The sequence below is a fragment of the Aplidium turbinatum genome, chromosome 13 (assembly GCF_918807975.1).
Source record: "Aplidium turbinatum chromosome 13, kaAplTurb1.1, whole genome shotgun sequence".
Taxonomy (NCBI): Eukaryota; Metazoa; Chordata; class Ascidiacea; order Aplousobranchia; family Polyclinidae; genus Aplidium; species Aplidium turbinatum.
Window position 1 is genome coordinate 20044712 of NC_137484.1, and position 118201 is coordinate 20162912.

At 38.8% G+C, this 118201-nt stretch overlaps 8 protein-coding genes and 1 non-coding gene across 10 annotated transcripts; all 9 read left to right on the top strand.

Annotated features, from left to right (window-relative positions):
* Nucleotides 1-3326: 3326 nt before the first annotated feature.
* LOC145782634 (U6 spliceosomal RNA) lies at nt 3327-3431 on the top strand. The gene has a single exon (XR_014290862.1). It is a non-coding gene; the product is annotated as a U6 spliceosomal RNA (small nuclear RNA).
* Nucleotides 3432-6134: 2703 nt separating this feature from the next.
* LOC145781724 (mediator of RNA polymerase II transcription subunit 28-like) lies at nt 6135-6536 on the top strand. The gene has a single exon (XM_082593395.1). The coding sequence runs from the start codon at nt 6135-6137 to the stop codon at nt 6534-6536; it is 402 nt and encodes a 133-aa protein (XP_082449521.1).
* Nucleotide 6537: 1 nt separating this feature from the next.
* Nucleotides 6538-23761, top strand: LOC145781812 (phosphatidylinositol 3-kinase catalytic subunit type 3-like). The gene is made up of 17 exons (XM_082593483.1): nt 6538-8553; nt 8776-8904; nt 9112-9354; nt 9734-9912; nt 10342-10480; nt 12511-12728; nt 13234-13400; nt 13797-13910; nt 14214-14325; nt 14666-14791; nt 18402-18536; nt 19055-19250; nt 19426-19664; nt 20114-20255; nt 21172-21355; nt 22047-22204; nt 22855-23761. The coding sequence occupies exons 1-17, from the start codon at nt 8449-8451 to the stop codon at nt 22993-22995; spliced, it is 2727 nt and encodes a 908-aa protein (XP_082449609.1). The 5' UTR covers nt 6538-8448; the 3' UTR covers nt 22996-23761.
* A 3185-nt stretch (nt 23762-26946) lies between these two features.
* LOC145781608 (uncharacterized) lies at nt 26947-39233 on the top strand. Of its 2 annotated transcripts, XM_082593279.1 has the most exons (5): nt 26947-27069; nt 31200-31399; nt 36935-37079; nt 37738-37844; nt 38302-39233. In XM_082593279.1, exons 2-5 carry the CDS (start codon nt 31235-31237, stop codon nt 38536-38538), a joined length of 654 nt encoding a protein of 217 aa, XP_082449405.1. In that variant the 5' UTR covers nt 26947-27069; nt 31200-31234; the 3' UTR covers nt 38539-39233. The 2 variants fall into 2 exon arrangements, with proteins under 2 accessions (XP_082449405.1, XP_082449404.1); XM_082593278.1 differs by lacking the exon at nt 26947-27069 and having other exon boundaries at nt 31112-31399.
* Nucleotides 39234-53830: 14597 nt separating this feature from the next.
* LOC145782252 (solute carrier family 68 member 1-like) lies at nt 53831-70614 on the top strand. The gene is made up of 11 exons (XM_082594037.1): nt 53831-54382; nt 54703-54831; nt 61873-62013; nt 62947-63260; nt 63949-64051; nt 64131-64266; nt 64841-64965; nt 65500-65596; nt 65801-65972; nt 67412-67605; nt 67988-70614. The coding sequence occupies exons 2-11, from the start codon at nt 54769-54771 to the stop codon at nt 68236-68238; spliced, it is 1596 nt and encodes a 531-aa protein (XP_082450163.1). The 5' UTR covers nt 53831-54382; nt 54703-54768; the 3' UTR covers nt 68239-70614.
* A 766-nt stretch (nt 70615-71380) lies between these two features.
* LOC145782556 (uncharacterized) lies at nt 71381-75890 on the top strand. The gene is made up of 5 exons (XM_082594362.1): nt 71381-71509; nt 72172-72197; nt 73166-73228; nt 73312-73377; nt 74157-75890. The coding sequence occupies exons 1-5, from the start codon at nt 71490-71492 to the stop codon at nt 74972-74974; spliced, it is 993 nt and encodes a 330-aa protein (XP_082450488.1). The 5' UTR covers nt 71381-71489; the 3' UTR covers nt 74975-75890.
* Nucleotides 75891-82005: 6115 nt separating this feature from the next.
* LOC145782581 (uncharacterized) lies at nt 82006-83585 on the top strand. The gene is made up of 2 exons (XM_082594392.1): nt 82006-82100; nt 82405-83585. Exon 2 carries the CDS (start codon nt 82586-82588, stop codon nt 82982-82984), a length of 399 nt encoding a protein of 132 aa, XP_082450518.1. The 5' UTR covers nt 82006-82100; nt 82405-82585; the 3' UTR covers nt 82985-83585.
* Nucleotides 83586-87407: 3822 nt separating this feature from the next.
* LOC145782164 (nucleolar protein 14-like) lies at nt 87408-100933 on the top strand. The gene is made up of 17 exons (XM_082593928.1): nt 87408-87638; nt 88200-88363; nt 88497-88609; nt 89302-89438; nt 90364-90472; nt 90544-90637; nt 90721-90855; nt 91503-91581; nt 92002-92260; nt 92794-93019; nt 93222-93354; nt 93625-93746; nt 94997-95136; nt 96040-96184; nt 98268-98540; nt 99276-99443; nt 100771-100933. Exons 1-17 carry the CDS (start codon nt 87441-87443, stop codon nt 100874-100876), a joined length of 2601 nt encoding a protein of 866 aa, XP_082450054.1. The 5' UTR covers nt 87408-87440; the 3' UTR covers nt 100877-100933.
* Nucleotides 100934-107622: 6689 nt separating this feature from the next.
* On the top strand, nt 107623-117529 carry LOC145781725 (uncharacterized). Its single transcript, XM_082593396.1, has 11 exons — nt 107623-107816; nt 107996-108105; nt 108697-108834; nt 112134-112303; nt 112563-113270; nt 113606-113902; nt 114523-114728; nt 115390-115537; nt 115861-115994; nt 116323-116548; nt 116787-117529. Exons 1-11 carry the CDS (start codon nt 107623-107625, stop codon nt 116925-116927), a joined length of 2472 nt encoding a protein of 823 aa, XP_082449522.1. The 3' UTR covers nt 116928-117529.
* Nucleotides 117530-118201: the final 672 nt, after the last annotated feature.

Consider the following 118201-nt stretch of genomic DNA (forward strand, 5'->3'; position numbering starts at 1 on the left):
GCGCTTTTGAAACAGGAACGTAGCTGAGGCTTGGGGGCAATCGCCTCTTCAAAAATTTGGTTTTTAATGCCATTACAATGTTTTAATGGCATTGTAGGCTATTACATGCTGAATGACGTTTCTTACTTGTTTGGCTGTTTTCAATCGCTATCTACTTCAAATATTAAAATGATTGGCCTCTTAAAATTGTCTTTCTAGCTACGTCATTGTTTAAAACCTTTCTTGCAAGAGATTTCGAACAGGCTGAGCTTTTGGACACTTACTTACACATTTTTTTTACAAAACCAAACCTAATTGATAGGTTGCCACTTAAATATGATAATTTCCTGCAAGACCCGATAACACTGCCAACCAATCAGAACATGTTTAAGTGACTACCGTCCAATTGTGACTCTTCTAGCTTTCAGCCAAAGAGTTGATTATACCTTGAACTTCGGTAATTACAGAAGAAAAAAGAGTTATGGTTTGGGTGGGAATCGAACACATGTCATTGAAATGACTTCCACTGCCCCCTTCGAGCTGAAGACGACGAAACGTTGATTTTTTTTCAGAAATGTTTTCTTTGCAACTTTCTGATTGGTTGAAACGCTGTTCCTGTAACCTCTGATTGGTCAAATGATTCATTTGTCTTACAAAACATTTTATGTTTAAGTGCCCAGCTATTGCTAGGGCCAACTAGCGTCAACCTTGTTTTCGAAATTGTATTGCGTCATTAAAGGTAAACCGACGTTTGTTTTGGGGAGGGGAGGGTTATGAAAAGCGTTACGTTAGCGTCACATCGGGGGGAGGGGGTTCAAGCAAAACGTTACGTAACGCTTACGAGTACGGTAGTTTATTTGTGCTGCCTGGTATCGTCGTTTGGATACTAAATTAAGCTGAAGTCATATTCAACAGCACCAACAAAATCTCTATCAAGTATCAACTACGGTACTGTAATTTCCGTAATTCCATACAGGTTCTAAGTGCTCAAAACCTTGCATTGCGAAATTGCAATACAGCATTCTTACATCACAAAGCTTGCTTTGATGTGAGTGAACAACATTAGGGTTGCCAGATGGCCTTTTCTTAGGCCAAATTCCAAAAATCTGGCCTTTTTAAATTGCAGCATAAAAAAATTGATGCAAATAAGGCTAGAAAATCTGAGAATCTGGCCAGAAAATCAGAAAATCTGGCCTTATTTGGCCCTTTTTATGGCTGCAAATTTTGACCGGTTTAGAAAGTATTATTTTAAGTAAATTGCAAATAAAAGTATCACTTATCATCACTTAAAGCAGTGGTTTTCAACCTTTTTGGTGGAACGGAACCCAATGAAACATTCCAAAAGCTCGAGGAACCCCTGTTCAATAATTTAATTACCTTATGCAAAAAACATCATTTGATTAATAAAATTAAAATACTCAATTACTCATGTTCAGATTTATTGATGTACAATAAAAATACAAACTGTAAAAAAACTAATAGCCTACTGGCAAAACAAAATGATCTCTAACACGTTCACGGCAATTTGACCCACCGGTGTACAAACGAACTGTCTGAAAGAACTCCTTGAAGCGAAGAAAACATGTCGACAAAATTTGGCGGGAAAGCAGAAAGTTAAAGGTTGTCGCACCACAAGAAAACAACAAAAATTCAGGATCGCAGCGAACGTGTTAAAGTGTAGCAAATTTATTATCAGTGGCAAACCTAATCAATATTTGATTATATATTTAAACAATATACATATATTAATATAATAGACTCTCGGATTTGAATGAAAACTTGCGGAACCCCTAGACCAGGGGTCATCAACCCTTTTTGCATGCGGGCCACTTTGGAACTAAGGAGAGCTGTGGCGGGCAGCACTAATAAAATTTTAGGTAGGTTGACTCTTATGCTAGAAAAGAACGCATTTCGTACCCAGTATCCAGCATGTTATGTTACATGTTATTCATATTTATGTTAGAATACCGCAGCAACAAAATTAATCGAACAACGCTACCACCAGGCAAAGCTCCTTTTTCAACACTTTTGACTTTTTATAACAATGCCTAACAAACGAGGTCACTTGTTTTGCGCGCTTATAGCGAGGCGAGTGAGATAGCTGGTCTGTTCAGGGCCGGATTTAGCTGATGGGGGGACCGGGGCACTTTTAGATCGGGGGGCCCCCGTGCAAAAAGTTTTTTCAAGCCTACGGCGCGAAAAACCATCTCTACGTCTACAGTAGCAACAGTCCAGTACTGCACAGCATTTTGCAGAAACTTTAAAGGCCAAAAGGAAAACAATAACACAAAATCACATTTTTTTCCAGATAGGGGGGCCCTTTAAAAGTGGGGGGGGGGGGCCCGGGGCGACTGCCCCCTCTGCCCCCCCTAAATCCGGGCCTGGGTCTGTTAGGGGTCGAGTCAGTATCTGATTGGTCGGTTGGTCTGTTAGGGGTCTGGTCAGTATTAGTGTAATAGCTGGTCTGTTACCAAAGCAAGTCTTGAAAGATTGGATGCCTGTCATCGAAGACATTTACGTGTCATAACTGGTCATACTTGGCCAAACAGTCTTATCTCAAACAAAAACCTCTACAAAATATGCAACAGTGAACCATTGTCTTGCAAGATCTCCACCATGAGATGGAGCATGTTTGGACACATTCTGAGACTTCACCAGGACTCACCTCCCCAGAAAGCCCTTGAATTTGCAATAATTGGCAGCAAAAAGTACCAAGGCCGAACCGGACGTCACCGTACCAACTTATTACAACTGCTGAGATCTGACATCAGAAAAGCTGGCCTGGGATCCCTGCTCAGCACACCACATCTCCATCGATTGCAAAACATCGCAAAGGACAAAACAGAATGGAGATCCTATCAACCTTGTTGAAAGACTGATCGAAGCCAGCGGATGCCAAACGATTTGGCTACACTGGCGGCGGAGACAGTTACAATAATTATAGCGAGGCGAGTGATTTCATCAGAATATTCATCGCCAAGCAAGAGTGGTGTTGTCACTTCGCTTCACAAAAGATATCTTGCAATTAACAATTTCAGTAAACAAGGAAATATTTGACACATCGCAATACAGGCAACAATAGTGACCTGCAAACATATCAGCGAAAAATAGGCTCCAATAACAGGGAAAAAGACACCAGGCACCATGAAACAAACGCTTGTGGAAATCACCGAAAAATCGTGATTCATGAACACTTGAACAGTCTTCCCTCTAAAAAGCAATGAGTTGGTTTTTCATCCTTTTTGTGAGAGTCTATAAAACCGTCTTTCTTTTATTATAGACAACTGTCACTTGCGGTGCTTATCAGCGTGGCAAGAATTTGTTGATTAACAACATTTTGCAGAACTTATTGCTTTGACAGTACATATACTAAAATTGGAACGATACAGAGAAGATTAGCATGGTCCCTGCGCAAGGATGACACGCAAAATCGTGAAGCGTTCCATATTTCTTTAAAAAGAAAAAAAACATTTTGCAGTAGGCTACTAAGCTAAATGTTTTCATAATACAATCAGAAAAAGACTTTAAATTTATATAGGCCTATAATATTTTGCCAATTTATTATAAATTGAGTTGGCACACCGACCTATTTTGCCAACAAAAACTTGCATAAAGAGAACACTGCTCGTGAAACACAATAACGGTGAAACGCACACGAGTGTTTACATGACATTTGCAAACTTAAAATAAGCAACCTTATGCTCTCAGACAATTTCGAAAACAGACGTTTTAATCAACCACCAGGACAGTGTGGCTGGACAATGGACATCGCATTGGAATAACTTTAAGCAACCCCCGCCTAGAACTATAATCTGATTGGTCGGTCGGTGGAATCGTATACGAAAATGTGCTTCCGGGAAAGTGTTTTTTGCCTTCGTGCTCTTTAACTCCTCAAGAAAAGTATTTTTGGTTATACTTGTACTGATAGCTTCCGCGGGCCCAAGCGATACAGCGTGGCGGGCCGCCAGTTGGTGACCCCTGCCCTAGACATACTGGCGGAACCTGACGGTTCCGTGGAACCCTGGTTGAAAACCACTGACTTAAAGCCTGAACTATATCTGTTTTAATTACTAAGTAGAGACATAGAGAGTAGAAAATCTGTTAGCTGTGGACAGGGTGGTTCTATTGAGTTGAACCGGGTGGGCTACTAAACGTTTTCAGTAGGTAGGCTACATAACGTTTTAATTCCAAAAAAAGAATAGGCTATAGCTAAAATTTCATGTCTCCAGCGTAAGCTTTAGGTGGATACAAACCAAGATATTTTATCAGCACGTGTTTCCACGTCATAATTTTGAAATAAACTGGCAAAACGGGCTTTGTAATGGAAAAGCGTCACGTGGGGGAGGGGGGGTTTGACAAAAACGTTACGTTGGCGTCACATGGGAGAGGGGGGGTCAAAAATTCGAAAAAACAGCGTTACGTAATATTTGAACGCTCCCTAATTGTTTATTTGTGCAGATTTTTGTAGTTAGTAGGCTATCTTTTTCGTCCCGGCCGCGTTAATGACAAAAAATAAAATGATTGTTGATTGATTGGTTCTCAAGCAAAAGCAGAATATCGGTGTTGTAAATTGTTGTGGGAGAAAAAGTGGACTTATGTTGTGAGAAAAGTAGTCCAGTTTATGTTTCTTTGAAAGTGATGCATGAAGTTTGTCCTGACTATAAAGTGCATGATTGAACTGAAATGCTCATGCAGTGCATGTTACAAATATGATTTCAAAATCATGGTTGATACAGGAACGTATGATTATTACGTTGCAAAATTAGATCGAAATTTTTTCGAACGGGTGACGACAAATTACGTAGACTAATTAGATTAAACTTAATTATGGTTGGGCTAACATAAAAAGTAGTTCTTAGTTATTATAATGTTAGGCTACAACGTCTTCTGCAAGCTAATTCTAACTTGAATGTCGTTTCGACAAAAGTTTATGCACCCCACCATCTCACTGGTAAAACAGTAACACGATGTGGAAACTACACGCTATCAACTTCATAAAATTTGTTTTAACTTAAAATCATCAAAAATAAAAGGCTACCTGTTGAAAATATGATCAAAACGATAGTTGTTTATTCGAAACGAAACCGAAACATTTGCAGAAAAATTTTGAAATGCAAACCATAATTTAACAAACCTGTCAAATAATTTAAACAGGTTTTAGGTTTGAGTAACAGTCAAGAAATAACCAGGAAGATGGTCCAACTTTTTTTTGCTTGATAGATTTATAGCTTAATGTTTAGCCAGTGTTAGTTTTTCAACTTGAAAATGTGGTAGCTACTTTAGCATGTCAATTCTCACTAAGACCCAGTGATATCGTCAACCAATCAAAACATGTTTAACTGGCTATCGTGCAATTGTGACCCTTCTAGCACTCAGCCAGAGGGTTGATCCGTGCTTTGAACTTTGGTTGGTAAATTACAGAAAGCGAGTTAGACAGGAGTGGGAGTCGAACACCCATCATCAAAATATATTCTTTAGCCCTAACCCTCTAGGCCCCACTGGGTACGGCGGAAACTTCATTTAATTTATTTCTATCAGAACTGTTTGCATTTTTTCTCTGTTCTACCTCTAACTTCTGATTGGTTGAAAGCATGTTGAAAGGCTATTCTATCTGTACTTCTGATTGGTTGATTGCTGCGAAGCTTTACTGGCTCTTACAAAAGTTGTTACTTGTTATGTTAAAGTGGCTAAGAGAAAATCTTACTCTCTTTTTCGAATTGTTTTAGCCGCTTTCGGTGAAGTATCCGTTATCCGATTATTCTTCTGTTGGGATCAATGTTGCCAGAAATTTTTTTTCGAAGATGCAAAGACACAGTCTGGTGACTCTGGTCTGGGTTCACTGTTCAGTATACAGAATACAGTAATCAGTTCAGTGAGCTGCCTTGTCACCTGGTCAAACAATTTTGGCAGAATTGAAACAAATTTATATATATGGCTATACAGTATACACAGTACGGTATACAGCCAACCAATTATCTCATTTTTTTCTGAATAACTAGGACTAGTTGTAAAGTGATTACGGTAGCCTACTCAGTGGGCATTTTCATTAACAAAATTGTATGAAAATTGCTTTTGCTAGTTTTAGTTGATAAGCTGCAATTTCATTTTTATGATAAAACACTTTTTAGATGCAAGCGGGTAGTAATTCTAACCCAATGTCTATTGTTGATGAGCTAGAAAGTGCATTTCATGATTGCATAAGCTTCTTTGTTGCTGAAGAACCAACAATTGGAATAACATTTCCAGATGAAACACGGCCAAGTGTGGAAAATGCTGTTTCAAACTTCTTGGATTTAGCTCGTCGCACCGAAGGATTTTTTCTGAAACAACGGATTCTTGTTGCAACAAAACAACCTGAATTGGTTTTACAAGAGGACATTGGTGAATTGGAGACCGAGTTAAAGCGAAAAGATGAAGTAATAATCAATTATTACAAGCAACTGAAACAATGGCAAGCGCGACTACATGATATTACTGAACAAAAGCAAGGCAAAGAGGTGGCTCCACCACTTAACCCTCCTTCAGTATCTGGTATTTCAAATATAAGGAAAACGTGAATGCATCAATAATTTTTTTTCTTGAAATTGAAGTACCGGTATCAATTTATTGAGAGATATGTTAGGAAAAGTGTCAAGCATAGTACGGTAATGCTTGTTACATTAGGCCTACTTAGCTATGTGGCATTTGCATTGATGTGACAATAGTGTTGGGCAATATATTGAATTTTCGATACGATACGATATCTTTTCAATATCGATATTTATTTCAATATCGTTCGATATTTTAACTATTACAGCCCTACCTCGTAACTGCAAACCCTTACAAAAACGTTGCCGAGGCCAAACGACAAAAGTTGAAATTGCCGTGGCAATTGCAGTGAACGTTTATTACGAAAAAAATTGTACCAAAACATGTAAAATGAGAAGCGAAAAATATACTGGAGTAGTCTATCACGATCGCACTGTTTGATTTGTTGTGATGTAATAATACCAAAAGTAGCGATAAACCGAACAACGCGATACGCACGCTGTTATGGTATTTCACGTTGAATAACTCACGGGGAGGAAAAGTAAGTTAATTTTGGGTTGAATCAACGTTCGAGTCGGCACAAATCAATTTAATTTTCCCGGCGGGTTATATTGTGTAACAACAATGCCCAATAAGAATTCTACGTTTGTTTTAGATTAATTCGACGTCTAGCGACGTTGAATTATCATAAAATAACGTTAATTGCTCAACCAAGTACCGGTAACAAATTAATAGCTCCCTGCGAGAAGATTGTCTCGATTTACGTATGCACTAACATAATTTCGGCACAATTGGGATAGGCTAACTGCGAGCAACACAAAGTCTGTTTGATGAAGAACTAGATGTCAGAATCGGAATCATCAGATGCTGTATCGGAGGATGAGTTTGTCGTGTCATCACTGGAATCGGACAAATTAAGAGGCTCATCACTTGGCTGTAAATCTACATTGTCTTCGCCGTTCACAATGAAGCGTCCACGTTTTGCCGCTTTTGTGCTTTGATACCCATCCACACGCCTCTTTCGCAGAGCTCCATCAGGGTGTTGACTAAGGAGCAAATCTATGGCTGTGGCATAACGACTGGGAGGAATGTCTAATTGTCTAATCCTAACCTTACAAGCGCTCGTGTGGCCTCGGCATTTTTATTGCCGACGCTAATGCACCATTCATGCATCTGCGTCGGCAATCACCTCAGCAATCCGACACTAATTTCGAAGACTGAGAAGCTCTTTTCTTAATTAGAACAATAATATCGAAAAGTATCAAAATATCGAATATTTTTTCAAATATCGTATTGTTTTGTTTTTTTCAATATCGCCCAACACTATGTGACAATATATTGTATCATAAAATTTAAGCTTGGATGAACAGAATCAGAACAAAGATCCCAATACTCCGTTCATCGATACCGATATATCCTATATCTCTATTTTTAATTTTAAAATTTTTCAAATTAATCATTTATATATCTAAAAAAAATACTCACCGATTTAATTTAAACATGGAAAGTAGACTATTGCTATGTGTTTTATGGAAATTAAGCAGTTGACGTATAAATTTATCAACATATATGCACTGTACTTGAGTTTGCATGTGAGTATACTACAAGAGTATAATTTCAAGTGTACAATGTTCTCATAATACATGGTCACCCTGAAGTGCTCTTTAGAAAACGTTACTTTGAAAGTTTCATTGCCACTACTGTAGTTGTTTTTTTACATGTTTTAACTTTGCAATAAAGCACAATTGCTAATCATAAACAACAACTGTCATTTCACGTTTTAAGTGGCTAGTTGGTTTGGTTCCAGTTAGATTTTTCGTGAATTTAAATTGTTTTTTTGTAATGTGCTTATTTACATTCATCTATTTCAGTTTATAAACATGATGTTTATAGTGAATGGTTTAAACTAGCACTAGTGTAGCCATTCTCCAATTGAGAAACATGACCGAAACTCAGAATGCAAGTCACATCCAGTCAAGGCCACCAATACCAGATCGCTTCCACTATGTCTACAGTTGTGACATTGATGTCAATGTTTCTTTAAAGGTGAGAGATTACCCTAATTTCATAACATCTTCATTGCACAATGCACATGTCTATTGTCTATTATATATCATGTTACTTGACTTGACCGAATCAAAACCAAATTGTACGACATAATGCCAGCGAATGCTAGTTAAAGGTTACTTCAATTAAAATCTCACATGAACCCCTATCAGTGTACTAAGTATCAGAAATAAATGATTTATTGTGTCTTGTTTATATTAGATTTGCAGTTTAGAAGGATGCCGACCGAATCGAAAGTACAAGGAGTTGCTTGCCGACCCAGATCTTCAATTTAGTGAAAGTGGTGACTTACAAGAAGAACATGGCAGCCATATGTATGCAACTGTGCAGGTAATTTTTTATACTGTGTGTTACTATGTACAATTAATAAAATGATAAAACTTTGTTAGAGAGTTTGCATTGTTAATAAATTGCCTGTTTGAATGTTTTTCTACATGATATACTTGAACTTGGATAAAATATGAAGTTTATTTTTTTGCCTTTTATTGTCTTTAACTTTCGTGATTTCCCTGATAAACTTATTTTCATATTTTAAAGGTTTTTGACAACGGCAAGCCAATATGTCTTCCTGTACAGACTGCATATCACCATTATGTATCTGCAAAGGGTCGGAGCTTGCACTCATGGAACGAGTGGCTTAAATTGCCGATACGCTTTAGTGATTTACCCCGTGGTGCGGTCGCTGTCTTCACAGTCTGGGACACCCACGGGCCAGGAAAAGCTGTGCCAGTAGGTGGCAGCAACATCCCGTTGTTTGGCAAATATGGGACATTTAAAAAGGTATGGACACCACTGATTTTATGTTGATGACTTGCAGCTACGGTATAACAGTGACTTTTATGTAACAGAAAATGGATAAAATATGATGAAGGTTAAAATCTGCTTTCTGACAAGCATTAAACTGATGTTAATCTTTTGTGTTAAATTCCAAGTGAATTATTTTTTTCAAATTTTCATTGTTTTACAAAAAGCTACTGCACTTGTGCTGTGATTCAAGTAAAAAGAATTGATATCAACTTTATCAGTGGCTTCAACTGTCTTTTTATGTGTAGAGCAAATTTCGGTAGATTACTGATTATGATATGTCATCAAATTTGTTTATATGAAACAGCATCAAACTTTAGAAGTTTATGGTTTGAAAACACTGCTTAACCCGCAGGGAAGACGTGATTTGTGCATGTGGCCTGATGTGCAAGGCGATGGTAGCGTGGACACGAAAACGTCTTATAAACCAGGAAACCGGAACAATCAGGAGATGGAAAGACTTTCAAAACTGGCCAAGAAACACAGGGAAGGTCACATGACAAAGGTCGATTGGTTGGACAGGTTAACTTTCAGGTATTGTTTTAATGTGTGTTGGCTTGTTTATGCTAAATGCGCATTTCTCATAAAATTGTTTTTTTTTCGAGTTCTGGAATTTTTGTATTGGGCAAAAATTATTGCACTGTATTTATTACAAGAGTATGCAGTCCTCCATTTTGTCAAGGACAATGGTGTGATGCATTTAATGACCATCATTTATGGTTTGGTACAGATTCTATTTGAATAAGCTGAAGATGCTATTACTATAGCGAAATCGATTCTTAATAAATTACACTAAGAGGTTAGATTGTTGTGCAAATGCCAGCATTTGATGAATGCAAAATAACACTACCATGGTTTGATACAGGTGTTTTGAAGCACAGTAACTTCTGCTTGTTATTGTCGTGTTTTTGTTAACCTGATGTATGTGTTTGTTTCATGAATACTGGTGTCGTCGCGTTGTAGAGAAATCGAAGTCATCAACGAGCAAGAAAAGCGAAAAGAGAACTTCATGTATTTGATAGCTGAATTCCCCAGGATCGTTTACAAGGGCTTGGAATATGCGGTGGTTTATTTCGAGAAAGATGGTGATGTTCCAGTGCAGGTATATATGCTTTTTCAGCGGGAAAATCAGTTGTTATTTGCATTGATTGCAGAAAATCCTGTTTGCAATTACTTTTGCCTGCTTTTTTTGTGCTATTTTTAGAGGTGTGAATCGTTTTTTTTAAACATGTTTTTAAAAAAATAAATAAAAAACATTTGTTTTCTTTTTGCTCCTACAATCTTTCTAAACTTTAAATGTTGAAACTAATTTATAAGGTTATAGGTGAATTGTTCGTAAACAGTTTTTCGTAAAACAATTGTTCGTAAACAATTGTTCGTAAAAGCAATTCTTCGTAAAGCAATTCTTCGTATACATCAATTCTTCGTATAGGTGAATTGTTCGTAAACAGGTGATAGGTCAATTGTTCGTGAACAATTTTTCGCAACAGCAAGGTTTGTCTTGCAATTTCCGATGAAGGTGCATAATGCAAATTTTCCTGAATAACCAAGTTACGAGACATAAACAAATAAGCACAATGAAAAAGCGCATTTTTTGTTATTTATTGGAATACAACAATTGTCTGTGTTTAGCAATTCTTTGCTTACACTACCAATACTACTTTAAGTAACTTCGTACAAATTGTCCACAAGCCAAGTTTAGTATGAAGTATTGTGTGCAATTCCGCGCAAGTAGGCTAATCACAAATTTCATCATCTTGAAAGTCTTGACGCCAGGTTCGGACGACTCTAGTTAGTCTTTCTGCACTGTCCTTGTACTTCTTCTTTGGAGGGAGTCCTGCCTGGCCACTGACATACTGTTCAATGCGAACCTCATTTAGGTTTTGCTCTCGCTTGATTGCAGATATGAACTTCCAAATATCTGGATGATTTGCAGATACCTGGAACATGAACCCTCTGTGCCATCCTTCAATGCTATTATTAGTTTTGGGAAGGCCACTGAGGACGCCATCATAGCAGTTCCACATTTGAATTGCAAACATTGGAGGACGGCGCCCTTGACGACGATCTGGGCGCCCAACCCAAGTGTCTTCAAAGTAGTCAATTACTGGCTGAGCAACATCTGGTAATACATTCCCATCGTTTTTCTCCAAATGCACTGGCACAAATGGAAGAACCAGCCACGGTGAGTTGAAAGTGGGTACTCTCTGCTTACTGCATTGACCATGGCCATCTCAAAGTCAGTCATGATTGTCTCTGGAACAGCAACAGCAGGTAACAACTCCATGAATGTATGTCCCTCTCCTTTTGTCCCCCAGCAGGGCATACACCAGAGGCACTGAAGTGTTTTCCGTCAGTCCGTGAATTGTGTAAAGCTGTTCAAACAGTGAAGGCACTGTCTTGAAGGTGCTGTCAGCATACCAGTGCTTTGAACGGGCAAGGAGCTGCAGATTTCTTTCAGTGGCACAATTATGTGTTTAAGCACAATTAGCACATCTCTAGCATATAGGCTACCCTAATTGATTGTTCGTAAACAATTGTAACTGTTTTTTTAAAAAAAAGCTGTAGCCTAACTTTTATGAACATTTGTTTACGAACAATTAGTATTACGGTCAATTGCATGCCCGAAGAATTGCTTTACGAAGAATTGCTTACGAACAATTGTTTTACGAAAAACTGTTTACGAAGAAAACGTCGGACACCAATTTATAATAAGTTATTCAGCAACTATGATTCAACACTTTTTTTTGCAGTTCTTTGTTATGATAAATGAAAACATTTGTTACTTGAAAAAATGTATAAAACAATTGGAAATAGTAGAAAAAATAAAATAAAACGGATAAAAAACAAAAAACGTACCGTATATAATAAAAACGACGACTAAAAAACACTGTTTTAACCATCTCTAGATATGTTTGATCGAGTTACTTTGCTCTCCGCTTTAAAATTGTTTTTTTTGTGAGATATTTATAATGTAATATTTCAATTATCTCGCATGATATGCAATAGCCTTGTGAAGGTTTGAAATGATTAAGAAATTTTTTACTGCCTAATACCTTTAACTTTAACTAAAGTGCACGACATTGCAAAACGACAGTCACTAAATGACCTTTAACCTTTTGTCACGTGCAGATTCGCACCAATCCAGAGCTAGTTGTCGTCCCCGATCATGAATTACTTTCAAGCAACTTGATAGAAGAGAAGCACCACAAGTTGGTGCGCAGCTTGCGGGCGGGCCAGCACGACTTGAAGCCGAATGCTGCGGTTCGAGATCAACTGGCCTCCATAATAAGCTACCCCCTTTCAAAACCATTGACCGAAGAAGAAGAGGATTTAGTGTGGAAGTTTAGGTGCAAATAATCTTCGAATGGGTTTCAGTTTACTGATAAATTCCAGACAGCAAAATCCGTCATTTTTACATTGATTCAATCGTCTGCAGACGTTGAGTCAATGTAAAAATGACGGATTTTGCTGTCTGAGATGTTGTTGTGTGGAGTAGTGTTTTGTCTTGTGACACCAACTATTTGTAAAAAAATTTATATCACTTTCTTTTATGTTTATTATCGCTTCAGGCATGTTTCGTCTGTTGGTGAATTTATTGTATTTTGCTTTAAGGTTGTTCAACGTTGTCATTTTTGTCAAGCATTCAATTATTATGTTAGCAAACTTTATTCCTAGAAACAAAGGGTTTTGATTCAATTCCACCCACGGTATGCGCGTTCACAGAAACTAAAAGTTATTTGAACGCAGCTTATTTGAGAACGAGTAACAATCTCTTTCGCTATTACTTTCATTTCGTGTTATTTTGATTGTGGCTTTTCTGACTGACTAGCTTTTAAGTTACCGCTTTTGCAGATACTACTTGATGCACCAAAAGCAAGCTCTGACCAAGTTTCTTCGTTGCGTCAAATGGGAGCGTGAAGCGGAGACAAAGATGGCGCTGCAGCTGCTCGAGAAGTGGGCGCCGATAGATGTTGCTGATGCGCTTGAGCTTCTGTCTCCTCGCTTCAAAAACACAACAGGTAAGTTTTGTAAGCACAATAGTTTCGTGTTCAGGCTTGCGTCCAGTCATTAGTGGTTTTCTTGTCTATACCCAGATTGCAAAATCCATCAAATACGTCTGCAGACGTCGAATCAATGTAAAAACGAGAGATTTTGTTGTCTGGGTAAGGGTAAGTGTGGCTCAACAATCATTCCATGGAGAAAACAACGATCGTAGCAATGCAAGCACTTCGGCACCGAAAAGGATCTTGTTATTTTTTTTACACATTTATCTTATACTAAGTTTTTAGAAATAACCTTATTTGTGGTGAAATGGAACATTTATGACTGAAAAGAAAAAAAAACGCTTTTATGTTGTGACCGTATTAGAAGGTCTGGTTTCTGTGCAATGGATGAACCCAAATGTGCTCTTTCAGTGAGGAGATATGCTGTGAAGATATTGAGCCAGACTTCTGATGAGAACTTGGTTTTGTATTTGCTTCAGCTTGTGCAAGCGTTGAAGTACGAAAACTTTGATGACATCAAGGAAGGTAACCAATCTATTGAAAGTTTTACGTTAGGTAGACCTGCAGCTTTTTTATTTTTATGTTTTACCCTGAACCTAACAGCGATTTTAAAAACCAGGATTTATTAGAAACGATAGTAGAAAATACGTGTTATTGTAGTAAACTTAACTCAATGAAGCATCTGTTTTTAATTGCTTTTCAACATACGTAAAAAAAAAAAGGAAAAAAAAATTATGCGTAATTTTTATAGACCACACTTCTTACACTGAGCCATTGTTGAGCATAATTTTTTGAACTTTGAATCACAATGTTGTTCTGCTCTGTCAGGTTTGGAAGCGTTGAAGCGTCAGGACGTCCTGCCAGTAGTCAATCCTCGGTCGGTGGAACTAGAATCTTCCTCATCTGCAGCCATGTCGAGCAAAAGTGACGAATTAGCCAGGTTTGTCCATCACATGGTTGCAATAATATGTACTGGGCAGATAGTTATGGTCTTCATCGTTTTTGTGCCATTTAAAAGAATTTTGAACTTGTTTCTGGTTTATCTAGTTTTATGCTTATCGTGTTCAGAGAGTAATATACTATGTTCAAAGGTTTGGTCAATGTTATACAGTAATTTGGCGGATTCAATTCTGACAAACTAGTGGTTTCAATTAAATAACTGCATCTAAAAGCATACAACCTGAATTATATGGAATGGCTTTTAGTTAAACTTACAACAACAAAAAGTCATAGAGATGATTTTTACAGTATAATTTTAATGTCTTATAAATGCGTTCCAGTGCGAAGTTGCCGCATTCGAAAAGCGAACCTTCATTTGAAAGCACCGGGAATCACAACCTCGACCTTGCCACTTTCCTCATCGAGCGAGCTTGCCAGAACTCCACGCTCACCAACTACTTTTACTGGTGAGTTTATGTCCCGCCCATTCCACTGCAGCTATTGCATGGTATGACAGAGGCGAACATTCATTTAAAGTTTAAAAAGTCTGCAAATTACCTTCTAACTCCAATTGAGCTAAGCAGGTCTTGGACGAAATTTTATCGAATATATTTTTAATTATTTATACCAAAGACAGGCAAGACACAACAATAACACAGGGTTGAGCATTACAACAGTATATTACATATTTACAAATAGTTCAACATTCAAACGTTTTCGACTTAACTTAAGTCCTCATCAGGAATCTGTAAATAATTATAAACTACAATAAATTTCACTTCTTGACAGTGACTACCGTAACTAACTAACTAACTAACTAAAAGCATCGAAAAACAAACTCTTGATGTTCACCAAAAAAAGCTCACCAACCTCTGGCGACGACAGCGAAACAAATCTCCTAATTGTATTATAAATTTGAGTAGCAAGAAACTCAGTCTATTGGAAGAAGACGCTTTGCGGTTTGGATTAGACCATCACATTTTGCCGAAAAAAGTTCAAATTGACAGCATAAAAACGAACATGGAACAATTAATTTACTCGGCAAGGAAAGAAAAAGAAATCACGCTTGACGATGAATCTAAGGATGAAATTAAGTTTATGGTTAAACGATTCATGTCTGATGCAAAACGTGCTTGCTCGTCAAAACGAAATCAAATAATACACCGAACTCTGAACACTCTATCAAAAAACAAAGACATCAAGATCTGTAAATTTGATAAAGGAAAAGGGACAGCAATTTTAAACACCTCGGATTACTATCTGAAACTGGACTCTATAGTCAATGATAAATCGAAGTTTGAACGTATTTCAGACAGCGGCAAATCACATCCCATCATTTCAAAAGAAAAGTCAATTGCGTACTACATCCGTAAGTACTTTAAAGACTTCGACAAACAATTGATAACAAAACTGATTCCATCGGGCAGTAACCCCGATAAATTATACGGCTTGGTAAAAGTGCACAAGGAAGGTAACCCTCTTCGGCCTGTTGTTTCTATGATAGGCTCTCCGGAATATGAACTGGCAAAATTCTTAGATAGCATGATTAAACCGTACATTCCAAATTCGTATATGCTTAACTCCACAAGTCATTTTTTAGAAAAACTAAAAGATTATTCTCCGTCTTCTGGACAGATGATGGTCAGTTTTGATGTTAAATCTCTGTTTACGAACGTACCTTTGAAAGAGACTGTTAACATCATTGCTGACTACATTTATTCGGAAACAAAACCAACTCAATTACCTTTCAAGCGTGACGTATTTGTCAAGTTGATGAATTTAGCTACCGAAGGCATATTTATGTATAAAAACCAATTGTTTAAACAAATTGACGGTGTGGCCATGGGATCTCCATTGGGCCCTACTATTGCTAATTTTTTTCTGGCACATTTGGAAACAAAATTATTTGAAAAACATCTAGCATTTCACCCGAAGTTGTTCTTACGTTACATTGATGACATTTTTGCGGTATTCAATAAAGAAACCTCATGTGAAACCTTTTTAGATATGCTGAACTCTCAACATAAAAACATTAAATTTACAATCGAAAAAGCACGTGAAACCCTTCCTTTTTTGGACGTTGAAATTAAAATTAATGCCACTGGATTTGATACTTGGGTTTGGCGCAAACCAACTCATACTGGTTTGTTTTTGAACTTTGATGCATTATGCCCATTGAAATGGAAGTCTGGTTTGATCTTGTGCCTATTAGCTCGGGCTAAAATGATTTGCTGCAATGATGCTCTTTTTAATATTGAAATAGAGAAATTGAAACAAATGATTTATAATAATGGTTATCCAAAATTGTACTTTGAGAAAATATTGAATCGTTTTATCTCTGAGAATTCCAACCAAAAAGAAAAGGCTAAAAATGAGTTAAATGTGAAGCATTGCTTGTCCATTCCGTTTGTGGGAAAAGAATCCAAAACGTTTGCTTGTAAAATCGGACAGTTTATGAAAAATAAATTTGATGTGGACGTTTTTCCTGTTTATAAAACATTTAAAATTAGTTCGTATTTTCAACTAAAGTCCCAGACGCCTTCGTCTCTGCTCAAATGTCGTATATTGTTTTACATGTCCGTGTGATTCGGCATTGACGTACATCGGTATGTCCACCAGACATTTGACCACGAGAGTACGGGAGCATCTGAACTTTAGAGACTTAAAGAAAAGTGCCATCAAGGACCATATCATGGATTGTTCTTTTTGCACAGATCAAAAATTCTCTGCTGAATCATTTAAAATTTTACGCAAAGGCAAATCCCAATTTGACACAAAAATTCAGGAAGCGTTGTTAATCAAACGCTACAATCCAAATCTAAACAAACAATTATTTGCCGGTGGCGCCTCCATTCTCCTCAATATTTATTAGCCTAGTTGTATCACGTACTCCGTGGTGCAAATTCGTTTGTAACTTAGTCATGCAGTTGCCTTTTCTTAATGTAATTTTTCGTCTGTCTGTATGTTTTCCACTCCAGTGCTTTTAATCGTGCGTGTTTCTCGATGCTTTTAGTTAGTTAGTTAGTTACGGTAGTCACTGTCAAGAAGTGAAATTTATTGTAGTTTATAATTATTTACAGATTCCTGATGAGGACTTAAGTTAAGTCGAAAACGTTTGAATGTTGAACTATTTGTAAATATGTAATATACTGTTGTAATGCTCAACCCTGTGTTATTGTTGTGTCTTGCCTGTCTTTGGTATAAAAAAGCAAACTCTCTCCCGAAACTATATTTTTAATTATGTCGGTTACGTGTTAAATTTGTGGGCCCCCTTGTCTACGGTTGGTTACCAGTTGCCACTGAGTAATCGAAGTGCATTGTAGAAATGCCTGACAGCTTACTTTTGTTTGTCCTGTCAGTGTAAGTCTTATCACTTTGATCGTCTTTTCATTAATTTATCAACATTTTGCATTTTACAACAATGTTTTCTGTGCAAACAGCTTTGTTGAAAAAGGATATTTTCTGTATCGAGTGAAACTTTTTGGCCCTCCTAAATTTTGTTCATGCTACGTCACTGATGTTAATGTGGCTCCGTGATCATCCATTTGTCCCATTTTTAATAGATGAAACCTGATGTTTGTCCCCGCTACCTGAGGTTCGGTAGTTTTTACAGCTCCTTTGCCATGCTTTCCGGTTGCTGGGATCAGGGCCGGATTTAGCTGATGGAGGGCCCGGGCACTTTTAGATCGGGGGGCCCCCGTGCAAAAAATTTTTTGCGCCGTAGGTGCGAAAAACCACCTTTACGTCTACGGTAGCATTAACCCAGCACTGCACAGCAATTTGCAGAAACTTCAAAGGCTCAAAGAAAAAAAAAAAAAATCACATTTTTTCCACGTCGGGGGACCCCTTAAAAGGGGAGCCCGGGGTACCTGCACCCTCTGCCCCCCCTAAATCCGGGCCTGGCTGGGATTTACCTTCATCAGGTCCCTTCCTCTCGTCGAAGGTTGGAAGCAATGAAATACCAAGTTTTTTGCTTTGAGATATTATAATTGCAGTTGCATAGTCACAATTTCCCACACCGACGTTTGTCGTGTCATAGAATTAACAACCTTCCGTAATACGAGATCGTTCACGTAGGTACCTTCTGGTGGAATGCGATGAGCCACAAACCTCGGAAGCCGAACCAAAGAAAGCATCGGAAATGTATATTACAGTCTTGCGCCGTTTTAGTTATGCTCTTCTCAAAGGGAACAGGCAGTATCGACTCAAAAGGTAGATGGATTATGTTTTTTTTTTCTGGCTCACCTAGTTAAAGTCAACCAATGGGGCTTGTTGATATGACAGACCAATGCATTGAAGTTTAGTTAGCTTATTGTAACATAGACAGAGGCAATTATGTCTTATAGAGTTAACGTTTTTCTATGTTCACAAGTGCTTTTTGGTAGTGTAGTCCGTCCACATGTTAATTTTAAACTCCTGGGCAACAGTCGAATATTCGGACCAAGGAGAAAGGAAAATGAAGCCAGTCTTTGTGTCTACTTTCTATCACGTGGTTAAATATCTTGTTAAGACTCAGCCGCGCGCTTTCGGGAGGTGTCAAACGTTTGAACGTTGATCTGAAGCGCACACTACTCAGAGGAGCAGCAGATAAGGAATTGAATTACGATAAAAACGCGGCAATTGAAAAATAATAATGCAATACTCTTTTCTTTTAATTTAAAGTATGTTTTGTTTTGAGAGCGAGAAAACGTCTTAGTGCATATAGCGAATGAAATGTAAAATTCTTTCAGAGCTCAGCTTGCCGGACAGCAGAAGTTCTTGAACAATTTAGTGATGTTAATGCAAACGATCCAACGAGATGGAGGAAACCGAAAGAAGAAGACAGAGAAGTTACGAGCGATGTTGTCGGTGGACAAAGATAGCACGGAAGGCATCAGCTTTTCAACTTTTGAACCTCTACCCCTTCCTCTTGATCCAGAAGTCAAGGTACTTACATGCTACATACATTCATCGCTTTTGGTCTTGAGTGTATTATAAAATAATAAAAGTAGTTGATCCAAAGTAATGAATACAGTTTGTTTTTCAATTTTGTCCCAAAATTTAGTAGAACACACTTTAGCACCATTTATCGCATTTTTGTCAGCAAACAACCTTGTTCCAGGTGAACGGAATCATACCGGAACAAGCCGGTTTATTCAAAAGCCACTTAATGCCTGCAAGGCTGACCTTTCAAACAACCGACGGTGGGGTCTACAAGACGATATTCAAGCATGGCGACGACCTTCGGCAAGATCAACTCATTCTGCAGATCATAACTTTAATGGACAAGCTTCTCCAAAAGGAAAATCTTGATTTGAAACTTACTGCTTACAAAGTACTGGCAACCAGTTCTAAGCATGGGTGAGTGAAACCGCTGAACTATTTTACATTCTCTTCATTTTTGCTTCAAAGAAGCCTGGTCTTCATCCCGAAACGTCAGAATCGACCAAATTGTTTGCAGCGCCTCTTCCAATTTTACATCCTACCTTTAAAAGTAGATTAAAGTTTCGTTCTTTTGCTCGAATAAACGTCAACCAACGTAGATTGTCACGTGACTAAACAGCAACCTTGCCCGTCGTTGAAACGACAACTTTTGCTGTCTGGGATGGCACGAGGCTACATTGTTGTGGTTTTTGTGATGCCGTTGTATAGGCCCCAGACAGCAAATCAATCGTTTTTTTACATTGATTCAACGTCTGCAGAAGTTGAATCAATGCAAAAATGATCGATTTGCTGTCTGTGTAGCTGATGAAGGGGGTCTAGAAAGAAAACACATTTCATTGATTGATAATATTTCGTTTTCGAAACAGTTTCGTTCAGTTCATTGAATCATCATCTGTTGCCGAGGTTCTAGCCAATGAAGGTTCCATACAGAATTTCTTCAGGAAGCACCAGCCCAGTGCTAGTGACCCGTATGGTATTGATCGTGACGTCATGGATACTTACGTGAAGGTTAGCTCACTTAGACATGTTGTGCGTAAACTTTTAAAGCCGACTAAACAATTATTATCTATTTTTACAAACGATTTCGTTTCGTGCAGTGTATTCTGTACAGCATTTGGTAATCGGAGTTTTAAATGAAAAGATCTAGGAGAGGGAAATATTGTGACGATTTCTACTCTTAGCTTCAATATCAAATAAACAGATTATCACCGTATACATCTGGTGATAGTTCAGCTCAGTTTTCACCAGAAGAACGTATATCATGTGCTTCGGTAGAGAGTTTGTCTTGTTGAACCATAGGCATACGAAGCCGAGCAACGTGATCAAGTTTAACATCTTCAAGTTTATTACATATAGAAACACAAAACTACGCAACAAATTAACTATTGAATGTTTTCGACATCACAAGATGTCCTCTTCAGGAATAACATATATACAATTCAACTTCTACATGAATAAAATACAATGGGCGGCTTCGTATGCTTATGGTTCAACAAGACAAACTCACTACCGAAGCTCTTTCATTTTATTAGTAACAAGAGAGGAATCCTAGTTAGTCACAGAAGTACTGTGCAGTTTTTCTTTTTCATAGGTTTAATAATTACCATTGTATTTTATTCAGATGTAGTTAATTTGTATGTATATTATTCCTGAAGAGGACATCTTGTGATGTCGAAAACGTTCGATACTTAATTTGTTGCGTAGTTTTATGTTTATGTAAATGTAATAAACTTGAAGATGTTAAACTTGATCACGTTGCTCGGCTTCATATGCCCATGGTTTAACTAAATGCCTGGTAAACAGCCTCATTCAATCCTTTATCTTGGTTACTAGATACTGTCGTTTGTGGTCAGTGTAAGTAAATAAGACGAAAGTTATATTATTTAAGTTGGTATTCCTTACAATTTGATTTTTTATTTTCAAGAGCTGTGCCGGATACTGCGTTGTGACTTATCTTCTGGGAGTCGGAGACAGGCATCTGGACAACCTCTTGCTCCGGAAGTCTGGAGCTTTATTCCACATAGACTTCGGATACATTTTAGGAAGAGACCCTAAGCCTTTACCCCCTCCAATGAAACTTAGCAAAGAAATGGTGGAAGCTATGGGAGGTATGTGTGGCTGGTGTAACGTTGTCGAAATCAGAAATATGCATTTTTCCCTTTATTTGTCAGTTTGCAGTTAAATAACGCAATACTTGCTTTCGTTTGAATGAGAGTGCAGACTCGACTTTATACGCTTACACGGAGCTACGGCCTTTCACACACTGTTTCATTGGACGCACACTGTATGTTTTTTAAGTTTGTTTTGTTTTTCATTTGAACCAAAAATAAACCTCGATCCTTGACGGGGAGTGACAACCAAAAATCCTTTCACCAATCGCTTAATTTTCTCAAACGAAAAAATTGGTTTATTTACACTTAGGAAAACTAAAGATTGATATAGAGCTGTTGGTTGCAGCCTCCACATGCAATTGTGCCTTGGAGTGAATCACTTCTTGATAATTACTAATGACAGTACAACTCCCTACTCGTGCTATGCTACCCTAAGCCGTTGAGAGAATAACTCGGACGCTGTGCCAATGAAATTGCCGGGTCCTAAAATGAAAGAAAAATATATTATAGCCAAACAATACACGGTGATCTCTTTAATTTTCCTGCCCAATTGGAAAGGTTACAGGCCCCCAAAATCACCCCGGGTTCTATGATACTCCCTGGATCCACCATGCCAACGCTATTAAAGCCACTTATATAACTGCGTTGATTTGAATTAAACTCAATTGAAATTAAACAAACATTCCAGGTGTGTCCAGCCTTCATTACCAGGAGTTCCGCAAGCATTGCTACACTGCATTCCTCCACTTGCGCCGTCATGCCAACCTTATCCTGAGCTTGTTTTCCTTGATGACTGACGCCAGTGTCCCGGATATAGCGCTTGAACCGGATAAAACCGTGAAAAAGGTACCGGTACCGTCTCGGTTAAGGTTCAGCTTTCGAATATCAAGCTTTCATAAATTTTATAATCCAAATTCCTGATATGTTAGCTGTAAATGTTTGCGTTAATGTAAAGTAAATGTTCGTGGTAATAGTGGCCACCTTGAATTGGCCCGTAGTATTAGGTAGACTATCGACCCCTGACATAGGGTTAGTGTGGAATCTGATCATATGTCACTACTTTTATGGAAACTACAACGTTGTGCATATTCATAATTCACAGTTGATCGGTGAATGCTATATCTTAGTGGTGTTTGGAAAAGAAGAATGGCCGTGGCCGAGTGGTTAGCGCGTTGGGCTCGCAGTCGAGAGCCTGCATGTTCGACTCCAGCTACCCGCACTTGCTGTTGTTTCTCTGGGCAAGAAACTTTACGATAATTGCCTCTACCTAGTGATCGATTTCGAGTAATAAGTAGTACCAAATTTAAGTCATAAGTAGAGTAGACAACCGGAAACAGTCATTGCCGTCGGCTGCAGCGTGGGTCAGGTGTCCGTCGGAAGGCGTACACCGATGCATAGCGCTCAAGTCCGCTTTCCCGCAATGCAGGATAAAGATAAACAAACAAACAAACAAAATATCTAAATGCTTGTCATTACTCATGGCCCGTTTTCTGCAGGTCCAAGACAAGTTCCTGTTAGAGCTGTCGGACGAAGAAGCCGTGCGGAACATGCAGGCGCTCATTGATGAAAGTGTCAGTGCCCTGTTTGCCGTCGTGGTGGAACAAATTCACAAGTTTGCCCAATACTGGAGAAAGTAGAAACCAGTGAGGCCGCACTTAGTCTATTTTCGTTTTTGAAGTGCTGATATACTTCAAGACGTGGCGATGTCGAAAATCTTGTTTCATGTTAAGACTTGAAACAACATGGCAAGTGCTGTCAGAAGTAAACGGTGTTATGTTCCGGTAAACATGGGTGGTCCAGGCGAAAAATTTCACTAGTACTCTTAGTACTTTAGTCGCTCGAGGTGGAAGTCTTTGTTACGGGCTATCTTTGCAACCAACTATCAAGCAGCATTGCTATACACATCAGTGCACATTTGAATCACCTGGTGTCAGTTCAGCAAGTTTCAAAATTTAGGAAACAAATATGCACTGTCGCATTTATTTTAAAACTAACTGAAGTGACACTAGGTAGTAACTGATTCTTTCTGATAAAGTTTGTTTCAGTCTTTCAAGTGACCACGTAACGGCGTCCTACCCACCCCTGTTTGTTCAAGTTATCCGTTGTGCTTCTGTTCATGTGCAATCTTTGGTATGTTTTTGATTAAATCTACAAGTGAAAATATAGTTTGTTTTGTCAAAGAGCGTTGCCGATTTAGCATTAGAAGTATCAGTTGGTTACGAAATAGCCTACACAGTACACTACACACTCTTGAGTGTAATTTGGACCACTTTTTTTATTTCTTTGTTATTACCGTATTTCATTTGTTTTAGATAATTTTTGAATGACAGTTGGCAAATACAGTATGCTATGTCGTGCAGTATGTGATAGCTTGCCTGCATAAAAAATAAAATTGATATTTTAGTTTTGTGGAGATATTGTCTTTTTTCTCAAGAGGTTCAAATTACATGGCTTTCCCTACGTAAAACGTCCGAACCCTTCTGCGTCAGACGAACGTCACATAATGGGAGGTTATAGGTTTAGTCTGCAGGTTTGCGTCATGTGATATTTGAATCATGACGCAAACCTGCAGGCTAAACCAATATTTTTCCCTTATGTGACGTTTTTGCTAAAATATTTTGTATGACACAGAAGGGTTCGAACGCTTTACGTAGGGTTTGCGTCATGGTCCAAATATTGCATGACGAAATTTCTTTGCTTTTTTTCACTTTTCTTAAGGTGAAGTAAGAATGAGCACCTTTTTGCTCAAGTCGCTTTTACAAAAAAAAAAAACGGTTTGTTTTGGAAAAATTTAAAAGAGTGGACTTGGAGCACTAGTGCAGGGCTACTCTACTGCTGGCTGACCGCGGTCCGAATCCGGACCTTCTGGGTGTTGATGGTGGACCTTGAGCTTAAGGAAAAATAATGTCATTACCACGTTTCAGGGCTTGTTTAAACAGGTTTCTACTGGAAGAAAGCAATTTTTACTGTGGTTTTCCTAGTTGATGGGGGGCTTCGCCCCCCCAGACTCCCCAACACTTTCTCAGTAATCCAAGTCGAGTTACATTTTACCTAAAAAAGTGGTTTGGTACAGATAGTTTAACTTTCATGGTTGCGTGTGGAATAACTTATGTACCGGACCGCAAAAAATATTCAACTTGTCAAACTGGACCTTTGTTAACATTAGTTGAGTAACCCTGCATTAGTGAATCAGCTACATTTTAGATTGAGTCTGATCACTTTGTGATTTATATATTTTGTGCGTGTTGCTCAACTTACCCCGATTTAAATTGTATGAGGTAGCCTAAATTGAGCGATGACCTGGGGTAAGTTGAACAATTCCACTAAGTTGAAGCATTGCCTTTCCCTGTCAGTCTGTTTGCATAATTGCGAGGCAATATACTTTATTAAAGCACAACACTGTTTTTTTTTATCCAATATGAAGCTAAAAAACACAAATTCAACAGTTTAAACATTAGGTTAATGCTATTTCAAGAGGTAAGTTGAGCATTGAGCAACTGCTCCAAGATACCTCAGCTATAGCATTGCACACTTTACCCGAACATGATTTTTGCGACAAAATTACATATAGGCCTATTTAAAAAATTACAAGACTAACTAATCTAAACTTTTTATTGAACATCCTCACATCTTAAACCTACCACAAAAAACAGAGTTTATTTGCATAATGTAGCAATAACATTACTCAGTTGTTGGCAACAACAAAAAAAGTTTGAATTTTCGACATAAACAATATAATTGCGTGCTTTTGTAAAATGCGCTTTTTACTGGACGTAACAAATACTGTAATACATTGATTGATGTGGCATCACGGGTGATAGGCCTATATTCAGAACAAAGAAAAACATCCGCCCACTGTTTTTTTTTTTTTTTTTCAAAAACCTAAGTTGCTCATTTTACCCATCGCACACTTTACCCCAGTTTCCCATACACACACGGATCATCTGTAGCGTGAGCTGCCAGCTTGTTGCGGGCATTCACCGCCTGACCTTAAAAAGCTGCAGTGTTCCAAAAGTTCATAAGCCGAGAAATTGCAAATGCAATTAGGCTACGGTGATGATGTGAGTACAACTCTATTGTATTGACATTCCGGAAGCCGGAAAGCCTGCACATTCTTTCGGTTATTATTAAAACACTTGGTAGGCGTATAAGATTTCTTCAAATCGGATTAAAAGATCACAATCTATGACCTCTTGTGGCAAGGTTGACATCTTGCAAAATTGCTTTTGTTGCAGAATCAATTTTGATCAATGAAGAACAACCAAGTAGAAATATTTAGAAAACCGAATCCAGGGGTAGCTAGTTTTGTTTTGAACCCGGGCCAGGGATGCTTTTAGGGGCCTGTAACCTTTCTAAGAGCCCGGGAACTTGAAGGAACCACATCGTTTTTTTTGCATTTTTTTTTATTATACAACGTTTTTCTTTGTGTCTTGACTTAGGGACCCAAGGATCATGGGTACTACCGGGCCTAAATTATCCTCTCAACGGCCATGACCACGTGTGATCTATAAACAAACATTAGGTTCTTCAGTTGCACAGTAGAATGTAGATATGTTGAAAATATATTTTGATTGATTGAATCTTTATCCTCGGACTGGGAAAGCTTCTTGCAGAGCTTAATCCTGGCAGTTTCGCATACTTGTAGAGGCTTTGAATCACTGACGCAGGCCCGGTCACCGAGATTGACAGAGTGAAGTTTCCGATTGTTGAAGTCTTGTTGCCGGGGAATTATTCCATCCATTAGATGCCGCTGAATGGAGAGCAGTCCTTAACGTGCGTTGCTCAAGCGCACACCCCGAGAGTCGAACCAGCGCCGCTTGATCTTGAAGCTTCTTCGTTCCAGAAGTGACGCGCTAACCAATTGAGCTATCGGAGCGGATTTGATGTAAATACTTTGCTTTTGTGCAAGCTGAGAGGTTAGTGGCCGTTTCGATGCCGTCAATGCAAATGTCATTTTTTATGCTGCGTTGCACATTCGACCAATAGGCGGCCGTAATTGGTGTTTTGGAAGGGGCCACTTGGTCGGGTAACCCAAAACAACTGAAGAAAATGCAACCTTCTTTACTTTTCATATAAAAATAACTTTTCTCACTTATATCTGCAAAATTGATCTCTCTTGACGTTGGAAGGACAAGTAGGAATGTTTTAAGTCGGTAGCTGATTTAAATGGCGGATAGTTGACCACCTGGCTTTTGAAACTAAGAAGTATTTTGTTTTAGTAGGCCTACTCTTTTAACTTATAATAAGTCAACAACTAAATTAACCTAATCTGCTTATATAAATTGTAAAGGTTGCTAAGACGGATATTGTTTCTTTTAATTAGAGTTAGCCTATATATAGACACCTATGATAAAAAAGTGTAGGAAAATGACTACAAAGTTTGTGATATGTTTTGAACAGCTTTTCTTAAAATCACACTTGAAATTCTACTTTAAGAAAACATCTTAAGAATGTCTTCGCCTTTTTATTGGGGATGGGCTACCATCGCAAAATCGTTGACCTCTAACCGTTAAGAAGCCCACAGCCTAGTTTGGTAATCTTAATTACTCAAACTTGACTTTGTAGATAACAATCGAAAATCAAGACGTTTGGTCTTGATCTTGTTTTACGTAAGTGAGCGATCGGGTAAAAAAAATGTTGTTTTAACGTTCAAGTGCCAATTGTTCTTTCGTGAAGTGCTCGAAGATGCATCGGACAAGATCAGCATTAAGGTTATTTTATGTCTAAAACCGCTGTTTACCATCTGTTGTGCCACTTTGAATCATCTTGTTTTTTGTTTTGAAAGAAAACTTTTGTTTTCGCTCCACCCTACTCTACAAGTAGGCCTACCACGAAACTACCAGGAATAAGCTCTCAAAGGGTAAACCATTACACATGACCATAGAATTAACAAGATAGAAATTTTAATTTCTCGTTTTCGAAACTCACACTTTTTTCCTACAGCTCATGCTTTTCTTTGTTCCTTGTTTATTCTATAGCAGGGGTCACCAACCTTTTTTGCATGCGGGCCACTTGGGCACTTAGGAGAGCTGTGGCGGGCCGCACTAATAAAATTTTAGGTAGGTTAACCCTTATGCTACAAAAGAACGCATTTCGTACCCAGTATCCAGCGTTACATGTTGTTAATATTTATATTAGAATACCGCAGCAAAAAAATTAGTCGAACAACGCTACTCCCAGGCCAAGCTCCTTTAACAACACTTTTGACTTCTTTAGCAATGCCTAATAAACGAGGCCACTTGTTTTGCGCACTAATAGCTAGGCGAGCGGTTTCATCAGAATATTCATCGCTAAGCAAAAGTGGTGTTGTCACTTCGCTTCAGAAAAGATATCTTGCCATTAACAGTTTTAGTAAACATGGAAATGTTTGACACATCGCAATACAGGCAACAATAGTGACCTGCAAACATATCAGCGAAAAATAGGCTCCAATAACAGGGAGAAAAAAAACCAGGTACCATGAAACAAACGCTTGTGGAAGTCACCGAAAAAACGTTTCTATCGTAACTCATGAACAGTGCTCCCTCTAAAAAAACAAATGAGTTGGTTTTTCACCATTTTTGTGAGAGTCTATAAAACCGTCTTTCCTTGATTATATTAGAATTAGACAAATGTCACTTGCGGTACTTATTAGCATGGCAAGAATTGTTAATTAACAATATTTTGCAGTACTAAGCTAAATATTTTCATAATACCAGAAAAAGTCTTTAAGTTTGTATTGGCTATAATATTTTTCCAATTTATTACAAATTGAGTTGGCACACCGACCTATTTTGCCAACAAAAACTTGCATAAAGAGAACATTGCTCGTGAAACCCCATAACGGTGAAACGCACATTAGTGTTTACAGGACATTTACAAACTTAAAATAAGCAAACCTTTATAGCTCACAGACATTTTTGAAATTCGAAAACAGACGTTTTAATCAACCACCAGGACTGTGTGGCTGGACATTGCATTGGAATAACTTTAAACGACCCCTACCTAAAACTACAATAATTGGTCGGTCGGTGGAATCGTATGCAAAGCAAAAATATGCTTTTCGGAAAGTATTTTTTGACTTCATGCTGTTTAACTCCTCAAGAAAAGTATTTTTGGTTATACTTGAGCACTGATACCTTCCGCGGGCCGCACATAAAAGCGTGGTGGGCCGCCAGTTGGTGACCCCTGTTCTATAGTCATGTGAAATGGTTTACCTTTTCAAATACTCTCAATCTCAATCAAAAAATTCAATCAAATCTGCCATTCAATAAGCAAAAAAGAATAATATGAAACAACAAAGTGATTCTGACAAGTGAATGTACCATGACTACCGCGTGGCAGGCATGAAGCAACCACGTGGGCCTGGGCTGGGCCCACCTACTTTATTTTCTGGATGGTCCTAGCCGCGAAACTTTTTTCCCTCGAGCTTTCTGTCTCATTGATTCTAGTCACTCTAAAAGTAAAATTTTCTGAAAGTGTTTTGAGAGATTGGTTGATTCAGATTGCAAAATAACTATTTACCAATGAAATTCTGCAATGATAATAAAATATAAGCTTTCCCTAACCCTACTTTTTTTGAAAAGCTTTTGTGCACCGCAAAAATTAATTCTTCGACGGGCGTCGAACCCTTGCTCTCACGAACACTAGATGAAACCACTGAACCAACCGTGCCAACGAGAAACTGTTGCATTCACACGGTTTTAATACAAACTTTTACCAAAATATGTAAATGAGACAGAAAGTACGTGGGAAAAAAAATTCGGGTTCTGGCCCACGCACTTTTGAAAGCCGAATTTCTTTGAAAAGGTAGCGAAACCGGCAAATCAGAGATGGAGTTCCAAAAAAGGTCTTCACTCATTTGATACACACTAGTTTGATTATCTTTGATAGCTCAATGATGAAATCCAATCTTTAAACTTTTCTGTTGAGTACTGGGTTGTTGGATGGATTGACTTTGACTGATGCGCCTCTGGGCGGCCATTGGGCCCACCTACTTTTAAAATGGTTCTTCCATGCCTGCCGCGTGGAATATGAGTAGCCTACAGTAAATTTAGAATAATTGGTAAACTTCCATTTTGACAATCAATCTATACGGTAGGCAAACTATCATGCCTTCTCTGTTCTGTGCCAGCAAAACGATAAGTGATTAGCCTACTTCATGAAATGAAGTCGACACTACGCAACAACACAGTGAACCATTTAGAACTGGCTGCGGAAACAAAAATAATCCACTCCATATAAGTGAAACAGAGATGTGATGAAGCAGATAGTTGTGATGAATATTAAGCAGGTAGTTGTGATGAATATTAAAAAAATTATAGGCCTACCAGGTGGTTTTTGGAAGCCCGCAAATCAGGAAGCTGGTTAAAATTCTTAGCGGTATGCAGCTTATCTCACATTAACAAATTAATCACGATTGGCTGCTTAGATCGTGATGTGATGATGTCATTTAATCTCATCAATTGGTTGTCAATCAGGTTAATTGTCTGTGGTATTTCAAAACTACTTTTCTCCCAAAGACATCAAATAAAAAAAATCTTTACTTTTAAAGTTCTATTTTTTATTGATTGGTTTTAGAAACGTCACGGTCCAATACCTACGACCTACGTCTGTGAGCATTGGTATCATAACAGTGTAGATGGAGAGTCCATTTTGTAATGTGTAATTTCATAATCCTGAAGTTAACTAATCTAATAGGCTAATATTAATTATTAATGGATCTAATCAAATTCAAACCACTTTCCCACTCCCCATACCACGGGAATTTTTCCCACGTTTATTCCACCACCGACTGTCCGACTGGACCTTCAAAGTCACATCCGACATCACCACAAAAAGCAACAACTGGAAGACAAAACCAACGCTTAGATGAAACCGACGACGAATTCAATTATAAATTTCATTTTCAGCCGTACGGTGGTCTAAGACCTTAACCAATAGCTCAGGCAGTATAGCCCAGGCAGAACAGGGTTGTGGCTGTGAGTTTCCTTTGAGGCATATAAGGCACGTCATGATAATTAAATAAACAATAATAATAATAAATAACATTGACGTAGCCAGGAGAGGCTTGAGAAAACAATCGCCCCACAAAATTTTATATTGCCAACCCCCAAAAAACATATTTTAATGCTACCGGCATTACAACGTTTTAATGACACAGTGTTACATGTTTAATGACGTTTCATAATTTTTTGGCTGCATTTAGTAGCGCTATTGTTAAACAAACTCTTTATTTCAAATATTAAAATCTGTGCCCCCAAACAGTTTCTTTTGCTTCCTTAAAATCTTCTTTCTAGCCATGTCACTGATAAATAATATTGTAACGTAATACACATTTAAAGGGGTAGCTTGGTAGGCTACACAACTTCCTCTTGTTACGACATTAGCCCAAACTGAAATAAGAACAACAGATATTTTTCTGGATAGTGCAGCCTAGTAGTGTTTTTGCTTTCCGACAACAGCCATAAGCAAAATAGACTATAGGCCAACAAGCAATAATGTTTTAGCACCTTACCAAAGAGTATCACATTCCAAAATTCTGTTTTGCACTCTTTCAAAATTTATAAATAGTGCATCAATTGAAATGCAGCTTTTTCTAATTCAAAGAGTTGGGAAAAAAGACTTTGAAGAATTGTTTTCTCATTTAAAACCAATTTCTCATAACTGGTTGGATTCGCCAACCTTTTACCATTCTGTTTTGACACTGTAAAAGAGAGATTGAGCCAATAACATCAGCTTGAACGCTTGCTCAGCATTTGCAAAAAATTTACAAAGTAATAGCCTGTTCCAAAAAAGTACAGAAGCACCATGCGCGTTATAGTGGCAGGATTTTCTAAAACAGGGACAAAATCTATTGCAGTTGCCTTGAAGGAACTTGGCTACAGCGTTTACGATATGTTGGAACATTTTTGGTACCACGAAAAAGAATGGAAGAGAATATTAGTAGATGGAGGAACTGTAAATGATTTTAAGAAAATGTATAAAGACGTTGACGCTGTATTGGATGTTCCTGCGTTTTGTTTTTGGGAGCAAATTCACGAAGCGTTCCCTGATGCCAAGGTAAAACCATATAAAGTTTTTTATCAAAGCAATTAGGCATATGCTATTTTCTTTTGGCTACTGTTTTATGTAATTGATTCAAAATAGCGGAGGCTAAAGTTCTTTGAGAGCAGAAAACAATGTCTTCGAAATTCGAATGTAGTTGACACACTGTGAGTTGAAAAGAACTCTCACTGCATACGACGCTTTCTTGTAATTATTTATGGTTTCGTGCACTGGTGTCAACAGAAAACGTAAACGTTGTGCAAAAAAGTTGAAATTTTATGAATTGACTTAATGTTTTTAGACACAGATATGTTAGGGAATATCTTCCAGAAAAAAAAGATTTTGTTAATTTTCTTTCAAACTGTTCTAGTCAGGTCAATGCTATAAGCCTGTAACGTAACAATACAACTGCAGCGATGGGAAGATAATACCTGAGCTATAACGAAAACAGGGAAGCGCGTATTGACTATAAATGAAACCGTTGTATTCCATCTTGAGTAGCCAAACGTGTTTACTGTAAACCGCCTCGTTTGTAAGTTTCATGTGATAGTGTCAAAAGTTTACATAGGCTGCTCCGTTTGATACCGCCCAGGTGGCTGTAATTAACCCTAGGTCCTATAGCCTACGAAAATACAGTAGATGGCCTAGACACCGTGCACAAACCTTCAGCACCGAAGACTGACGTCGATTGCAGATTGACTTGGATTTGGGTTTTACATTGACAAATAAAAAACTTTAAAAATAGTTTAGGCAGATCTAACACCCAAGTAGCCTATACTTTTATCTGCGATCGACTTCAGCTTTCAGTTCTGAAGGCTTGTGCACGGTGTCTAGGCCTTCTATTTTCGTAGGTCCCGCTCTACATTTAAGCCTTTTCTATTGTCTTTGCTATGACTTTTTTTATTTTTAGTATCAATGCATCCCAACGGTCGGAAGCTGTAATGTAGTTAATATTGCATAACTCCAGCATGCCATTCCCCTGCCTCATGGACAGTGGACATCTGTTGATCTATATTAAAAAGCAGAGACACGGTATTCCTAAAATACCGGTAATCCCGCCCACACTTAAACCATATAATTTGGTTCAGGGATGCCCTGGAATTTTTTGAATCATTCGAGCGTATAGCCTACAGCTCATTTACTTGTATACTATGCTTGTATACTATTGCAACACAATTTTTGTTTTCGAAAAAATAAAAGCGATCGTAAGCCACCGCACAAACCATTACAATTGACAAAGAATTATAAGCTGCGGTTTACAATCGAATGAGTACAGTACAGTAGGCTACTGAATTTTCTTTTTTACAGGATAATCCTTTGAAGTATAGCCTACTTTCTTATTTTATTAAAAGGTGGTTTTGCTTTTCTGGATCCATTTGTAAGCTATGTATTTTGAAGTAGCCATAGGCCACTGCGTTAGATATTATTGATTTGATTCTTATCTTATGGCATTTTCTCCACTTTCTCGCAATATCAAATAATATCACGTTTCGAACCTTATCAGATCCTATCAGTGACGATCGGTGAGGGAAAGCAAGGAAAGCAGTGCTTACCTGAGCAAAAACTATGCAAAATATAATGACTGAATTCTAGGTTTAACTTCTTATTATTTTTATCAAGTCTATTTTAACTTGAAAATTACTGTGTTCGTGACTAGAATTACTCGTAACGCGTGTGAGTAGTCTAAAGGTGCGTCTACACGACGACTGTTTTCTTGCTTAAGCTAGACAAACTTCTTGTTTCTTTAAGTTAATCGCAGTTTGTGCCGCTTACTTTTAAGAAAATGGGCGAGTAAGCGAGCCGTCGAGAAAAAATACGCTCCAGAGCGAAAAACTGGGCGCTTAAGTGAGTTCTCTTGCTTAGAAATGTTTTTCCCGCCAAAATCTCAGGTCTCCTCTCAGCTCAGTATCCAGACAGGGCAGGGCGGTATCGTTAAAGGATTTCGTTAAGTTTTGATCCCAACCCGTTCTTATTAATGTTGCGGGCTGAACTGGCGGTGACCGTACTCGAAATAGCCCATAGATAGCACAATATTTTCCAATTTCAAATCCAAAACAGGATCTCAGCAGAAAACCATTGCCATTGTGCACTGGGTAATAAAAATAGCGGAGGAATGATTTTGCTGGTTGTTACCAGTCACCCACGCTGACACGAAATTCTGTTTCCAACATTTCAACCTCACTGAGGTGTCTGAATGCTTCAATATGTAGTAAATTGCGGGTTTGCATCCTTCGCTTTTTGCAGCATTTTTTACACAACTTCTGGGAAGCCATGACTGAAAGACTGCAACAACTTCAAATGGTTAAAGGCATACTAAAGGAAAATTTAAAACCGGAATTAAGCATTAAAATGAGTAAACTGAACATTCAAGAATACATTTCAAAAACAATTACCCAAAAAAATTTGTTTTCAATGGCGCTGGCAAGGCCCAAAGTCCAGTGTTTCATTTATTTTCATTTTTTTCAAAATGACCAAAACGTGCAAACACAGCTCAAGAATACGTCATAAAGTCCAGCAATAACAAAAGCCACGTTACCAATCTGATGTTTTGAGCAAACTGTCTGCTGTTTTGATGTTAAAATGTGCTGTTTTGATGTAAATACATACATAGCCTACAGTCAAATCGCCCGCAGTAACAATTATTGCGTGATCGGTTGATTGCTAGACTTTATGACGTAGACTTTATGACGTTCTTTACAGTCGCACGCTTCGTTGCTCAGGCCAATCTCGTTTTGAAAGCTCTGACAAAAGCACGCGCACAATGGTGGTCAGACCGCAATGGGGCAAAATTTTATTGAAAATCGTTTTATGGTAGCATGTTAAACACAAAGAACGTGGAAAATCGCCAAGTCAGGTTTTTCCTTTAATACCCCTTTAAAGAACAGTCAGTTGCTTAGTCTACTCTGCTGTACTTTAGAGCGAACTGCTATGCTTTGGCGCGAACTTTTTAAAACGTTACGTCATTGGGGATTAGATACTCACGTGACCGCGATTCAAGCGAGCAAATCTTCGTCGAGGTTGCCAGTGTAGATGAAACGAGCTTAATCACTAGCTTAAGCAAGAATTTCTAAGCAAGAACACTTTCTCGTGTAGACGCACCTTAAGTCCTCACCAAACCGCATGTCTTGCCTATAAATGCCAATTAACGCAAACGCTTTTGTCAGAAACCATCACTGAAGCTCCAGGGAAATCAACTTTCAAAGTTGATTTCCCAGGTTCAAAAATGTCAAAAAACGCCTTCGTTTTATCCAATCTTCACTCGTTTTGCAAAACGTCACCAGCTGCTTAGCCAATCAGATGTGTTATGGTTATGGTATGGTTAGTTGTGCTTTCCCAGTGACGTCATGCGTATCTCATAGCGGCTGCTTTTGGTTTCAGACGAAAGGAATACAACCTCTACGCATGAGTGATTTGCGCGCTTGTAACTATAGGCTACTGAGTACGCTGAAAATAAAGCTGGTTCTCTTACCAAAAAAAACATAGATTCTACAATAAAACATGCAATTCCAAAGGGTAGGGGAAAACCTCCTACAGTGCCCAGGCTCCTACAGTGCCCATATTCAAATTTTACCCACAATGCATTATCAATTGCGCGCCCGAATTCATTTTGAGATGTCCACGTGCCCAATGATTACTCGCATGTAACGTGAAGATGCAACGTGAAGTACTTGGCAAGTGAGAACAGAAATCATTTTTTTAGAAAAATAGAAACTTTTTTTTGGAAGAAAGGAAAGCGTGCATGTGACTTCATTGCTCATGTTACAGTATTGTCAGTTACACTGTGGATAGTTAGTTAATGTAGGCAAGCTTTGATACTGCTTACTGCTTGTAATAATGTAGTTTATAAATATTGCAGCACATTTTGTCCAAAATGGCGACGGCCCCAACAGTGCCCATCAGTGACAGAGCCTACAGTGCCCAGGGGTGGGCACTGTTGGATCTATATATTTTTTGTTGATAAAGAGCAACAATCTTCAGATAGGTTTACTTTTATTGGTTTTGTCCAGACAATAAGTTAATAATCTTCTGTATCATATTTTCAAAATGTCCAGCAGCCTACAAAGAAGCTTGTTAGACATCCAGAAAATGTCATGAAGAAAGCATGCATGGAGGTGATTGTAAAAGGAAGATCAAAACAATTTGTATCTGAGGAGTGCGGCATTTCTCGTAGAACAATTCGGCGTTATTTAGCTAAGTGTAAACGAGATCTAGAGAATATTACTATGAATAATTTCAATCAAAACTACTCCGTAAACAGAATTTTCAATGACCAAGAAGAACAGAAACTTTGTGACCATCTAATAAAGTTTGCAAAGCACCATTTTAGTTTTTCAATAAGAACGTTAGAAAATTGGCATACGAACTTGCTACGTATACAAAATATGACAAAAAAATACCGGAAGCGTGGAAGGCAAATAACATGGCTGGAAACAAATGGTTAGAAAGTTTTTTTTATTTCTTCAGCTGCTTCTTTTGTTGTTGTTTAGTGTTGTTCATTTTAAGTTATATGGCTTGAATTCAACATTTTTGTGTGGTGATTGCTGCAGCCAGCATATTACAACACAAGATAAGTAGGATATGACCTTTTAAGCATTACAATAATGTGATGCTTTGTAAAGTGGGCACTGTAGGTACTCCCCATGGGCATTGCATGGGACCAATACCCTACAGTGCCCACTTTTGAAAGCAAGTTTTTAAAGGGCTACCGAACAAAAATTAGTAATCCCAGAACTTAGACAAATAGGCCAAGAAATGGAGAAAACCTCAAACTATAGAATAAAAATCAAAATTTCAATGTTTCTCTGCAACGTTTTTCAAAATTTATGAAAATGTAAAAAAAACTGGGCACTGTAGGAGGTTCTCCCCTACATTAACCAACCAGTAGGCTACTGAAACAGCACAAGTGTTTTTTAAATTCTTTTGGGTCAATAGACTGACATCACAAGTTCAGAGCAAATTTACTTGTGTTCTTCAACAATGGACTAGCTAAATTTATAGGCTAATTATTTGCTCTTTACTAGTGCACCAGTCCATGCATGTCTTAAATGCTTACAGATGACATTGCCAATAAGTTTTTGTGTTCAGTCTAAAAACGCAGCCAACATTCTAGACTAGTCCCAGTTTGATTGATTGATTAAATCTTTATCCTCGGACTGGGAAAGTCCGAAGATTTTGTTTTGGAAATGCTCTCAGAGCGCACCAAATTGGAAGAGTTTTTCAAAATTTTCTGGGGGAGGCCCCCCAGACCCCCCGCTGGAAGTGTTGCCTTCGACAACACGCCTTCGGGCTTCGCCCGACGGTTACGCCCTTCGTGCCTACTACCTTGCTGCAGCATATTTCCAAGTTGCTTACCCAATGGTTTAAGCCACCGAACGTCACTGGATCCTATATAGGCTTTTTCATGCATATGGTAATGTGTAAAAATAGATCATTGTTAGCTTTGTGTCTACGAATCTCCTGGCTTCAAAATATTGCAACAACTAGGCTACAGTCCAAAAAAAACTAATAAATATTGAAAAAGTTTCATAATTATTTCCAACGTTTTTGTAGATTATTTTGACAATGCGTGATGAAGAAAGCTGGTTCAAAAGCTGGGAAAGACAAATTCGAGAGGTTAACAAAGACTTTCTCTTCAAGTTAATGAAAACGTTATCTCCGAATGGACAAAGGCTTTTCCAGCACATGAAAGCTTACTGTAAGTTGTAGATGAATCTCAATTATATTTTATCTTTACATGGCTGCATTTTATCTTTATCTTACATAGCTACTACATTCATTAGACACAACCAACCATAGCCAATTAATTCTTCACAATGTTGATATTTAACGACCTGTTTTAGCCTTATGCTGCGAGTTTGCTGTGGTAGGCTAATAGCGAACTCCTTCGTCATAGCACATGCTCGTCAAAGCACATATGTGTTCCGAAAGCTAGTGCAATTCGCAATTACCACAGCGAACTCGCAGCATCAGACTAAAACAGGTCGTATCTACTGTAGACTAGGCTACATTGTGAAGTAAGCATCGATGGTGCTGCTAAAAGCGAAGCTCAATCTACTGTAGCCTATTGCATATTAATTCTGTGTGGAACGAAATTGAAACACAAATCCACATTTTGGTGATTTTGTGTAAAGTTTGGTGGGTTTGGTAAAATAAGCTTTGTTAATATTTTGTTTTATGTGTTGCAAAATAAAATAAAGAAACAACATTAAGTATCTACAGTGGGTGTTAGATGATCCAGGGTTACTTAATATAAATCAAGACGTGAAAGTACAGGTAGTCTACCTATTTAAGTCAAGGCCTAATCGCCCTGGATGGAATTTCTTTTTGTATTTCATTTATTTATTAAACTATAGGTCCTATTGGATTTGGGTTCACATTAGACTGGCCATGGGAGACCGCTCCAATTAACGAAATGGTATTGAAAATGAAATTCAGGCATCATTATAATTACGTCATCAAAGTAAGAAAAGAAACTTTGCAAATAATATGTGAATATTTTTATTGTAAAAAGTTGTCGCAGTTGACGGTTGCTCGAAAAAATGTAGTGTTCACCCAGAAAGATGGCACTATTACAAAAAGAGCAAACTAAATGAGACTGCTGTTTTAGCATAGGTAGGTTACTTATAGCCTAGCCTAACAGCTAAAAAGACACAAAAAATTACATTATAACTTGGCTTATTATCGTTCCTCTCTAACTTCCACTCCAAATATGCGTTCTAGGTAAGGCCGGTAGGCCACCGCCTTTCGAAATGCTTTAGCTTACCTCAGGCCTACTTATGTTAAAAGTAACTTATCGCTAGTTTTATTAGTAGCCCACTGCTAAATCATTAATTGCTCGACAGAGATAATAAAAATAATCCCTGTTAAAATTTTTGTCTTTTGGGTACAGTATAATGAAATGAATGTTACTTTTCCAGAACGCCCCAAAGGATAAGCTTCTTGTTTACAGTGTGAAGGAAGGATGGAAACCATTGTGTCAGTTTCTTGGAAATGACATTCCTAACAAAGCTTTCCCATTTGAAAATGTTAACGGCAAAGTGATTGCGTTATTTTTGGAAACTAACCCAGTGATGAAACGAATATTTATGGAGACAGTTGTTTCAGGATGTTTCATCGTTGTTCTCGCTTTACTGTTGTTTTATTTTATTTTTTAATTTGCGACAGATTTAAAAATTATTGCTCACTAAAACTTACGCAGTTAAGCTATATCTTACGCAGTTAAGCTATATATATATCTATATCTTGCTTAATCGGATCGGTCCGGAAGCGGATCCACTAAGCGGCCTTAAAGGAAGTGAGGGGTAGTTTCAACAAATCACACTGATATGTAGATCTACTCTACATTAATCCGACTTTGCAAATGCACCATGAATAAAGTTACTTTCTGTGCTTTAGGAGGGGCGATAGCTTCCTCACTGGATCGGCCCAAGTTGTTGTTTCACAAAGAATGGTAGGCTACCTGATTAAATAGCTGTCTCGGATTGAAACTATTGTGGCCTACGTCGATTCATTTAACGACCATTTATTAAAAGCAACAACACATCGTTAAAGACGACTTTCGAAATATAAAGTCACCAAAGCGATTTATTTTGTACTAAACCAACTATTACGGGAAAAAGTTTCAACGACAAACGCCATATTGACTTCATATATTCATTGAACTTTATGTCGTTCCGCCTTGCCGGCAGGGTTCGGATCTTTGTATTTCAGCTTGCTTTAATTAACATCGTTGCTTTTCTGTAAATTTTAACACATGTTTAGCTTGCTGTTAGTTTTTCGGATGAAAGAGCCACGCTTCTATTTTGACGGTAAACCGCGCATTTAGATAAAGAACCATAGGCCTACTGGCAGTGGCGTACGCAGGATTTTCTCAAGGGGGGGGGGGGGGGGCATTGAAAATGTTTTTGAATCAAAACGAAAGAAACTGAAAAACGCCCATTTGCTAATAACAGGCGATAGCAGTAGCGTAGCCAGGAATTGTGAAAGCCCGACGGCGTCTTCGCCAAAGGCGACAACTCGCGGCGGGGGGTCTGGGGGGCCTCCCCCAGAAAATTTTGAAAAATACTTTGAATTTGGTGCATTCTGAGAGCATTTTCAACAAAAATGTGGGTATAAAAATTCCTGTAAAATGGTGCTGTCCGGTGGCATAGCAAAAGGATAAGATCATGTTTTCTTGGGCATTTTTCGGTAATAAAGCTAAGTCTCTATGTTTTCTTGTTGCTAATTCCTGGCTGAGATATTTGAATGTTTGGTATTGGCAAAACTCGGTCTTTTAATGCAGTTTTGTTTAAACTTAGGCAAACTTTGTTTAAGAGACATAGAGACTGAAAGCATCATTCTCAATATCGTGACGTCACACGCGTGCCAAATGGGGGTTGTAATCTCCAACCCCCCCTTGGCTACGCCACTGGCCGATAGGTTACTGGCATAGGTACTCAGCTTGCATTGACAATAATGTTTTAATTTGCAACGGCTAGTTTACTCATTTGGATAGATGTTGTATTGAAAACAAACGATACGATATAACATTCTTAACGTCGCATTTAATGCCTTACGTAGACGACGTACTTGGCTTACTAAACCCAATGAACTACGCGCATTGAGGGTACGTTTAGCGGCGCACGCAGGATTTTGTTCCGTCGGGAGGGGGGCATTCGATTTAGTTTGACTTTTTTTTTTTATCAAGAATTGCCTTATGCTACTCTAAGTTATAGTCTGACCAAGGTTTAAGTTAGCTTATCTGTTGGTGAAATATAGACTCTCACGGTCTTTGCGTATGTCACTGTACAGATACCGATTCAGAATATGAAAAGCATGATAGTAAGCCTAAACGGAGAAGTAAAAACCATAATAGTTCGATCATGATAGGCAACGTCATCACCTTAATTAAAGCATAAATCGAACTACTCTGTGAAAGTTTAAATATCGAATGCAATTTTAACTTTAATAAAAAATTACGGCACTCTGAACTGTAGAACGAAAAAGAAGGCCCACCCTAAACCACCCTCAAGCAATAACATATACACACTACACAATCACAATAACGCTGAAAAACACGCCCAGTAAGAGACTAAGAGTATCATGAGTATGTAAAGCTAATAAATCATACAATGGACAATTGAAAACTTTTCTTATTTGAAAACTTTCTTTTCTTCTACAAATTCTTTTTCACTATAATAGGCTTACAGAACACTATGCTACATTGGCATACCTGGGGTGGGGTAGGTAGATTGGGCCATGTATTTCAACAACATTGTTAATTGCTTTGACAGTGCAATCCAAAACATATTAAATGCCTTAATCTACGTCGTTAACTACTAAAACATTTTTAAGGGGGGGGGGGGGGGGGGGGGGGCATGGCCAAATGGCCCCCCCCCCTGCGTACGCCACTGCCTACTGGTATTGTTTTTTGTTTTTTTTTACTATAGGCTCTGTACTAACTGCTCCGGTTATTTGGGCTTTTTTGTAGGCTATTTTAACATTTCGTTCACAACGACGAATGACCAGTATAGTTATAGTAGCCTAATGCCAATTTGTTGAACGATTTTTCGAAATATGTTATTTTTCTTGCTTATTGTGTAAATGTTTTTTGTATAAGAAAAGCAAGAACGATGTCTTATGTCTCTTAATTTAGAGCAGGATCGTCAATATCTGATTGTGGTCTTTTTTAAATTTTAATGTCAGATCCCAGGTAGCAAAACCAGTCTTGTGGCAACATACAGTGGTCCTTAAAATCTAAAACAGGCCTAATTGCAGATGCATTCTTTTCCAGAATATTTTGAAAAATATGCCTTAAAGTTGCTCATTCTAAAAATAATTTCTGCCAAAATCAATAGTAAGACTGGTTTAGTTTTGAGTCATATTCTCGTAGGCTACTGGCAAGCCTTGATAGGTTATTCTTGGTAGTTTTAGTTTCGCATACTGTACTTGTAGAGGATTTTGACTGAGGGGCTGGTTACCGAGATTTACAGGGTGAAGTTCCGATTGTTGAAATTAGGGATTGTAGTCTTGCAGATCATAAGGGATGCGAAACTACATCCGCTTTTTGTTTATCCGCAACACATAAAAGAGTTATTTTTTTTGTAATTTACAAAATAAAGTAGGCTACTTTTTATAGGTTATATAAGAAGAGTGAAGTTGGTTTTAAAGTAATTTAAGGTTTTTAATTGAAAGTAAGCCATAGCAAAGCGTAAAAAATGTCAAATTCGCAATTGACCCTTCTAATATTGGAGGAACAACGGAGTTGCGAGTCCCTATCTTGAAGTGTTGTTGCCGGAGAATTATTTCATCCACTAGGTGCCGTTTAATGGAAAGAAGTCCTTAAAAATGCGTTGCTCGAGCGCACACCCCAAGAGTCGAACCAGAGCAGCTTGACCTTGACGCTTCTTACAAAATTTTAAACTGATTATAAGCACGTTGTAACGTTCGCGTTTTGTCGTCACTACTAGGGCTACCATGGCATAGCCTATGTAGCCTACTCTTTTAAGAGGATTTGTCCTCTTTTTTGAAGAAAAATAAATTGTCCTCCGAGGACACCCAAAAATGCTCTAATGTCCTCTTTTTTTACATTATCAGTTTTCTTGCTCATATTTTCAACAGGATTTCATTGTTATGTGACTTTTTCGCAATTTCCAACCAGTTCTGTACCAATGCAACATGTTGATTTATAGATTTTCAAAAAAACATTGGCGTACTATTTGATCTGTTGTTCTAAACAATATTAGACATTCATTTTTTTGTCGTATCCAGGCTTACACCAGGTGGTTGCGAGTACCTTCATACGAACGACGACGACCCGGTGGTTGAAGATTTAGATTAAGTGGACGGGAAGGCAAGGAAGCCAATACCGTACACCCAAGGGTGCTGGTTCGACTCTCGAGGTGTTGAGCAACGCACGTTAAGGACTGCTCTCCATTGAGCGGCATCTAATAGATGGAATAATTCCCCGGCAACAAGACTTCAACAATCGGAAACTTCACTCTGTCAATCTCGGTCACCGGGCCTGCGTCAGTGATTCAAAGCCTCTACAAGTATGTGAAACTGCCAGGATTAAGCTTTTCAAGAAGCTTTCGCAGTCCGAGGATAAAAATTCAATCTTCGTGTCCACCTTCAGAGACGTTCATTGAAACACTACATTGCTTTGCGATTGTTGTAGGTAGCCAAATGGCGGTCAGCGATGAGTGTGAGCATAGCTGCAAATCCACTCGTGAGGGAATTTCCTCATTTGAGAAGATCTGATCAACAATTTATAAAAAAGAAAAATTGGGACAAATTGAAAAAAAATGAGAAAATCAAAAAAATGAGTAACTTAAATCACAAAGAAATAAAACATTAAAAAACGCAAAAACTTGCAAAAGAATTTGACGTGTTTACATTTTAAGGTTCTCACACTTTTACAATAAATTATTGTTTTACCCAGATCTATTTCATATTGATTCAGCGCTTGTAGACGTTGCTCGTCGTCGTCGTCGTGTGAGCGTCTGGGGCCGAGGGTCTATCCTTTTACCACCCCAGATTCACGATGTTCCCGGACTACACTGGAAGGCTACTAGAGAGCAGCCAGTCTTTGGTTTCGTCATCCATGACAAGCAGATCTTCCACTCCATTAGGTGGCTTGAAGATGGAGCAGTCATTGATGATGTGGTCTACGGTCTGTTCCTCGGCACCACATTAACAGGAGGAGGAAGAGGCCATTCCCCATTGGTGTATGGTTGAGCGGAAAAGCCCGACGCCCGTACAAAAACGGTTGAGGCGCACCCATGCCTGTCTTGGTAGTGTTAGACCGATGGTGCGTGTGTCGGCGTCGTGGATGAACGAATAGAGTCTGGTGGCGGTTGACTTCCATTCAGAACTCCATTTATGGTCCGCCCAAGCAGCCGCAGAGATGTCTTGTACATCAGCTTCGTTGATAAGAAGTTGAGCGGCTGGCACGAATGGGTGTCTTGATTTCAGTCGACGGGGGTGCTCGTTTGGGAGAGCAGAGATCTTGTGGTAGAGAAGGTGGTTAGGCTCCAGTGCCCGTCGACCGAGGGACAGAGTGGCTTCTTCGCGACGAAGCTCAGCGGGTTGGATGCCAGCGAGAATGGGGAGATTGTCCAATGGTGTGGGACGCAGGCATCCGGTCACTGTGCGCAGGGCGCTGTTTATGGCAGTGTCGATGTTATGGCAGTGAGCACTGCGGCACCAAACAGGTGCACAGTACTCTGCTGAAGAGTAGACAAGGGCTAAGGCTGCTATACGCAAAGTGTCAGCCCTCGCCCCCCAGCTAGAGCCTGCCAGGCGCTTGAGTAGCGCAGCGCGGATGTCAGTTTCTTGCGCAGTGACACCAAATGGTGGAGGTATGTGAGCGATCTTTCCAGTGTCACCCCAAGATATCTTGGTTCGGGGCAGAAGGACAGAGATTTTCCGTTGTTCTGGACGTGTAACTATCACGATCAGCTTCCCGATTGTGGAGGTGGAAAGCTGCTACCACAGTTTTGGTTTCGTTGAGTTTCAGTCGCCAGTTTTGGAGATATGCTGAGAGAGTTTTCATGTCCTGGCTCAAGGTGTCTTCTAGATTTTCCCACGACTTTGTCGAGTGGAGAATTGCCAGGTCGTCCGCATAAGCATATTTGGCGGAGACCGTAGTTGGCAGGTCGTGGGTGTAGATGTTGAAAAGAAGTTGAGCCAGGACCGATCCCTGTGGAACGCCGTTTTTCAGGCGTCTCAGTCTGCTTCGACGTGAGCTACCGGTGGTGAGGGTGAAGCTTCGATTCCTGACAAGTTCCATAATCATATGAACCATATGTCGGTCAGGAAGCAGGCGAAGCAACTTGCAAGTAGGCCTAAGGCCGCGATGCCATACGGTGTCATAGGCAGCTGTAAGATCTAGAAAGACAGCGCCGGCCTTCTTTTTTGCCTCAAAGCAGTCCTCGATGTCTTGAGTTAAGAGTGTGACCTGATTTACAGTGGTTTTTCCGCGCCGAAACCCAGCTTGCTCTTTTGGAAGGAGCGGGTCGATGATTGGGTTGACGTGTTGCTGATTACCAACTTAATAGTTTGGCTAATTTGTCAAGTGAAGCAAATTCAAGTCCTTACCTGTTTTCTTTGTATATAGATGACTTATCGACTGAATTGAATTCCCTAGATGTCGGATGTAATACTGGTTCATCTCACTTGAATCACCTAATGTTTGCAGATGACTTGTGTGTATTTAGTCCAAGTGCTAAAGGTACCCAAAAACTCATTGATGTGTGTGAATCCTATGCTTCTAGACATGACATTATTTTCAACTGGAACAAAACTGTTGGATTGGTCCATCAATGTCGCAAATTTAAAGTTTTGACTTCTCCATGCATGCGGCTGTACAATACACAAATTAAATTTGTTGGACAAGTGAAATATTTAGGTATACTGATTGATGAATTGATGATACCATCGGTGATGACGCAGATATTAAAAGACAAGTGCGATCTCTTTATGTCGCTGCCAATCAGCTTAGGTCCAAGTTTGGAAATTGCTCTACCGAAGTTAAAAATGTAATGTACCAATCATATTGTATGCCAATGTATGGTTTGCAACTATGGTGTAATTATAAAACTTCTACTTTAAATCGCATACGAGTTGCTTACAACGACTCGTACAGAATTATCCACAAGTTGTCGAGATGCGACAGTGCTAGAGTGTATCAGGTACAGAACGACGTGTTAACATTTGATGCTCTATTAAGAAAAAACTGCTATGCATTTGTAGAACGTTGCAAAAGATCAATTAATCCACTTTTGCGCAATGTTATGTCTTCTGATTACTACTTTAATTCTACATTTTATATTCACTACAACAGTATTTTGTACGTTGTTTGATGTAGCCTGCTTGATGTTGTGTTAGTCTGATATTTTGTGTGATGACTGTTAAAAATTTGAATTCTATGGACTTTGAGTCTGATTGCAAATAAATAAATATCCAACTATGCATATAGCTTATTGCAAAATAAATCCTGGCATGGATACTTACAACTTATGTGGGTGCAAATTGGTCACAGCGGTAAACCATAATCTCTTCGTGGGAAAATTGTAACGTAAGATTCCCAAATCCGTTCGTCTGCATGCAATGACCCAAAAATAAACACACTTTCGAAACGTCTATTTAAAAGTGTATTCCAGTAAAATTAGCCCGAGGCTATCGAAATGACTGGTGCAACGCCGTACACCTAAAAACTGTCACTACAATACAAATTACTTGGATAAAAGACGGAACCTTTGTCCAGCTAGCAAGCACTAAGCCAACAGTTAAATGTGCGGCCAACTTTCAAACAATCATTTTACGAATGACCAGAATAGATATCAATATCTCAAATTCACGTATGCAGTACTGTGACGCAATAAATGAAAGACAATTATGAAGTCATTCCAACAGGTGTTTAAAGCTGATGTAATATTCCTGTTTAAACAGGCCCAAACAAGTCCAAACAAGTTTGACACAAGTCTATGAACGATGGTGCAATTTTGGCACATTTTCTAGCAACTTCCATGACGTAATATTCAGTAGACTTGAACGGTTTTATATGACGTTTGATTTGTACAGAGATTGGCCGTAACATAGCGGCCCCTAGTTATGACAGTCTAACATGGCATAACTAAAAAAGAATTGAAGGACAATCGTGAGCCAATGAATAAAACACACGATACACAAATTTTTTGAATCACTCACGTTTAAGTTAATACGCAAATACAAAGGGCATGCAAAGAATGAACAGCAATACGAAATAATACACGACGATACATGAAATTGGTACCATAGGTACACGCTAAAATGACGCTATATACAATAGTTGCGATAATAACCGACTGTTCCGGGCTCAGACAAGGGTCGGCCACCGCAGACAAAACCAGGCTCAAACCCTAACACTTAGGTGTTCTTTACGGGGGCGAGGCACGAAATATCCCTCAACACGTAGTCTACTTTCACTTTCCCCGTACTCTCATCATAGTTGCAGACGGCAACTTTGGCTCTACGAACCACAGGCTTCCCTTTCCTAATTTGTGGAACTACCTCATGCACCCTCCCAAGTTGATACTTCCCACGTTTACCAATGTCTTGGAGAGAACCTACCACTACAAGTTGACCAGGCTCCAAATTCTCGGCCATTTTTAGCCATTTTTTCCAGCCCTGAAGACCTGGCAAGTAAAAATCGATCCATTTATTCCAAAACTGCTGAGAAAGTGACAAATTGAACCGATAATCCCTTCTTAATTGGTCACGATCATGTGGTTGCCCAACAGCACAGTATGGGTCTAAGTATGGGGTCAAAAGTGAGGCAGGGGTGATGACAGTAAAATCCCTAGGGTCGTCACTCAAAGGTACCAAAGGGCGTTCGTTCACGATCCGAACGGCACTGCCTGTGTACGTAAGCAGTTCAATAAAATTGGGCTTACGAATTGAAGAGTCCAAAATGTGAAAAAATGCGATTTTAAATTGTTTTACCATTGCCTCCCAGGCGCCACCTTGCGCCGGAGCATACGGAGGTATAAATTCCCAGTTTATCTCTCTCTGTCTCAGGGCGTTGTGAAATTCAGCTGATTCTATCAACTCGGGTAACTTCTTAGATGCTGCCTGAAAGGTACTTCCATTATCGGAATAGATAGCATTAACCTGCCCACGTAAATCTGTAAACCTTGTAAAGGCAAGTAAAAAATCACTCAGCGACAATGACGTAACTAGCTCAACATGAATAGCGCGAGATGCCATACATGTGAATAAGAGTCCACAAGCTTTTTTGTGACTCCTACCTTCAACAAAGGTCAATGGTCCAAGATAGTCCAAGCCGCAATCAAAAAAGGGTTTCCTATGGGCAGTTGTGTGAGACAAAGGTAAATCAGACATGAGCTGCCTTATAGGCCGAGCTTTCTCAATCGCACATACACCACAATCATTAAGATACCTCTTCACGGAAGCATTACCATTAGCGATCCAAAACTTCTGTCGCGTAGACAACAAAGTGTGCTGTACTCCACAGTGCGCATTTCGATTATGATGCGACAGTACAACAAGCCTAGTGAAGGGGTGCTTCGAAGGCAAAACAATCGGATGCTTTGCTTCTAGAGAAATCTCGGGAGAATTACTTAAGCGCCCTTCAATGCGGATTACACCAGCATCATCTACACAAGGTCTGTACTTTTTAAGTGAACGCAATCCTTTCAAGCGTTCCTTCTCACGTTGCGAAGCGCCAACACTACCCCGCTTTATCACTTCCTCAAGTGCATCCGGCGATCGTTTGGTCATTAAATGTAACACATCGCCATACACGCTTTTCTGAACAAACTTCACAGTTAAGTCTAAGGCTCTATTAAGATAAGAGGCGTCCAGTTTTGGCTTCATAAAGCTACGCTTTTTCGTTTTACAGCACAAAAATTCAACAAAAGCAACCAAATAAGCAATTCTCTTTTTCATAACATACAAAGAAGGTGCGGCCTCGATCAATCTGTGAAGGCCACCCTGTCCAACGTCAAGCGACCCCTCTTCGTCACGAAGATATAGGCTATGGACAGGTACTGGAGTGGGGTTTTCTACAGATGGAATTTCTTCACACTGATAGAGAAGACTAGAACCATTTAACCACAACTCTCGAAATTCTTTCTTTGTAATAAGATTTGGCCTTGTGCCGACATCAGCTGGGTTCATATCGATAGGGCAAAAACGCCAATCCTGGGCTCCAGACAACAATAAAATATGCTCAACTCGACGCGTAATAAACTTATTCAAACGTAAATCAGGGTTCTTAACCCACTGCAACACAGTCCGAGAATCACACCAAAAATACTTACTGCAGTCGGGCATCTTCAATGCCTCGTAGGCCTGCTTCACGAGTCTTGCTGTATTTAAAGCGGCAACAAGCTCTTTCCTAGCTATCGGCCAAGAAAACTGATTTTTTACAACAATGGTAGATTTACCCAGAACGAAAGACACACTTGGAACTCCGTTAACCAGTCTACGTAAGTAAACAACAGAAGAGAAAGCTTGATTCGAAGCATCACTAAACCCATGCAATTGATATGAGACAATATCATCCGGACTGCACACACCAGAGTTTGCAAAATACCATCTCGGTAACGAAAAATCTTTAAGCAGGTCCAAAGAGCGTAGCCACGACTCCCACTCTTTAACAAAGCTATCAGGGACCTCGGTGTCCCAATCAAACTTGTCTATCGCCAATTGCTGAAGTATAAGGCGTGCTTTTAGAAAAAATGGCGCTCCAAAGCCTAGCGGATCAAAATTTTGTCCAAGCTGACTGAGCATACTTCGGCGCGTGTGTTTAGCTAAGGGCTTTAAGGAACATGCGATACGCATCTCGTCAGACTCGGTTTGCCACACACAACCCAATGTCTTCGCTGATGGCAAAGTCATATTTTCAGGCTGAAAGTCAATGTCACGAATCAAAGGTGAAAGCATCTCATTATCCAAATTTGACAAGACAATCATAGCCTCCTTGTTAGCACTCCACTTAACAAGTTTAAACCCACGGCTATCAAACAAAGCAATTGATTCATGAGTGATTTGCTGAGCTTCCTCTAAGCTATCAGCCGAAAATATAAAATCATCCATGTACATATTATTTGCAATATTGCAGAGAGTCAATTCACCGGTTTCATTTTGCAAAGTCAAATCCTGAATGACTTTATTCAGGTCTGCTATTTCCATATCACGAGACTCAATTTTACGCTGAAAGCCGGAGATGACATCCGACTCTGAAGACGTCTGCACTCTGCACACTTTAGCAACGCTTTCAACTAAGGGTGACTTACCACCACAAGCCAACCAACCGAGAGGAGTGAGTAAAGCATGCGGTTCACTGCGATTTTCACCAACACGTTCTTCTTTTGCCCACATCAAATAAGCGTTGTCGTTGCCAATCAGTACATCTACAGTACTACAATCATTCAAATGAAACATATTCACGTCATGAAAATGACGGAAACCACTTAAATCTTGTTTATGGGGTAAAGTTTTAACATCGTCAGCCCAAGCTGGGTTAACCACCGAGGTTATATCACAAAACAGTTCATTCGTCTCTAACGACTGGATGTTGAGTTTAACAAGGTCAGCACAAGTAGGTTTCTGACCAGCCAGAGTATCCATTTTAAACGACGCTTTATCATACGGTTTAAGGCCAAGTTCGCACACCAAGTCACTCGAAACAAAGGTCAACTGCGAACCAGGATCATGCTGACAATACACCAACTTCGATTTGCCAGTCATTGGATTCAAAACACGAGCAGCAGTAACGCGGTTAAAGGCTGCTTTAACATTTCCAATCTTAACATTACGCACAGGAACTCTGGCACCAGCATCATCTTTACCGACCGAATCCAGAGAATCACGTGACGTCACATAAAAATCATGCATAAGAAAATAGTGTTTCCTATCGTTGTTAGGCCCACACTGACGACAGTTGTTTGCATGATTACAGTCCTTAACCATATGCTGGCGCAAACAGTTCAAGCATTTTCCAGCTTTCACAATGACATCTCTCCGACCTTTAGGTGTCAAGCGCAAAAATTCTTTACAATTAGACAAAAAATGATATTCAACTTGACCACGTGACGAACAACAAAAACATGCCGGTATGTCACTACGTCTGGCCACACCGCCGCGCGGTGCGCCAACAGCAGTCGAGTACTGCGAACTCCCTGAAATCACATTATCATGGGGTTTTACCGACGTCTGCCTAACCGGACATGAAGGCAATTTTCCTTTGCCAAACTTTTTAAATTGCTGCGACTCACCAGAATCGCCCATTAGCATAATGCTAAAATCAGTCGACTTGCGCGTTTCCTCCCGTACTACAAAATCAAACAAACTCTGAAAGGTAGGTTCCTCAGTGCTACCATACTGATCACCTAAAAAGTCAAGATAACGCTGCTTAGCGTCAAACGGGAGTCGCTTAGCCAAATCCAAAACAAAACGTCCTTCTAATTTATCACGCTGACCATAAGCTTTTGCATAAAGCAAACACTGCGACAATTCATCTTTAAACTCTTTCAAATCACTGGAAGAGATAGAAGTCAATTTGCTACCATAGCGATACTTTCTAATTTCTGGTTCTGCGAAAAGACCTCCACGAACTCCAAAACGTTGGGACAAGCGAGATAACGACATTTCTATCCTGTCTTCCTCTGACAAGCCAGGAGTGTCGGAAACCAAATTAGCAATCGTTTGTGCAGCTGTTCTAACACAAGCTGCTTGCAACAAAGTCAAACGAGTTCCCTTAAAGGGCGAAGCTGCCATCAAGGCCATAACACGATTTTTAAAGAAGACAAATGGCATATTATTACCATCGTAACCAATCAAGGCCGCCTTATCGAAGAACGTCCTACTATTTTGGTATTCAATAAAGCAATCCTGCTGTTGAGAACTCGATTTAGCGGGAGAAGACAAGCTATATCCCTTAAGGGGCTGAGTGGGCTCAGTCACATGCACAGCCTGATCACGATCCTCAAACACGTTAAAATCAGGAGACACGATACGCCTCTCACAACCACCTAAATTACGTGTAGCTGGGCGATCAAAAACTAGCGGCGCAGAAAACTTTGAAGGGGGCAAAGCATTACTGCTAATGGCGGCCCCGTGACCTGTACGCTCTGGGGGAGGAGTTCGGTTGTAATTTGCAGACCTTGGCTCTACAGCCTTCGGAAGACCCTTTTAATTAGCCGCGGCCCCGAGACCTCCTGAAACAGCTGGAAAACATGTGGATTGTACAGGTCCACTTACAGATTGAACAGGCGTCTGGAAAAGGTTAGGTAAATTAAACTGTGATTGATGTTCACTTCTGGAATGCCTAGAAGATCCCTTCTTAGAGCTACGCCGGGAGCCCACCTCTGATCGATATTCAGCTAATGCCACTTCCTTACGTTGTTCAGCCCTCAACTGAGCGTCTTTGAGTGCGAACTCAGCAGCTCTCGCTTCGGCTTTCGCGGCAGCCTCAGTTCGTACGGCCTCAGCTCTCGCGGCGGCCTCAGCAGCTCTCGCTTCGGCCTCAGCTCTCGCGGCAGCCTCAGCTCGTATGGCCTCAGCTCTCGCGGCAGCTTCAGTTCGTATGGCCTCAGCTCTCATGGCAGCCTCAGCAGCTCTCGCTTCGGCTTCGGCTTGTATCTGGAGCTCCTCTCGTCTTAGCTGTAAGTTAATTTGTGCCACTATCCGTGACGAGCTCTGAGACATCCTAGTGCTTACATTTGAGGCGCTATCTTCAGGATGTATGTCAGCATCCAACCTATCTGAGAACTCACTTTCTTTTTGTTGGAAGTTATTTTTTAACGAGTTAAATTCGGGATCTACCCTATCACGAAGTTCTGCTAAGATTGCAGAGTTAAAAGTTTTACTCAAGAGAGCATGGAAATGCCGTAATTCCTCTTCTAAAGTAGATAAGTTAGATCGAAAAATTAACAGTTCCTGCTTATCACTCAAAGAACCTAGGGCCACAGAAAGTTTCCCAATTTGAGTCAAAATATCCCGTCTAAGATGCCGGGCCTCTCGAACTGACTTAGCCTCATCGTTATTGGGTCCCTCCCCAGAATGGCCTGCCCGACCGCAAAGAACATCATCAGGCTTAAACTCAGTCGAGTCTACGGCGGTCGAGTCCTTGTCACCACCGAGTGTAGACATATTAAATGTTAGGGCTAAATTTAACAATTAAAAAATTAAGTTACACAAACACACAAAATTACAGTAGTTATAAAAAACTTAACTGCAAAGACCGTAAAAATACAAAAAAGAATTTAAATGCACGATACCGTAGCTGTACGAGTATGTGAAGTCCAAACGTCCACAAAACTTGCTTGGATTCTTCCACTTGAATCTTCAAGCACAGATGGATTGCCTTTAATCTATTCTTTCTTGCCAATGAATGTCAAAGTTATTTTTCTTCTGTACCAAACTGAGAAGAAATGTCTTTACTTTTTAGCTTAAAGTTCTTCAGTTGCCTACCGAGAAGAAATGTCTAATTTTCTTTGCTTCTTTAGACTACCAACCAATAAGATCTTCTTTTATTATTTCTTTGCTTCTAAGTGCTTCTTGGCCTACCAACTAACTAACTTCGTCTTTTATTTTTTTATGGTCACAGCGGTAAACCATAATCTCTTCGTGGGAAAATTGTAACGTAAGATTCCCAAATCCGTTCGTCTGCATGCAATGACCCAAAAATAAACACACTTTCGAAACGTCTATTCAAAAGTGTATTCCAGTAAAATTAGCCCGAGGCTATCGAAATGACTGGTGCAACGCCGTACACCTAAAAACTGTCACTACAATACAAATTACTTGGATAAAAGACGGAACCTTTGTCCAGCTAGCAAGCACTAAGCCAACAGTTAAATGTGCGGCCAACTTTCAAACAATCATTTTACGAATGACCAGAATAGATATCAATATCTCAAATTCACGTATGCAGTACTGTGACGCAATAAATGAAAGACAATTATGAAGTCATTCCAACAGGTGTTTAAAGCTGATGTAATATTCCTGTTTAAACAGGCCCAAACAAGTCCAAACAAGTTTGACACAAGTCTATGAACGATGGTGCAATTTTGGCACATTTTCTAGCAACTTCCATGACGTAATATTCAGTAGACTTGAACGGTTTTATATGACGTTTGATTTGTACAGAGATTGGCCGTAACACAAATGTAGAATGAATTTAATCTATGATGCAGCCACAATAGTAAGCTACAAGGAAGGAAGCTTCTCATTAACAGCTTTATACAACTTCAATTATATTTCGTGCAAGTAATTTTATGATTTCGTTAAAGCTGATCCTTTTTTTCTGAAAAAAAGTTAAGTCATGGCTACCTGCAGATACTGTCTGATTTGTCACATTTTTATTTTGTCTCACGAATTTAACAAATCGGCTTGCGAAAAGCAAATTTGTCTGCTTTTTTTGCTGCATCTTTTGCTGCATAGGTTTTCAATTATCCAAAAGGATGTATAAAATTCTTCATACGTTATACGTAACATTCTACTTGTATTTTACTTGCTGGCGGAACGTGTCCTCTTTTTAGGTGATGAAAATATGGTAGGCCTAGAGACTACCCTTTTCTTGAACTCTGGTATTTATTGTTTAACCATGGTTTAACTTTTACAGTATTATTTTTCGTAGTGACTCTTCAGCTTTTTCCGTTTTATCCCATTAATCCGTTTTATCCCATTAATCCATTTACTAGCTTTGGTTCTTAACACAGACATCTTATTATAACTAGACTGCGCTTCTCGTATTTCGATTGAAGAAATTGAAAAAAGGCGGCGGCCATTGTTAGTGTCTCAAACTCGCGTGAAAGCTGCGCTGTTAACGATAACATTTCTGAGCTGGTTGCGCTTCTGCAGAAAACTAACTTGTTAACTATAATTTAGAACTTTGGTGTAATAGAGGTTTTATTCATCTATGAAATGAATAAAAGCATGTGTTAAATTGTACAGAATTATACATACAGTCTATAATATAAAGCAAAAACACTGCGATGCGAGAGCACGTATACGATACACTGAATGCATCATTTCCAGCAGTTCAGCAGAACTCTTACCGTATTCAATTTGGCGTTACAGCTGAGCTGATGATTAGCCTATTGTAAAAACAGCAACAAACAGTGTATTACATCAAACCTAAGCAAATGATACGCTATATTATAGCGGCTATAACGTAGGCCTATAGCTCAACAAAATCAAAACAAATTAAATATTCACCAATACTGATGTGATGTCGAAAGGAAGTAGTTTATTGGTGTTTGAAAAGTACTGTTTTGTTAAGCGTTTTACGAACCAATTTGCCTTGTATTTGCTTGCAGGTTTCCTTACCAATGTGGTAAAACCTAATTTTTAAATAACATTTGGACACAGTTTTGACTAGCGTAAAAATGTGATTATCGGTAACGGTGCATTCAAACACAAGATCCGTGAGATTAGTAAATATCTTGGAATGGTTTATATTTCCAAGCACAGCTACCGCAATAGCTTCCACAATGCCTGGATGAAGAGGTAATCTCCCAGCTGTGGTAGTTAGTAACCGTTTAATGCATAATTCAGTTTCTTCACAAATATATACAACACTGAAAGAAGGTTTAAAAAGTCCACTTCTATCTTTAAATGATAAGAAGCTGGGTTGAACAGGTAAAGTGTGTGAACTCAGTTCAAAGCGGCACCTTGCACATAACGTTATCTTTGCGCACATTTTGGCAGCATAAATTAACAAATTCTAACAATATGTTTGCGATTGTAGAACAGCAAAGGTGAAATCATATAAAGATTTCGTCATACTAGGTGAATTGCGGAGATATTTATTAGTTGTTATTTCACAGCAACTTGAAACTGAAGCTATTTCTTTAAAAGTTATTGTTGATGAAATCACACGAATTTACGTCATAATGCAACGTTTTGCTACAACGGAGAAAATCGAAAGCCATCAATCTCTATTGAACAGAATCCTGGTAAAAGCTGCGGTTGTGTTGTTGCATAGAAAACTATTTGTTTTGTCAATTATTTGTTCACAACAACTGAGTTTTTTAAGAAACGCAAATATTATAGGAGAATTACATTTTGTAGAAAGTTAAGTTGTGTTCAGTCGTGTTCTCATTGCTTTAAGAATTGGCGCTCCAGTTGTTTCAGGAACGAGGAGGCGACTGATTCTTAACTAATTAATTCATCTACTTCTACTTGTTTTAAAGTATCAGGTTTGGTGGCCGTGCTTAACTACTGTATATTTATCGATTCATATACCGCAATATTAAATCCGTTCATGCACGTCTTAAACCATAATAGTTTTGCCACCTTTTCCTTTTGTTGGTTTTGTTCCTGTATTTCTTTTTCACAATATCATTTGTTTTGCATTCTGACAAGGAAAAATAAATTGAATTGAATTCAAAACAATGAAAATTCATTACGGGTCCCTACAAAAGCATTGGCAAACGCGCGGAATAGGTACACTAATAATGGCTGACGTCTGAACCTGCTTTCTTCAAAAATCGTAAACGAGAGAAGTGACGATGCGCGGTCTAGTTATAATAAGATGTCTATGGTTCTTAATTAATTTCCAGTTTCCACTTTTTTTCGGATTTTCTTCCCTGCAAAGGCTAAGTCTGGCCAGGCAGCGAGCCGGTCTGATTTTGTTTTTACCAAGTAGGCTTTAGGCTAGTCTAGCGACCAGTGAAAATAGAGCATTATAGCATAGTGATTTTAAGTTTGTTGTTCCACGAAAGATTTTACTCTTAGATATTGACCAGCTTAGCCGAGTGGGTATCACTTTCAGCTCTAATGCTGGATCAATTCCAGGCCTAGTCACACCAAAAACGGTGCCGATTGTGTTCTTTCTTGCTTCATGCAGTAAGGATAAGTTGGATAGTAATGCGGTGACAGCGTAATTTTGATACAAAATTAAACATGAGTCCTGTCACTAAAAGACTTTAGCAGTTATACAGTAGAACTTTTTCAATTCAAGTTACGTACCTTAGAACTTTTTCAATTCAAGTTACGTATTCAAGTTACGTTTTCTCTGTCGGAAAACAACAGCAATACTAAAGTTACTAATAGTTTACGGGAACAAACCAACAAAAGGAAACGGCAGCAAAACCACAGAAGTTTAAAACGTGCAGGTGCATGCAATGGTTACAATCAGGTGTTACCAGAGTTAAGATTAAAGTTAGGAAGGGTTGAGGTGAGGGTTAGTTAGGAATAAGATTAGGTTTTGATTTTTGCCCAGGACTAAAAAAGAATTCCCAAAATACAAATTTTTGTTTTCAACAACTTTAAACTTTTCTCAAATTAGGGCAGAATTCCTTAGGCTATCTGGCAACACTATTGAGGCTATTATTAGACTATATAGTGTAAATATAGCCACAGCCTATTATTTTACAAGTGACTTCACTACACTATTATCTTCAATATTCTAATTTGCAGTTGAAAAACAGTTTGTACTTCAAACTACCTACCGGTACGGTACTTCATATTGTCAGAAGGAGTATGGTACTGTAGCCTACTAGTTCAAAGCTGTTAAAAACAAAAACTTATACGGCATGGTACCGTACTGTAATTTGGAAAATTTTGAAGTCCAGGATAGAGAACTTCAATCTTAATCCAATCTTGTCGGCTGCGTAGCCGAGTGGTGAAAACGTCTGCGCAATGTTCGAAAGGATGTGGGTTCGACACCGCTCCAGAGCATGTGGCTGTGTCTTGACAAAGACACTTAATGGCAAGCCAAAATAAGGGGAGCAGCTGACTCGAAGACTATATATATTTTTGTCACTTTGCATCTCTGATCGCAGTGTTATGTATATTATTGCAATGGGCGCAAATAAAAGCATAAATATTATATAGTGATTCCCCTAAACATGAATTTTTGGTAAAATAACCCGAAACATGAACTTCAAATAAAACAGGCTAATGTTTGTTTAAACTCCAAAACTGAAATGGCACCTAGGTAAGAAGATTGCTGTCCCTATTTCTGCACTAAAAATTAGACCAAAACCGCTTTTCAAATTTCAGCAATCAGCAAATATTTCACCTAGGCCCAAAACCCTGTCCCTAATAAAATTGAAAACTTTCTGACCGTCTGCACTAACTTTGTTGTTAAATCTCTTCTTGTGAACCTAGAATTGCCATCGAAACATCAATAAAATCAGAAAATAATACTCTAGCGCCATGTGGCAAATAAAATTTCAAAACAGCAACCACTAGATGGCGATAGTAAGTATCGCGCATTCGAGCAATTTTACCATTGTGCAAGAGCGGCCATGCTTTTATTATATCGGTTTTGATCTGGTCATGGAAAAGGTAAGGAAGTGTAATGAAGAGTTAGCCTTTGCCTAGGATGCAGATATAATTCAGATATATACATTAGAGAATGTAGAAACTTATTTAAACATATTGTATATTATACAGGCTAGTGTGGGGGTGTTCAGAGCCTGAGGCAAATTTACAAATGTCAATCAATCAATGGTTTATTTGTCAGTAACAGGAACATAGCACATGTTTGAAATATGCAAAATGTCCCGGATGATTTAAATCCGGACATCTCCATTTTCCTAGCATGTGACGTAATATCTGTTGCATCCATGCTGCCTCTTAAAGGCAACAACTGGCAATGCACTAACTATGATGCCATAGTACGTCTAGCGCGCACTGCCGCACTCGTCACACAGGGCGAGTCAAAATATTTGAAGACTTTGTTAAATCATTTTAATTCCTCCGTGTTGTTTTCGTGTTTCTTATGCTGTGTTGTTCATTTTAATTTCTTTAATAAATTTCCTTTTTTTTATTGTTGCGTTGTGTAATGGCGTCCGCTCTGATAGCTCAGTTGGTTAGCGCGTGACATCTGGAACGATGAAGCTTCAAGATCAAGCGGCGCTGGTTCGACTCTTGGTGTGTGTGCTTGAGCAACGCACGTTAAGGACTGCTCTCCATTCAGCGGCATCTAATGGATGGAATAATTCTCTGGCAACAAGACTTCAACAATCGCAAACTCCACTCTGTCAATCTCGGTGACCGGGCCTGCGTCAGTGATTCAAAGCCTCTACAAGTATGCGAAACTGCCAGGATTAAGCTCTGCAAGAAGCTTTCCCACTCCGAGGATAAAGATTCAATCAATCAATTGATGAGTAATGTCATCACTGCTATTGTGTTTTCAAGTCTTTAAAATGTTTGGAATGATATTTTTTCACTAAACAGGGTTCGATCTTAGCGGTAGCCCGCTAGCCAATGACTAGTGAAAATTTGCGCGGACTAGTAGAAATTTTGCAGTACTAGTCTGATTGGCTAGTGAAAATATTTGCCGGTGAAAAGTTTTGGTTTACAAAATGGCGATCGGCGACGTTACTCTGAAATACTGCAAACGAAGAAGGCGGCAAAGTCGGTCGACTGAGCACGTGACTACTTTTTTCTCGCATTTTTGCTAGACACGACGCGTGGTAGTAGTCAGCACAGAGCTGCCAATTTGGCTTTTTTGAAGCCAGATTTTGAGAATCTGGCTGTTTTCAACTCGCTTGGCTTATTTTTTTTTAAATAAAAAAAGCCAGAAAAATTAGGCTTTTTCTGGCTTTTTTTATGTTTCATCGATTTTTTGTCAAATTAATAAAAAGCCAACATAATTTTGGCTTTTTTTGGCTTAATTTTATCTTTCGCGATTTTTTTTAGGAAAAAATTTGGTCTGCGTTAATTCGAGCAGTAATTTCTACCTTATATTTGGTTGTAGTGTCCGACCGAATTTCGTTTTGAAGCCGAAACTAGAAATTTTTCTAGTTGCTTGTCTTTTCATTAACTATGTTTCTGCGTTGTCGCTGAAGTCAAAGTTCGGTGGGACACTATTTGGTTGTGCATTTTTTATATGTGTATGTTTAATGAATACTAATTGGCTTTTTCAGCTGTTTTTTTTGCTGGCTTTTTTTGTGACTAGATCTGGCTTTTTTTGGTGAAGACAGGTTGGCAACCCTGGTCAGCACGGAGAAGTCAGCATCCCAGCAAGCAGCAGTTAGCGGAATCAACGTTTTTGTTGTTGATATATCGTAATCAAATGCTGATTCAACGTTACTACAAAGTGTCTAACGCTTAGTGTTAGCTGGGTAGTTATCGCTATTGAGGCTTCTTTGGATTGCTACCTTGTCGTAGTTGAAGAGCTCGTGTGCCTCCGTGACCTAGAAGGTGTTTTTGCGCGTATGGTTGCTCTCTTGTGCGTACTAAAATCTGAAAGCCTTTAGTTGGTTTCAGTCTAAGCCAAAACACTTATCTTAATATGTCATCAGACAAGTGAAAAGTCAGTAAACTGGTCGGACTAGTGAAAAATCGTGCGGGTTAGTGAAAACGGGGAGCAACTAGTCCAGTGGGCTAGTGAAAAAAAAAGTTAAGATTGACCCCTGCTAAATAAATAATTCGGAAAATTGCGGATCCGCCGTAATTTATACATATTTTCCTACAGACCAACATTGTTTTCGGGATCCATTATGCCAAGTTTTTTTTTTTTTTCGGATGAAACTATGTGAAAATAATCAGTAGGAAACTAGGTATGCACAAATTGCACATTGGCGCCTAACTATTTTTTTGGCCGTGGGGGCGAAAGCGTGTTTCATCAAGCAACGTAAATTCAGCAAAATGTCACGCAGTTGATGACGTAATTATGTCGTCACACTAGGATTGCTTTTATTGCCACACTTGGAGTTATCACTACGTTCGATCAACCGTTAATTACGTTAATTATTATAAACAAAACTTGACCACTTCGGTTAAGCAAACACATGCCATGCGTCTGACGTTGATGGACTGCGACTCTTTAAGCTAAGTACAACATAAAGTTTAGCAACGAACTAGATTTATTAGCAAGAGACGAAAAGGTTTACTAAAAGGTATTGTCTGTAAATCGAATGACGATGTTTTGAAAATACACCTGTTGAAAGTAAAATCATTCATGTTTACATCAATTCAACAGCACATCACCTTGAATAAGATTAAAAGTTGCTGACATCCGTAAACAGCCCTTGAAAAATAGTTACGGAGAGACGTTTGATTAAGTTTTCGACTTGACATTGTTCCCTTTTCACTACAATATCGCAACTTATGACTGACCTGTTTTCAATTCGCTGTGATAACGCTCGTTTTCGTATTGCAGGTAAAACAAAAGATGCGCATATCCCCGCCTTTGATCGGGTTTCTATGGCAACGGTCGTGTGTGCGCCATGCAGTTTGCGCGAGTCCGTTGTTGCGTTGATTATGCCGTGTGTGCGCAATGCGGTTTGTACCAGCCCTTGTTGCGTTGATTAGTGGTTACCTCGGGCCGAGACTTCAAGTTCATTTTCACAGCGAGCGATTCACTGCAGAGGTTTCGACTTTTGAAAGCGACATCGAGTCTGTTCACAAGGGCATAAAGCTAAACGCACCCTCCGTCTACGTAGCAAATCATGTTGTATTTGGGTGCATTCAACATCTGATGACATTGAATCGACACAAAATGATAGAAGTATTGCTATGTCTCAGTCATTTTTACATTGATTCAACGTCTGCAGACGTTAAATCAATGTAAAAATGACAGATTCTGGTGTAGGATTGTAGCATCCCTACTCGTTCTAGTGATTATTCACCGCAAAGCTGTTGCAATCTGCATTTAAAAAATGTTTTCCTGCTGCCGATCGCTAGTTCATCTGTTGTTTTATGTATCAATACAGCATAAAAAGTTGCTCCCACGCAGAAATATGCGTGGGGGCCTGGCCCCCACGGCTTAGGCGCCTATGGGTAATGGGTATGCAGGAGCTTGGAATGGCCCATTTCGGTGAATCCGATTCGTTGAGTCCGATTCGGTAAGTCCGATCCCTTAAATGGGGGATTTTTTTATTAAAATTATCGGGTACCGTAGCCTAATTATCATTGCCGTTTTAGGGTTAGGGGTTAAGGGTTAGAGGTTAGGAACTCACCGAATCAGACTCACCGAATCGGACTCACCGAATAGTAGCAGACCCCAGGAGCTAACCATGTCAAATGGAAGCAAATTTATTCCAAAATAAATGTGCAATTGAAGATTTGTTGTATCCACGTATTTCCCCAATTGCGCATTTACGCATTAGGGATTTTTCCCCTTCCACTAAAATCATGTTCCCAATTCACGATCTTCTTCTGTATTTCCGAAGTTGATGGAGTTTTTGCCTGAAATAAATTGTATTGTAAGGTAGACGCAAGTAGCTAGAAGTGGCTTACCACCAAGAAAATATATTTTCACAATTAAAGAGTGGGTGATGAAAAATATTTCGTGTTTCAGAAAAAAAAATTGTGCTTAGGGGAATGACCAATGACCATATATTATTAAGTCTAAGTCTGGCAACACTTGCCATGGCCCATGGAGCAATATTTTTTGATCACAATCATGGCAACAAGTGTGTAAAAATAGCGGCTTTGTAAACTTCAATTAAGAGTAATTTTGAAGGAAGACTTGGTTATATCTGTGGGCTGTTCCATGCAATTTTTCTTTAAAGTAATTTTGTTTTAAAGTTGTTCATTAGCCTATAGTTTGGAAAAATGACTGATTCTATGCACTACATTTATTAGTTATTACTTTGAGAGAGTAAGCTTAGTTGCTGCAAAAATGAGCTATACTGATATATAAAAAACTAATTTGATTAATGCATATTTTTAATCTTTTGGCTTTGTCATTTTTTTCCTTTTATTAGTGGCGATTTCATGCGTTTATAGTACATGCATGACCTTAAGTTTTGCAAAAAAATACTCTTGAGCATGTGACATTATGTATGAGTCATGTACAGTAGCTATTGCTTCAGAGTCTATGGTCAATTGGTCACTAATGACTATTTCCTTGGCTAAACTTTTTTGTTTTAATCTTTATTAGCCTATCAAACCGTTATTAAAAATTTGTAATTAAATAAATTTTTATCTTAGAAGTTAGACTATTTGCAATATAAACAGTTATTAAGCTGTAATTCAACTCTATAATTTTTATACATTTCCTTCACTACTTTTTACCTATGGACCAACAATGGAAGAAATCATTTCAAATTATATCAACATACTATGGGAGCATGGCCCTGTTTCTTACTATCACACACAACGTATTTCTTCTTTACTATGTTGATATGTTTGTTTCTGTCTACAAAATTGACAAAACATCTTTCTGGATTGGAGAGGTTTGTATATTTCATTTTATACACAATAACACATGGTTGTGTAAGTAACAAGTAAAAGAACTTTTTTTTTATTGGAAGGGGCCATTTCTGTGGTTCCATGCGTATAACATTACAAGTAACATGCCCATTCTCATTTTGTAGTTACATGGCATTTTGGGTCTGCTACTATTCGGCTAGTCTGATTGGCATTTTTGTGCATGATAGATAGATAGAGATTTATAGGTTGCTGTATGTAAATGTATTATTAAATCATAACACAATGTATTATATAACTGCAGAAAAGATCACAATTTTAAAAAACTTTAAAAACAATGTCAAAAACATGATTGTTCTCATAATCATAGACAAAGTTCTAGAAAAGATTCAAGAAGATGTCTATGGTTTAAGAAAATCACCTCTTTACCAGAAATGTATTCTCATAAAGTCATAATTATTTATGGTGAATTCTTAATGTTTTTTCTCTAGAAGTAGTACAGTAGTAACCAGATCTGCAAGGTGACTTTTCTATGTCTGATGAGATAGAAAAAAAGTAGGGCTGTTTAAGAACACATTTGCAGGTTTTAAAAAAGTGTTGGATTGATTTCTTAAACACAGTATGATATAATATGATATTTTATGAAGGTGAACTGAGTGCGGAATGGCTCGTTTCGGTGAGTCCGATTCGGTGAGTCCGATCCCTTAACGGGGGATTTTTTCAATTTTTTTTTTAATTATCGGGTACCGTAGCCTAATTATCATTGCCGTTTTAGGGTTAGGGGTTAGAGGTTAGGAACTCACCAAATCGGACTCACCGAATAGTAGCAGACCCAACTGAGTGTTGACTTAACTAAGTTTCATGTGTTCAGTGTAAAGATTTACTGAGTAGAATGGCTCTAAAGATCTTTGAATTTATTTGAAAACATCTAAAATTTTGCTTTCAACTACATCTTTCAGATTTTGTTTTTGTTTTGGAATTCTATTAACGACCCACTGTTTGGATGGATGAGCGATCGAAAGCTACTGCAGCATGGTGCCAAATCGAAAAGCCTTAGGAATGCCCACTCTATGGAGATTGTTTTAAATCGCCTTAAAAGCCTTTCCAAGAGCGGTCCTCTTTTTGCCTTGTCATTTTCATTATTTTGGATACAATGGCTGCCAACTGCGCTTCAGTTTACTGTTTGTCTATGTCTATACGATGGCTTTCTTACATCTGTGGATTTGCAACACACAGCTTTACTGGCTGATCTAGCAGTTCATGCTAGTGATAGGTAAATTCTGTAAAACATTGACCATCTCTCATGTCAGCAGCTATTCATTAACTTGCTTGTTATATCAAGAAGAGGACGAGAGATAAAACGCCAATTGATAATATTTATGTCATGCATTGCAAGAGTACAAGTTTATTAATTAACTTTTTTTGTAAACTTTGTTAGGAAATTTTTAATACTGGTGTAAATTCTGTTATATTTGCATCTACAGCTACATTCGCCTTGTAGGTGTAAATAGTTTTTCCCTTCGTTGGGAATTTATGTGATGACCAGCCATTATACAAAGTCTTATTTAAAATTATTGCACACTGTCAACTGACCAGGATCTAATGTTGTCATTTTATATTCTCTGTACAAGAAAGAGAATTCATAGATTGATTTCACGTTGGGCAGGATTGATTCCACTTTAGACATGTGTTGTTTTTATTTTGTGATTAAACATCAAAATAACTACAGATGTGTTTGTGTGAAAGGAACTTTATTGGCATGCTTTGCTGGGTCTGCTACTATTCGGTGAGTCTGATTCGGTGAGTTCCTAACCTCTAATCCTAAAACGGCAATGATAATTAGGCTACGGTACCCAATAATTTAAAAAAAAATTGAAAAAATCCCCCGTTAAGGGATCGGACTCACCGAAACGGGCCATTCCGTGCTTTGCTATGAGGTTTTATAACTCTTGTTTTTTTAGGGCAAAGCTGAACAGAAAGTCATCTCTCTTCAGCACTTTTGGATCCGTTTCAGTTTTCCTATCTTATATGTTTTGGAACAAGCAAGCCGTTCTTAAATTCCAGGTTTCATTTTTGTAATTATTTTTTTCATTGTAAAACCTCTTTTATCTGTAAAAATAAACTTAACAATAATATTTTGCAGATCTTTTGTACAGGAGTGGCATTTTTTTCTATGATTGGGTTTATCATCTCAACACGTTTACTTACTCAGCTGTGCATATCCATAAAAAAGCACCAACAAGAAAATGATTTTGAAAGTGCATCATTTCAACACAACGGTGAGTGTAATAGTGAGTCTCAAAGCATCGAAAAAAAGCAGAATTCCAATGGCCTGTCAAACAAACTGTATGTGCATTGTGCACATGCAGAGTAAATAGAAAGTCCTTAAACTTTTTTTCATTTTACGATTAAACATATTGAATGTCACTTATATGACTTTTAATTAATATGCTAAATATCGTGTTAAACTCTCTAAACTTGAGGTCTAATTGTAAGACTGGGGCTGTAGCATGAGCTACGTGCCTCAGTCGAAAACTTCTCACAAAGAATTGAGTTAAATCCTAATGAAAGGCGGCCACATTGAAAATACATAAAGAAATTTATTCCTAGTATTGTATGCTCTCATTGTGATACCTTTTTGATAAAATTTTATTTATTTTCTATTAATGAATCGTTTATAAGTTGGTCTAAGGACTTTCTGTTCACCCTGTATAAAACAGACTTGTGTATCTACAAAAAAAAGTCATTTAAACTTGCTTGACCAACACCCCAACAGTTGTGAAGTTTATATATTTTTTGAAATTTGTTTAAAACTTATTTTGGGGTTTAAGTTGTCTTTATTTTTACTCACAGAAGCCTCATGGGGTTCTTCCGGTGCTGGTTCATCGTCCAATCAATCAGTGGGACTCAAGAAATATGTCGGACAGTTAGCTTCTAATCACAACTTTCGGTGGTTTATTTCAATGAATCTTGTTCAGGTGTGTGTTGTCAACTGGATTTTATAAAGAACGACTCTTTTACATCACTATGATAAACGTTATGCAATCTGTGTATGATTTAAGGTTATAAATAAAATAGGGGTAATGGGTATGCTAACTAACGTGAGGGTTACTTTGAACTAAATTTACAACGGCTATCCTCTTGGTGGTTTGCAATACGATTGAACTTATATATAATAGTGCAATGTGCATCATTGCAAGGCATGAAGTGGTTCATGCCACAGCACTCACAGTGTGTGATCAGTTAATGGTTTTCCTGTAAATAGATCTACAACAACTAACCAAATATAGTCGTTCTATATAATATTACATTAGCTATCGTTGTACATACGTAGTAACATAAAATGTCTAATTGTTTATCAACTTATCCTTATCAAGCCATTTTTGTATCTACATTTGTTCAATAATGTTGGTTGTTTAAAAAATGAGATATAAATCAAATAAGATAATGTCTTGATAATGGAGTGGAACAGCCAGCTCATCATATCTGTATGAATTGTGACTTTTCTCCAGGTTTTTCATTGCCACTTTAACAGCAATTTCTTTCCACTGTTCCTTGATGCTCTTGTTGGTGATGCTATAGCACCTGGTATCGGCCCAATGCTTATTGGTGAGTTGAATTTGTGTGGCTCAAAGTTCTACACAAGCGGCTGCAGAAATTTACATGGCCTGGTACAGCCTTTTAATGTGCAAACTTAGTGTTCACGTTTGTATTCTTTCAAAGACAATTCTTTTTTTTGCGCCGTTTTGCTATGCAAATGCATTGATTAATCTTTGGGTTTTGACTGATTCTGCTAATTTCTTAAACTTTTAGGGATTTCTTTTGTACTTCCACACGTGAACAACCTGTATTTTCTGAGCCTGTGCGACCAGTATGGGGTCTACAAAGTCATTAAGTGGCTCTTCTACACAAAGTTAATACTTGCTGTAGTCATGTTGGTTACTGGCCATGGAAGTGTTTGGATGATTTGCCTCTTCATCGCAAGGTAGTGATGATTTAGGATAGGTTTTATTTTATAGTTGCAACTATCACTGATACGTATTGCTGTCTGTCATATACCAGTACATTGTACAATGCAGACTGTTTCACCGTCGTGGAAATTAGGAGAATGTTAGGCACAGCGGACTACATTGGCCACATTTGGAATTATAAACAGAATTAACTCAGCAACAACAGTTCTTTTAACATAATAAAAACAAAAAACAATAAGCGAACATTTCCGGCTAGTCATACAGCCCTTTTCAAGCTTTTAAGAAAACATTTGGAAACGCATTATAGCAAGAGAAACAGCATCTTACAGTATTTTTTTTAATGTTTCGAAACAGCACAAAGCAAGAAATTCTTGAAGGCATTTTTTTTGTATATTTGGCAGCTGTGTTTTTGGCTTCATATAACCATAGATATGTTTGCGTGTAATCAATGCACTGCTGAGGAATGAGGATATCATACTTTTCGATTAATTGCTTCAAACACAAAATGTTTTCCTGGGGTTTGTGGTGAACCTCAAACAGCACAGCACATCGTAAGTCATTATCCAGGGTTTAGACCTGCAGACTCTGCAGTGCAGAGCATGTTGATCTCATAGACCCTGGTAGAAAGATATTGCACTGGTTGTAGCAATTGGGAGATGTTGCCTGAATTGCTGCCTCATAAGCAGGAACAAAAAGAATAAAAATACGATTAGAGTCTTTGCTGTTCCTTGTGCTTCCACCTGTGTACAACCATCCATTGTGTGCAGTTGTGGCCTTTCAGTTTTTCTCCAGTAGGCTACAGTATACTGAGAAATACAATATTATCAATATATAGTATTGACCAAAATTGGTTATAATAAAACCAGGATAATGTTTATATGATGGAACGGACATGGCAACAAGTGAAAATGACTTCAACAGCGGTCATCTATTTCAGCTCTCCGCTACTGATAAATTTTAGACAGACAAAAAAGTAACTTCCACGGGTTTAACATATTTATTACACAAAGAAATATAACATAGTTAAAATCATCTCAAATGTTTTTGACACGTACTTGTGTCCTCATCAGGAATTACTTTAAATCTGCAATACATAAAATGATAATTATAAGATAAATCTGACTATGCACTATAGCTGTAACGACACTCCGGACTGTTATAGTGCATAGTCAGATTATACTGTATACTGCATTGTCTTGCTACAATCGGGTGCCGAGAAACATATCGCTGTATGGATGGTCTAAATCGCTAGCGTGGAAGCTACACCGTTATGGTTAGCGAATCGCAATTACTCGCTGTGCTAGTGAGTAGCCTTGTGAGCCTTGTGCTGATAACTGATAGCGAGGAAGAACGCTCCCTTCACAATGTAACATTTAATTTTTAACCTGGCTCATTTTCTGGACACTTTCATGCCAGATCCTATATTAATTTTGATCACTTCTTTTGTCTGCAGCAACCGCATATTCACTGAAGGAACTTGCAAGTTGCTCAACCTGGTCGTATCCGATCTCGTGGATGACGATTACGTTCAACACGACAGAGAACATGCTGCCTCGGCTGTTTTATTCGGCATGTCGTCCTTGCTTTCAAAACCGGGCCAGACCTTAGCTCCTTTAATAGGAACATGGCTTCTTGCAGCATACACAGGTGTGATCACGTGACTATTGTCGTATCCAGGGTTATGTCCGTTAGTTGATTTAGATTTAAATGGACCGGAAGGCGAGAAAGCTAATCTTCGTGCCCACCTTCCTGAATACCCTTAAGTTCTCTGCCAAAGACACAGCCGCGTGCTCTGGAGCGGTGTCGAACCGGTACCTTTTCGAGTGTTAAATCAGGGCTTTCACCACTCGACTATGCAGCCGCATAAGGTCTGCGTACGCTGGAATGTCTTTAAAATATACAGTTTTTGCTTTGTTTGAGGCTATTGTTCCATTTTTTCATCAACCCAGATCGGCGATGTATCCTGGACTCCACCGAGAAGCCACTGGGGAGCAGCTGATGTAAGGTTTTATTATCATTCTGATTACAGGAGAAGACGTTTTCCAAAGGAACCTGGATCAAGACTCACCGGACCGTCTGCATCACGACCTAGTAAAGTGGCCTGATGAACAGAAGACTGGATGGATGTCACGTCGAGATGCTTGCTTCTTCCTCCTGGTGACCGTTCCCATCATCTGTGCCGTGCTCCAGCTCATTTCCTGGAGCAGATTCACCTTGCACGGCGCGAGGTTGAGCCAAATCAAGTCACTTCGCTTGTTCAGGACAACTGATATGGTCTAGTGGCCGTTGCCACTTCACCTCTGCCACTGGGTGTTTCACTATCGCTGGCAAATGCTATCCTTGCTGTAAAACAGCATATGAAGCAAAAATTACACACATCGATGTTGCGTCCTTTTTCTTCCGATAATATTTAGCATAATTAATTGTTTATGAGCAGTTTAGAATATTTAGGAAAAATCAAAATATTGCTGAAGTTCACTTTTTTAACCTTTTACAAGTTTTGTTGTATTCAGTTAGTTTTTAATTATGCGGACTCTTTGTGATAAGAATTGTTATCTTTTGCACCTCGAAACATGAACTGGATGTCGCGGGCTTGGCTCTTGTTTGAACAGCCAGCTTTTGTTGATCTTTTGCAGAATATTTTTATCATTTGTGCGTGTTAGAAGCAACAGCCGAAAAAGCTTCCACTTTTACGTCGTTTTAACGATGAAACCTTTTGTTCGGACTTCGATCAAGCGGAAACTTTTGTTAGCAGGTCTATTATGTGCCGCATGCAGTGCAATTGCCGATGATGCTTAGTTATGTGAATATCTTTTTACAGTTCGCGCAAAGTTAGCACTTATGATTTATTTTTGTCTGTTGCAGTTCTCTACAAGACGTAGGCAATTTCAAAGTCCTACAGTCTAATAACGCGATTTCTTTTCTCAACTTTACAAAATGTTTTTTTAATCTTGAAACCAGGACTTGCGGTTTTAAAACACAACCAGCTTTGCAAAGTTTTTAGGTGTCATGTATCAAAAAGTTGTTTCATGTAAAATTGCTCAGAAATGATCGGCACTCTGTCGGATCAATGCTGGACAATCAAATGCACTTTCATTCAGTTTTAGTGTCTTCTTTGACCTGCAAGTAAATGCTTTATCTTGCTTTCAAATTGTAAAGTATCTAAGTTGTGTACTATTTATTCTCCTGTGACGACACTATTATCTTGTTCTTTATACTCACAGCCAAAGGCTGGATCGAATATGTTGTAAGAAATTTAAGCTGATAGCAATGTGTTCACGATCACCCATAGAAAGCAATCCAGTCTTTTGTAACGGTTCGTCCTTGCATTACTGCACCCTATCATTTTAAGTTGATGTTTTATCTGTCGATGTATGGGAATTATGAAGTCATTATCTGCTTTCTTATCATCATCATTCAAATTCATTTTTCCCTACTAGTGGGGGTGGCCGATTCTTCCTTTGTAGCGATTGCCTTCACTCCTATTGTCCATCTCATTCTGTCCATCGTCTTCCCTTAGTCCGACTTTATCTGCCTCATTCTTCACCTGTTCCTTCCATGTTCTTTTTTGGAAGTCCCCGTTTCCTCTTCCTACCTACCTTCAAAGAAAGTTAATGCTTTTCCAAGAAAACTTCCTTCCCCCCAGTTCTGTTTCCCTGGTAGTTGAATGAAGAAAAGTTGAATCCTTGTAAAGTGTTTAAAAAATATTAATCGTGCTTTCTACGTTTTCAAATATCATCAAACGTCGTACAAAATTATCCCAAATGTAAATTTTGTCGTCCACGAAAACCTGACTGGCCGCATACTTTATGTAACTTCTGACGTAATTGTGAAGAAGGCGTTTGGTGGTTTTGGCTAAGTTTGTTTTATTTACCTAAGTTTGACCACAATAACTGTAAAATATCGACTGTTTGAATGTATCGTGTCTTAGACCTGTGCTGTTTCTACAAAACCCCACAAAACCAGATACAAGTAGCCGCTTTCATGTGAAAGTTTTTCACTCCATTAAGCGGTTGGTGGATTCAGCAAGTGGCCTTAATCCGCCACTGCCACGAAGCGTAATGTTGTAGCCTGCAGATCGTCGTACAAAAACTATGTTAAAATTTCCTTGGCATCCGAATCGTTTGGACCGCAATAGCGGCCGGTTTTACAGTTTGGAAAGACAAATCTTCTGTTTATTTTTTGCACCGATTGTACTCGTCAGTGCATCTGAAAACCCGTTTACTGCAGTCAGTTGTCCATCCGTCCATTGTACTTTATTTTGTCGGAAATGTCCAGCAGCCTAGTCCACTTTTATAAACCCACACATGTGAAATTTTCCACAATTTTCCTGTGAAAACATGATTCAAACTTTTCTTAGCCGAGGTTTGTTGACACCTACGTTCTTTTGACGTTTTAAACCAGGTGATAGATTGCAAAGTTTGTCTTCAAATGAAGTGTAATCGGAGAAGTGTGGCGGTGTTTTATGTTTGTATCACGTGTATACACGTACGTGGCATTGTTTTCATTAATCGTTTTATTTTGATGATCGCCGGCACAATTCTCGTTTCCCATGGAAGTGTGTCTGGTGTCTGCTGACAAGTTATTCTTTGGTGAATTTATTTCTTATTGCATCGTGTTTATATTTGCATTCCAACAAGGAAAAATAAATTTTATTCGTTGGAATAAGGGTATTTATAAATGGCAGTTGGAAATTAGATTTTTAAATTTTGCAATGCTAAAAATACAGATATGAACTAAACAGCACGACTCAACATTAGACACAAGAAATGACAAGTAGACGCTACTTGAAATGGCAATTGAAGAAAATATAGCTCAACCAAAACCGTTTAATCTTACTATAGTGTTTAATGTCCGTCCTAAGGTGGACTTGCATTGCAATTAGCGTCACAAAAATGAAGCTTGGCCTATCGGGACTGGACTAAGAACTAAAATTAAAAAGTAATTGGTTCCAATCAGTAAGCAATGATTCACATATCCTTGCATACAAAAGAAATATTTGTGTTGTAGCCAATGTTAAAGTTAATATTTATGTTATCCTCACTGCATTAGGCAAGAAACAGCACAATCGAAGTTTGAAGTCTTTGATATGACCCGACCAGGAATCGATCCCAACCAGATGTACCAACACTAGCCGAAAGCGATAACTACACGGCCACTGAGCTGGTAGGATCTGTCAGTTGAAAGACTTGCCAGTCCTTGTTTTGCTGAAAGAAGGTAGGCTACCAATACAATCGTAGGCAGGTGAAAAGATATTGGTGACTCTGGTCACTGAACGAATGTAACCTAATCGTCGTTTGACGTAATGCCAACATAGAAACTTATTTTGCTGATAAAGTTACGTTCTTCGCCTGGCCAATCATTGACGTGCAAAAAGAGGAACTAAGAATAAAGAACATTGTTATGCTGCTGTTTGCGAAGTATTTGCTCGAGTGGTTTGTTTAAATACCATCAGGTTAAACTACAATTGCGAAAGTTAAAAAACGTCAAAAGTGGAAGATCTGGGAAAGTAAAGGCAATGCTGAAAAACCATGGATCATTTTGACCAAAGGTAAGGAATAATGAAGATAAACTTAATTACCGCTCCGTGCTTTTCTAAGTCGATAATATAATTCACATAGCCTACCTGCCAATGCTTATCTATCACAAAGACATCGCAGGGTTAAAGTCAGAAAGCATTTTGAAGCCACTCTAAACTAGGCTAAGGATTTATATCCCTCCAAAAATTTAGGTTAAGCGAAATTGCTGCAGTATTGGCCTACCGATTTTGATGACGTATCAAGCAGTTAAGCTTTGTTTGTTAAAATGCTTAGCACAAAAAACATTCGAATACTTAGGGGGAGATAACCAAACAGCGCCCAGATTTTCTGAATTCTTGGAATTTTTTCTCAAAAGCTTGTAAATATATTGGTTTTTCTGCGTTAGCCTATTAGTTAGTAGGCTACTGTAGTTATGCTTTTTGTGGAGTAGCTTTTAATAGTTATTTCACAGGAATGCAATTTCATGGCCTTTTCAGTCAAACGTCCATTGTTGTTTTTAGAGTAACATTCTTCAGAATCCAGTTTTGTGAATTTTCTGTGAGAAGAAAAAACTTTAAAAAAATTGTACGGTAGGCTGCATAGATGCTACAATCGGGAAGAACCCGCCCACATTGTAGGCGAAGTTTATTATTGTTCAGTACCATCACTACCTTTAAATGTGAATGTGTTTCAGGTTAATGTCACTGGCTGTCTCATTGGGTAAGTAAGTAATTGATGCTATTTTAATTTGAACTAACGAAGGCTATTGCACTAGAAGCAAAGACGGCATGATCTTGCTCTTGAAGATCACGGGTGATATGCAGATCGTGATCTGAAAAATGTAGGCTAATAAGTCTGATGTCAGGCAGCATTTTGACTGGTATATCGCAAGGTTGTTTAGTGCTGTCAGACCTTTTTACTGATGTATTATTTTTTTGTGTATAGCCTACGTGTTCTTTCTCGGTCTTATTTGAAAGGCAAACAAACAGTCATCATTGGCTATTGTATATAGACTAGGCCCGTTGAGAGGCCAAGCCACTACAAATAAGACTTTTCTAAAGAAAATAAAAGGTCACCAAAGATTAGGCCTACGCTGTGTTTTTTTATTTCGGAGCTCTCTTGAAAGGCTTTTAAAATGATCCCAGGTGTAAAAGGATCCCTTTAGAGTCTAGACTTTCTGGTCAACGTTATTGGTATCGACACAAACTTTCATGTAAAGCAACGTCAGATTACGTGTTGCCGCTGTTGATAGATCAAAGTTTATGTGTATTGTGGCCTACCATAGGCCATTCATAACACGAATTTGTAAACTGCAAGCCAATCACCAATTTTAGAAAATTGTGGGCAGGTTGCGAAATTTACTATGGAGTATGGACTCGTAGAAAGTAACCTACACATAAATATTAAACATCGTTCGTCTGTCCCCAACTGAGAAAACATGCATTTAATTAAATTAGGCTATTGCGCCAATAAAAAAGAATGTAAACATTTTTTGGAAGACAATAGAAATCGGTTGAACAATTTTGTTAGTTATTTTTGGTTACTAACAATTTGGTTACCGTACACAATTTTTTAAACAATTCATGAACCAATCTGACAGATGTTTGTAGACGCAATCCCCTTCTTTTTTTTAAAAATTTTTGGTCAGGTTTGCGTTAAACTCCATATTTTACTTCTTATCTACACAGCTCGCCTGGGAAACGCTCAAGATGGAGGGTACGTGCAAGTGCAACCCGTTGCAACAACCCGAAGTAAGAACTTTCCCTACGGCAATAACTTTTTTAATTTTTTTTACTGTGTTTTGCAACTAATTTTGCACTGCAACGTGTTACAGATCAAAATGAAAGTCGTTCCAATTCACAATCAAGATCCCCTCTGGAACAACTGTTCGAATGGGAAGGCAAGTGATGTGTTGTCAAGGTGTAAACCTGCAAAATACAGTTTTGCCTTTTTATTGCTGTGCTGCCAATTACAACTCGCAAACTGTTGCAAGCATGAAAAACATACTCTAATGCAGTGAATGGGATCAAATTTATAGTTTTATTTGGCATGCTTAATTGTTCATCCATAAAAAAAATGAAACCTGGCCCATTGGTAAGCTATTGAGCAGAGAATCATCACAGGATAAATTTGCCTGCTCTAGCAATAGACTAGCCTATGCACTTTTACCAACCGAAAATCCCTAGGACCCTAGCTATAGTAACTGCACATCAAAGTCTTTGTGAAATTTAATTTATATATGATTTCCATTTCTTTTCAGTTTTGGCGATTTGACTATTTGTGAACCCACTACTGTCTAAAAATGATCAGTCGTTATGACAGCCCAATTGGATATAAGCGTCGTTGTGAACGGAGGAAGGCAATATCAATCAACTCTGGCTCAACTCTCGAGGTGTGTGCTGTTACAACTCATTTCATGGGTTGTCCTATCAACAGCGCATAGTGAAAGGAATTAATCACAGACAACAAGACTTCAGCAGCAGTGGAAACATTTAGAGTGCAATAGGCTCAATGTAGACGGCTTCGGTCTCAGGCTATAACCACTTGCAGCTCTGGCTCGGCTTTCAATGACTACCACCAATAAAACGATAAAACTAATTTTAGGCTATGTAGCTATATCAGTAAAATTATGTTGAGCGTAATCCAATTTATTCAATAATGATTTTTTTTGTAATTCAGACACATTAGCTAACTATATGAAAAGCGGAAAATCCGAAGAGGCCTATGAAGTAGTAAAAAAGCAATACAAGCGTGGGGCTGAAGTACACTTTTCGTCCGTTTTAATAAAGTATTACGTTACTCTGATGCAAACTAACCGTCCTGAGAAAGCTGTGAAAGTTCGAGACCAGCTCATGACTCTGCTGCTGGACAACGTTGATGTCTCCATGGAAGATATTGAGCGATATGGACACACACGGATGCCACACGGCGGTCCGTTTGAAGCATTTCTGTTCTACCAAATTGCTGTACGGTTTTCTGAAAATGAGACGAACTCAGCTGATGTGATTAACTCTCTTCACCGATGTTGTGCTAAAACTGCTGTCCTTGTGGATAACTTGCTCACGGATCGAAAAACAAGTAAACAACTCGTAAGGTGTTATATTCTTCCTTTCATGCGCAAAATTAATTCACGCATTGGTCGATTTCTTTATCAAGATAAAAAGCAGGTCTCGTTTGTTCAAGGAGTATGCTTGCATTACATTTCACAATGTGAATGTGAACTTGGTGACATGGACTCACGTGAATCGACGATCAATGAAGCAATCGGTTTATTTCGTGAAAATTTGGGCAAAGATGCTGAAAAGCGTCAAGTTTTTGGAGCTCTTCTGAACAACCTTGGTCATACATACTTGGTTCAGAACAAAAAAGCTGAAGCTGCAAGATTATTCACCCAAGCTATAGCTGCAAAGTCAGCAGCAGAAGATTATGATTCTCTTGGAGAAAAACTCGAAGACATTAAAAAAAGTAAACTGGGATTAGCCACAGCGCGCAATTAGCTCTAAAAGGACTGTGAACCAACAACAACTGAAAATAACAATTAGCTGTGCTGATGTTGCGTATCAAAAAGTCTGCTCTGTGCAGCTGCACATAACTGGGTTGCAGCCAGCCCTCTAAGTAGGCTGTAACCATTCCCAGGCTAAAGGTAGGCTATAGCCGCTCTGTATAAATCTTGTTCATGAAACCCCCACTTTCAATTGAAGCTTCGGCTATAGAGCTTGTAGGCTATAGCCTAAGCTACTTTCTTATTTTTATCAGCTGCACGGTCGATTTTTCTTCTGACGTAGTAATCTGTTCAATACTGACCTATCTTAAACAATCGACCGTGCCAAATTTCTCTCAACTTAATAACTTACTTCCGACATAAGCACGTTTTAACGTTTGCGTTTTGTCGCTTCTACCTTTTTCTCGACCTTTGGCTATGTTGACGTGTATCGTTTTTTTCTCTGATGGTCAGAAATAAAAACAACTGAACTGAACAATCTCAAATGCAAAATAATTGCTAGGAATGTGTAGCCTATAGTCTTTTTAATGTAGGTCTACAATCTAGAAGAGTTAAGCCAGTGGTTTTGTGTAACGTTTTGTTTTATTCTATTCAACTACACTCTTTGCTGATGATTCAAACGTTCATATGTCAGATAAATGCTTGTCATCTCTTCAAAAAATGTCAATAGAGAATTAAAAGAGATTGATGTGTGAATGACATCCAATAAGCTGTCATTAAATTATACTCATTAATTTATACTTTCATTGCATGCACGTTTTAAACTTCTTTGGTTTTGCCGCCGTTTCCTTTTGTTGGTTTTATTCCCGTAAACTGTTGGTAACTTTATCATTGCTGTTGTTTTCCGACAAAGAAAAATAAATTGAATTGAATACTAAAACTTCTTATATGATTCTCTGCAATAAACAAAGTGCAGCAGAAAATTTCAGTTTGTCAATCATTGGCCGAAGTAGGCTATTGAAAGGAAGAAAAGTACCGGCATAAGCTATCTTGGTATAACTTTGGATAAACGATTGCAATGGAATAGTCGCATTATTAATCTTAGAAAGCAGCTTGCAAAGATTTGTGGTACGGTAGCCTATAGAATTTAAGCTAAGATACATTGCTCCATTAACAATAGGCTTACAGTCTACAGACATCATCTATACTGTAGCCTATTATGCTTTGTTTCCATCCAAGATTCAATACTCCATTATAAACTAGGGAAAGACAAAGTCTACCCCTACCCTACTTGCTCCAATTCAAACGTTACAGAACAAGTTTGTCCGATCGGGTCTATTTTTGCCAAGATGAACAAGTAGCTTACAAGTATTCTTTGTCATAAATTTAATTGCGCTCAAAACTGAAGATATTATTAAATTAGAGACCGCAAAGTTGATGCACAAATATGTGCACAAAATGCTGCCACAGGTCTTTGCTGGATGCTTTGTTTTTGCTTTAAAATTCACCGTGCTAAAAAAAAACAAAAAAAAAAACACCGTTAGCCTGTAGGCTACCACGCCTCAAAACCAAAAAAAAGATTTATATTTGCCATCTGTGACGTCAAACTTTGGTAAGAAAATGCTATGTTTTAATAGAGTGTTACTATGGAATCACATACCAATATTATTACGTTTAAATCTAAATCTAAATGTTTTTTAAAGAATTTGTACAATAATCACTCCTAAACCATATCATTTGCTTATCTCTTTGCACATAATCGCTATGTTTTATAATAATATCCTATAGTCTATAATAATAATAATTTATTTGTATCAGACAAAGCTGTCCATATCCAAAACAAAACAACAAAATAATACACAAACTGCAAATGCACAAATAATAATATCCATATATATTGCCGATACTCGAACGAAGATAACCTCTTGCTCCTACAGTGCCCAGATGTATCATCGTCTTGCCGGACAGCCCTGATATGAGCGGGTAGCTTCTCCTATACAGCGCCCGCTACAGATGAGTTAAAGGACTACGAGCAGCCTAGAGTTCATGTATAGGTTCAAACAATTTCTTTGCAAAGCTAATAGTTTTCCTTCATCAAGCCACGTCATGCCGGTGGCGTTGGAGTCATGTTACAAACACATCGTCGGTTCGGGCCGGCTGTAATGCTTTCTCTTTGATTTTAATGTTACGTAGATATTGCGTAAATATTCGTCTTGGCAATCTCCGTACTTCGTCTTGGCAATCTCCGTATTCGTCTCCTCTCTCCCGTACTTGTTACCTTGCCGTGGTGGGGAGGCTTGAGTACCTCAAGGATCCTGTGGGCTATACCGACGGGGGCTCGTAGCCCCTGGCAGGTCTAACCATGTCGGGCAGGTTACAGGTGAGAGGTCAGACAAAAGACAGTACAACAACAGCCGGGCAGACGGAGCCCGTCAGCCTTGGATGGCAGTTCGTCTAGGGCAGTGGTTCCCAACCTGGGGTTTGCGGACCCCTTGGGGGTCCGTGAGAAAGCATTTGGGGGTCCGTGATTACCTTGATGAATTTTGGAGAAAAAAATGCTATGCTCGGGAACAAATTCGGATTTGCTGCTTTAGTAAAAAACGAAGCTCCTCTCATGGTTGTTACCCATCGCTTCTTGCACAGGTAGCCCACGCCTTAGCAGCAAAAACTTTACGAGCAAGTATCAAGAAAATTCTGACGAATTGCGTGAAAGTCGTTAATTTCATCAAAAGCAGAGCTGTAAACCACCGTACTTTTAAAGCGCTTTGTCAAGAAGTAGGGTCAGATGACGGAGTAGGCTACTTTTGTATCATTCTGAAGTACGTTGGTTATCTAGAGAAGTTTTAAAACGACTGAATCAGCTAAAAAATGAGGTATCAACTCTTTTGAAAGCAAAAGGAAGTCTCCTCTCAAAATTGTTCGAGGGAAAAGTTTTCTATACGGCATGGCCTACTTAGCCGATATTTTCGGTCATAACAACTATGTTAATCGTGGCATTCAAGGACCAGGTGTGACAATAATAAATTGATGCAGCTGAAAAACTGAAAGCGTTTTTAGCCAAATTGCTGGTTTGGAAACACAGATTGGAAGCAGGTAGGCTAATTACGCTAACTTTCCAATGTTAGAAGATCTTGATGGATGAAACTCAAAGAGAATGTACTCTTTTGATCTCCATGAGAGAAAAATTTTGCGCGCACTTGAAACCCTGCAAATCTCATTTCAACGTTATTTTAATTTAGAACACCTGCCGAACGAAGTTGAAACATGGATTCGAAATCCTTTTTATTTTGACTTGAACAACATTAGCGATGACGATCTCAGTAACGATGACCTAATTGATTTGAGACCAAAAGAGTTATTACGCATTGAGTTTCATTCAAAAACTGTGGAATAATTTTGGTGCTCACAACTGCAAACCTACCCATTCTTGGCAAGCAAGCGATTATTGGTTTGTTACCATTCATAACCACTGAACCTTTGCGAGGGAGGATTCTTAGCTCTTGTTACAATAAAAACAACATCGAAATCGACTGGACAGTGGACGTTGAAGATGACATGCGCGTTGCATTGTCAAAAAATCAACCACAGTTTAGTCGTGTAGTTCAGGAAAGGCAACAACAACCATCTCATTAAATGTGCTTACGTTGAAAAAGTTTCGGCATGGCACTTTGGGTCACCTTAATATTCAAATACTACTGCATTTCTTGAACAATCCATTCATTTTCTTATTTGAGCAACTGTTTAACCTGATATTTGACGCAGGAGTCACAGCGGCAATGCAATATGACACCGTACAGAACTGTGGTTGAGTAGCATAGTTATTACAATAGTCAACAGTCCTGTGATTGAACTGACTCGTGTGAAAATAAATTTTTTACAATATTAGTCAATAGTATGTTAACTGAGTTTCAGGCAAAATTTAGGTAGGGGTCCACAGAATTAATAATTTGTCTAAAGGGGTCCGTGGCAACAAAAAGGTTGGGAACCACTGGTCTAGGGGAAGGCAAACCCTGATTCAAAAACCTCCGCTGTCTTGCGGCTACATCCAGTCCTGGAAAAGGCTACGGGAGTCAACCCAGACAGAAAATCTGGAGTGGAGTACGTGAGGCGGTCGACTGTCAAACTCTGACATCCTTCCGGCAACTCCTGCAGCCAAACCGTCGCCGAGTGTCACGCTTTGCGTTCCCTCGGACCACGCCGGAGAGGCAGAGAGGGGGGCCCTGTTGTGTTTTTGGGCAGCGCAAGACCTCCATACAGACGCCCAGGCCAGCACTCTGGAGAGGCCACTCCAGTCGCCCCCATCCCTGGGTGCGTAAAACAAACCGGAGGACAGCAGTCTACTATTCGTCTTGGCAACGTCATGTTTAGGTCTCCTACATTTGTCGCCAGGGTGGCGGCGTTTAAAACTCTCGATACGAATCATGTGAATCATACTTCATCATCATGTGGAGTCAGGGCCTGATTAAGGCTCACGGGGGCCCGAGGCACAGCTAAGTTTAGGGGCCCCTATTGGCAATCGCTTTCGATGCAGAGCAGGAGTGCTCAACTGTTAGCCTACTGCAAAATCGTTACACAATTTGAAATTGTTACTCAAAATTAACAAGTGTGCACATACTGGCACAACAACTTTCGCTACCTACGCCTACGGTAGAAAGTGCTATAAAGTGGACCGGCTGATAATTTGGACCACTGCTGTTTTTTCAATGACTGAAGTAAATAATTTCATGGTTTGTGAACAGCTTGAATTAACCTTTCTTACTGACCTAGTTTTTACTGTTTCAGAATTCAGATTCAAAGGATTGAGCTGGTTCTTTGTTGTTACTAGAGGTTTTGTGTTTTGGGGGTCTGCGATGTTATTTTGCTGGTTCAAACTATTGAGAATTTTTCAAATATTGCTACAGTTACAAAAGATTATACAAAAGTAATCTGCAGGAGAGGCATTACTAATGACTATGTGCCAAAATCTTGAAGAAATGTCCACTGTTTAGTTTAAGTTTATTAATTCTAAATGACACCAAGCAACATAAGATTATGCTAACTGTAATATGGACCACCTAGCTGTTTGGTAATATGGTCCAGTGGTCCAGGTTATGGTCAATTGGTAGAAATTTGTTTCTCAGTAATATAGACAGGCATAGAAATGAAGTTCCATGAGATTTATGCATTTTTTTCAAACTTTTTAGAGTGCATCATAAAATATATTTGTAACTTGCTTTCTTATAGTGATAAAAGCTATTACCAGTAATTTGCATAATCACTTTGATATTATAAACAATTTGATTAAATTCTGATGACATGTCTAAGCATGAAAATTGGATTTAAAATGGATTTAAATGCAGTAAATGGATTTGAAAAAGCAGGAATTTACCCCATTAATCCTCTTGTATTTGATGAAAGTGATTTTCACTCAGCTGAAGTTACTGACAAGCCTCATGAAGTAGACACCTCTCCAAACAATGTATCACCGCTGATAATTGATGATCAAGATATGTCTACTCAAAATGCAATTTCTCGAAACATTTCACCTTTGTCACAAGATGTGGTAAACATTGAGAAAGGGGCAAAAAATTCTATCATGTCAACAGAATTAAATGCTGGAACTTTAGCTGATGCACCGTATGAAGCAATCTCACAAGCACCAGGACCATCGTCATTGAGTATTAAGAACTTACAACCTTGTTCAGTTAGCATTTCATGCAGGGTATCTGTCGAGGACATGAGCTCACTTCCAAAACAAGTTACGAAGGGAAGAAAACGTAGAAAAACTACAAAGGCTACTGTGCTGACAGGTACGCCACACAACATAAAATCAAGTTCACAGAAAAAGCTAAACCAGCAAAACAAGTGAGAAAAGGCTTAACCTTTTAAGTTTTCAAAAAAGAGAGGTATTCCAAGCAATGCTGCTTCTGCATGCACTTGTCTTGTGTGTGACGAGTCCACTGATGAGGATTGGATTCAGTGTTGTCAGTGCAAGAAATTGGCCCATGAAATTTGTGCTGATATATCAAATGCTCATTTTTACTATTGTGACAACTGTGCCAACGATCAAAGATTTGAAACTTGTTTGAGATGACTATCATGACCGTTTCAGACTATTTTTATTTATTGAGTGTTTGTGTTCTATTTCATGCCTTTGAAGTTTGACTTCCTTGATATATTTACTTTCACATGACAACTGTCCATATTACAGTATGGTGGTCCATATTATGAAACAGGGTGGTCCATTTTAGAAACTGGGTTGATAATAATTATGGACCACTATATAAAAAAATAATAATGTAGTATTCTTTGTTTGTGTTATGTTTTTTTGGTTGGAATTGTTTTTGCAAACCAACTAGCCTGTAACTAATCAAGTAAAGTTAGTTGCACCCCAATGTTGTGGATTTTTATAAAAATATTAAGATTTTTCATTAGGTGGTCCAAATTATAGTAGGCTACTTTCCCTACTAATGTAAAAAATAATGGGGGCCCCCAAAACCAGGGGGCCTGAGGCCTGTGCCTCGTGTGCCTCATGGTTAATCAGGCCCTGTGTGGAGTCATAGGACAGCGACTTTCTTTCTCTCTCGCTAGGATGTATGTTTGTCTGTGCTTTGTTGTTCAACGTAACTTCTATGTATTTAGTAAGGTATGGGCCACTGCTTTCTAAGCGCACAATTGTCCAGTAGAACGCGCTTTCCATCCATCCAGTGCCGGATTAACCATTAGGCAAAGTAGGCACTTGCCTACAAGGCCAGTCAAAAATCCAGGCCACTTTAAAATCAGTAAAAATTTAGTCATGTTTTCAAAATAATTATTTTCTAAATTAATAAGTATTCATCTTAATAGCTCTGTTTTTCCAGATGAATTAAAGGTTGCAAAAATCGTAATTTCGCAAAAATGGAAAAAATTTTCCATAAACTAGTTTTATAGTGCAATTGAAGCTGTGACTTGTGAACCGTTTCTTATCGGACGTTTTATGCTTCTAAGAAGAAAAAATGTAAGTTGTTAGTTGATTATTGATATGAACTTTCTAGCCTAATGTTGTGATTTAGCGCAGAGTGGTCTAACCCAAACGCAATGCAAAAATCGTAATTTCGCAAAAATCGCAAAAATTTTCCATAAACTAGTTTTATGGTGCAATTAAAGCTGTGACTTGTGAACCGTTTCTTATCGGACGTTTTATGCTTCTAAGAAGAAAAAATGTAAGTTGTTAGTTGATTATTGATATGAACTTTCAAGCCTAATGTTATGATTTAGAGCAGGGTGGTGTACCCCAAACGCGGTCCGGATGCGGCCCGCGGACATATTTTGTGCTGCCCGCAGAGCACTTTTGATGCACAAGAAACCATTGGGTACCTCAAGTTTCAAAGTGTTCTCCAGGAAATCTCTGGGGATGCTACTCAGAATGGCAGCACACGAAATGAAGCAGGTGCATTGGCCAAACACATGAACACCCTTGAAGTTGCCCTAATGTGCATACTTTGGAACAATATTTATATTTTGCAGCGCTTCAATACTAGTAGCAAGTTGCTTCAAAGTTCCACTATCGAACTGACACTAGCCATTGGTCTGCTGAAGCTTGGATAAATTCTTGGATGAGTGCAGAGAGAATTTTGACTGTTATGAGCAGCAGGCACGTGATCGCTGTGGCAGCAGCATATATAAATCTGAAAGTCGGCGAGCACCAATGCAGCAGAAGCATGTCAGTGATGGAGCTGCTACAGATGATGTGGAAGGAATGTCAGGCCAGCAAAAATTTACAATCAACACGTTTTATGTGATCATCGACCAACTGAAGAGTGCACCACAGAAACGTATCGATACATATTCCATGGTGCTGCAGAGGTTTGGAGTTTTGACTGAGTACGACTCCATGTCTGTTGAAGACATCGATGTTGCTGTTGCAGGTCTGGTTGGTGTGTATTCAAAGGACCTGTCTTCCGACTTTCCACCAGAATTTCGTCAGTTTATGTGCTGGTATAAAGAGCAAAGACGCGACGAAACAACAGCAACAGGAAGTGCCCAGAAGATGTTTAAAATGCTGCACACTACTGGTGTTTATAATGCATTCCGAACACTGAAATAGCACTTAGAATGTACTTGTCTCTAATGGCTACGAATTGCTCGGAGGAACGCTCGTTTTCACAACTGAAACGAATTAAAGACGTTAAACGATCAACAATGTGTCAACAACGTCTTAGTACACTGGCACTTTTGTGTATTGAAAGCGATCTACTCCGTAAGATTGACCTCCAAAAACTAGTTAACGAGTTTTCAATCGCAAAAACGCGCAAAAGTGCTATTTAATTACCTACGCATATGATCAAGTTTTTGCACGGTACCCTGTGTTATAGTTGCAACAACGATCTTTGTGACAATGATTTGGCACCACTGATAATTCTAATTTTTTAGTTGGCAACCCTGTTTTTCGGGCCACTTATGAAATGTGCCTACAGGCCAGCAGACTCTTAATCCGGCACTGCATCCATCGTCCAATTTATTTGACCAGTTTAGTAGCTTGATGTCTATGATGTGAGCATAGCATGTATTCGTACTTTTAGTGCAGCTTCATTTATGGCATGAATATAAACAGTAATCGTTTCGTTCTATTTTTCAGATTTAAGCTCGTTGTAGGTGTTTGCCACAATTATTCGAAATCTCTCTCTCTCTCTCTCTTTTTCTTTGTCTTTGAATACCAATCTCAATTTGATATAGTTTATTTCGAATTTGTCTATTGGAAGCGTAGGCTACTGTCTTTTTGAGTGGAAACGTTGGAAATTAATAGAAATTATTTGAGAGCATTTCGTTTGGCACCTGCAGACGAGAAGATTAGCGACCCAATTTCCTAAGAAAGCAATTGTCTTATCTTAGCTATTCGGGTTTGGCGAGAGATCTCAATAGGTGAAATCGCTTGCTACGTAAAACATAGGGTTCTACACTGATTGCTTGACAGAATCAGTTCACTTCATTTAGGTTTGTTTTTATTTCTGCGACCATCACAACGACAAAACAATATAGGCCTAACTTATTAGTTATTACAAACATAGCAGAGGTCTAGAAAAAGGTAGAAGACAAAACGCGGAAGTTATAGCGTGCATGATACCAAAGCAAGTCAATCAGTTTAAAATATGGCACGGTCGCAACACCTTCATCATCTTCATCATCAGACTATGAACGCCTTTCTAAAGCTTGATTCTGGCAGTTTGACATACTTGAAGAGGTTTCAAACCACCTAGGCCTACTGTCACGATTTCTTTCTATCTCTTACCAGGAAAAAGACTTGGAAAGGTTCAATGACGTAGTTTAATGGGTTAAACCGAAAAGCAGTCAATTAAATACACAGATAGTTCTACTAGTGAAATGATATATATGAAAACGCTTGAAGGACTCCAACGAATGGTTCACCACTTCCAGCAATTAATCAAAGTAACAGTAAACAGCAATAGATTCCAACGCTTACGGCTTTTGATTGAGTCTAACGTGATCCACTCACAGCTTCTCATACGATTCTAATTTCAATCACAAATTATATTAGCATCAACTTTGCTTTACTCGTATTCAATACTTCAACTCTCGATCAACAATAATCTTTGCGTCTATTAACAGCTGCTACTACTACAACAATGATCTCTCATCACCAATTCATAATAATTAATAATCAACTCATCATAAAAACATGATTACACAAATTACACCACTATTTATAGAAGATTTGTTCGGTCCAGTAACTTCGAGAAGGTTACGTAATGTTACATCATAGGACTCATGGTTCTGTCAAGTTGCATTTAAATCGTAAACAAGCCGAAGTTTCTAGATTGTCACGTAGGGAAAATGATTCTAGAAAATAATGATTTCGCAATCAGAGATCCATTGGTAAACATCCTTGTGACATCATGACAAACGATATTTGGTGATTGAGAAAACAACAGAATGTTCGAGGTCGCATCTTACATAATGACCTAGAATTACGTTACAACGATTTTACAATCAAAGGTTACTTCAAGTCATAACCGATAATAACACATCGCACCAGACTTTTACAATCAAAACAACACGCTCGTTGAAGACACAAAGCAGTCCATCGCGAGGCCTTGCACATTGATTGTGACACCTACGCAGGAAGTCACCTGAAGTTTGACAGAGTGAAGTTTCTACCAGTGGGTTACGCGCCCGGCTCAAGATCACGCGGCGCTGGTTCGACTCTCGGGGTGTGCGCTTGAGCAACGCATTCTAAGGACTGCTCTACATTCAGCGGCACCTAGTGAATGGAATAATTCCCCGCAACAACACTTCAACAATCGGAAAACTTCACTCTGCCAATCTCGGTAACCGGTCCTGCGTCAAGAGCCTCTACAAGTATGCGAAACCACCAGGAATCACCCATCAAGGCTTTGTCAGTCCGAGAATAAAGATTCAAAACCAACCAAGTTTTCGTTTGTTACCGTATTATTGAAGTGTTGTATGAAATAATTTCATCTACAAAATGCGCTGAAAGGAGAGCTATCCTTGAAGGTAAACCTCACCATGAGTAGTGAGCTAAGCTTACAAAAAATATAGCACAACATTTTTCACCTATGGAGATTTACGCGCTTTCTACGCTGAGATTTTCATGTGTTTCGTTTCCAAGTCAAGATAACGCAAAATCATTTTGTTACAATTGCCCTTTACCAAGTGCAAGACCGTTTTGGCGGAAGACAACGACTGTTTTTGGCGGAAAGACACCATTAAACCGAAAGAAAAACTTTTTTTTTCTTAAAAATGACATAAAGGATGGGGCAACTGGTGATAAGAGGTTGGTGAAGTAAAATTGTCCTTAGTGAATCATTGATGTGACTGTGGGAAATTCCTTTGGCGTGGTTTGGCAACACTGTTCATGCCTTAAACTGTTGCCAGGTTGGCTTTTTTTGAAGTGATTTGACCTGGAAAATTCGATTTGGCATGCACGTCATAGACTCATAGTTTGGCATAAACTTGGTTTTTTTTATTGTGTTGGCTGTTAAAAAGTGTTGAAGAAGAAGAAGAAGTTCTTTTATTTTGCATCATCAGCACATGCGAAAAAACAAAACAATACAAGATTACAATGTGAGCTAGGTTGTTTGCTGATGACGATGGGAGTGACAGAAGGACCGAACTGGTCATCGAGTCTGCCACACCCGAGTGGTGTCATGGCTTATTTAAAGTTGTTGTTTTTAATTATTTGCTGCGTGATTTCTGATTGTTTTTTTCGGTAATTTGAGATTGATTGACTTAGTGACATTTGTTTGACACATAAAAATTTTTATTGTGATTGTTATCATCACAGTGTATTTTTTTAACTGCTTAAAGCTTCAAAGTTTTTAAAGTTATGTGAACTTGACAGAAGTAAGTTTGCCAAGAGACTTTTTCAGTTGAAGAAAAAAAAATCTCAACAATAAGTCAATAACATACTAAAAACTATCAAATTTCAGAAATTTAGAATGTGTAACTGCAGTCAAAATGTCATAAAAACTAATTATTGTAAGTTATCATCGAGATAAATGAAAAACATGCAGCGCCGTCCCTTGTAGTTTGACTTTTTATAATGCAATTTTTCCCTTTTTACTTCGATCTACATGGCAACTCTGGTTCTGGCATCACATTGTAATTGAAATCTTGGAGGATTGATTGGTTTGGTTTGGTTTGGTTTGGTTTTGAATCTTTATCCTCGGACTGACAAAGCCTTGATAGGTTATTCCTGGTACTTGTTCGCATACTTGTAGAGGCACTTGACGCAGGGCCGGTTACCGAGATTGGCAGAGTGAAGTTTTCCGATTGTTGAAGTCTTGTTGCCGAGAAATTATTCCATTCACTAGGTGCCGCTGAATGGAGAGCAGTCCTGAATCGAATCTTTACCATCGGAATGGGAAAGCTTCATGCAGAGCTTAGGCTAATTCTGGCAGTTTCGCACACCTGTAGAGGCTTTGAATCACTAACGCAGGCCCGGTCATCGAGATTGACAGAGTGAAATTTCCGATTGTTGAAGTTTTGTTGCCAGGGAATTATTCCATTCATTACATGACGCTGAATGGAGAGTACGTAGTCCTTTACGTGCGTTGCTCGAGCGCACATCCCAAGCAGTAACTAATGGATGACCATTGAACAATGATTCAGATTAACTAACATTATTTTTTATTTGTTTGGCTTTCCAGTATGACGTATGTGTCAGCTAAGCTACACAGATACCGTAAATAAATAAAAACTTTAATTATGGTGCTGGTGTGACATTAAAAGACCACAGGGTCAACAAAGTCGACTGCCACCTTCATACCGGTATGGCTGGTCAGGAAGAGAAAAAATAAACCAGAAAAAGAGTGTACCGGTAGTAGACTATAGCTGTGCTGTGGTGAATATAGCCACGTGCATATCGTTTAATATAGGTTACTTTGGTGGATGGAATTAGAAAGAGCAACTGAGTTAGGTGGAGGTTTTTGAAGTTAATTGCATTATATTGAGTTGACCACACTAACTTTTTTTCCTTATTTGTAGTTGTATACAAGTACATCAAAAATTGACGTAATACTGCTATGGCAAGGAAAAGAAAAGGGCTATCTGACAAAGTCAGAACAGCAAAAACGAAAAGAAGCAACTCAACTAATTTAAATAAAATTTACAAGAATCCATTTGAAGTTAAAACTAACAAACAAAAACATACTATCCTTGGTCGGAAAACAAAACATGATAGTGGAATGCCAGGAATTTCGCGTTCAAAAGCCAACAAAAAGGTATATACATTGTTATTTCATACTTTCAATGTTGGTATGGCGTGTTTCTAATATTAAAAAAACTGGCAAACATTTAATAAAAGCAATTGCCATGGTCACTTTGTCAATCTAGCAAGAAGCTATCTTTTGTTCTTCACCTGTTTTTCTACAATAAAGGAAAGTTGCCTTGATATATACTTGATAATCTTGTTTACTCTGCTGAGTTATTGAAGGTTGTATGAAGGGGTTTGTATGAAGATTCATGGGACCTTGGTCAAACATGGCTCAGGAGATCTTGATTGAAATTTAAAGCCGCTCTTCAATGAAAAAGTACTCTACTACTGTCTTCAAAGTAGTAAATGCCTATTTCCCACCTCTGATTCTTGGTAACTCCCACATATCTAAGTTAAACATTGCCAACTTTCTGAGTAGGCTAAAAAAATAACTACTCTTAGAATATAATATTGGTACAAAGTTTTTTTTGATCGTGCAATATGCTCAGACTTTTATTTTTGCAATGTACGTCTCAAATAAGTCAATACTGTTTGAAAAATAATCATTGTTTTTATATATATGTCTCAGAGAGTAGACACTCTTCTTCGTGAATATCAACAAAGAAACAAAGCCAATATTATCCAAGATGAACGATTGGGAGTGAACAATGAACAGATTACTTTAGAAGAAAAAATGCTTCAACGTTTTGCTTTAGAAAGGAAAAAGAAGCACGACAAGCTCGCTCAATTCAAGTGAGCGATTGATTTTTAAATAGGCAGTTGACATTTCTAGTTTTAAGAAATTTAGAAGTTTTTATGTATTTTTTTTGTCAGTGATAAACCATTATTTTTGAACTGGTTTACAAAATTATAAAATTCTTCTCAGTTTGAACGATGACGATGAAGAGTTGACTCATCTTGGTCAATCGCTTTCAACAGTCGAAAAGTTTGATGATTATGTGGAAAGTGATGATGACGATGCCAATGGAACAATCTCACGTATGGTTGAATAACTTTAAAGTGTTACTTGTTTCCTACACAGACAGCAAATCAGTCTATTTTTACTTTGATGTGAAGTCTGCAGACAGTTAAATTAATGTAGAAATGAGATCATTTTGATATCTGGGTAATTTTGTCTTTTCCTTTCATAAAATTGCTAAAAAATTATGTTTGTCTCACAAAGTTTTTTTTTTATATGTTACACTGTTGTCATAGAACCTAAATTGATAGCCTGTTCTCTTCTATTGTGGAAGAAAGTAAATTGAGTGGACTATTTTCGATATTTGTATCATCCAATATGTGGTAGGTTAATTAAAAAAGATATATACAATTGGATGTCTTGCTTGTGTATTTATTTGGTTAAATATACCACTAAAGTATGGTAAAGGAATGTTGTGAGCGTTGGTAGCTTATTGTTGTTTTTAAGTCTTTTTTAAGATAAGGTGTCACTATGACAGAGATGTAGCCATGGGGGAAGGGCTTGGGGTGAGTAATATCCCTTCAAAAATGAGCAATATATACTATTAAAAGGTTTTATATATTAATTAGCAATATCCCTCCAAAAATGAGCAATACTATTAAAAGTTTTATATATTAATTAATACCATTGTTATTCATACTGAATGGCATTTGCCCCCCTAAAATTTTCTTTTTAGCTATGTCACTGCACTTTGACTCTTTGTCTCTTGCAGGGGAATATGTTGAGCATGCACATTTTGGTGGTGGGATTTTTAAGAAGAAAGTTGACAGTGAAAATGAAGAGCAAGATCAACACAAAACTCGAAAAGACGTCATTGAAGAAATCATTGCCAAATCAAAAGCAGCAAAGGTGATCAAAAGTAGTTAGAGCAACTTTTCTCTTGTTTAACCATTTGATGAAAGTGTTTCCCGGTTATTTTATTTCGAAGAAAAACTTTTACACTATTTGGTAGGCTTGACCTCTATAAGGCAGCATTGAAACTTGTAAAACACTGAAAGCAGGCCATAGGCTGATGAATACAATGCTTTCTAAAAATGCGCATTGTTGTACAGTTGTTATAACATGGCATGAGCGGTGTGTTACTGTGTTAGCTTATGAATGTTCCATTGTTATCTTAGATTTAGTAACATTTCAAGTGCTATCCTGGAGTGTTTAGAGTTGAGATTGGTAAAGGTGGTCCCATACTTGATTCCAAGTGTTGGGTATGAAAAGATAAGGTTCTCATTGTGTTAAGCCTTCGGCACTAAAGAGAGTAGGGTGGCTAATTCCTTTCACTCAGCCGCTATTCAGCAATTATGCCCAGCCAGTTTATTACACCCTAGGTAGGGGTGAGCGGTGTTTTTGGGGGGGTCTGCTACTATTCGGTGAGAGCCTTTTTGTTGAGAGCCTTTTTCGGAGAGTTCCCTATTCGGTGATTTTTTGAAATTTTTTTTTGAAAATTATCGGGTACCATAGCCTAATTATCATTGCCGCTTTTACATCTTTTTAACGTCACTAAACATTAAAATAAGATCCTAACCCTTAACCCCTAACCCTAAAACGGCAATGATAATTAGGCTACGGTACCCGGTCATTTGGTCGACCAAATGTCTGTCGACCAAACGACCGTACACCACGGTACCCAATAATTTAAAAAAAAAATCACCAAATAGGGCTCTTACCGAAAAAGGCTCTCACCGAATAGGTAACTCACCGAATCGGACTCACCGAAACGGCCATTCCGGTTTTTAACAATCTGTTTAAGATTAAAATTTTAACTATTTCCATTGCTTAGTTTGAAAAACAAACAGCAAAAGACGAATCTGAGGAGCTTCGTGGTAAACTGGATGATGCGTGGGCTGATTTTCAGGATTTACTCCGACCTTCAATACGAACACCTTTTGGTGAGTGCTGATGTATGCAATGATCCTTTTCATTCTTTATTCCTTTTTTAACACATGGTTTTAACGCACAGATAAAGAAATGGCCAAAGAAAACTCCAAACCTGACGATTACGACAGAGTTGTGAAGCAAATGCTGTTTGACCGCAAAGCAGCCCCCGCTGAACGGTAATAACTTTTTTCAGCGAAAAATATACTTGTGCACAATGCTGACTGCTGCAACTGAGTAATGTTTGATTTTCGTTAACCAGTAAAAAGACGAAAGAAGAAATTGAAGCAGAGAAAAAAGCAGAGTTACAAAAACAGGAGGAAGATCGATTGTCAAGGATGCAAATAGATTCCGATGATAAGAGGAAACACCAATCTGCCGATGCATTGGAAGACGAGTAAGTTGGAACAAAAAGTGTTTTCATTCTTTGCATCCGCGATTTTCAACCGCTGCGCCATGAAAGCAATACATCGCCGTAGTCGGGCTAATAACAAATTATTTGCAATGTATTTCTAGTTACTGTTTCGACTTTCAGAATCTCATGAGTATTTGAAAACTACCTTTTGTTAAACAAAGTTTAAATGCGTCTGTTTCGCTAGGCAATTCAATAAAGCTTCATTACAGATTAGTATTTACTTAGTACAGAAACGTTGTTCTACATACATTTACTGGTTGGCGTTTGTGTACTAAATACTATCACTCTACTTCTGCACTAAATAACGAAAAATTTTTTACTTGAATTGAACTATGTTTAGTATATAATTATATACTCAAACATAGTTCAATCGTTATTTAAATTACTTATTATAATAAGTAATTTTGAAATGCTTCCTGCATGCGTCCCTATATACTCATTTCCTCGATCATTATTCTGTAACTCTTTGGTGGTGGGTTCTGGGAAATGTTTAAATATAGAAAAGTGTGGTTACCTCAAAATGTTTGCAAACACTGTTCAGCACGAGCACGACTTTCTGACCATTCTCACCATTCATCACTTTCTGACCATTTTCGATATTGTGAATGCATCATGACTTTGTCATCTAGGTTTGCGAGGAAGGATGACGACGATGAAGCTGGAATATTGTCTTATCCGCTTTACGATGGCGCAGATATGGAAAATGAAGTTAGTAGGAGAAATATTTTTATTGCCCTTGTGAAACCGCACAAAACACACAACGATAGTTTTCATCAATGTCAGTTCCTGAACTTTGGCTTGACTTTATTCTGGCTAACTTAGACTTTTTCTATTTTGTTTGTTCAACAAAGCATTGGGTGAAGGTTGAACAAACATGTTTAGAACATTTTAATGTTTGTTGACAGATGAAGCAATTTATTGATAAAATTATGAATTGTTTACTTTTTGTTTTCAACGTATCATCCCAGACATCAGACCAGTCGTATTTTACATTCAACACGTATCTCCAGACGTTGAATCAATGTAAAAAACAACTGATTTGCTATCTGGGATATTTTAGTTTACTGGAGATCACCTCACATCGCTTTCATAAAAAAATAACGTGTTTTTTTTTCGATGTCTTACAAGGATGAAGATGTTGATGCATCTAACAGTGAAGGAAGAGATACTCCGGACACGGAGGAGCGAGAGTCGGAGGCAGCCGACCAGGGTATAGTTGATGATGGAGCTTCTCTGGACGCAGATGAAGAGGAAGAAGAAAGTGACAGCTATTCCGATATTGATTCTGGAAATGAAGATGGTGCAGATTTATTGAGTTGGGAGGGCAATGCTGAAGAAGAGAAGGAAGAAGAAAAGCAAGAAGAGACTCCAGACGCCCCATCAAAATGTATGCGTTTTAAGATTTTTGTATAAACTCCAACATTCAACAAAAGTTAAATTCCACATCAGATTTATTAATTGAATCTTTATCCTCGGACTGGGAAAGCTTCTTTGAGAGCTTAATCCTGGCAGTTTCGCATACTTGTAGAGGCTTTGAGTCACTGACGCAAGGCCGGTCACCGAGATTGGCAAAGTGAAATTTCCGATAGTTGATGTGTTGTCACCTGGGAATTATTCCATCGGTGCTTGTTGATGTGTTGTCACCTGGGAATTATTCCATCGGTGCTGCTGAATGGAGTTCACTTGCGATAAAAGTACCGTCTTTTTGTGTTTGACGGAACGGTGCTTGACTACTTAATAACATTTTCCAAAAAACAACAATTTTTTTACTGTTCTACAGATTGGCTCTTCAATTAATACAATATACTTGTCTTCTATAACATATTACGTGGCGAACACTTTTATAGCGTTGTGGGTATTAAACATAGAAAGTGTCGCTTTCTTCACGTGCTTTCATTTCTCAATATCTTTGCATTCCAGTCCCTTCCTCTTATGCTGAGTTTTCTGCCTTGGTGACGAAAGCCGATGACGAAGAGAATGCTGCCGCTGCAATGGTAACGGAAAGATTGCGAAAAAACTACGCGCCTGCTTTACGGAAGGGCAACAAAGCAAAAATGATCGAATTGTTTGCTTACGTGTGGGAGCACTGCTGCAAAATGGCGTCAACTTCTCATACGAGACTGGAAGTCATAAGTTCCCTCACTAGGTAAGAAGATGCCCTAATTCTTTATAATGCCCCAACGGCTATGGTACGACGCTCCATCAATATACCCAGACAACAAATCAATCACTTTTTGCATTGATTCAACGTCTGGAGACGTAAAAAGCGATTGATAATGTAAACATTGTATATCTTTGTTGCGCTTGCATAAGATTTGATTAATCAGTCGGTTCATAAATTCTTTCAGCCATTTGCACGATCTTTGTTCAATGAACATTGAAAGTTGCTCTCAATGCATCATTGAGAGATTGAAGAGATCCCATCACTCTTGTTTCTCATCGGGAAAGGCTAAAAAAAAACAGTGGCCTTCACTTGAAATCGTAAGTGCATTGTTTGGTTCGCTCGATAGTTTCCTCGAATAAGTAAGTATGATTTGAATTAACCAAACGCCACTTGTAGCATTATCTATTATCCTATTTGCACTTATCTCGTTGTTTATGAGGAAATCATCAGGATAGAATAGATAGTGATGTTGACTTTAAAGTCGCTTATCCAGATGTGAACCAGTTTTTCTTTGCTAAGTTCAACAGCTATACCAGAATATAATGAAGCCAATTTTTATTTTAAATTCTTATATTGCTTTCACGTAGATCATTCAATTCAAGCTGATAAAGCTCTTATACTCAACAAGTGATTTCAGCCACCGCGTTGCTACCCGTGCTCTCACGTTCATGTGCAACGTCATAACAGTATGCCGTATCACGTCACAAAGGTACATTCTGCATTTCTTTCATGGCCACCTGGAGATGCGGCCTGATTTGTCACATTTAACATTTTGCAGATTTTGATTACAGCTACTGCTAGTGCTTGACTGACATTTTTTGAGATGTTTTTACCTTTTGCGGTTTCCTAATGATATAAAACTTTTTTGTTGCCTTGGGGAAGCAGTAGCAAATGAGAAAAAGTCAGTTGAAAAATGCAAAATTAGACTGTTATTGAAAATTAACAGTCAGACTTAAATCTTCGAAATCAAGTTTTCTTTGTTTTTCAACATGTGAGGATGTTAAAACCTATTGTGTCATCTGGGGAAAAGAATAAAGAAAGCGTAAAAATCTAATCTTTAGAAAAATTTATTTAAACGTTCGCCCAAAATTAGAAAAACCTGGAAATTTCTGCAATATGTGACAAATCAGGCCGTATCTTTAGGTAGCCATGATTTCTTCCTTATGTTTAGTTCTTACGACTGTTAGAAAAACAGTTTATTTTGCAATATAAATTCTTTATGTTGTGTGTTTTGAACAGTTTTGCTATTAACGCTAAATGCTATGTTTCGTCATTTTTCAATATAATAATGCTTTGAAAGCTCTCCTTCGCACGCAAAGAAGTTAAATTATGTGAAGAAGGGGTGTTCTTCCCGGCCATCAGCACAAGGCTGATCACTCGCTAGTACAGCGAGCAGCAGTAACGCTTCGCTAACCATAACGGCTAGCGTGGAAGCTACACCGTTATGGTTAGCGAAGCGTTACTGCTGCTCGCTGTACTAGCGAGTGATCAGCCTTGTGCTGATGGCCAGGAAGAACACCCCTTCTTCACATGTCCTACCCCTGGCACCTGCTGGTTTTGTTGGCTCTTTTCTTTCCACAAGGATAAGAGTTAAAAGGACTGGTAAAGCGGCGGTCGATTACCCAAGTGGCAAGAAGTCTTCGACCTGGCTATGTTTGTTTGTACTCTCTCACCGTGTCAATCTTTTGTACTGTGAGCCACTGATGCAAATAAAACAGTTCAACACTACGGTGCGATACTGATGAGCCCAGCCTCATGGGCGAAACAGAAACACGTGTCTATGGCTGTCTATTCGATGCTACAATCGGCTGCCCAGAAACTTAGAAGTTCAATTATTTGCGCATTTGCTCAAGCTTGAAACGCATTTCAAAGCTAATTTTGATTTCTAATTTTTATCACCATTCCTGCATTTGTTCTGCATCAACCGAATTTCAAACCTTCTTTCTATCTTCTGTGCAGGGACATCGCTCGTGGCTTATTTCTCTGCACGATCATGTATGAATATGTTTGTTTCTCAAAGCGCTTGATTCCAGAATGTCTAAACTTTTTGGTGTCTGTATTGTCGATGAGCATTCCAATCAAAAAGCAACAGAAATTTGGTATGATCATTCAACTGTTTATTAGATTAAAACTAGGCTAGACACAACAATACCACAGGGTTGAGCATAACAACAGTATATTATACATATTCACAAATAGTTTAACTGTCAAACGTTTTCGGCTTAACTTCAGCCCTCATTAGGAATCTGCAAATATTTATAAAATACAATAAATTTCAACTTCTTGAAAGTAACTAACTAACTGACTGACTATAAGCATCAATGTCGGCTGCATAGCCGAGTGATGAGAGCCCTGGAACGGCAATCGAAAGGGTGCCGGTTTGGCACCACTCAAGAGCATGCGGCTGTGTCTGTGGCAGGACACTTAAAGGCATGCCTGAAGGTGGACACGAAGATTGGCTTCCTTGCCTTCCCGTCCACTTAATCTAAATCTTCAACCACCGGGTGTAAGCTTGGATACGACAAACAAAAAGCATCAAGAAACACGCAACGATTAAACCATATTATTAGATTGAGCTTCTAACAAGTTGTCTCTATTATTGTGTTTTTGTTCCAGTTAGCAGGTTTTGTCATTTTACATTTATTCAACCTCGAATCTATGTAGAAAGGACGACTTTGGATAGATGGAGAAAGAAACGCCAAACAAACCATTAACGAAGTGATTTTCCTCCCCACACCATATCCGTGACCTAGTAGCCAAGCCAAATTTACCGTTTCATGAAGGTCCTTCAAATATCCTGTGCCTTTCTACCTCTCTCTCTCTCTCTCCCTCTCTCTCTAGGAGAAGCCAATTAGGCCTATTGTATTTTTGACCTAGATAGCGTAATATAAGTTCTTCCCCCATAAAAGGGTCATATGATGTTTGAAACCCCTAACCGCATTATATATGTTTGAAAATCTCCAAACGGTTTCGTTCCGTTGTGATGGTTTTGTTTATGTTAGGTCTGCCTGAAGTCGCGGTGCCTCGTTTAAACAAAACAAACTGCAATTTGCTTGTGACGAAGAAGAGAAAAGAATTAAATGACGAAAAAATAAACCTGATCGAACTACTGCGAGAAGAAAGCGACCAGGATACGGATTTGATCAAGTATGTCATCTGCTCTCCAGGCTGCAAAATCCGTCCTGCAGACGTTGAATCAATGTAAAAACGACGAATTTTGTTGTCTGGGTTGTTGTGTAATCTTTCGTACCCATTTCCCACACTAATAAGTTTCTTGCTTCTTTTTTATTTTCCAGTGTTATGTTCTTTTTTTATGTTTTTACACTGAAGAGGGTTTATTACTCGAAATCGCGATATGTAACATATGCCGATTTGGACCTGGACTTTATCTTACATTTACCTTGAATATAGAATTTTCAGGCATTGCGTTCTTTGGATCAGTAATCGTACTTTTCTCTAGCATCAGCTTGACTGGGCGTGCAGTTCTCTAATACGTTAAATTTGTCCACCTCTATGTTATATTGTGATGTTTTTTCGACGTAAGCTTTTAGCGAATTTAATCATTGATCATTGCAACAGCGTTTTTTTCATGATACAAGTTTGGATCTTAAAGATTAAGGGTCGAATGCACCAACAGTGATTAAACTGTATTTAACTTAATCTTGAATTAAACTATAATTAAGTGAGACTTTCGTATGCACCAACACCAAGGGCTATTTAAACCATGATTAAACTGTGATTATCTAGGCAAGTTAAGTAACAGAGTTAATACAGCTCCAGAGTAGGTTTAAAGCTTGATTAACTTTCCAGCAAAGGTTTCTAGTTCTGGTATTGTATTAGTTCTTGGTAATTGCAACATCAGGCTGCACCTTTTGAACTATGGAAGGTGTTATGTGTGATTGGATTAAAATGACCGAAATGTAATTGTAGGCCTAAAGGGACAGCAACTGATTTAAAATTGTATATAAAATAGTTGAGGCCCTGAGTTGAGGTTATGGGTAGCTTACCAAAATTTGGCTATTGTAGCCAGGGGCGCCGGAACAATTTTTGACTGGGAGGGAGCAGGATTATGAAAAATGAGAATTTTTGTTGCTGAAAAGTCAATTTTTTTTAACGTTTTAACATAAGATATAGCGATAATGCTCATTTATCAGTTCACTAGCGAGTAGCCTAATGATACAAGTGTCCGGTATACAAAGAAGGGCATCATGCTATGTTATAATGATGTAACTTACTGTGTTGCAGAAGTTTGTGCCGTGAATATTATTTTGAGGCAAAAATGAAAGATTATACTTAGGCTAAAAGCGAATAGCAGAAATTGTTATATTGCAATATGTGCAGTAGGGTGGGGTGAAAAAAGAAAATCTTGATTGCATAATGCATATGATTCAATTGAAAGTACCAATTCGAATCATAACGTTTTAAACAAAAAAATATCCCCTTATTATTAAGGTAAAATTTTGAATTTCATACAATCACGATAGGCCAAATAGGCCATTTTCGCTCCAAAATGGGCCTGTCTGGGCCAATCCATACACCTGATACTTTTGAAACTGTTACATTCCTATCTTAACTTTTCAAAACGGAAACTTTTGAGAATAGTCCCAGCCTTCTATGACCATCAGTTCAAATTTTAGGTATCAAATCTCATGTATTTTGACAATCGCTCGTAAAACCCCCCTGTAGCGGGGAGTTAATGTAGGGGCAACCCAAAACGTTTTTCATGGTATGTTTTTTTATTCCCAGTGGCATTATTTTGGGAGGTACTCAGAGTTTGTAATCCAAATTTGTATTTTAACATACCCCCCTTTAACATTAGGCTACAAATAACTTATCAGCAAATATAACGCTTTTTGCCATTGCCATGAACAAACAATGTAGGCTGTGTAGGTACCTTTTTCTACCACTGAACTGAATCCCATAACAAATCAAAGAAATACTCATTGCTACAGTTATGACTCAGCAAAAACCTTCAACAGTCTGATTAAATCATTGATCAACTAATCATGAACAAAATTTTGTAGGTGCATACCAAAAACGATTAACTTTAATCACTGTTTAGTTAAACAATGATTAACTTTAATCATTGTTTAAGTTAATCGCTGTTGGTGCATTCGACCCTAAGTCTACAACAGCTTCAGTATTAACTCACAATGGAACGAAAACAGAAGATTGTGACGTACTCGTTTCGTGGATTTAAAATCATGTGACGTAAGGTTGTCCTTTGCAGGTCTCAACTTGTCATCACTGCTCTTCGTCTTGGACGGAAGTTTGCTTCTTTGTATTCAGCTCTACCAGCCTATGATGAACTATTTTTGCCTTTAAAGCGAATTTGCAAGCTTAATGGCGGAAAGAACATTAAGCATTCTCCAAATGTGGTGGAACATCTTAAAATTTTATTGCAAGAAATTGAAGAAAATTGTAACAAGCCCAGAAAGTACCTGTCCGTTGGACCAACAAAGCCAAAGCCGTTGAGGATGTTTGATCCTAAAATTGAAAATCCGTGAGTTTCTTACAAACTGTGGTAATATAATGGTGAGAGGCTTCTCACGTATCATGTGTAGGTTGTTAGGAGCATCGTACGCATCGGATTATAATGGTTAACAAAGAGTTAATAATTATCGTCATACAAGGAGGCCAATAAAATTAAGACAATGGCGTTAAGCGTTGAATTATATTTGCATAGCCCGGAATATGTTGCAAGTCAAATAATGGTTGCGTGTGATGCGACAGTGCAGTGCTTCAAATAGGAACAGCAAATACCTTCATTGGTTTGAATCTATCCTCAGACTGAGATGGTTATTCCTGACAGTTTCGCATACTTGTAGAGGTTTAGAGTCACTCACGCAGGCCATCCGTCATCGACAGAGTGAAGTTTCCGATTGTTAAAGTAGTGTTTGTGAATTATTTCATCCACTCGGTTCCGCGAAATGAAGAACAGTCCTTCAATACGTTTTCCAAGCGCGCTTGATTTTAAGGTTTCTTCGTGTGCAAGGTGGAGGTGCCTATTGAACTGACCTAACGGGTGGATTGATGTTTTCAAGTTATTTTGATGGTGCAAAGTTTTTCTTAAGATATAAGAACCTTTTGCCTATCAATGGCAAACTTTCGGTTCGACAAAACAATTTATCTTTCGGCAATGACTGAATATTTGTCCGATTGCAAGCAGCTGTTGATCCGTTTGATTGGAGAATTTACTCATTTTCTGTTTCATTAAGAAGATAATCTTTTGTTTCAGCGGAGAACCTTTTGATCGTCGGTCTCGCACCAGGAACCAGAGCGCTGCCAAGCGGGAACGCGATCGTTTAATCCACAAGCGTCGTCGTGAGATGAAAGGAGCAATGAGGGAGATAAGGAAAGATTCCAAGTTTATTTCTCGTCAGCGCCAGAAGGAGCAAGAGCAATTGTAAGTTGCTGTATTTTCGTTTGTTTCAATGTGGGCAAAACTGTACATGGCGACCAAACTGATGATGGCGTTGAAAAAAAATTGGTCATAGATGAAAAACAGCGAATGACAGAATGCTGTGAAAACATGTGGATTGTGGAGGCCATCTGCCAGCAGTGGCATGGCCGGTTGATGATGATGAATGCGTAACTTGCAAGTTTTTTTTTCTCGAAACTTAGACCAGAGGCAACACAATTGAACAGGTGTCTTCTTTCAACTATCTTGGTTCTCTCTTAACAGCGGACGCACGATGTAAGAAAGAGATACGAAGAAGAATAGGCCTAGCTAAAGACGCTTTTAATAGACTACGACCTATTCTATTGGATCGCAAGCTTTCTATTCTTCTGAAGGTGCGACTTCTCAAAGTGTTAGTGTGGTCTGTTCTCCAGTACGGTTGTGAAACATGGACCTTCAACACAGAAACTAGGCGTAACATTGAAGCAGCTGAAATGTGGTTTTACAGAAGAATGCTCAGGATTTCATATACTGATCACATCACAAATGCAGAAGTTTTAAACCAGGTACATCAAGATAAGGAACTATTGAACAACATAACTCAAAGGCAACTCAAATTTCTCGGTCACATTATCAGAAAAGAAGATTTCGAAAATCTCTGTCTAAGCGGCCGCCTTCTCGGGAAACGTGCTCGTGGCAGACAAAGAACAACATTTATATCTAATTTCAATACATCAATCAGCCAACCAAGAACACTTTGGGACACTGCGCGACAAAGGGAACACTGGAAAACATTACGAACCGAGCATCTAGTTCATCAAAGGCCGCATCGGCTATGATACTGTTGATGATGAGACCAGATGTTTGAATATGTGTGGACCTGACTCGTTTCTTGCTTCTTTTTGTATAAAGCGTCAATAAGATTAAGCGTGGCCCATTTTTCCAGCAAGACCCCTGTGCCAAACCTGCCGTTGTTTTAAGTCACAGTACTGCCGACCAGCGATCATGCGTGTTTGGCGAAGCAAATTTTGTTTGGTACGGTATCTGCCATCCAGTCTACCTGAGCTTTTTCTCCACTTTAAGCAGTGCTACCCGACGTCCAGTGATTTGGCTAAGGTTTCCAGCGCCCTGAGACAATGATACTTTGTGGCCCCATGATGACAAATTGAGCCAGAAAGCGATGCTTTACCGTGACTTTTGAATTTTAAAGCAATCGCTTTGGCTCACATAAAAGCTACTTTGCCTGAGCAGATATGCCTCTAATTGATAGCTTTGTCTCTCCAAACTACGTTCCAATCACTTTTTTCACTATCGTAAATTTGTGTATTTTCAGGGACGAAGAAAGAGCCGCAAAGGTGAAGCGATTGTACGGGTTGCTTTCTAACCAAGAAGGAGAAGTCAAGAACATCGAACGAAGGAAATACAAGCTGGAATTATAGTTTACATGTTTATCGTGCTTTGCAACTCGTCTGTCGTGAATTAAAAATGCCAACTTTATTCAACTTATCCCATTGTGGTCTGCCATGGACAGGGTCGTTGAGAGAATAATTTAGACCCGACACCAATGATGAGATCCTTGGGCCCCAAAGCAAGACACTACTAAGAAAAGCGCACTGTGTCCAAGGAATATTGCTTTTTCCATCTTCCAGGCCCTTAATCCAAAAGTACCCTCGTCAACGCTACTGGCCATAGACTAGACCTATAAAGGAAGCTTAGTCTATGGATGTGCATCGAGTCGTAGAATTTTGAAGGAAGATTTTACCACCGTGACGACAAGCAAAAGATTGTTGTAAACGCTTGAAAATTTTTAAAGTTTTGTTAGAACATGAACAAGAAAGTTGGCATGTGCAAGTAAATTGTCAGTACGTAACAAGTGGCCTAAAGTTTTCAAGTAATTAATTAATTAATTATCACTTAGTAAGCTAATTAAGTAGCCTATTTAATTATTACTTAGGGAACGTTCAAATATTACGTAACGCCTTTTTTCCGAATTTTTGACCCCCCCCTCCCCCATGTAACGCCAACGTAACGCTTTTTTTAATCCCCCCTCCCCCATGTAACGCTTTTTCACTACGAATTCAGCACAAAAAACTACCATTCCGTGGTCGAAAGCGTTACGTAACGTTTTGCTTGAACCCCCTCCCCCCCGATGTGACGCTAACGTAACGTTTTGCATAAACCCCCCCCCTCCCCCTCGAAGGCGTTACGTAATATTTGAACGCTCCCTTACTTAAATTTAGCTCCACACATGGTAGGCTACTAAATCTCCAACAGAGTTCAGGTAAAGAAACTTCATGCACACGCCACATGATGAAACCACAAAAAAAACATTTCAATTCTCTCATTTTCGCAAACCATCATTTTTCCCGATGAGTTTTCTTTTTTCAATTTTTTTTTTGCCTGAGTTATGTGATGTTCTAGTCGTTACCATTGAAATGAGCTGAAAACACGTTATTGCAGATAAACTATATGCTATATAGCATGGTCTTGAACGAATAAATCAACAGTGAACACCCCCAGCGAATTTATCAGCAACTAGCAGCCAGTTATGGAAGGATTAACACAAATAACAGAAAGCTTTAACTTTGACGCAACAAAAAGTTGTTAGGTTACTACGCAATAGCCTTATTCTTGAGGCAAAAACTAATGGATGGAGTTAAGCACAAGGTAGGCTACTGCATGGACTTCTAAATAGTAGCACCTGGACTGGACACGCAGTGGCCAACATGTGGCCAAACAGTTGGTACAACAGTTGGGCAACAGTGGGCCAACAGGGTTAGTTACTTGGCTGTTGGCCCACTGTTGGCCAACCGTTGTACCAACTGTTTGGCCTCATGTTGGTCACTGCGTGTCCAGTCCAGGTGATACTATTTAGAAGTCCATGGCTACTGACTCGACTGAGACTGCTGACCATCGCGTGAAGCAACCGCCGTGTTTCAAAACGTGCTCATCGGTAGGGATTTTAACATCACCCACTCGTCGAAAAGCGTACTCGCGATTCAGCTGATTTCAGTCATGTGACTCGACGTGATATTCTGATCGAAAAATTTTGATACAAAAAAATTTAACTGAATGCTTCGCTGCAACCAGCGTTGCCTAATGGTTAGGGCAGAGGAGTAGTAATTTCAATTTCGTGGGTTCGATTCCCACCCTCTGCTAATACTATTTTTTCTTCTGCAACTGAACTGAGTGCAAGAAGGATCTTAATGACGGCAATCAATGGAGTTTATAAGGAAAATTGTGATTGAAACACAAAGCAATTTCACATTGAAAAGCAGGCACTCTTCGACGAGTGGGTTATGTTAAAGTGCCTACCGTGCTCATCACTGCCTTGGTAGACCAACCGTGATGACGCCTGACTTCGTGATAAACCTTTAAGATCAAGCGGTGCAGGTTCGACTCTCGGGGTGCGCACTTGAGCAACGCATTGCAAGGATTGCTCTCCATTCAGCGGCACCTAATGAATGGAATAATTAACGATCAACAACATTTCAACAACCAGAAACTTCACTCTGTCAATCTCGGTAGCTTAACCGGCCTGCATCAAAAGCCTCTACAAGTCACAAGTGTACGAAACTATCAGGAATAACCTATCAAGGCTTTGTCAGTCCGAGGATAAAGATTCAAAACCAACCAATCAGCCTCCACAATAGCATTGACAGGGGTGTCCACTGAGTACTTTTCGATCCGGGCCCGAGATGCATTTAGAGACCGGTGAACTTTCCAAAGGGCCTGGGTACTTAAAGAAACCACCGCTTATTTTTTGGATAGGCTATGGTGCGTTTTTCTTACACGTATCTTAATTTGTGGCTCGAGAATCTCATTGTTCTGGGCCGAAATTATTGTCTTTACGGCCATGATAGTTGGTCATATGTTTTCTCAAGGTTTATCAAAAAAGTATGTTTTTTTAATTTTTGTGCCACTCAACATTTGTCACAAAGCAAATTGCCAAACATCCATAGAATGTCTTTTGTATGAACCCTATACTTCACGCTCCACCGGCCTTCAGCAATTCGGTGATTTGGCAACACTTAAATCACAAGCGGAAATTTTAAACTCATTGTGACTACCATTACTCAGCTAGTCAGCATTCAGTTCAGCCTTTCACTTCGAGTTTGCCAGATTCTGTTCAGTTGCTCACTGTTTGGTTGAATTCTCCATGCGGGAGTCTGCGTTTCGCAAAATCGTCGGATTGTCGTTTCGTGCAGAAGATTTCTTGGTTGCATTTAAGCCATGTTTACACCACTGCTCTGCGAAGTCCGTTTGTGTCCCTGTCACCCTTAGCGTATGTAATGTTTGCTAAATGAATCACAATGTGTTTTATTGGCATGATAGCCTGAGTCACCTACACCATATGATGTATTGGATTGCTAAGTTATGCTTGGAATGTGATGACGATACCTCAGGCTATTTGTTGTTCAGTTGAGATAGTTTTGCTATAGCATATTATCACTTCAATATCTTGTGGGAAGCTTGCAATAAACTATTGAGAGTATATTTTCAATGTACTATCATGCTAGCTGCAGTAAACCTAGCATAAACCAGTAAATACAGCATTACACATACACAGCATTACCTTACTTTAAGCTTTTCACCTATATTTTTTCTTTATCAACACTATTCACAGATGCCTAATTGCATCAATGAATTGTGGTTGATGATATTATTATTTAGTTTACAATGGGATTGTCAACGCTCAAATTACACAATACACATACATTCTTAAGTAGTATTGTATAGTATCAAAATAAACTGAACTGTACTAGTACTGCAGTGTTGCTGAGACTTGTCAAAAACTGTGTGAAATAATTGGGCATATTGGTGGAATATGATAATTGGGAACTGGTATACAAGTCCCCCCCCCCTTGGTAACTCATGACAAAGACAGGCCTCAACCAAACATATAGGGTGAAGCTACTTTACCTTTTCTTTACTGTTCACACACTTCAAACCACATGTTTTGGTCAATTCCTCTTTGTCATGAGTTGCCAAGGGGGGGACTTGTATACCAGCTCCGATTGTTATTTGGCCTTGGAAGCCTCTGTTAAAGATTGGTCTAATTGTAATAATGTTTGAAAGCTTGCACAGTATTAATTTCCAAAAATATTTTTGTTTCAAACGTTTGTACTTAGCATTATTTATTGAGACTACTATGCAGGCCTTGAAACTGAAGGCGGCCATCGCGGCCATGGCCGCGATTAACCTACAAAAACCAACATTTTGTCCGCCGGTTTCGCCCTTCCGTCGGCCGCATTTGTCGGCCATGAAGTTTCGAGAAAATTTTACGCAAGCGGCCTTGTGAATAAAGTACTTTGCCACTTATAATCACAAAGGATTAGAAAGCAGTCAAAGCACCTGATAAATCACAATACACACTGTCTATGCTTGAATTGTTAACATTATTGATTGACCAAGTAGCAGCTGATGTTTGACGATAAGCATGATGCAAGTGACATCACAATACACTTTATTGATGCGATATATTCAGTCTTCGAAATTAGCGTCGGCAATAAAAATGCCGAGGCCACACGAGCGCTTGTAAGGTTAGGGTTAGACATTCCTCCCAGTCATTATGGTACAGCCATAGATTTGTTCCTTAGTCAACACCCTGATGGAGCTCTATGAAAAAGAAAGAGGTGTGTGGAAGTGTGTCAAAGCCCGAAAGTCGCAAAACGTGGACGCTTCATTGCGAAAGGCGAAAACGGTGTAGATTTACAGCCAAGCCTCTTGATGTGTCTGATTCCAGTGATGACGTGACAACATCGTGCTCCGATACAGCATCTGATGATTCCGATTCTGACAGCTATTTCTTTATCAAACAGACTTTGTGTTGTTCGCAGTGTCGCAATTGTGCCGAAATTATGTTAGTGTATACGTAAATTGAGGCAATCTGCTCGCAGGGAGCTATTAATTTGTTACCAGTACCTGGTTGGGCAATTAACGTTATTTTATGATAATTCAACGTGGCTAGATGTCGAATTAATGTAAAACAAACGTAAATTTCTTATTGGGCATTGTTGTTACGAAGTAGCCTATAACCCGCCGGAATATTAAATCGATCTGTGCTGACTCGAACGTTGAATCAACCCAAAATAAACTTACTTTTCTGCCCGTGAGTTATTTAACGTGAATTAATGTAACAGCGTGCGACGTGCGTATCTTGTTGCTCGCTTTATCGCTACTTTTGGTATTATTACATCACAACAAATCAAACAGTGCGGTCGTGATAGACTACTCTCTAGTATATTTTTTGCTTCTCGTTTTGGTACAATTGTTTCGTAATAAACGTTCACAGCAATTGCCGAGGCAATTTCAACTTTTTTCGTTTGGCCTCGGCAACGTTTCTGCCGAAGTAAAAATGTGCTAATTTTGAAGACTGTATGTTGATGCGTGTCGACGTTCCGATGGCCGCCATGTGCTTGTGATTGGCCGCCGAACAGCTTGCTTCAGTCGGACACGTTTGGCCGCCGGATAAAAAAAGTTGTTTCGAGGCCTGCTATGGATCGGTGTTGAGAACATTTTGTATATTTTTATTGTTGATAAGTAGTATAATTTATTTCTTTTATGGGTGACCATTCTGTCATCCTTATTGTGTGAATTGAGTTTTTGTTGTTGGTGTTTGTATTTTTCTAACAAAAGCAAATAGGTTGCTTTAAGTCTACAATTATTGATTGAGGCAAGTATACTAGAACTTTTTGTTGAAATTATGCTTCCAACTAGTGTTTTAAAAATTCTTTTTTTTTGAAGGTTTTATTGCAGATTTGACTTCTTTTGTTTCTTTGTGGTCAATGGTAGAAAGAAGGAAGTTGTCAAATTGTTTGTTTGGGGCAAAGATAGCAGCAGATTTTTTTGAGTCAACCTCTTTCCCCTTCATGAGCTCAATCTTTCTTTTTAATGCTAATATTTTCTCTTGTTTATGGAAAGAAACTGTTCAATCACTGCAGTCAAAGAAAAAAATTGTGTGTTACTGTTATGTAGTGGTGCACCAGAAGCAACATGTTGGCCGGATGCAAGATGTTTCGGCTAGAGATTAGAGAATTGCAACTTCAGCCTTTGGTATTGTCTGTTTCATATAATCAATGTTCCAATAGAGTTTTTGTATAGGCTTACCACTCTCACCAAGCCCTCATGGCAATGCAAAGGGTCCATTTAGGAGTAAACTTTTGCGTGGATTTCCAATTTGGCAATGTTTTCTATCCACCCGATGTATTGTTTTTAAGATGGAAGATTTTTACATTGACTTCTTTGATCTCGTTTTTAATCTTAGATTTACATAAAGAGTTTTAAAGACCAATGTGTTTCTCGACAGTCGAGTGTAGCAGGAACTCAGCGATAGAAACGTGTTTCCCCCATTAGGCTGGGCTCATCAGTACCGCACCACTAGTTCCTGCCACATAGATCTGCCAACTGCCGAGAAACACATGTTTTTGGAAAAGTCTTGATGGCTAGTGTGGAGGCTACACCGGTATGGCTAGCGAAACACAATGCTCACTGTTCTATAGTGAGTAGTCAGGTAGTGCTGACGCCAGGAAGATCGCTCCTTTTCAACAAAGATCAATGTTTCAGGTAACATTTGTATTCTTGCATCACTGCAGTACCACAATGATACAAAAATTAGATTTATTCAAGGTCATGGATTTGACCATATCCACACACAGAGCTTGCACACACACCTCTTGCCAGGAGCAGGAGTTGAAAAGAATAGGTAAACTTTTGCCGGGCCGGAGGATGTTCCATGGCTAGTATTATGTGGCATCCCTTCTTGCTATCACCATGGGTTGAGTGCTCAGCAGTCATAATACAGTTAGCATTCCACGCTGCTGTTGCTTGCCTATGACCGAGCATTTATGCTATGCATGCATGAAAATAGTTTATGGATATGGTGAGTGGCATGCACTGTTCATGGAAGGTCTAGCATGATAAGCCCTGAACTAGTGGTTGATGAAGGAGTCGAAGGAATTACACATAATAAACTTTTGTTTCATGCAATGTTTGATTGTTTTTTAACATTCTATATAACTTCTTTAATTTGTCATAAATGTCATAACAATGCTTTGTAGCCTATAGAACTGCATGTGTATCAAGAGAAAAAAAAATATTTTAGAGCAATTTATCATTTTATCTGTTAATTTGTGGCCAAAGAAGATTTTCTGGACATAGATGTGTTGATCACTGCTCAACTGTGATGACCGATTCTGGGTTTTCATCAGCTGCATCTAATCGCTCCTCATCAGCAATTACCCATGCTGGGCTATTAAAATCCCAAATATCCAACTCAACAACCACCAGTAGACCTGATAAAGAAAATGTAGTCCTTGCTGCACAGGACAGTCTTCCTAACCCATCATCATCTGGTTCCAAATCGATCACTCAAAATCGGTAAGTACTTTTAGATATGTAGTATACTGTACATACCTATACACATTGCATTTACTTATACTTTAGCACATTTCATGCTTGTAAGTGACAGGTTGTGTGTTTGGAATTCAAAATATAAAAAGGTCAGTTTTAAAACCTATTAAGTTGATAGTTAATACATTGTATAGTTAACTTTTCAGGTTTATTTACGCCAAGAATCATGGAGATAACCTTACAAAAGACTTTCCCTCCATGCATATGTCCCCTATCTCAAATCTGGCCTTCAATTTTCGTGACTTGAATGCCAGGCAAGCAATTTATTTATATTTGACCCATCATAGGCAGCCAATGAACAGTTGTATTTACAAAGGTTGAGTTGTTACTATAAAGTTAAAATTGGTTGTTTTAGTAAGTGCCTTCTGAATATTCCTAGTACTCCATGGCCTAAGGTTGTATACTCAAACAATAAAACATACTTGTAAGGTTCATTTGTGATTCTAAGTCTCTTTTTGTATAGCTTTGGTAAGAAGTAAGCTTTGTTGTCACACAATTGGTATTAAACACAGTAATTCTACATTTAATTTTCTTCAAATGTTTAGTCAGTTGTTGCATCATTTGTACTACCACTTGTGAAAGTAAGTAAATTATGTAAGATTTCTATACATATTGAGGTCAATCATGTGGTTTTTGCAATTTAATTTTTTTTCATTTTATAAATTAATAGTTAATCACTGCAATTTGTTTTTCTCTGACTTTACCCAGACAGCTTAATGGTGCAAGCTAACAATAGAACAAAGCGTTTGCATCAACACTCACCATAATGCCTTAAAAAAACTAATTAAATACTGTCTCAAAACACACTGTGATTACGTTGTAACAAAAGCCTATGATTTTAGCGGGGATAAGGTTGGCACACCACGCAAGAGACTATCCTTGTCAAGCACAGTTAGTTTAGATTCTCATCAATTGATCCATCCCTCTCCAGCCGCGCTGTCATTCGCCTCTACAGTCGATTCGTCTCAAGTTCTCCATGATGATGGTAAATACGTACTAGCTGTGAAATAACTTTGTTGTGAGTACTTTGTTTGTTCTTTGTATTGAATGACGTAACAGCAAAACGGTGTCATGACACCAATGGTAGTAACACAGCTTTCTCTGTAAAAGGATTTTCGGAATGCTACATGCGTTTCGAAACCTGTTTTTAGGATTAAAGTGCGAAGGTCAAATCATTCCTTCTTACCTTCTGTTCTGTGATTACATTTGATTTAAAATTTAATTCGCTCAATCACACAACCATCACTCTGTCTGATTGGATGCGCATAACTCGACGTTGCTATAAAAAGAATTCAGCTTCATGCAATTAATTATTCTCTTATTGGAACTACGATTAGAAAGGTGCAAACTTTCCAGTTGCTCATGTGTTATGTCTGCCAAGTCCGTGGTGTTAACTTGCACAAGTTTCGAAGGCTTCCGTTTCGTTTTCATCATTTAAGGACTTAGTTGTCAACCGATCACGGATTAACATAGATCTAGAATAAAGTACACTTACTTACTTTGTCAATAAAGTAGTCTTTTTTGCATTGATTTATTGTCTGTAGTTGTTAAATCAATCTAAAAAGGGTTGATTTGGTGGCTGGTAAGTGGTAACCAAGAAAACGCAATCTTCTGCTGAAACTTTTTATCGAAGTCGTTCATTTGTTGAAAATATTTTTTGAGACTGGATTATTCATTTTCTAACTTTGCATCGTTGCAGGATAACGTTTACGCATTGCCATTGTTAGCACTCAGCTGGTAGGTGTTGCAATTAGATACCCAGATAACAAATCAACCGTTTTGCACGTTTAATGACAAGGAATCAATGTAAAAATAGTTGGTTTGCTATCTCTTGTACATGACAGAATTAGTTCACTCAGAGGCTCACTAGTTTATTGCGTGTTGCTGATAAAACAAAAACAGCAAGAGATCGTTCAGATAAATGTAGGTTTTACTCCTTTGAAGCTGGCGTTAGTGTTTATCTTACTTTCAAGTGTTGTTTTTTGCGAGCTGCTCCAATGCCTGCTCTCGCTATAGTCCATAATACCATAAAACACTGTCTGCTTTGTAAAGCGCTGAGGAGCAACGCATTCTGCGTTGGATACAGCGCTATGTAAAAACTAACATTATTATTATTATAAATTTTACCTTTTCACTGATGTTTTTTCATGCCTGGTCAGTGGTCAATGAAAGTATGAAATAAGCAATTGTCGATGTCGATAGATGAATGTTTTTTTTTAAAACCTTTTTCGTTTATACTTCATGTTGCAATAGGGTTTTAATAAATTAACTTTTGCATCGAATAATTGGCAAAACTGTTTTTTTCAATGCCGCGTCCATGTCATATAAATGGAGTCTTTTCCGCTTTCATTAAACTCCGTGCCTTCCCGTGCCACATGTAGGCACAGGGGTTTCTCTTAAGAAGCATCAATCAGCGTTTAAGGGCACCTCTCTGGATGAGTTGTTTTTCACAAAACGTTGAATCAACGTAACTTCTGTTGGCACTGGCGACCAAGAGTGAAGTGTCAGCTAGCAAACACTGCCACTATTACATCGTTTCAACATCGTCAAGACAACGTGGCTACACATTGATTGAAGTGATGTAAAATTGACAACTTTTGGTAGCTGGATTTGATGAGTATTTCGATATGCGTCATTGTAGATTATCTTCATCGGTTTTGGTCAGGTTAGTGTTTTTAAAAATTGCACAACACTCAAAAGCTTTTTTTATATATCTCGTACTAATAACAGCGCATGGATTAAATATATCCGTTTTGCAACGCTTCATCAGTCCATGTACATGTATTGGTTGTCTTTTGATGCACATGTGTATTCAGAATTGAAACCGTTCTTGTAACCCGATCAAAGACATTAATCCTTGCCAGCGGTTACGTTGTAATAAATATGTAGATTAGAGGGCTTGTCGAAACGAGAAAAGGCAGGTTCCAGCTTTCTATCACATTGTTTTAACCAGAATCTCTGCTTCTTGTGCGAGTGGATTTATCATCCTCCACCAATTTATTTTTGTAGAATGTGGGTTAGATGTGAAACAGGTTTATTGGGCTTAAAAAAATTTAGAATTCTTTTTTTTTTTTTACAAAATTCAAATAGAAGAATCAACGTTTTTTTAAAAGGCTTAAAAGGGTAGATGTATGAAAGGCTATAATAACAATATGGTATTGTCATCCAAACAATTACGCCATGTGTCACTATATACCAGTTTGAAAAATGTGTCAAAATATCACCTTGGCAAGTTGGCGCGGAAAACTGCAATTTCACCGAATATAAATTTTGCGTTTGTAAACTTGTACGTTTAGTTTCAGTTGTTTTAAATTATTGTTGATCTTTTTCAAAATTTTTATATGTTTAGAATCAGTTAGTTTGAAACCAAATATAAAATATAGGTTTTCTCAGGTTTGCAGTACTTCTGAAGGAAACCAATGCTCGACGAGATCTGTCAAATACAGTTTTGATTTTTTCCAATGCTCAAGAAACTGGCCATGATTTACTATTATGGTGGATTGGTGGTACAGTAATACTATATCTACGAACGTCGAAGTGACGATGATAAAGTGACGAACTGATAAAAGCGACGATTAACAGGAATTGTCATCTCTGGCTGATTTGATCTATCCAATGTTGTAAAATTAAAGTGAAATTGGTTTCTTGGTCGAACTTTTGTCGTAACAAACCTGCTTTGAAGTTGCTGGCAGCCACCAGGATGAAAAAGCCTGGTGACGCTCGAAGACTTGTTACTGTACAAATGCGAAAATTATGCCGTGAGATTGTTCCTCGTAAATGCTCTGAGCGCTTGGTGTAACTGCACAGCTCTAAGCGCCACGGTATGAAGTTTGAAACGTTAATTATTACGTCTTACAATGCAAGTGTTGCACCGGAGGCAACATTTTGTCCAGGAGCCAGAATGAGATATTTTGGTTACATAACTAATCAGAGGCGCGAGCTTTCCTCATGTTGTCAAAGGCCCTCAGTATGTTGCCAACCGAGCACTACTCTAACAAAGCAGTGAAGCGCTAACCAAGCACCCAGAAAAGATGCCTTATGTGCTTTAACCTTTATTAAGGGATGTAACTTTTGCTGTAATTTTTGCAGAAAAATGGCTTTGTTGAATCATTAGCTCAAGATTTTTAAGGACACCGTTGCGTTTAAATTAGCTAAAGCCAGGCGCTCCCTCACACTCGTGGCCAATCGTCGTGTAGACATACCAAAGTATGAAAAGGTTGCGTTATGCGAACTAGTGCACTTGCCAGTGGTCACTTTTTATGAAATGTTGACTTTTCCACACAGGATGCTTCGCGAACACTCCGAGTCCGGGAGAGCAGAGCAAAGTGGCGACAAAGTTCGATCACAGAGCGCTACAAGAGAGAGATCCTAACATCTGCAGCACATCAGCCACATCTGGTGATGAAACACAAAACTCTTTTCGACGCTTCAACTCCATGCCGGCATCATCGAAGGTGTGTATCGTATGCCGACGTTTTGTAGCTTGAGCTGTGTGGTTTGTTTTATTGAAGGATTATTATCACATGCTTTTTGCGTTAGTAAATTCATGCTGTAGATACCACTCATTTTTTCTTACTACTTGTTAAAATCTTGTCACATGTTTAGCAAACGTTGAAGATTAAATACAGTTTATATCAATACTACTCTATATAAAATGTTAAAATCTTTACAATTGGCTCGTTACAATGATTTTGCTATCTGGTGCTGTCTCAGGTCCGGCGTCGACATCGAATTTGGAGCGATGAGCGCAGTGGAAAAGAAAACGATCCTAATTTTTCTGCGACAAATCAAACTCGTTCGAAGTGGCACGGCAGCAAGAGCTCCTCCAACCCTCTGACGTTGTTGGATAGTTGTTCCCCGTTGCTTCCAACGCACACCCGTCGGTATTCTGGATTCCATATGTTGTCACCTATGGCTTCATCGCCCCTGACAGAACACATTGCGGCTACGGCGTCTTCTGCGCCCAGATTCGTTACTCAAGATTCAGCCACTGCGAAGCTTCGGCCTTCCGCCAACACGGCACGAGAGAACAAAAGAGATTTTCTGGATGTTGCTTTAAAGAACCGGATTGCAAAGAGTTCTGGAGTTGATGAAAGATCATCACCACTTTCCCATCTTGCTTCTTGCTCGGAAAAAGATCCACTTGGTAAAGAGGAGGCTGAAAGCAGTGAAGACGTTCCTTCCATCTTCCCACGAGGGAGCAAGCGGATGTTAGAAACTCCCAATCCTTCCTCATTCTTCACCAAACGCCACAAGCGGAGCACAACAACATCAATCAACTCCTCCAACTCCGTTCGTCGTGGGATGGCGTTCTCTTCGAAAGAACGCAAAGCCAAATCGGCTGACGCTGTGTTGATTAATTCCTCGCTCCACAAAGAGTTGAAATTCAGTTTTGGTTCTAAATCTGCGCCCGCACAGACGGTAACTTTTTAACATAACAATTTTATTTTTTATTTTCACGTTTACAATTGTTTCAATAGCTCATTAGTCTAAATGAAAATTTTCTCATAATATTTTAGCCTGCAGATGGATTTTTCTTCCCAATTTTGTATTTTTTGTTTATCAGATATCATATACTCTCTTTAATTTAGTTTCTTTTCCAAGCTAAGATCGAACAAAGGGTATTTAGTTCAACTGCACTCAGTGTAGAGAAAACAGTTGGATTGATTGTAGTAGAGAATTTTTCAGAGATCAATAGATTCTAGCTTGATTCATATTTTTGTAAAACTTTACAATCTACTTTCGCGTGTTCACAGACCTCTTCTGATGAAGACGAACCTTTGTCGCATTCTCGCCTCTGCAGCTCCAATGATTCTGATGTCGATGACGTCGTCGTGACGTCACCGGGCCTTAATCAGCCTGACGTGGACGAAAAACTTTTGGAAAAAATTCTCAGCGACAACAAACGTACGAGAAAAATGGCGACAAGTGATGGGGTCATGGGAGGATGTGGCTCAGTGACCCCGGCCGGGATGCAACATCTCATCAGTGGCACGCTGTTGCTGGCCACAGCTGCAGAGGAAAGTGATGCCAGTTACTTCACTGAACGAAATGTGAGTTTCTTTACCTCAAATGAGTGAGACAGTCTGACGTCGATAATCGGGACTTGGATTACGTGCCTTTCCGCCACAAATCTGCTAAACGGATTTCTTCCATTGCATTTCATCTAATTTTTTTTTTATCTGGATAACAGCTTGACAACCTCATTAACCCAACATCATTCAATGTAGCTCGCATTAGGTCTAACTACGCACGTATGTTTAACTAGGTCGTCGTAACTAAGATTGGTCTAACTATGTTTTCTTTCGATTTTTGTCTGAAGATTTATTAATTACTTGATTGACAACTAGTAGGCTACCCCGGAATGGCCCATTTCGGTGAGTCCGATTCGGTGAGTCCGATCTCTTAACGGGGAATTTTTTCAATTTTTTTTTTAAATTATCGGGTACCGTAGCCTAATTATCATTGCCGTTTTAGGGTTAGGGGTTAGAGGTTAGGAACTCACCGAATCGGACTCACCGAATAGTAGCAGACCCAGGCTACCCAGCCAGCAAATCATTGACTTTTTGCATTGTAAAAAACTGTTGAATTGCTGTCTGGGAATATATTGAGCTTCGGCGGCTTAAAAGTTGATTCATTTTCTCTTTTCCAATCCTGTGCATCAATCATCCAGGCAAAACCTCGTAAACTGTTCCGATCTCCATCGGCTCCTCTTCTTGAGTCTTCTCGGAAGTTTCGGCCTGATGTCAGGAGGACTCCTCGCATCCGAGAAAGAGACATTCCAGTTCCATTGAGGCATCGAAAAACCATCGATCTCCATGACATATCAGACCTCTCTCCAGCTCCCTACCGGGAAGAGCCTCATCCAAGTTTAAACAGGTTTCAACCAGTTCGTGTTACCACGGTTACTAATATTGTGAGTTATTTTATGGAAGTTGCCTCTCTTTGGAATTGTTCTTTGCCTATTCTTATCAAAATATTGCTTTTGTGTTTATTCGTTTCTTTGTCGAATGGACGAGATTGTCAGAGCATCATGCGATTAGTTGCTGTGCTATTGAAACCCATCTAGTCAAAACCAGTGTAGTACCTTAGGCCTGAGCATTTCAGCATTACCAAGGGTATTCACAGCCCATGTTCTCCGTTCGTTCATCCAACAAGAATCCGTAAAGAGAAAGTGGTAGTTGTCTGGATATACTATATGCCTGTTCTTGAATATCTTATTCAAATATAATATTTACCCATAATTTTATTTGAATAATATGCAGTGAAATAAACTACAGTCATTTTTACGGCGGCGAAAGCTTTAAATGATTATACGTCAATTACTGAACACAGTTACTGAACCTGGCTGCTTTTCATCACTTTTAAACGTTAAAGCGCTGTGATTGGATTAATATCATGCGACCGTGTGGATATCCATTCGACTCGTCGGGCTAGATGAACGTACATTTTCCAACACGCTCTGTGCATGAGACTCAATGCGTCTCAATATTCATTGTGGCAAGGCGGCTTTCTCATCAACTTTCTTCATGAATGCCAGATCACGATCTGCCAGTGAGATAGACATCATGAGAGCTGTGGATCTCGGTTGCAGCAGCGACAACTTGATCGGAGACTTTAGTCGAGTCTGTTCTTTGAAAACTGTGCCCGGGAAGTGCCAAGACCTGAAGTACATCACTCCTCGAACGGTAGGAAGCACAACATTCTACTTGGTAGGCTTAGGTTGACTAAGTGGCTTTCAGTTTACTAACTGTACTAACTTTACTTTACTACTCTACTATCTAGACAAACTAATTGAAAAAACAAAATTTTGCTTAAACTTGCTCAATACTCCAATGTGGCTGTGACCGAAGAACTTCACGTCTACGACGTCAATAAATCCACAAAATTTTGATCAAAAATGTGAATCACTTGGTGCGGTTGCTGAACAAAGGAACTTCTTGGTCGCAGCGCACGTGACGTTTCATTTTAAAAGTAAAGTCAGATTGACCATCGTTGAGTGTTTCTGCAGCTCATAGAATTGATGGAAAGTGAAACGGAAGCTGGAAACTTCGAGATAATCGACTGCAGGTACCCGTATGAGCACGAAGGAGGTCACGTGGTTGGAGCGAACTGCATCTGGGAGGAAGAGAAGCTCTTCGAAAGGTGCTTTGTTACATTTCAGAAATGAAATCATTTTTCCGACTAGCAATTAGATTTTGAAACATCATAAGCTTTTTTTGCGGTCACAAATGATGTGACGGCAAAAGGTGTGTAAGATATTATTTCGAGAAGCCACCTTAGCTCTTACCTTTTTCGATATGGAATTTGTATGTGAGGGACCCATCTAATTTGACATTCCGAGGCATGTGGGATTGGTATACTGTGCCAGTTAGGTTCCATTCCAGGAAATGTTTTAGTTGGGAAGTTAAATGGAGCAGTACAGTTGTTTGCGTGAGTATGGATGTGGCATGTTCGAAACTTTTATTTTCAGGTATCTCGACAATCCAGGGTCGACGAGGGCCGGAAAAAGCAAGGGGGGCAACAATCCCCCATTGTTAGTGTTCTATTGCGAGTTCAGCTCTGAACGAGGACCCAGAATGGCTCGAGCTCTCAGAAGCAAGGATCGCTCGATGAACCGGTATCCTTATCTTCATTATCCGGAAATTTACATTCTCCGGAACGGTTTCAAGAACTTCTTCTTCACCGACAACACAATGGTGAGAGAGTTAATGATTTTACTTGATGTAGATTCCTTAGCTCGATTTTCTCCAAATAGCCTGCTGTTTGATTTGTCATCAAGATTCAATGTGGTTGACTGGTTAATGATGTTTTTAAGGCGCTGATGTAGCACTGTACAGTGTACTGTAGTGTAAACGTTGAAACATCGTTAAGGTATTATTAATTATATTGGTTGATCAGTTGTCAAATGTATTTACAAATATATTTTCCTTTCAGAAGTATTGTGTCCCTACAAGCTACCGACCTATGGCGCATGTCGACTTCGCTCGCGAACTGCGCATGTGCAGAATCAAGAGCAAGACTTGGGCAGGGGAAAGAAGCAGGGTTGCTTTGTCCAACAGATCAAAAGCAACATAATCGTTGCGACCTAACATTGAAGTTCTACGAAGGTCTGCTGAGGTTAGTGTCATCATCAAGGAAGGTGCTTGAATGGAATCTAGGTGAAAATCCATACAAAACAAACACATACAGAAATTATCTACTCGGAAAGTATCCCCTCTTTCGAATAATATTTATCCGGATAGTTGGCCTACAGCATTTGAAGGATATTTTCTGTATGGATTTTTACCGACTACTGCTTGTATGTTGTATTTCTGCCTGGAAAGGCGTTACCACGCGCATTGACTTGTCACGATGGTCTGCAACGAATTTTAAAGATGTCGATTTGTTGTTTACCTGTTTTTAAATTGTGTTGTTATCGTGCTGAACGGACATTTGTTTGCGTTTCATTTTCAAAGATAATTATAGTGCAGCTTGACTGCATGCTAAGCGGTGTATTTTATTTCGTTTTTGTGCATATTTCTTTATATATATTCTTCTATCCTTATCACAACTATTCCCTCCCCAGTCCTTATCGGAAGAAAATCACTTATCTTTCTTTTTCACAAACCACATCTTGCTGGTTGCATTGCTCTAGCCCAGGGCTTCCTAAACTATGGGTCGCGACCATAATGGGGTCTCAAATCGTAACTCGCCAAACAAATTAAAATTGGGCTTATGGTTGCTGGGTAGTTTACACTGGAAACTGTAAACCAAGGGGTCGCATAGTATATTATTTTATGAAGTGGGGTAGGGTAGCTCAATAAAAAAGTTTGAGAAGTCCTGTTCTAGCCCATAGTCATCGCACCGTTATTTCATCATCTACCTACATCGGCTTGTGGAAATTGCAAGTTTTGATAAATTGGCAGTGTTGTAGACTGTAAAGTAACTCTTGAACAATTCGAAAAATCGCCTTCTCACTTTCGTAAAATCACTGGAATCGTGTCATTGTTTACTATCGAAGATTTCGTCACATGTTGATGATGCATAGCACCCAGCCAGCAAACCAGTCCATTTTACATCGATTCAACGTTTGCCGACGTCGTCGTTTAAAAAGGTCTAGTTTGGTGGCACAGTATTTTTATTGTCAAATGTCTTTCTGTTTTAAATCGTGCAGAAAATTAAAAGTCATCTGTCAAAAGCAGCTGTTCGAGCATTTAGACAAAGTACAGTACATACTGTACGTTGAATCAATGCAAAATGACATATTTTGTTAGTTGATTACTCCGGTTGCACTTTCTTTGAACTGGCTTTGTTTCCCAATGTGTGAATGCCAAAATTTACGATTCGGAAACTTGTTCAGCATGGTCAAA

Excerpts from the sequence above, each read along its gene's own strand:
- LOC145781725 (XM_082593396.1), top strand. The coding sequence starts at position 107,623 with ATGACCGATTCTGGGTTTTCATCAGCTGCATCTAATCGCTCCTCATCA. Across the intron at positions 108,106-108,696 it reads TCGTGACTTGAATGCCAGGC|ATAAGGTTGGCACACCACGC; the intron begins AAGCAATTTATT and ends ATTTTAGCGGGG. Across the intron at positions 112,304-112,562 it reads CCATGCCGGCATCATCGAAG|GTCCGGCGTCGACATCGAAT; the intron begins GTGTGTATCGTA and ends GTGCTGTCTCAG.
- LOC145782581 (XM_082594392.1), top strand. The coding sequence starts at position 82,586 with ATGCAGCAGAAGCATGTCAGTGATGGAGCTGCTACAGATGATGTGGAA.
- LOC145781812 (XM_082593483.1), top strand. The coding sequence starts at position 8,449 with ATGACCGAAACTCAGAATGCAAGTCACATCCAGTCAAGGCCACCAATA. Across the intron at positions 8,905-9,111 it reads ATATGTATGCAACTGTGCAG|GTTTTTGACAACGGCAAGCC; the intron begins GTAATTTTTTAT and ends CATATTTTAAAG. Across the intron at positions 13,401-13,796 it reads TCGCTTCAAAAACACAACAG|TGAGGAGATATGCTGTGAAG; the intron begins GTAAGTTTTGTA and ends GTGCTCTTTCAG.
- LOC145781608 (XM_082593278.1), top strand. The coding sequence starts at position 31,148 with ATGCGCGTTATAGTGGCAGGATTTTCTAAAACAGGGACAAAATCTATT. Across the intron at positions 37,080-37,737 it reads CCAGCACATGAAAGCTTACT|GTCCTATTGGATTTGGGTTC; the intron begins GTAAGTTGTAGA and ends ATTAAACTATAG. Across the intron at positions 37,845-38,301 it reads ATTATAATTACGTCATCAAA|AACGCCCCAAAGGATAAGCT; the intron begins GTAAGAAAAGAA and ends TTACTTTTCCAG.
- LOC145782556 (XM_082594362.1), top strand. The coding sequence starts at position 71,490 with ATGGATCATTTTGACCAAAG. Across the intron at positions 72,198-73,165 it reads GTCACTGGCTGTCTCATTGG|CTCGCCTGGGAAACGCTCAA; the intron begins GTAAGTAAGTAA and ends TTATCTACACAG. Across the intron at positions 73,378-74,156 it reads ACAACTGTTCGAATGGGAAG|ACACATTAGCTAACTATATG; the intron begins GCAAGTGATGTG and ends TTTGTAATTCAG.
- LOC145782252 (XM_082594037.1), top strand. The coding sequence starts at position 54,769 with ATGCAACGTTTTGCTACAACGGAGAAAATCGAAAGCCATCAATCTCTA. Across the intron at positions 54,832-61,872 it reads CTCTATTGAACAGAATCCTG|AAATCATTTCAAATTATATC; the intron begins GTAAAAGCTGCG and ends CAACAATGGAAG. Across the intron at positions 64,267-64,840 it reads TGCATCATTTCAACACAACG|AAGCCTCATGGGGTTCTTCC; the intron begins GTGAGTGTAATA and ends TTTTACTCACAG.
- LOC145781724 (XM_082593395.1), top strand. The coding sequence starts at position 6,135 with ATGTCTATTGTTGATGAGCTAGAAAGTGCATTTCATGATTGCATAAGC.
- LOC145782164 (XM_082593928.1), top strand. The coding sequence starts at position 87,441 with ATGGCAAGGAAAAGAAAAGGGCTATCTGACAAAGTCAGAACAGCAAAA. Across the intron at positions 90,473-90,543 it reads TTCAATACGAACACCTTTTG|ATAAAGAAATGGCCAAAGAA; the intron begins GTGAGTGCTGAT and ends TTTAACGCACAG. Across the intron at positions 93,747-94,996 it reads TGCCGTATCACGTCACAAAG|GGACATCGCTCGTGGCTTAT; the intron begins GTACATTCTGCA and ends TCTTCTGTGCAG.